Source organism: Camelus bactrianus, chromosome 2 (genome assembly GCF_048773025.1).
Source record: "Camelus bactrianus isolate YW-2024 breed Bactrian camel chromosome 2, ASM4877302v1, whole genome shotgun sequence".
NCBI classification, from domain to species: domain Eukaryota; kingdom Metazoa; phylum Chordata; class Mammalia; order Artiodactyla; family Camelidae; genus Camelus; species Camelus bactrianus.
In genome coordinates, this window is record NC_133540.1 from 75,010,699 (window position 1) to 75,154,877 (window position 144,179).

General features: G+C 34.6%; 1 pseudogene; it reads left to right on the forward strand.

Annotated features, from left to right (window-relative positions):
• The first annotated feature begins 291 nt into the window (after window positions 1–291).
• On the forward strand, window positions 292–63,352 carry LOC105078896 (retinoic acid receptor RXR-gamma pseudogene; annotated as a pseudogene).
• The last annotated feature ends 80,827 nt before the right edge of the window (window positions 63,353–144,179 follow it).

Sequence of the window (144,179 nt, forward strand, 5' to 3'; positions counted from 1 at the left end):
ATGATGGAAGTGCTGGTTTCTTATAAATTTAATTTCTACATCCTGACTAGTAGTAAAAGTCTTAACAAATAAGTCTTATTATAAGCCATGTGCATTTTAGTAGAAAAAATTATTTCTTAAAAATGTAAAATTTACCCACTTTTTATATAAATATGTAAAATTATATGTAGTGATTTATATATGAGTATAGTTTCATTGTTTTTCACAGTTGGTATCCTGTGGACATCAGTTCAGTAGAGGGGACCAGGGTCAGAGTGTAAGTTGCTAGTTGGGAGGAGATAGGCAGGGGACATGGGCAGCGCTGCCAACCTGAAGCCAATAAGTCAGAAGATGGGGTGTTGGGGAGAGAAGGGGGTTTGGGGGGAACAGCCAGTAGAGCGCTGGGACTGCCGACAAGCAGACTGGCTGCTCCTCATCCTGTGAGTTTCAGAGCCTTAGAGCATTGGGAGGCTTGGGGAAGATGTGGACAGTGTAGATGCCAGCTCCAGTTTCAGCTGGGATGGAGTTCAGGACAATGAGGAAGTCCCCACCCAAGGTGTCTTCAACCACTGAGAAATAAGCTTGGGAGAGAGGGCAATACTACTCAGGGTTTGGGTAGGGCACTTGGATAATATAGGCAAGGGGCGGGTGTGGTGGCATGAGAAGCTGTGGTGGAGGTGCAAGCCACAGAGGAACAGTGGGGTGGCAAGGGGCTGTGGCCTGGGGGTGGGGGACCCAGGCCTTTGGGCAGCCCTCTGAACTCCACAATGGTGGAGGCACCAGGCTCAGTGGGACTACTTCTTGGCCATAACCTCTTTACAGCACTTGTAGCTCAGCATGGCCCAGGAGGCTGTCTGTGCCCACAGCTTGTCCGTCTGGTGCATGAAGCCCCTCACCCAACTACCCAATCTCTGTCCAGGGCACACGGAAAAATCCCCACATTCTGGGTCCTCCGGTTCACCTCCATGTCATTTGCATGCACTGTAGTGATATAGTACTATGTTTATATACTATTTATATAGTAGAGGGGTTTTTGTTAGTAAAAAAATCTTTAGACCCCTGGATCATATATCTGCTTTGAAACAAACACTGCAGGTAAATAGAGCACTCTCCCTAGCATGTCCACATCAAACACAGAGTAGCCGTTTTCCACCTTCTTTTAAGGCTTAGCTCAATTCCCCATTTTAAAGATGCTTTCTTCTTTAGTGAATTATTTCTCTTTTCTGTTTTAAAGGACTATATGTATTTGTATTCATTTATCATGGTTTCTACTATATTACATCATACAGATTTATTTGTCTATCAGTTCCACTAGGTCTCTAGTAAAAGATGTGACATACAATAAATGCCCAAACATGTTTGTTGACTTATTTAATCCAGAGTGTTATTACATAACAGGTTTCTTTGGTAACCTCTTAGGAAATGTAATAAGAATCTTATTTTTGCATGATAATACATTTTTTGGTTTAAATGACTAATGATAATTTCAAGTAGAATAAAATGCTATGAATTGTACAATTAACATTTCTACCTTTTTCTCACATAAAAAATAGTTTTAATAGGTCTGGTGACTTTGGCTAGTGGTCACTATAATATAGAGGCTACTAGAAAATAAATGAAAACTGTATTTGAAATTAAGACAAATATTTTACTGAAATCCACAAAATTGAAAATTCAATAAGCAAAAGTAACAGAATATAGCTTCCTAAGAAACAGATGCAAGGATTATTTGCTGCAAGTTAAGGCTTCCTTTGCTGAATTCATTTGGTTGAAGTCCCAGTAAATCTGCCAACACAGCAGCCACTTCTCTTGATATTTACTCATATTCCCTAGGAATTTGGTTATGCTCAGAAAGTTTGGAGCCAGTTCTTCATGTTGAGATGCCAGTGCGTTGGCAGTCGAAACTGTGACGGGACTTCACAGAATCATTATTTATGGCATTTGATAATGTCTTTTTAAAAATGCCTGGATACTTCCTAAGTAGCCTCTTGTGACTTGACAGTATCAGTGTTTCCAACCATTCTCAGACAGCCAGTTCCTTTTGCTTTTAAGTTTAAGGAAAGAAGTTTTTTTTTTTCTTCTTATTTTGTATTACTTAGCTGTCAAACCTTGAACATAGAACTATCATGGAAGCAATACTGGTGTGAAAAATATTATAAAATATTAAATGATTGGTTTTTCATTTCTTATATCAACCATGCGTTTATTAAACATTCTATATTTATACTAAGAAGACATTAATAATTTTTTATTATCATGTTTTTATTATTTTTATATTTTTTACTATTATGTAATAAAAATAATTATTTTATTATTATTTTATTATTATTATTCAGACATTTTTTAATGCCTGAAACAACACAAATTTATTTTCTCACAGTTCTGTAGGATGAAAGATTAAGGTGCCATCAAAATTGGTTTCCAGTGAAACTTCTTTCTGGCTTGTGGATTGCCACCTTCTTGCGTGGCCTTTCCTCTGTGCATGCGTGGGGAGAGAGATCTCAGATTAAATTCTATTCTGTAGGATTTCAGTTCTATCATATTAGGACCTTTTCTATTTTTAAGACAATTTGTAAATAGTCCTGTAGATTAAGATTCAGGCTGAAGGAGAATACTCTGCCTTCAAAAGGCAGAAGAAATACTCACAAGTCAGGCAGGAAGTCCTAGCACTAATAGGTTTTCCTCCAGGCAAGATATTTTTACTCTCTTGTGATCCCTTTCTTAAAATATTTAAAGAATTCAAAACTCATTTTTCCTAGATTGGTCCTTGATAGCCCCAGAAGAGTAAAACCGAATCAATTTCTTATTTAAAAATCAATTTTATCTAATAAGTATTTATCAAGCACTTATGGAGTCAGGTCTTATGTTAAGACTTGAGAATTTTGCTGGGATAAAACGTGTGAAATCCTTGTCTTCATTGAGCTTAACTTCTCAAATAGGTGACAAATACTAACTAAACAATATTTATTCAATTAAAATTGAGAGAACTGCTGTGAAGGAGAACAAAGAGAACTATTCTAGGTGTTCTGGAAATACTTCTTTTTTATTGAAGTATGGTTGATTTAAAATGTGTTAGTTTCATGTGAACAGCAAATCGATTCTGTTACACTGGAGAGACTTCTTTAAGGAAGTTCCATTTAGGATCATTTTAGTACTATATTAGATTGCTATTGGCATAAACTCAGTCGTTGGAAACAACACAAATTTATCATCTTATAGTTCTGATGATCAGAAGTCCAAAATGATTCTCAGTGGGCTGAAATCAAGATTTTCAGGGATACACTCCTTCTGGGGGCAGAATTTGTTTCCTTGCCTTTTTCAGCTGTTAGAGGCACCCACATTCCTTTGTTTGTGGCTACCTTTCCCCAATTCAAAGGCAGCAACTATGGTTGTCACACTGTTCTCATGCTGCCGTCCCTGTGGTTCTCTCTCTTCTGCCACCCTCCCCTACTTTTAAGGTCTTCTGTGATTACACTGAACCCATCTAAAAAATCTGGGATCATCTGTACATATCAGGGTCAGCTGATTATCTTTACCTTATTTCCATTTGCAACTTTAGTTCTCATTTGCATGTAATCTAATATTCACAAGTTCTAGGGCTAGGATTTGGGCATCTTTGGGTGGCCATTATTCTTCTTACCACAAGTAATAACTTAAATGAGTAGGACTTAGCCCAGCAAAGGCAAGCAAGGAAGAAGTGCATTTCAGTCATAGGAAGCAACATGAGAGAAGGCTGTCATTTGGAATAGAGGGGTATGACCAGGACTAATGTGATCTACTCCTCTAGCAGGGAGTAAGGGTAGGAGTGAGGCGATCTATTGACCTCCTTACATAATGAGAATCAGTCTTTTGGTCAAAAAATACAATGAATCACGTTATTTAGAGGCCCTTAATCCCTGAAATTTCTAATGAAATGAGCATTTCCATCAGCATTAATTCTCAACAGTTGGTAGTGTATTTATTTAAAAACAGGACATAGACCCAATATCAGAATGACTAAGTCTAGTGGGGAAAGTTTTTATTCCCTGTTCTTAACACAAAGTCGGATAAACTTCATCTTTTAGTAATGTGGGCAATTTTTAGTGGGTTCTTTAGGTGGCCACATCAGAAAAAATTGCCTACATGAACACAATTTGAAGCTTTATCAGTATATTCTGCAATAATACGCCACTCATAGTTTCTTTTTATTTTCTTTCTGTTTTGCTAAATTTTTGAATTTTTGCATTGTCGTTGAACAAATTGAACTATGACTTGTGTTTCACAATTAACATAGCTGTTTTATGGACTATCATGTTTAATATATTAACAAATTTATCCTTTTCTCCTTCTGTAATATCATGAGACTGCGTTACTTGTGACAGTATTGCCTTATAACTTGGGATAATCCCAAAGGATCCCTTTCCGTATTTCCTGTTTGTCAACCCGCTCTCCCTCCTTCACCAATCAAGGCTTCCAGTATCAGGATTCCTCTCTTAAAGTTGTCTCTTATAGATGGAATATTTGTATCGCTCTCAAATGCATATGTGAAGCTCTAACCCCCATGTACATTGGTGCAGCCACTATGGAAAACAATATGGAGGTTTCTCAGAAAATTGAAACTATCTGATCTAGCAATTCCACTTCTGGGTATTCCACCCCCCCAAAAAAAATGAAACCACTGATTTGAAAAGATTAACGCAGCCTCATGTTCATTGCAGCATTATTTAAAATAGAAAACATATGGAAACAACCTATATATGTATACAATGGGATGTTATTCAGATGTAACAAAGAATGAAATCTTGCCGTTTGCAACAACATGGATGGAACTTGAGGGCATTATGTTCAGTAAAATAAGTCAGACAGCAAAAGATAAACATGATATGATCTTACTTATATGTGGAATCTAAAAACAAAACAAAATAAAACACACAAAACCCAACTGAGCTCATGGATATAGAGAACAGATTGGTAATTGCCAGGAGAAGAGAATGGAAAGTGGGCAAGATGGGTTAAGTGGGTCAAAAGGTACAAATTTCAAGTTAGGAAATGAGTAAGTCATGGGGATGTGATGTGCAGCATGGTGACCATAGTTAATGATGCTGTATTACACATTTGAAAGAAGCTAGGATAGTGGACCTTTGAAGTTCTCATTATAAGAAAAAAAATTGTAACTATGTATGGTGATGGATGTTAACTGGACTTATTGTAGTGTCCATTTTGCAGTATGTACATATATTAAGTCATTACATTGCACATCTGAAACTAATATAATGTTATGTCATTATACCTCAATAAAAAAGACCTAATATGAACAAGTAAAAGCAACAACTACCACCTATGCATTGTCTTCTTGTCTTCAATATATGCCTATGAAGTTAACAATACACATATTTTACTTCCAGAGCTTGAAGAATTTTAAGGCTCTTCACAAGCATAAATTTTCTTACATGACATGAGAATGAACCTTACATAAAATTTACATGACACTTGTCAAGCATTTAATTTAAAAAAAAACTGAGAATCTGTAATTTGACCTTCAGTAAACTAAGACTAAGTAGAAAATACTTTTCAATTGAGAATGAAGGGTAAGTGACTGGAGAGATGGAAAATAAGTCACCCAGAAAGTCTGAATTTCTGCAAAATTTCACAAAAGCTCTAATTTAGTCTAGGATTTTGAAGACATACTGGCATTTAAACAAATTTGGAATTTAGAAGCTATTAATCCTTGCCAAATATAAATATGTATTTCTTCTGCATCATAACTAACAAACTTTCTTTTTCTTTTTAAGCCCAGTAAAAACTTCATATTAATTATATGAAACACAATTTCTACTAATAAAAATGAATTATAAGCCTTGAAAAGAATGTCACTTGTTCAATTTACATGACTCTTTCATTTTTAATCAGAGCTTCAACTCAAATGGTTCTTTTTTTTCATAGACACTGAATAAAGGAATTGTTAGAAATTGACCTTGGTAATTAGGTTCTAAAGATAAAAAACTTTAGTGGTGTCAAGATGACAGAATTGAATGATTAACAAAGGAAAAGCAAAGTCTGTATGAAGTTATCATACTTGAAATTTTTCTCATTTATAAGCATGTCACTTCACCATTAAATAAGGATTATTGTTGAGAAAAATAGGATGTTATGTGATTTTTCTTCCTTTTAACGTGGTCAAAGATAATCATATATCCTGCAAGTAGGGAGCATTTGTATATTCAAAACTGAGTCAAGGAGGTGAAAAAAGATGAGGATGTTAATCAGGAGAAGAAAGACATAGGCACAAAGTGTTACCAAATGCAAATAAAAATGGGGACGAATCACATTTGCATATAATTTTAACTGAATACTACTTATCAAATATCTAGAATGTTTTATGATTTTTAAAAAGATAATAGACAAATCTAGTTACAAAGTGTATAATCAGTTAATACTCAAACTGTGTACAACACTTTAAAGATAAAGGACACTCAGTGCTGGCCTTGAGGATCAGCCATTTTAAGTCATTCAAACTGACAGTATACTCAACTTTGTTACTATAGGAATCCCCTTTATAGAAGGTCTGAATCTTATTCATGGAAATCTCAAGGGGAATAAGAGCAGGAAGAACTGTAACAAAGATTTTCAGAACCAAAGACAATATGAGGGCCCATCATACAAAGTGTTGTGACTCTTCTTCTAGATGCTTCCTAAAGTATACTTCTGTACCAAAAGTTCAGAGCCATGTTGGCACTCTCTGGAGAAGCTGCAGTATTTAGCTAATAATCATGAACAGTCATTATTTGTAAATGTGGTCAATTCTAAATTGTATTCCCACCCTTTCTGGATCAGCCAGTTCTCATTTTTCCCCCCTAAACGAGCCATTTCTGTCTCTGCACTTTCCACTCTCACTCAAGAATAAATTACTTTCACTCTAGACTGAGAAGTCTCAGAATGTGCCAAGATCATCCTAGAGTTGGGTGGGAGAGTAGGTGCTCCACAGGGAAATCCGTGTGATTCTGCATGTGGTAGAGACAAAACCAAACAACATTATTAAATAATAGGTTAATTACAGAATTTCTAGAAGAGAATCCTGTGGGTGATTATCTTCCCTGATGGACTTACTTGGTTGTGGAAATGAGCCCTACTGAATAGGGCTTGGAACCTCAATGGTAGGTCAAAGAGAAACCAAACTCCTCTGGAAAAAATGAAAATGGGTTTTGGGGACTGAAATAAGGAATTCTAGGAAGATTAATGTGGGAGTTCTGATAGAGACAGAGGGGCTATAGGAACATGGCAAATGACCAAATCTTGCACAGAAGAAAACTGCAATGACAATTTCTCTTAAGGGAATAATACCCAAGGTACTTTAACGAACATTGTTTAAAACACTAAACAAGCCTTTTCCCTAATCCAAGTGCCCAATATATATGATCTAAAAGTAGAGAAATAGTGAGATTGAGTAGTATGTGGAAATTCAGTGCAACTCTTCCCATCTATCTCAATTTTAGTCTTTGCTCATGTGTCTTCATTCAGTAGAATGACTAAAATGCAATGCATGACTACATTGAGGTAACACCTCACACTAGTCAGAATGGCCAAATGGCCATCATCCAAAAGCCTACAAATAATAACTGCAGGAGAGGATATGGAGAAAAACGGAACCCACCTACACTATTGGTGGGAATGGAAATTGGTGCAGCCACTATGGAGAGCAGTATGGAGGTTCCTTGAAAAACTAAAAATAGAATTACCTTATGATCCAGCAATCCCACTCCTGGACATACATCCCAGAAAAGAAAAAAACACTCTAATTTGAAAGATACACATACCCCAATGTTCATATTCATAACAGCATTGTTTACAATAGCCAAGACATGGAAGCAACCTAAATGTCTGTTGATGGATGAATGAATAAAGAAGATTTGTTTATTTTCCCCATTTACTTATTCATTCAATCATTTATTCCCATCAATATGAACTCATGGTTATTTATTTTATACTTCAGATTATGATCCAATACTATTTGTGTGTGTGTGTGTGTGTGTGTGTGCATGTGTGTGGCTCAAATTGTTTTATATTTGGCAGTTGGAAGCTCTTTCATTTGGTACCAAGTCCTTTGACATCCCTCTACCATTGTTTGTGTTTTATAATTGTAATTTGTTACAGTTTTGCCCACTCTTACTCCCCTTGAGATTTCCATGAATAAGATTCAGACCTTCTATAAAGGGGATTCCTATAGTAACAAAGTTGAGTATACTGTCAGTTTGAATGACTTAAAATGGCTGATCCTCAAGGCCAGCACTGAGTGTCCTTTATCTTTAAAGTGTTGTACACAGTTTGAGTTTTAACAGATTTTATACTTTGTAACTAGATTTGTCTATTATCTTTTTAAAAATCGTAAAACATTCTAGATATTTGATAAGTAGTGTTCAGTTAAAATTATATGCAAATGTGATTCTTCCCCATTTTTATTTGCATTTGGTAACACTTTGTGCCTATGTCTTTCTTCTCCTGATTAACATCCTCATCTTTTTTCTCCTCCTCGACTCAATTTTGAATATACAAATGCTCCCTACTTCCAGGATATATGATTATCTATGACCACGTTAAAAGGAAGAAAAATCACATAACATCCTATTTTTCTCAACAATAATTCTTATTTAGTGGTAAAGTGATATGCTCATAAATGAGAAATAATGTCATATGCAGCAACATGGATGACCTAGCGATTACCATACTAAGTCAAGTAAGTCCAATAGAGAAAGACAAACATCATATGGTATCACTAATGTGTGGAATCTAAAAAAACGAATTTATTTACAAAACAGAAATAGACTAACACACATAAAAAAAAACAAACTTATGGTTACCAAAAGGGAAAAGTGCATAGGGATATGTTGGAAATTTGAGATTAACAGATAGACACTACTATATATAAAGTGGATAAAAACAAGTGCCTACTGTATAGCACAGGAAACAATATTCAATATTAAAATAACCTATGATGGGAAAAGGATCTGAAATAAATATATATATAAATAAATATATATATATATACACACACACACACACATACACATATATGAATCACTTTGCTATACACCAGAAACTAACACAACATTGTAAGTCTTCACTATATACTTCAATAGAAAAAAAATCCAATAAACGGATAATACCAATTACTGTTGAAGAGTTAGAACAGCAGGAACTCCCATTCATTACTGGTAGAAATGCATAATTGCATTCTCACTTTGGAAGACAGTTTGGCAGTTTTCAAAAGAGCTAAACAGAGCCCTAGTATACAATCCCAACAGTTGCACTTCTGTGTATTTACTCAACTTGAAACTATGTCCACACAAAAACTGGCATGCAAATGATTATAATATCTTTATTCCTAATCACCCCAAACTAGAAGCAACCAAGATGTCACTCAGATAAATGTATAAACAAACTGTGATACAGTCATACAATGGAATAATATCCAGTTTTAAAAAAGAATGCATTAACAAGCCGTTCAAAGACATGAATGAATTTTAAATGCATATGGTCAAAAGAAAGAAGCCAGTATGAAAATGCTACAAACTGTGTTATTCCATTTATATGACATCCTGGAAAAGGCAAAACTATAGAAAATTTAAACAGATCAGTGATTGTCTGGAGTCTAGAGTGAGGAAAGTTTAAATGGGTGAAACACAGAAGAATTTCAGGGCTGTGAGACTACTTTGTATGATAGTGTTAACTGTGAACATATGGCACAATTCATGAACCTAGGTACTCATAGAACTTGACAGCTCAGAATAAATCCTATTGTACATAAGTTAAAAACATAAGATGGAGGGCATGAATCCTATAATAGAATGCTATCTGTGACAAAAGAATATAGCTGTATTACAGATATAAGAAACGACCTCATATTGGGGTTGGAAGCAAAAGCTGCTGACCTGTGTAACTTTGGAAGTGAGTGGAATCTTTTAGTCTTACAGCTTAGAAAAATATACATAACTCTGTACTGTAGTTGATAAAGTTGTTTTACATAGAGGTACAGATTTACAGTTCTGAAACCACTGTATATGTATCCTGAAATTCAGCAATTATGTAAATGAATAGTGGGTGGTAGGGCTTCTCACTCTCAGATTGAAAGGGTACATACCAGCAAGGAGAGGAGGCTAGAATGATCCATGACATAAAGGACTCAGCTGGAAACAGCAGTATGAACTCATGTTTACCTTTGCATAAATACAGATATTACATAGAGAAATAATTACAGATACGTGTACATGCATGAGCTAATATATGCATATATATTCCCTTGCTTAGTCAGCTGAGAACATCTAGAGGCAACAACACCCCAATAGCAGTGAGTACACTGAGTATCCAGACCTTGGTTTCTAATACCATTACCAATGAAAGGAACTAGGGGTACTTGGAGAACAGTTGATTTAATAACTACTGGGGCAGGGGATATACAAGATGAGCCTGAAGCATTCTACAGTACCTGAAATTAAGGTAGCACTAAAAAAATTAACACTTGTAAAACACAAACAATGGTAGAGGGATGTCAAGGGACTTGGTACCAAATGAAAGAGCTTCCAATTGCCAAATATAAAATAATTTGAGCCACACACATGCACAAATAGTATTGGATCATAACCTGAAGTATAAAATAAATATCCATGAGTTCATATTGATGGGAATAAATGATTGAATGAATAAGTAAATGGGGAAAAATAAACAAATCTCCTGAGCAGAATTTCAAATAATGTATGTAGATAATCTACCCTCCAGGAGGTGGAGTGGAACTCCCCACCTCCCCACACTGTAAGGGTAGGCTGCACAGAGTGACTGTCTTCCAAAGACTACAGTATGGAAAAGAAGAAAATAGTAACTTTACAATGGAGAAATCTGACAAATTCTATCTTAACTCAGGTGATCAAGTTTAACATTAACAGTGAAAAGTCATGTTGACAATATGTACTTTTGATAAAATGCAATGAAGATGACATTTGACCTCTGTGGTTTTCCTCCCTCCTTCCATAACACTAGGCCTAATTATAAGAAAAATCCCAATTGAGGAGTATTCTAAAAAACACCTGAACAATACATCTTAAAATTGTCAAAGTCATCAAAAATAGGGCAAGTCTGAGAAACTGTCATAGTCAAGAGTAGCCTAAGGTGACATGATGACAAAATGTAATGTGATATCCTGCATGGGATCTTGAAACAGAAAAAGGATATTAGGTACAAACTAAGGAAATGTGAATAACATATGGCCTTTAATTAGTAATAATGTATCAGTATTGGTTTGTTAATTATGACCAATGCGCCATACTAATGTAAGATGTTGACAAGAGGGTAAACTGGGTGTGGACAATATGGAAGCTTTTGTGCTATCTTTGTGACTTTTCTATACATCTGAAACTGTTCTAAAATCCAAAGTATATAAAATATTTAAAGTTTAATCCTTAAAATTGAAAATTACATTTCTTATAGTACAGTTCTGGATACAGGAACTTGAATAAATATATAAGCTTCTGATAAAAGCTAAGAAAAAATACTTCTTACTGACAGAAGGCTGACTATAATAAATCATGTAATTAAAAGAAGAATGTGAACAAGGTGTAAATTTCTGAATATAATTCAAAAAGAAAGGATGACAGTACATTCTGTTCAATCCTATATCCTAGCAGCATTGAGGAAGAAATCTTATTATCTAGCATCTATTAATCAGCTTGGTGGGAAATGTATACCACAAAACATTAGAGTGATGAAGATTTTCTTAAAAGACATCAAGGTAAAATTAGTATTTTATTTCACTGCTTGGAGGAAATAACATTTAGCTTTAATTGTCATTATCATCAATGGCAAGTCTTGTTTGATTTTGTTAACAATTTATTTTGTTAGAATTTTAGTTGTTTTTAAAGTATCCTAAAGAGAAAGATCCATCTTTAGGGAGAAGCCATTTGAGATAGAAATATATGTGACAATACAGTCATAATATCACAGGTGGGAAACATGTTGATTTAAAATATGAATAGAAACTATGCCATAACTTTCAAGCATTTTAGATATCATAATCATTAATTCTTATGTGTTCTGTTTCTTATGCTGCTTTTTATCTCAAATTTAGTTGGATTATTCACTTTGGAATACATTCTTAATCAAATGTATATATGATCAGTACAGTTGTTAGCAACCTGATTATCACTGGCTAAAACTCTGTGTTCTTGATCGGTTACTATTTTTATAAAAATGTTTAAGATAATATATTATGCAGTTTAGCAAAATGGAAAGGTAGGGTCCCCTTACCAAACCCATACCTACTCAACAGGCTGGAAGGCAGAATGATTTTGTAATAATCAACATTTGTGAGATTTCTTACTACATATCATGGTGGAAGGAATGTTCATAGAAGAATATAGTCTGGTAGGAAGCAAGGTGACTTTGTAAAAAATATCAACATTTTAAAAATAGCATCTCCAAGACTCTATTTACTGAAATGCCTATATTTTACCGCTGTTTTCACATCAACAGCAATGGGTAAACATATATAATTGTAATGATCTAAAAAGATACGACTTTCTTAGACATTGTGATTATTTCTGTGATTACAACATGGCAACTCAATATATAAAAACACATCTGTTGTTTCTAATTATACCTGTTCCTGAACATTTCCATCATGCTAATTTCAGTTACTGAGTGGAATAATTGAATTTGCCTTTCCTTTAATTTCCTATTTGTTTAAGCAAACACCTGGGGAATTCTGCCTATAGGAAGAAATATAATAAGATGATTCAAAGATACAGCTTACAACAAAAACATATTGTTTTCATTTTTTGCTGCTATTTATATAAAGTTCAAAATTCTCATTTCTTTTTCCCGAGTTAAAACTGTTTTATCCTCTTTTGCTAGATACTATTGTTGGGGAATAAAAATGAACACTGCAATTTGAAAGAGTTACTCGGAAAATGACTTTGATTAAATTTTATAATAAGTAGAAACTGAAAAAAAATATTCAGAACAAACTAGTTTTTCCTATTCTTGGAATTCGAGTAAACTCAATGCCTCAGTGAATCATATTATCAATCAACCATGATAGAGCTTCCTATATTCATCATGTTAAGCATTATAGATAATGTGAATTTTGCTGTTGCAGAAGATATATTGTAATTGAGGAGACATGTCTAACATAGAATTAAACATACATGACAGTTAATACTATTATCAATAATAATCAAATACATCATATAATCTATATGTTATTAATTTTCATGAGAGAGTTAAAAAAGATTAGACCAGAGATACAAAGCTTTAAGAAAGGGGTGAATTCATCTGTGAGTCTAACAGAATAAATAAAGAGTCTAACAGAATAAATAAGACTTTCCTGAAGAGTGAAACATACATTTCAAAAAAATGAAGAGCTGAAAGGCAAAGAGCGTGGTCAGATATGACTAAGAAGCTGGTCAACTTCTCTTTTATTTGGAGCTCTGAATCAATGATACTGACAAGGACTTAAAAATCTTTCACAGATATGTACTAGGAGACCAAGTTATTCTGATACATGAGTATAATTATGAAAAAAAGTAAACAAAAATCACATCTATGCCTAGTAAAATTTTTAACTTTACCTAAAGCAGGTGATAGGAAGAGCTGCTTACCTAATAAGCAAGGGCATGTCAATTTTCTTGACCCATTTCACATATTCCCTCTCATTCTCTAAAAATGTCTCCTCCTTTTTACTTCATGATTAATTGTCAGGGTGACTGAGTAGATCTTTCCTGAGCAATATAAATGTCATTGACTTCATGAGCTTCTCTTGAAACATGTTCGGTACCTCTTCTTAGAAGCTAAAAATCTTAGATTTTAATATTGTCACAGCCAGAGAATAATAAACTATCTTCCAGAACAGCAACGGGGTCAAACTTGTTGGGAATAGATTTCTAAAATTAAATTACACATGGCAATTGGTATTTTGCTGTATACATTGGCCTATCAGTAAAAAGTTATTAGAATATGCCACAGTTAGTCTATTTTCATCTATATAAATCCTTTGATGAAACAAAAAGTATGAACTTCATTGATATTGTAATATTGACTTTAATTTCCTATTTGTTTAAGGATAAGTGATTTAACTATTACCTAAGAGAATTATACATTACTTGTGTTACTTTACATGGAAGTTTTGGTGCTGTGATATGACACCCAGGTCTCTCTTCAAGAATGCAGGACTTAATTCCTAAGCTATTGGGAATGCTGCTAAAGATGTTTTTCAGGTATCTTCCCACTTTGCAGACTGTGTCATTTGAGGAGTTGCCTTAACACGGCCACACCTCCTTCCAGGGCATTCAGAATCCAGTGATTTATCAATGTAGGGGTACAGGCTGCTCCTTGTTCCATTTGAAGGAACACTGAAGGATGACCCCAGCTCTAAAGCTCCCTATTGGAGTCAGCAGAGGCCTTCACTGGATGCACTGCAGCTCAACTTCTCCTCCTGACCTTTTTTGCTTTCTTACCTCTCATCCCAAAGATTTCCATGCCAAGCATATTTCCTAAAAATTTTCTCTCTCAGAGTGAGCTTCCCACAGAGTGCGCGTCCCACAGAGTGCAACCTGCAAATATTTTAAAATATATTCTTGTATGTGCCGAAAATTTCTTAACCAAATATCAAACCCATATTTCCAACTTCCTACAGAGTCCTGACTTGAAAGTACTATGTTTGCTTCAAGTTCTTCATGATGAAAGCATGCTCATCTCTTTAAGTTGTTATATAATAATGTTTATTACTGTTTCTTTTATTCCATTCCTGAAGTTAATCTCCCTTCTTACACATGCATAAGTGAATGTACTATTAACTGAATAAGCCGTCTAAAAATGTTGTCCATATGATGTTGGGCTTAAAGTAATTTAATAGTCGACTGTCTAACATTATTACCCAATAGTTGGGGGATATAGAACAAGAAATGTATATCCTAACTGCAGATCCATATTTGGTTCACATTTTAAACATGATATTGCATGTGTAGACGGGTTTTTCTAAATTACATAATACGAGTTTTTGCAGAAAAAAACTTACCTACTAGAGAAATCCTTATTTCAATATTTATTCAAAAACACTTCCATTGACTGTTTAGAATGTTCTCGTAAATGCTATAATTTCTGAGTAACAGTGAATGAAATAGACATGCACCATACCTTACTAGTGCTACTAAGATAATAAAATAGGTAATTGATAAAGATGTACCTAGACAAGACTTATTTAGGAAGGCTTCAATAAGAAAATCCTGTTGAGCTAAGATCTGAATCATGAGAAGACATCAGCTGTACAAAGATCTGGAGAAAGCTTGTCCCAGGGGGAAGGAAGATTATGTATAATGTCTCTAGAAATGGCAATGACCTTGATTTATTGGAAGAATAAAAACAAAGTTTATATGGCTAGAACACAGAAGCAGAGTATATTTAGGTTTCACTCTGAAGAAACAGACCTTGAGAGTTAATCAGCAATTTATTAAAGAAGTGCTTTCAGGGCACAGAAATGTTAAAAGGAATCTGAGGGATCTGGATAGAGTGGTAATACTGTTCTCTACAGAAGGAAAACAGGATGGAGTTGAAGACAGAGTATAAAAACATAATAAAGAAACAGGTTATATTTTATTTGATGGATTTTGAAATGTTTTAATCAGGAGAGTAACATGATCAGGGTTGTGCTTTAAAATGGTCACTCTGGAGACTGATGCAAAGAGAAAGGGAGAACAGATTGTAGACCAAATCTGACAGCAAATAAGTTGATTGTGAGGGAATTGAAGTGATCTAGTGATGGTGGTCCAATCAACATATGGATAAAAAGAGATAAGTAACCAGATTCTTAACATATTTCAGAGGTGATTCCATACATTTTGCTGAGAGTTTAGAAGTAAGATATATGAGAAGGAGGAAAAAAATAAGGATTATGCCATGAATTTTCACCTGAACAACTGGGTTGTGGTATGTACGAAGAGGTGGGTGATCCTTGAAGAAGAATAGGTTGAATGAGAGAAAATCCAGAGTTCTGTTTTTGGACAAGTGTTTATATCAAGTAATCAAATAGATCCAGAAGTTTAGAGCTCAGAGAAAGGTATGTGTTGGTGAATACATGTTTTGGAGTCAGGCATATACAGAAAGCATTTCCAGTCAGGATACTGGATGAAACTTTGTAGAGAGAAGGGGCCAAAATCAACGAGACATTTCAACATTTAGAGGTCTAACAAAGGAAAATTCCAAGTGGTGTGGGAAGAAAAAGTAAGGTGTATAAAAGACTGAAAAAAAAGTATTTGAAGAAGGAGGTATAGTCAACAGTGACAGATGTTATTGAATGAACAAAATGGGTGAATATTTGAACACTTAGAATTCTGCAGCAGTTCAGCAAGATGCAGGGCATTAGGGACAGACCTATTAAAATCCCAGGGTCTGTACAAACAAAAAACTTTTGTGCAGTTAGTCTCCTCTGTTACCAGTATTCTAATTAAAGATAGTGGGGAGGAGCCTAATGATGAATTATTCACATCCTTTCTAACCTTTAATCAGGTAGCCAATTCTAATACTCATGAGTCATTGCAAATAGTGCTTTTTCATTATGCCCTTAAATGTTTAAAAATGGTATGTCCATGCCTGCAGTACTCTCAACATTCTTTTGTACATTTTGTTACCTTTATTTGTGTTTCCCTTCCTCACATTTGAAAGAATAGTGTAATAAAGGGGCCAAAAGCTAGTACTGCAGTTGGAAAACCAAATTCCAGGCTTTTCACAGCCACTTTCAAGTTGTATGGCCCGTGCCTCACTTCTCTGTGCCTCAGTTTCTTCACCGTAAAATAAGGGAAAGAATGGTGTCTATTTCACGGGCTCTTTTGAGGATCAGTAGAATTAATACGTGAAAAGCCCTGGGGATATTGCCTGGCATATGGTATTTGCTACCATTTGATTATTGCCTAGAAAAAAGTCTTACTCATTTTTTTCATGGATTCCCTTCTAAGAACTCTTTTCTGACAGACTTGGACAGAATTAATCATTCTCACCTCTGTGTGACCACTGCATTTTTACCTATACCTGTATCTTTCCCTGCTGCATTTCTTATAGTTATCTCTCCCACTACACAATGAGCTTCCTGAAGGCAAGATTATATTTTACACTTCCTGTATCCCTGCAACAAAATGATGTGCCAAGCACATACTAACCAATGATTATCATTCCTGGCTGCCTGGCAGGATCACTGTGGGGAGTTCTCAAAATATGTAAACCCTTAGATTAGTATTCAATAAGAAATTTAAATTCTTTTTTTAGAAATGTCATTGTGTGGTTTTTCATGTTCTGACAAGTTGAAATTCTCTCTATTAGGCACACAATAAATAGGTAAGTAAATAAATGAGCTATGCTTTTTCTTTGCCTACTACTTGTACATGTAAACATTCTTCTTTTTCATTCATTTTGAGTGCCTTATAGAAAAATTGCACTTATCGATGGAAAAGAATAGCTAGACATGATCTGATTTATGTAATAACATTTTATATTTGAATACTATTATGTATCACTTTTCAACTTTCTCTGATAAAGTCTAAATACTTAGGTTTAATACCTTTGAATTTATTTATGAAGTTCTCTGGTATGATTTACCATCTTACCAAAGGAGAGTTTAATCTTGCAGAGGAAAACTTCAAAGTTGTGCAGAGAAATCATACCCAAGCTTTGAATATGTTTCTACTCTCAAGAGTTCTTCATTTGAATGTGGCGATTTATGTTTGTCTAGTGTATCCACTGGCCAAATTAGTTAAAACACATAAAGTGTTCCTTATTATCTCTAGGTTTCCAAAGAGGGGAAGTGTGTATGTAGATAATATGAGAAAAAACTTCTTTAAGGAAAATACATTTTAAAATAAATACAATGAAAATAAAACCCAGTCTCTCACTGAAGCTGTCAAATTGTGTGTCCTAACCATGAATTTGGATTATCATTGAAAAATAGGAATATATTTTGATAGAATTTCTTGATTTTATTAATAGTTTTAGTATTAGTAGCTTTTTATTACATTCACATAATTTTTTTGTTTATTTTACTGGCAGAATTTCAGATTTTCCGTTGCAGTTTTCCAAAAGTTTTGGAATAGACGCACACACACACAAACACAAAGACACACACTTTTAAAAAACTGACAAACAGTGTAAATAGATAATTAGGAAAGTCATTTGGTGATCAGGTTAAAGTAAATAAGTCTGTACATGGGTAGTGGCCTTGGAACTGAAAGATAAAGTGAACCCATGTGTCTTCCTGTAATCCTAGAGCAAGTGTATTTTGTCAAAAGACCAATGGTTGTTTAGCAATATATCACCTACCCAAAGAACATGAGTGAAACCTCACCTCTTTTCTTAACTGTACTGAAATCCCCATGCATTCATTATTGCTCATTATTTTTTCATTTACTAAAATTTCCATTTGTCTTTATAATATAATTTGATATTTAAATGATACACATCATTTTCCATTTTGTATTGAAATCTCTCTGGTTATTTTCAATAGCAGATGTTTTAAACATTTCCTCACTCCAAATGTATATTTTGAAGAAAAGACATCCAATAAGATGTTCTCTCATTTGGAAGTCACTTGCTGTGTCATATTTGAGTACTCAACAAAATTAATAAGCTCACAAATAATGTAACAGTTTTCTACAGGACTTCTGGGTCATTCAGGTTGAACCTATGGTTCCCTTAAATATTGTTGAAAAATTTTTTATAAAAGAGTTTTAAAGGGTCTTTTGTGACAAATTCCTAGTACACATTGTTTTTCTGCCCTTCTGCTTTTTAAAATTGTCAGTATGTAGGGAAAAATCACTGAAATTAGGGGCACAATAATGGCAACATTTGAGTTTCATTCAAATTTTTTTTCAACAGGGATATTCTGTCCTTTTCCTTTATAAAGCTGGAAATGAGTTTCTTGGATGGAGCTGAAAACTCACTTGGGAAATCCATCTTCTCTTATGCTGTCAAGGAGGATGCTTTCAAATATTGATCTGAAAGGAAAATTCTGATTGATTACTGTGAGCATGTAACCTCTGCTCTAAGCCAAGAATGTGGTTGTGTTTATTTACTTAACTGTTTACTATTGATTAAAAACAGATTTTGTCCAATAGAGTTTCAAAAAATTTTTGTCTAATAGAAGACAATCCCAAATGTTATATTTTTAATTTTCTGCTAGCATTCATCAGTTTTGTGTCTGACTTAGTTTTCTAGTTCCCCAAAATACCTAGTCTCTCAAAATGCTGTTTCCACCTGCTTTATCACTTACTGGTTTCCTATTTAACAAATTAAGTATATTTTTTGATATAGATCATTCTGTCTTTTAAAAAAGTGTTTTGAGCATATTATTAATCTTCATGCATTTTATATGAGTATGACGGCATTTTTTTGTTTATGTCACAGAATAGTTTGATGTGATTGTGACATGTAAGCCGCAGAAAGCCTCAATGAACTGTCTCCCAGCCAATTAGGCTGCTAAAAGTTCAACTACTTTTTCCCAAGACCAATATTTATGGTAAAGTTTTATGAGTGAGATTCTCCTTTGAGTATTTTTCTAGTTGGAAAGTACAATAAGAAGACAAAGTTCATGCCAGTCTTATTCCCAGTGTACTCTGAAAATTCCAGGCGATTAAGGGATCATGGGCTCTTTCACTTATCTTTTGAATGGTTAAGATTATTTGTGGTCTAGAGTAACATAGGGAATAATGGATTATATTGCAGTAGCTCATATATAAACATAAAACACAAGTTTCACTCCATTTCAAAGGGTTAAGGTGTAATTGCATGACTATTTTAAAATAGCCTACATTTGAATTTTGTTCCTGATAAGTCAAACAGCAAAAAAGAATTAATTGATATTTTTCCTATGTATTATTATTGTTACAAATTAGCAGTTTTGGGGGAAGGAGAATGAAGCAACATACAATTTTTGTTAAATAATTGGTTTTCTTAAATCATAGGGCTGTGTAAGGATATATGCTTATTTTCTTCCATGCCTACACATTATTTAGATGTCCTCGGAAGAAAGGTAGCTAACCTGGGAACAAAAGCAAAATCCTAAAATGAATTTTCATTTATTCAGAAAAGAGTATGATAAAATCCTGAGTTATTTTAACTCTTACTGCAGGGACTAATCAATAGTTTGAAATAGATTTTAAACACAATGTCCTTGTTTTCCCTTTTATACCATTCCTCAGGTTTGAGTTATGCATCACTGGTAGTGTTTTAAACCACAGCGTCTACAGCTGGTCTTTATTACATGCTTTATTGCATACTTGAATCACATTTTTCAAAGCCTGGAGGTTTTTCATATTTCCTTTAGTGAGATTTATGCAATAGAATTTGTAGGGTCAGAAAAAGGGAATCAAGAAAAGAGAGTTGATGACTCTATTTAATGTTAACCTTAGATTGCCACAGGCTATCTCAGACCTAAGGGGAAAAAAAAAATCAAGTACCCAGTTTAAATCAATGAAGCTTTAAATTCTATTCTTTTTTAATTTTTTAAATTCTCCATTGAAGTTCCAATTCCACCAGCCTTCACAAGTGGCTGCTAGTGATGTTGGAATGCCTTCCAATTTCTTTTTTTTTTTTTCCCCTCAATATCAAGGGTAACTTATTTAAGGAAATATGCCTATCATAGATCTAGAATGCTTTAAAGAAAACTGTTTCTTGAATGAGAGGGCAATGTAAAAAAAAAAAAAAAGTCTAAGTGATCCTTGCTCTGTAAGATCCCCTTCAGCAATGCGCAGATGCCCTCCAGTATTTGGGGCAATCAGTAAATGAGGATCACTTCCATTAAGAGTTACATATTTCACAGGCATCATGGTATAATGTAAAAGATAGAGGTATTAAAATCAGACAGGCATAGATTTTTAATCCCATCTCTGTGTGGTTATGGGAAAGTTACTCGACCTACTAGGTTTTAGTTTCCTCAAATAAAAAGAAAACGTGACCTTGGAAGGTTACTGGTAGATTAGAAATAATGGATACAGAGCACCTGGAACGTAAGAGTCCTTCTATAATAGCTATTAGTAAAAATTATCCCACCCCAGGTGGAGAGAACTGTCTTCTCTTTTGGTTGCTGTTGGAAACCCAGACTGATTCATGTTCTTTTGACCTCACAAGGTAGCCTTGCTCTTTCAGGCTTACTTACTTTTCTGTGAGGAGTTTATATCATGTCCTCCCAGGAACTGGGACAGCAGCTATTTTTCTGTCAAGGCTTGGTGCTAAGCTCAGTCCTCTCCTTCACTGACCTTCTCTGCTTTTTCCTGAACTGAAGTTTTGTGGTTCACATTTCAGATCTGTGCCTAACCAAGGTAGGAGGAGTTGGAGATACAATGCTGAGTATAAGGTATGGTCCCTGCACCTGCGGTCTCCTGTGTTACTAGTTCTCATGTTCGTTAGAGAGCGCCTCCAGCAGAGACCCCAGGGACCTAAATTCCAGTATTATCATTAGTGGATTGATTTATACAAATTGTTCATGATCTCAATTTCATTGCTTCTCAGACCATTCAAATAAAATCTTGGAATAAAATCCCTCTGCCATACAATTGACTATTGAAAACTAGAAAGAAAAAAATATATCTCCCTCTTCCTCTTCCAACTCTTCCATCCTTAAACTGGTATTGCAAATGAATAATAAAACATTTATTATGCACATGTTTACTGGGAAGCTACTGAAGATCAAGGGATACAGCAAGACCTAAAACAAACAACAGACCCTTATGGAGCACGCACATTTGAGCCTTGGCCTTTTGTGGAACATGTGTTAGACAGGCCTCCATATCCATGTAGTGGGAATCACTTTTTAAAAAAATCTATTACTTTTTTCTTCCACTTTCATTGACATATAATTGATATACAACACTGTATATGTTTTAAGTGGAATAATGACTTGACCTACATACATCATGAAATGATGAACACAATGAGTTTAGTGAACATCCATCATCTCACATAGTTAAAAAAAATTTTAAAATAGAAAAAATATTTCCTCGTGATGAGAACTTTTAGGATTTACTCTCAACAACTTTCATATATAACATTCATCAGTGTTAATTATGTTTATCATGTTGTATTTTATACCCCTAGTACTCATTTATCTTATAACTGGAAGTTTGTACATTTTGACTGCTTTTATCCAATTCTGCCACCCTCCACCCTCCACATCTGGTAACCAAAATTTCTGATCTATCAATTTGTTATTTTGTTTTTTTTTGAAGTATAATTGACTTACAATACTACGGTAATTCCTGGTACCCACTATAGTGGTTCAGTATTTCTAGACATTTCAAAATGATTACCCTGATAAGTCTGTTATGTCACTATACAAAGATACATTCCCATTCAGTAGGTGGACTTTTCATTTCATGATAATTTCCTTTGCTATACAAGAGCTTTTTCATTGATATAGTCCCTTGCCTTTTCTGTTTCCCTTGCCTTGAGGAGACACATCCAAAAAGTATTACTAAGGTTACTGTCAAAGAGCTTACTGCCTGTATTTTCTTTTAGAAGTTTTATGGTTTCAGGTTTACATTTAATTCTTTAGTCCATTTTGAATTAGTTTTTGTACATGGTATGAAAAATTAGTAAAGTTTGATTCTTTTGTATGTAGCCATAGTTTTCTGAACATCATTTATTGAAGAGGCTGTCTTTTCCTCGTTGTACTTTCTCGTCCCTTTTGTTGTAGTTTGATTGCCCATATAAGTGTGGGTTCAATTCTGGCTCGCTATTCTGTCCCATAGGCCAGTGTGCTTTTGTGCCAGTACCATACTGTTTTGATTATGGTAGCTTTATAGTATAGTTTGAAATCAGGCGGCATGACATCTCCAGCTTTGTTCTTCTCCCTCAAGAGTATTTTGACTATTATTGACTCTCTTTTTCAACATTGTTTTGGCTTTATTTTTCCATAAAAATTTTAGAATTGTTTGTTCTAGTTCTATGAAAAATAAAATTGATATTTTGATAGGAATTGCATTGAATCTGTAGATTGCCTTGGGTAGTACAGTTATTGTAACAATATTAATTCCTCCAGTGCATGAACACAGTGTACCTTGCCATCTGTTTGTATTGGTCTTTAATTTCTTTCATTCTTGTCTTATAGTTTTCCCAGTACTAGTCTTTTAACACCTGGGTTAGATTTATTCCTCAGTATTTTATTCTTTTTTGATGTAGTTGTAAATGGGATTATTTTCTTAATTTCTGATAGCTCATTATTAGTATATAGAAATGCAACACATTTCTCTATATCAGCATTATATCCTTCAACTTTACCGAGTTCATTGATAAGTTGAAATTGTTTTTGGTGGTGTCTTTAGGATTTTCTATGTATGATATTGGGCCATTTGCAAATAGTGACAGTTTTACTTTTTCCTTGCAATTTGGATTCCCTCTTTTCTTTTTCTTTCCTAATTGCTGTGGCTAGAACTTCCAATACTTTGTGAATAAAAGTGGCAAAAGTGGGCATCCTTTCTTTGTTCCTGGTCTTAGAAAAAGTATTTTGAGCTTTTCACCATTGAGTATGATACTAACTGTGGGCTTGTCATTATATAGTCTTTATTATGTTGAGGTATATTCCCTCTATACCCACTTTGTGAGAGTTTTTACATAAATAGATATTGAGTGTTGTCAAAGCTTTTTCTGCATCTATTGAGATGATCATATGAATTTAATTTTTCAATTTGTTACTGTGGAATATCTCACTGACTGAACTGCAGTTATTGAACCATCTTTGTATCCCTCACTTGATCATGGTGTATGATTCCTTTTTATGTATTGTTTGAATTTGATTAGTTAATATTTTGTTGAGGATTTTTGTATCTGCATTCATTAGGTCCTTCTGTTGTGGCAAGCAGACGATTATGGGTGGTCTGGTCTGCATGACTGGCCCCTAGTCTGGTCAGTTGCCAGGCCCTGACTTGTGGGGAGGCTGTCATCCACCAGTGGGCTAGGCTGGATCATGAGGCAGCTGGCTGTGCATTCTTGGAGGATCCCCTGGTTAGTGCTGGCCTACTGGTGGGTGCATCTGAACTCCAGGTGGGTAGTTGCAGGGTCAGGGATCTTGGATCTGGTGTCAGCCTGCTGGTGGGTGGAGCTGCTACCTGACATGGCTGGCTGCAGGGTCTGGGGAGTAGAAAAGCTGGTGTCAGCCTGTTGAGAGGAGCTGGGGCCCCGTGTAACCCAAGGCTAGTGCCAGACTATTTGTGACTGGAATCAGGTCCCAGGGTTTCTGGCTGCAGGGTCCTGAAGGTTCCTGAAGTTGGTCTTGGCCTACTGGTAGGTTGGGCCAGATTCTGGGGCTGCTGGCTGAGGGGTCCAAGGTGTCTCAGAGCTGGTGTTGACCAACTGATGGGTGGGGAGCTGGATCCCAGGAGCTTTTGGGGCTTGTGCCATTCTACTGGTGGGAGGGCTGTTTCCTGACATGGCAGACTGAGAGGCTATGGTGGTTCTAGAGCTAGTGCAAGTTTACTGGTGGATATAGCCGGGTCACAGAGTTGCCAGCTGCAGGGCCCCGGGCTCCTCAGAGTTTGTTTTGGCCCACTGGTGGCTGGGACTGTGTCCCAACATCTGGCTGTGTCATCCCAGGGATCTCAGGGCTAGTCCTGGTGCACTGGTGTGCAGGGAAGGTCCTGGGGCCCACTGGTGGACAGGGCTGTGTCCCAAAGTAGCTATTGGCTCAGGGGGCCTTCAGGAAGTTGGTGTGCTAGTAGGTGGGTCTGTGTCCCTGGCCAGCTAGCTTCTTGGCCTGAAGCATCCCAATACTGATGTCAACCGGCTGGTGGTGGGACTGGTTCCAACACTGATAAGCTACAAGAATTCCAAAATAGTGCTTGCCAACACCAGTGTCCTCATGGTAGAATGAGCTCCCCAAAATGGATACTGCCAATGTCCCTATCCATATGGTGAGCTCCAGTTGCCGCCTGCCTCTCCAGGAGGCTCTCTAAGATCAGCAGGTGGGGCTTCCCCAGGTTCCTTTCAAATTCCTATTTCTGCTCTGGGTCCCCGAGCATGTGAGATTTTGTACGCACCCTCTAAGGGTGGAGTCTCTGTTTCCCACTGTCCTCTGGCCCTCCTGAAAGTAAGCCCTACTGGCCTTCATAGCCATGTGCCTGAGGGCTTTGGAAATCATCACAAATATCTGCTATCTGGGCAGGTAATGTAACCTGCAGGTGATATAACCATTCAACAGAAATTTCAGATCCCTTTCTCAAGGTACAGGCCAGACCAAAGTCCTATTTAGGTTGGAATAATCACCTCAGAGTTGAATTTTATCCAGAACATTTTTTATTCCTTTATTTTTCAGTCCAAAACCTGGACTGAAGCACATTTTGACAAAGGGAGAGTGTGGGCTTTTATTTTGATCCTGGGAATAAGATATCAGGTTCTTTTCTGCCTAAAGCCATTTTCTGGCTTCAGTTAATATTAACCCCTTTAGAAAGAACCAAAAACCAGAATCAAAGACAAAAACTTTTAAAGGGTAAAACTGTAAGCTGTTTTATCAGATAGTTACTAGTTTGGTCAGCAGAAGCTGGATCAACCGTAGAGAGAGAGCTGTCAAAGCTGTTTTATGTAATGGAAAGAGAACTCAAGAATGACCCAGACATTTATTAAAATCTTAGCTTTGCCACCTGGCTGCTGTGCAGCCTTGGGTAAGTTTCTGATGTGTAGTAAGCCGGAATGTTCACATCTGTAAAATAAAAATAATATTATCTATCAATCATAGAGATAGTTTGGGAGAAAATGAATGCCATAAGCACAATATTGACTAGAACATGGTAGGTAGTCAATGGGTAGTAAGTGTTTTCATTGTTATTATCTTTCACAAATTTGTAGGAATTAGAGAATCAATATTTGAAGAACAAAGTATTTAAAATGTAAAAAGAAAAGTAGTCTTTTAACTTGAGCTGAAAAAGTGAATCTGGAATAGACCTTCACAATTTCTCTACTTAGTAAAATTTTCCTCTCTCCTAACCTGACAGAGAATGTTGAGGAAATCTTTGTTGAAAATTTACCATGAGGATTTCTTATGGTAAAGAATAACATAAATAAAAATAACATTCAAATTCATAAAACCAATGCTTTACAAACAATTGTTCATATGGCAAAAAATTGGTTTAGATGAGAAAAAGTTATATATATAAAGTTAAGGAAAACAGTATTCCCAATCTCATGGATTAATCCTGTTACTCATTTGCAAAATGTCATAAATTTGTTTAAAAAGCTAGATAGGCACATTTAAATACAGTTTATTCTTACACAGTAATAGACAAAAAGTTAAAGTATTATAGAATAAAAATCTTTCTTTGAAGAGAAAATAATACAGAGTTTTGCCCTTAAAAAAAATAGAATGCCTTGAGACCTACTTGTCTTTATTTCACAGTCTACAAAGTCAGCTTCAAAACATCTAGTCCAGACTTTGTTTTGAGAATAAATGACATTTTAAAATACAATACCTGACAGCTGGACAAGGACACACACACGCACATCGAGTGTTCTTTCACACTGATTCTTCCCTGTTGAAAAAGAGTCTGATGAGAGGTCCTACGAACAGTGGCCATGTTTCTCCTTTAATTTTACCTTATTTAGACTTAACATTGGTCATGTAAGACAAGCCCTGATTGTTCCCTAACACCATACTTCTTTCATCATCATTTAGTGTTTGAAATCATTTCTAAACTCATGAATATGAGATGAAATACGATGCCCAGGTGGAATGGAGAAGAAAAAAATATTGATTATGTAATCTTATTCTTTTTCTTCTCATTCAGAACAAAACTAAAAGTTAAGTTACCATTTCCTTGGGGCAACTGGTAGCCATACTAAGTCTCTGGAGTTTAAAATATTGTGTTGGGTTTCTACCTGTGAAAATTTCAACAACTGTGAATGTTAAAGCCAGGGGGTTGAAAATGTTTCTTTGAAATTCACGTGGAAGAAAGGCCCTGTGGTTAGAAGAGTCTCACTTCTCTTGACTCAAATCCAGCCTAAGACCGTGAGGAATGCAGGTATGTGAAAGCTGTATATCTAGCTGGACCAGCACCAACACAGGTACCAAAGACACGTTGTCTTGTAACAACTTCATGAGATCAATATCACCTCAGTTTTGCTGCTATGGAATTTGATGTTTATTTTGGCGTATTAAGAAGGTCACACAGATTATAAGTGGTGAAAGAGATTCTCCCTGCCCGAACTTTACTCTTCAGTAACTCCTCAGGAACTCCGAAACTCAGACTCCTCTAAGCCCTCTTCTGGACCAGGACAGACTGTGGCCCCTGTCTGGTAGGCCCGCATAGTCCAGTTTTTGCAAGTATCCTGCTAAGCCAGTTCAGAGAGAATCTTCCACCCTCTATGTATGATCGGATTCCTTATCCCCTGCCTTTGATGCTAAGTCCTTAGCCTGCTTTCCGCAAAAATCCTGAGTCAATTTAGCAAGAATTCCCCCTACCCCTGATGTCGCCTCTTAGTAATTTTGCATCCACCAACACCCGCCTCCAACCTGGTCCTTGGCTGTATTCCCTTTTCCTTGTATTTGGATCTGAGCTCAGTCTCACTCCCCTATGGCTGTAGTCTTGACACGTATCACAGTAGCTGGGAATAGTCTTCCTTACCATTTTAACAAGTGTCAGGATATTTTTTTTCTTCAATAGAGGCAAAACCAAGAATGGAATTAGGTCTGCTGAACTCAAAATCCTTGTTATTTTCCTTAAATTATTATATCAACATTTAATGTTTTTATTCCATAACACTAAATTTTCTGTTTTCTTAACTAGATATAGTAAAAAAAAATTTTAAGCAGTGGACAGACAATTCTATATTTAGTTAGCAATGAGCATGAGACATCTAAAAGTTTTTTAGGATCACTTATTCATGTCATAAAAGGTTTTATAATATGATCTATTTCCTTTTCAAAAAAAAAAATCTCTGCAGGCTCTATGGTCTGTGGGCCCATGTCTTCTCTGAACCATCCAATGAATTACTTGTCTTCAAACATGCTTAATTTAAGAAGAGGAGGATTAGCAGATTACTTCTTAACTGACTTAGTTTTTAACAAGTTTTTCTGCTGTCTCCATAATTATATTAGCTAATATTGCAAAGAGTTGATGTGCCATATATGTGATTAGATAAATGAGGATATAATGTAAGCTTCTAAAGACTAGCGGTTTTCATTCAGTACTTTCATTTATTCATCATGTGGTAATATCTGCTATTAACAATGCTGCTGAGAGAAAAATGTAACAAAAATTCTTATTAGTAATATTTTTTTTAAGAAAAAGATAGCTATGATGTCTCTCATCACAAATAATTTTGAACAATTAGAAGTGATTTTCAAAATCTGTGGTCCTATATTCTTTTCTTCTTTTCTTCTTTTAATTCTTTTAATTTTACGGGGACATGTTTATTTTTCTTCATAGTTGATGCCTTCTACTTCTTCAGAAACATTTATTTCTAACATTATTGCTTTACTGCTGCCTGCTGCCCTTGAAGAGATCATATGTCTTCTATTGCCTGTAAAATATTATTCTTGAGTTGCATTCTTTGTTATGTTACACAAACAGTAGGTTTTCAAAAAAATTTCTCTGTTGACTGTACTTTATTATTTGCCTACTTTAAGAAAACATTTATAAACAAAACCCATCTTCAATTACAAATATTTTATTTATACTGATTTTGTAAAGCAATGTTTATAATCCCTTGAATAAAATAATTACTACTGACTTAGGCAATAATTGGAGATAGCATCATTTTCACAGCCACTAAATGTGATAATTACTAGAATGCCCAAATTTTAATTTGAAGAGTTTAATTTAATTCTGTAACTTTCCATGAACTCTAAGTAATGAAACTTTGATTGAAACCTGATCTTTTAACTGCAGATTTGGAGCATTTTATATTTGATCTTCACAAATGTACAACTGAGCAGTAAATACTTAACTTGATGTTTAATTAAGGTTATTTGTATCTATTAATCTATTTCTCTCCACTTCAAAAATGTGCTTACTGTGCCTGAAGAATACTGAGAATAAAAATTGGGTGTTTTGATAGAAAATCCTAAAGATATCTGGGTTTTATCTAAGAAGACCTATTTCATTGTAGAAAAAAAATTCTGATGTATACTTACACAGCATTGATAAAAGTATATCTAACCTCAGAAATCTTTGATGCATGTTTATTATGTTAAAGTATGCCATTCACTTTAATTGTCTTGAATGTTTACCTCTTTTGTTTAATAACATTGTCATACGTGTACACTGCAGCTTTAAAACCATTCTCAGAAACACTAGGTCTACAATATGTGTATCTGAACTGCTAAAAATTCATTCAGCCCACCCCTATTTGTCAATAGCTCCCCTCAGTCCATGCCTTCTACTGTCCCTTGTTCCAGTGAGCTAAGACAACACTAGCATCTTCCTATAGCAAATATGCTTAGAATTTACTACCACGTTCTGATGTAAACCAAATAAGTAGTTTGTGGATTTTGAAGTGGCTTGAATTTCTTTGGGGTTAGCTACTTTATTCTTGTTAGGCCCCTCCCTGCCTGACTCCCACCAACCTCAGCTCAGTTTCATTTAAGTCTTTGGTATATAAACTGCATTTTCATCACAGCTGATAAAGGCAGAATTTATGTGATTTTTTTGGAACTTTATTACTGAAGTCAATTTGAAGTCAAATCTATTATAAAATGTAAAATATGTAAAAGAATTTGGCCTCAAAATACAAACTTACAGCACTTGGTATTGTCCATCTTGAATGAGAATGAGCTATCTTCCACTGGATAAGAGTTGATACTAGTATTACAAAAATTCTTAAGGCATTTACCACAAACTGAGCCAAGGTTCTGTTCAGCATAGAATTTGGGGCTGAAATCTCCATTTCAGCCTAGAGGTAGTCTTACCTGTGTTTAATGGTTTTATTTTAAGTTTTGATACAAACATCTTCGAGTTTTAAAGGTTAATCTTCCTGAAAATATTCAAAGCAGATGTCATAAGAAAATATTTCTTCTTACTCACAATTGTATGTATGCCACATAGCAGTTTTCAAATAAATGAAGAAGAGTTATTCCAGGAATGTACCATTTAGAATAGACTGCCTGTGTATGCAAACACTGATACATTAATGAGCGATCCAACAGCTGATTTCTTTCATACATTCTCATTTTATTAATAGATGAGGAGTGGTATGGAAAACAGGGGTGGTAGAAAAATATTTTAGATACTGTATTATGGCTGAAAGGGTCTAGAAAATAGAAAGGAATATTCAATGTTTAATGTAGAAAAGGAAAAGAATCTTGAAAGAAACAAAAAAAATGAATCAACACTCCTGGTGCACATCAAAACTTCCAAATATTTTCTGATGAGAAATTCTTACATATTTAACTACAGAGTTTTTTCACTTTCTGTTTTCTTAGGGAATGTTTTTGGAGATAGCAGACATATTAGCTCTCTAGCAGACAGTTTGAACTAATTCTATAATATTGAAGGTCATTAAACTCGACTTGCCTGGGAAACAAAAATTAAAATGTAGAAGTGTTAAAACTAGTATTTGATCATTATAATTAGTGAGGCTTAGATTTGAAACAACCATATTGCCCAGGACTACTAAACACTGAGAAATGCTGTTGAAAATCCTTTGTTATTCTTCTTCCAGTTTCATTTTCATTTGCATCTTCAAAAATATCTGAAAAATTGTTGGAGCATGATGTTAAATAGTGAATGCTAGAGATTATGGTATTACAATACCATATATTAGTTTGAAAGTATTTGCTTCTTTCCCTCCTTCCCCCTTCCTCTCCTTCTATCCTTCCTTCCTTCCTTCCCTTCTTTCCAGTTCTTGAGAAATAACTCATGCAATATAGATCGCTTTGAAAAAATTGCCTAGGGAAAATTAAATCTGGAATACCATTTCTTTCTTTCATTGAATTTTAATATTTAGCCTATACGTTGATATAAAAATAAATAGTATTTACATGTGTATTTTAAAAATATTCTAGTATGGAAAAATGTGTGTTACATTTCAAAGAGGAAATACCTATAATTTTATATCTAGGTAGATATTTGCAGATAAGTCTTGGGAAAAACTGAAGACTAAATAAGGTTTTCTTTTTGCAGCCATGCTGTGTTTTGTCTCTGCTTCATTTTCAGCTCTCACGCTGTCACCGTCCAAGGCCTAACTCTTCTTGTCTTGCAGAGATTGTTAGTGCTAGGCTCTGTTACGCACCTTCGGTTGAACTTTGTCTGTCATCTATCACATTTCTTCAGATCACAGCTTCTAGGTAACACATAAGCAACTTGTTCATAGTTAATATGTTATTCGGTCAGAGCAGAAAAAGAAATCACTGAAACATTTGTCAAAGATCATCTGGAACTTTCCGTGTTCGTTTGGCAAGGGGGTGTTTTTTAGCAGAGATGGCCGTGTATTCTCTTCCTGAAGGCATCCAGGTGACAAGCCTCTATCACTCTCCCTGCTTATTTTCCATTATTTAGTAGTCTGACAATCAAAATTCTTCTTGGTGCTCACCAGAATCTTCTACTGCATTTATTTACATCCATTGCTCCAGTTTGTTCCTCTGAAGAGAATCTATTAAATGGCAGTTCCCTAAAGACTGAAAAAGTAAGTCTTTATTTTTGAAAACTCACAAAATTACACAAATTCCCTTAGAAGAAAAAAATTGGGGTCACAGACAGAGAAATAAATTCCATCAAATGGAAGAATCCAGAGTATTAAGAGGTAAACTAGATTTTAGCATCCAGATGTCTTTTCTTAGACAAAACCTGACAATTGCAGGTTTGAGCAGCTTATTATGTAGTCATTGCTGCCTCCTCAATAACTCATTTTGATATTTTGTAATTTGCCAAAACGTGCCTTTGTGATCCCACAGGCTCTTAACTACTTTGTAATGAGTGTGTGTGAACAGATGGAAAATGTTTTCAATTTCAGAGAAAACCACTAATGGATGTCACCAGCTATTAGAAAAGCTCAGGTGGCTCGATTTTCCAAGGAAAGGTATTGTCATAAAACTCTTCATCTTTTAATGAAATGTTTGCTCATTTATACCTAGATGGTAATTTAAGACTTCACCAGTCTAAACAGATTACAACTATAGTTGAAAATTATTCAGTGCTAAATAGCCTGGAAATCCAATCTCAAGAATCTCATCTGAAAACAGTAATGCCAATCCAGGTCATTTTATTAGAACAACATGATTACTCTAAAAACAATTCCTCCAAAGAAGTGGATAAAGATACTTCACTGAATAAGGTCAAACGCATGCTTGAGCCATGGTGATGATCCCTCTTTTGAAGTAAAAAGGTGTATACCTTCTGTCCTCAATATACATCTTAAACAAATACATCTTTTCAAAGAAAAACTCATCAAAGGAATGATTAGAGCACAGGTCTGTCTCATGTTCAAAAGATATTTACATGTTCTCCAAAATGCAGAGCCATTAGTTGTTAACGCTCCCCTCAAAAGTCAAACCAACTTCTTCTTTTACAAAGCTCTTGGTCTAAAATCTTGAGGAAGAAACAAGCAGACTTCTGGTCTAATTAACTTATTTTGAGCCATTTTTACCATCTCTTTTACTTAGTAAAACATTGGTCAAAAATAAATGCAATACCATCTGTACAATGATTGATCTAGCATGTGTTTATTCATTTAGAGCTCCACCAACAGGAACTATTTATATGCAGGTTAGGAAAGAATGGAGCTAGCAATTTCTTTCTAACAAAGTAAATTCTTATAATTTTAAGGAGAGCTTCATGGTTCTATTCCTTACTTGGATATGAAGTATTCAGTATATATTTGGATAAGCCCTTTTCTCTTGTCATGGAAAATAGGTGGTCAGATACCATCCAGAGTGCTGACACTATACTCATTTTAGTATCATAGAAACCATGTAAATGTAATTATATTGAAACCAAAATTATTGACAATCATATATTTCTTTTAATAAGAGTGTTTCAGTACAGAAAAAAGTTTAAAAACCTATAGGTTTAAGGATTATGTCAAATGCATATTGGCTTTTTTTTTTAATATTTTACTTCATCTTGGAGACAAACCACCTTACAATAGCATTTCTGACACCACATTGTAGTAGTCATAGTAGCAATATAGCAATGTTGGAACAATGTGCACGAGGAAAGTCACTGCTTTTAAAAATATGGCTACTCTAAGGATATCATCTGTTTTGTTCTCAGTGGCTTTTATGTATATAGTCATCTGTTCAATACAATTTTCTAAACAAAACAAACGGCATGCACCTCACTTTCTTCTGTTATAGACATCAGGAAGTTCCCATTTGTGACTGTATTATTTAGCCAGGGATTTCTGATTTAATTTTTCTGTCTTTACTCTCCAACTTTTATAACTTGGCTTTGGTTTTCATTGTTCTGTTCAAACGGATCTTGGTAATATTGTACGTATTATATTTTTTATAATTTGAAATCAAATCAAATCAATTTTAAGCATTTGTTTATATAGATGTGGCCTTAAGTATGAATGAATTGTTTATAATAAAATGGCCTTACTCTTATCATAGTATTTCAAATGCATTTTAGAACAGAATTTAGAATCCTGTTGTATGTGATTGTATGGCTTTGTAAGCCATTACATGGCTTAGCAATGAAGGGATATAATTAATTTCATGACTTAAATTATTGTCCCTAAATATAGCCATCTGCATTGGACTCAGTCAGAAATTTTTGGCCTACGGTATGAAGGGATGTGTTAATTTCTGACTTTGAACAATAACGTTTTTAAGGCATGTAATTTTATGCTTGTCCTTTTTACTCAAATGTGCCTACACACATACACACACATGCATAACTATTCTTATCACACATGAAATTAATGGAAGATTAGACATGGCAGAAGAAAAGATTAGTGAACTTGAAAAGATAGTTAAAGAAACTATACAAAATGAAATAGAGAAAATCTATGAAACAACTTCAGATTGCCTAATATATGTGTAATTGGGGTCCTTGAAAAAGGGGCAGGGCAGAAAATATTTAAAGAAATAATGGCTAGGGTTTTTCCAATTTTATGAAAATAATAAACCCACATGTTTAAGAATCTCAACAAATCTCAAACAAATAAATAGAAAAGTCCCTCAAATCATAATATAATCATATTGCTCTGGAACATGTGCAGAGGAACAAAAATATAGAAATGATAGCAGATTTCTTATCAGAACAAGGCAAGTAAAAGACAATAAAGCTGTGTTTTTCCACGTTGTTTTCATTATCACTCTTAACATACAAGGCTTTTAAAAATATATAATCTTTCCTAATCGCTCCTGCCTGATGAAATCTCAATACCTTGGATGTAAGGTGTATCTGTTTAATATATACCAATACACATACAGGTATATGTCCAATATTGTATATATACTGTATATACCGTGCCTTTTTTGAGAGACGTCCAGCCTTAAGATCACCTCCAGCCTTAAGAATAAATTTTCACCCCCTTGAGGGTGGTATTGCCCCAATGAGGATGTACACAGAAAGTAACATCTTGAAAATAATGAGGGAAATTGTCAACCTGGGATTCTATACCCAGCAAAAATATCTTCCAAAAAGCAAAGGAATAATAAATGTTTTTCAGATACAAAGGTGCTGAAAGATTTCATCACCAGTAGAGCTGAACTACAAGAACTATTAAAGGAAGGGCAGAGGGAAAACAATGCCAGATCAAAACCTAGATCTAACCAGAGAAATGAAGGACGGAAGAAATGGCAACTTCTTTTGAAAATATAAGTACTTTTTTCTTATTACTTATATCCCTTTAAAAGATAATTGACTAAAAAAACCAAAAAACAAACAAACAAAAAAAACTATTAACAATGTTTTGTGAGTTTTGTAACTTTTCCCCAGTAGAAAGAAATAGAAAATAAACATTAAAAATAATGGCCATGAATAAGTGGTTTGGAGAAAGTAAAAGGATGTAATGGTTTAGTAACTGATCACAATGAGTGGAAGCAGGCACTTGTACTGAAATGAAAATTTCTCCCTGAGAATCTGAGGGAGTCAACCATATGAAAAAATAGAAAAAAACATAGGAAAATTCAATCAAAGCAGGAGAAATAGCTAGTACAAACACTCTTAAAAAAAACTAAAAATAAAAAAACCCACAAAAAGCAAACCAAAAATACAAAAAAAAAAAAACCAAAAAACTACGCTGAAAGGTCAAAGTGTTTTGTATAGAGATAAAGGATGGCATTCAAGATGTAAGCAGAAGCTTACAAGTCCTTACAGCTCAGAAATGGGATTTTGAATCATTCTAATGGTAGCAGTTAGCCAATAGAGGATTCTAGCCAGACAGTTATAGTTCTCATTTACATTACTGAAAGTTGATTAAACTTCCATGCATTAGGTTCTGAAAACAAAGAAAGCAATGAAATATGCCAGGTTTCCTCTTGCATGTTGTCTAAGCCTTCTGAAGGCCTTTGGTCTAGAAAGAGAGAATAACATGATTAAATACTACATTTTATAATGTCTTGAGACATTACTTTTATGAGACCAGTGTTAAGAAGATCTCAATTCTCCCTTGGAAGAATTTGAAGATTTTCTAGAGGAAGTAATAACTGAGCTAAAATCAGAATAATGATTAGGTGTCAACTCCACAGAAGGAATGCAGATTGGGGGAGTATTCAAATAAGGAATAACAATATTCATTCAGTCTCTGAGGTCAAAAGGACCTTGTCTTGGAAAGAAAGAAAAAAAAGGAAAGAGGAAAAAGACAGATAGGATAGGACCTAAAGGGAATACTTTTTTGACATAGCTCATCACTGTGTTTCCATCAGTAACATAGCTTAAATCTAAGCCTATTCATTTGACCATCTAGAAAGCATATTATCTTATATTCCTGTTGATTCTCATATATGTTAATTGTTTGAGAATGTGACCATTAATCTTTCATTACCACGACTCCAGTACTAGTATATAGCTTTCACATCAAAACACCCTATTGGATTCCATGCCACTGCCTTACGACATGGTCAAAGCTAACCCCTTTTATTCTATTTAAACAACTTGTTATTTAAACATAGCTTACCACATAACACAGAGACACAATGTAATCAATTATCTCTTAGACATAGCACAGATAATCTAACATACTTACTTGCATTTTTGCCCAGGTCTTAATAATCATTTAATTAAAATTGGCATAACAATATAGCAATCTTTTCTTCTATGTTCCTTATTCATGTTTTGTTATCAGTGTGTACTTCCCCACTCCTATAATGCTACCCCCTGAAACTTAGCACCTACAGTTTATTTTTAAAAGATTTCTAACAATTCTTCACAGAATTTGGGGATTGCTTAGAGCTCATGTGAAAATATTTTATTAAGTAGTGATGTTCTACACCATTATCACATGGCATAGTAGGCTTTCAAAATATCAATCCATAATTTTTTCCTGTGTTTTGTTGCATGATTTGACCCTTTCCTCACTCAGAGAAGGGCTAATATAACTAAGAGAATGCAAATCAAATACTGCTTTTGTGTTTCAAAAGCTTAGTAGTTGAAGGGAAAGAGAAGGAACTCACATTTTGTAAACATAGGGAAGAATATCTGTAGGATATAAGCCAAGTATCCCATCTTCAGACTAGATCAGAATGGGAAAAGGAAGGTATCAGAGTGGAAACAGAGAGAGGTTAGATGTGGTAGAGTCCCTTTGAAAAAATGGAACAGTAGAAAACCAGTTACATTTGTGTAATCTAAGAACAACAAAAAAAAAAGATGAATGTGTCTTTTCTTGGTGGACATTAGGATGGTGGCACAAGACCCTGTTCTAGGAATATATATGTGATGTGTCTAGAAATGAGCTGACTTGGTTCTCCCCTTGCACCATTATGACCTGGGTGTAGCTGAATAATTACACAAACTTAAGAGTGCATTTGGCATCCAACTGAACATCACGTGACATCCGCAGAGATACTCTCCTGTTCTGGTATGGCGTAAAGCAGTAAAGTCAATGTCAGCAAGGAATGTTTTCAAAAGTAAAAGAACTAGTTAGACACTAATGTGGGATGAAGCAGAGGCACTGGAATGAATCAATGATGGATGATCATTCAGAATGATAAATGTTTCAGTGGATATTAACAGAGATTGAAGGCTATGAGGACCAGATGTTATTTACAAAATCTTTGCCATTATGCAAGATACTAGAAATTACACACAATTTCAGGCACTAGGGTGAGGAATTTAAATGGACTGGGATTAAGTTTTTCCCTCTCCACTGAATAAGAGCTTGAAATAAAAATTATACTGAATTACAAAAAAATAAAAGAAAATTACATTTCTTGCATATTTCTGTGAGTGAGACCACACCTGCTATGAATAAAATATGTTCCCTCTGAGGCACATCTTACATTACTTTTGAACAATCAAATACAAGGCATTGTCTATGTTTGCGCTTTCTCGTATACCTGAAAAAGGCAACAAAACTCAGATGTTTTCTCAGGTTATGTACCATGTGTTGTTTATAAATGAGTCTGCCACCTTTCTCTCTACTTACATTAGCAATTCTAACCAGATATTCTGTCAAAATGGTAGATGATAAGATACTTAGATGGTAATATACTTTTCAAACTCTAAATTTTTATCAGTTTATATTAAGTTATATAAATTTGCTTAGGTTATAATATCTAATCCACTTCTGAAATCTCAGTATCAGAAATGTCTCTCTCTGATTATATCCTGTTCCTCCAATTTGCTTATTAAAGAACCTCTACTAAATGATTCTTTGATTTCATCAAGATCTTGAATCCATTCATTGTACCACTTTATCATTATTAATCAGAGCTCTGTTGTACATTTTTCCTTGACTAGCCTACAATTCATATTCCATCTTTGTCATTATTTCTTACTTTTCTTTCAAATCCGTAGTACTCACCTGAAGACATTAAAATGATTTAAACTCCAATATCCATTTATTTTCTCTATATTTGTACTACAGCAAATAACTGCTTGGCTGACCTGAATCATTTCACATTACACATTTTAACAGGCCGTTGAGACTACCTATCTCTTTCTTACAGTGCTTTCTTGTTGAGCTCATGATCTCGTGCCATAAAATATTCCTTCTCAGTTCTAATCCTAAACTTTTTCACCTTTAATCTGTGCTGAATATTCATCTTTTAACTGATTGAGAAAGTAGAAGCCACCAGAAGCAATTTCCCTCAGCATTTCACCACCAAATCTGCAAGTATATCTATCCCACATCCATCTTCTCTTTCTCTCTGACTACGGTTTAATGTTACCCTTCTTATCAGACTCTAGTCCATCACTGCATTCTCTGAATCCAGTTCCTTTTCAAAAGCCTCACTCTTTTTGTCATATCTTCTATTTCCTCTCTTGAGATTATCTTCCTTTAGAGTTTGTAATTCCCACAAACATGACGCATATTCTGAAAACTTCTGTATTCTGTGGATTGCACGTTCCTTCCAGCATAATTTATTTGGCCCCATTTGTTGACAGAATTCATATGGCATTTTTTTACAAAGGGCTTCCATTTATCCTCACCTCCTGATTTTACCTCTTCTCCGCTCCGTACCTCGGCATTTGACTGAAGTCCTGTCAAGGTTATCAGAAACATTTTTACTACAGGACTCACTGAATGCCTTTTCCTTCTTGAAATACTCCCCATCCTTGGCCTCTACAAAATTCTGCTCTTTTTGGTTTCCTTCTACCACTTATCCAATCTTCTTTGCCAGCTCATCCTCCTACACCAAATCTTTAATTGTTGAGAGCCACAGAATTTGGTCTTGGACCTTTTACTCACTTCTTTCTTATTACTTCTCATTAATCTCATTGATTCCAAAGAATTCTGGTGTCCTGTATATTCTGATGATCCCAGAACTCTATTTTCTCTCCATAGGCATCTCCTTTGACTATCTGTTTATCTCAAATTGCATATTGTGGTCATTTCAAAAATGCCACTACCACTCATCTGAGGCTAGGAATTCATAAATAATAATTTATTATTAGTAGTCATACTTTATATTGGTAACTATATTAGTAGTTCTCTCATTAAGTTTACAATTGCTCCCTCCTATCCTTTCTTTAGCAAGTCCTATTAATCATATCTTTGAAATATATTGATTACAGATTTGAATTGTACACTGATAATATTTCAGAAGCATCTGCCAATTTTTAGATTCCTTTACTATGATTGTTCTCTATCTTGGGTTGCTGTTAACTATTACCTGAATTACTCAAAACGCCTCCTGTCCATTTGCTTTCTTCTCTATATGGCAATAAAAGTGATCTTTTAAAATGTTAAGTTGGATCACATTTTTCTACTACTTAAAAGTTTGTTTCCCAAAGCCCTTAGAAAAAAGTTACCATTCTTACTATGACCTAAACAGTTGGGCATGATTCTCTACTGAGTCACTAAACTCATTTGACAGTTATGTCCCTCTTTCTCCTTCCTCAATCACAGTGGTCCTTTCTTAGTTGCAAAAATACGTAAAATTATTTTAATTTTGGTAAAAATGTACTTACTGGACCCTTGTTCCCATGAAATGCACCCACTTCCTCTTCATCTGATTGTTTCCTTTTTATCTTTGGGTCTTGCCTTACATGATATCTGCTCAAAGAGACTCTCCCTGACTATTTGAAGTAGTTTTTCCCTCAGTGATCCATGTTTCTAATTTATTTATTTCTCAGCTTTAATTCATCCTAAAAAGTACTTTCCTCGTGTTTTGTTTGTTCTTTTGTCTGTCTGCTCTCTAGAGTGTACATTTCACGAGGCCAGGTACTCTTTCTCCTGGTTCACTATGTTTCTCTCCAATACCTTTAATGGTATCTGTCATAATATAGATGCTCAGTACATATAGTTGTTGACTGAATGGCTCCTCATCAAAAGTATTTTAGATAATCTATCATTATATCTAATGGATAAAAATCCTAGCAGGACATTTTAAAGTGTTTATCTTATTTTTTTGTAATAGTCAATCACACAGGTAGGAAGATGGCTGGATTCCTCAGGATTTTTCAGTCTTGCTCTTTGTGGTAACTTTTGCTCACTTGCCTTTGCTTTCCAAGTAACACTACTGGAATTGTGGCCTAATCACAAAATTTAGGACATAACTGCAGTTTAGATACACTTTCTTTCATTTGGAGGTGGTGGAGGGTCTTGTTAAGAAAACTCCTTAAATAGGTGCTTGAGTTTCACTAATACCTGATTCTAGTCTTCATCTTGGTCAGTACTCCGATTGTCTGTTATAACACAGCACTCTACCACCATAATGCAGTTGCTTAAAACAATACCCGTTTTGTCATTATTCTTTACATTTTGTGGATTTAGAATTTAGGCAGAAAACACAGAGAAAGACTCACTTTTGCTCCATAAAATATGGGCTCTCAGGTGGGATAATTCAAACAAATGGGGGCTGGGACAGGTAGGGATTGGTTACCCAACTCTTCTCACATTATCTCCGAATTTCTTTGTTGGTTTTTCCATGTGATCTTGTCTCATGGTGTCCTTAGTATTATAGCCTCAGGATAGATGAACTTCCTACCTAACAGCTCAGAATTCCAAGATCAGGTGTTCTGATAGAGGAAGAAGAAGATACCATTCTCTGAAAGGCCAGGATGTGAAAGCAGGTACAGCATCACTTCTGCTGTATACGGTTTGCCAGAGCAGCTACAGAGCCTGCCAAGATTCAGGAGGAGGACACATAGAGCAGCACCAAACAACTTGTAGCCATCTTCAGTCAACCAAAATAAGGAACTGAATTTTAATTATAAGCAGAAAGGTGTTATTAAAAAATAAAAAGATGAGGGAAAGATGAGGGCAATCTTTCTTATTAATGATGTTATTGAAAATTCAATGGACATTCTACCAATACATAGTGGGTAATTTATCCCTTTACAAAGATGAAGCAAATAGTGTATTTGCCTCATGTTCTTTACAGACTGCCCATTCATCCCAGTTTTGGTGTTTCAAATGTTGGCAGTTACTTATATTCATCCCTATGTTTTTATGTTATCTGATTTAAAATAATAATTTGGCTGATACAATGGAACTCCTTTAAGTCTTTCTTTCTCTTTTCTTTCTTTCCCTCTTCTACTAATAGAAATTTTTGTTCAGGATGTGGTGTGCGATCTTATTGTTGTTTTTCTTTGCTTTGTTTTGAACATTGGGAAGGTAAAAGGGAGAAACCTCACATATTGCAAATGCAAGAATAAGGAATTATGCTTTGCTTTTAAACATTTTGTTTTATTTAATCCTCACCTACAATCTCCTTCTATAATTAAGAATAATGTTTGATGGGGTTAGTGAAATTGCACATTAGGTGAAGGAATGTGCCCATAGTGAAGGCAGAAGGCTATTCTTTGAATTTATACTGACATTTTCACTGACAACACTGGACTCTGTCTTGACACTTTACTGTGGTATGGTTCCTGTACAATAAACTAAGCATATTTCAGGTGTACAATTTGATGGATTTTGATAGATGTATACACCAATGAAACCACTACCACAGTCAAAATAGCTAACATTTTCATCACTCCCCAAGAGGTGCAATTTTCAAATTCCCAATTTATCCTTTCCCACCTCCTTTACCCCCTGGTAACCATAAGTTTGTTCTCTACGTCTGTAAGTCTGTTTCTGTTTTGTAGATAAGTTCATCTGACCAGGAAAGAAAAAAAAAAAACAGTAGATTTCTTTGAAAAAAGCCCCTTTCTAGCTTATATTTCTCCTAAGGAATAATGCCCTTGTACATTTTTAGGAACCTTTTTTTTTTATTTAGAGAAGCTGTGAATTATACTATTTAAATCTTTAAAGACATTTTGTTTGACTAGACAGTGCTTTATCTTTCTAAAGTTTTAGCAAAAGATTTTGTAGTCATAACATCAGTTTCATATTTAGACCATACAATTATATTAATTATCTATTACTTAATAATAACAAACTATCCACAAATTTAGTTACTTAAAACAAGAATTTATTATCTCATAAAGTTTCTGAAAATCAGAAACCCAGGAGTGGCTTAGCTGGGTGATTCTGACTCAAGTTCTCTCATGAAGCTACAGTTAAGCTGTTGGTAAGATAGCAGTTATCTGACTGGGGATGGATACACAACCATGCTTACAACCACGGAAGTTGGCAGGAGCTTTAGTTCCTTGCTTTGTAGGCCTCTTCCTGCAGCTGGCTTCTGCCAGAATGAGTGGTCAAAAGAGAGAGAACAAGATGCCATGCTGCCTTTTATGGTCTCATCTTCAAGCGTATACCATCAATTCTCCTTTATTCAGTTAGTTAGAAGTAAGCCACTAAGTCCAGTCAACAGTCAACACAAAGTCATGGATATCAAGAGTTGATTATCACTGTGAGTCATCTTGGAGGCAGATTACCACAATGCATTTTATCAGTATGGGGTAATTCTTAGGCAGTGCCATCTCAAGTTTTACTTTTGCTTCAGTTTTACCCTTATCTCTTCATGCAACTCCAAATACACTTATTATATCTTTTCATCATGGTTTTTTTTCCCCCTCTATTTTCAACTTCTTTTTTAGCTTTGTGCTTCAAACACTATTAATTCTACTGATCTGTACTCTAGTTTTTAGATTCTCTTGTCTGTTGGGTCTAATCAGATGTACTGAATTTTAGTTTCAGCTGTTGCATTTTTTAGCTTTAAGATTTACCTTTTGTTATTTGGGGTTTTTTTTTCCTGTTTTCTGTGAAATTCTTTTTTTAAAATTTATTTTAAAACATGCTAATCCTTGGGGTTTTAAAGTTCAGTATCTTATTTTCTGTATGTCTACTTTTCTCAATTTTTGATATTTTGATTTTTGTCTCCTTATATTACAGCTAAGTTTTAGTTTATATGCTGTCACTTTTCATACCACACTTCCAGATTCTCCTGCTAGTTCAGAAGCTCAGAAATGGCTATGGTTCTATAGGGTATACCAGAAGCCAGAGGATAGATATCTGGAGAGAGAACTTCATGATACAGTTTGGTTGGAGAGAACTTCATGATAGAACCTCAGTAAAAGTAGATGAAATTTTTATCTGCTAGTGTAAAATTAATTTCTCTCATACCTGCCACATCAGTTGACCTCAAGCCCAAAATGATTATAATTATAGTACTCTGTGGAGTGAAATAAACTATATACATTCTGAAACAGAATAATGAAACAATGAAATTTAGCTATTATATTCATTATTAAATTAGTTCTTGTTTCATGAGATATGGGCTATGAATGACCACTTATGTCTCTGGGGTTCATCTTTCTTATCTTCAAAGAATAGCATTTGTAAAACTTTCAAGTGCTTTTCTCTTCAAGGGTAGAGAATAGTTGGTGGTTACTCTCACTGCTTAGTCTCTCAACATTGAAAAACAATGATTAAGATTCTATTCTGTTTTCTCTTTTCCAAAGTAAGCTAACAATCTCAAGGTTTTTAATAACGTCAAGGTTAACGTGTTTTATTTTATTCAGAGACCAGCCTTATCAAGAGCTGTTATTAATGAACACTGTCAAATGTACAACTCCTAGGCTACTGTATCTCTTCCTTGCCATATGGATGGGCCAAGATTAGTGGGAACAAACTAGCCTTAAATAGGTCTTTTTCTATCACAGTGCACATGGAGTCAGCAAAAATATCTTCTCTGAATTTTCTCTGTGTCTTTAGATCAGATTCATAATTATTATAAGATACTTTCAAGTTCAGTTAAAACAAACAAACCTCAATGTAGTTTAAATAAAGGAAATAATTTATTGGCTTACTTATCTGAAAAGTTAGAAGCAGGCAATACTGCATCCAAGTAATTTGCACAGTCTCCCCTAGGACTTCATGTCTGTCTTTCCAGTATACTTATAATGATGTCAATTTTCACACCAGAATTCTAGATTCTCCTTTTAGGATAGCAAACTCACTAGAGCATATGTGGACCACACATTTTTACACTTTACAATCTAAGAGAAATTAGAGTGTGTCTTCTGCTATCTCTTGAAATCTTGGAGATTACTTATTTTCATTAATTTAAATCAACTGTTAGTGGTCAGGGAGGTTTGTGTCAGGCAATCGATTCTACTCATGCCATGCAGGCAAGAATGGGAATATCAAAAAGTGTTGATGAAGAAAAGAGAATTGAAACTGAAGGGGCAATCAACAAATGTCTACCGACTTGTTTTAAGTTACACATTTTCATATTGAGAAAACCTATTTGCTAAATACCACCAGGAATATACCTGCAGTAAAGCAAATCAGGTTTATTAACTTTCTGCAACATTGGCGAACACTGTCCACGAGGAGCAATGGGGCAGATAACTAAAAGAGGATGAGAAGGGACTTTTAACAGGGTTGTGTTTGTGCCTAATGACTGTTTCTGAGGAGAACTTGGAGAAACATGAAACGCGTCTGGACATTTATCACAGTTGTCTTATTCAAGAGTCAGGAGAAACAAAGAGCTGAGGAAATCATTAGTAAGGAAGCTGTAATTGCTCAAATTATATGACCTTAACTCTGTCTAGTTGGAAATATTCTCTTAATTTTTATTGGAAATGATATAGTTTGATTACCAGTCACACTAAGAAGACACTTTGGGTTCTGTTTCTTCAGAACTACCAAGTTAAGATAAAGGATGAATGCTGTGAAACCAAAAAACAAAAAATGAACCCCCCCAAAATTCTCTTATCTGAAGAACTGAGTTTGGAAATTAAGGCTACTTCACTAGTGACCCAAATAGTTCAGATCCTTTAAGCAAAGGTGGAATGTTCCATTCTTAGTGATTTGATTTCAAACAGTAATGTTTCTCACAGGTGAAGGTTTTAATCAACAAGGTTTCTTAGCACTGTGTTTGAAGTTAATAAAAGAAGTCTTTACATACTTAAAAAAAATAATTGCTACAGTTTAAAAAACGTATTATTTTAATTCAGTTTCAGGTTCAGAGCAAAACTGAGAGGAAGGTACAGAGATTTTTCATATACTCTCTATCCCATATGTGCATTACTTCCCTCATTATCAACATCCTCCACTAAACTGGTACATTTTTTACAATTGATGAACCTACATTCACATATTATAATCTCTAAAAGTTTACAGTTTACATTAAAGTTCACTCTTGCTGTTGTATATTCAATGGATTTGGATAAATTTATAATAACATGTACCCAACATTATAGTATCATACAGAATAGTTTGACCACCCTAAAAATTCCTTCTGCTCTGCCTAGTCATTCCCCCCACTTCCAACCCCTAGATACCACTGATTTTTTTTTAACTGTCATTATAGCTTTATGTTTTCCATAATGTCACGTAGTTGGGATCATACAGTGTGAGGACTTTTTAGATTGGCTTCTCTTGTTTACTAGTATGCATTTAAGGTTCCTCCATGACTTTTCATGGCTTGATAGCTCATTTCTTTTTAGCACTGAATACTATTCCATAGTCTGGAAGCACTGTAGTTTATCCATCACCTACTGAAGGACATCTTGGTTGCTTCAAAGTTTTGGCAATTATGAATAATGCTGCTATAAATATCTGCATGCAGGTTTTTTTGTGGACATAAGTTTTCAACTCATTTGGGTAAATACTAAGGAATTTAACTGCTGGATCGTATGGTAAGAATATGTTTAATTACATAAGAAACCACCAAACTATCTTCCAAAGTAGCTCTAACATTTTGCATTCCCATGAGCAATAAATGAGCGTTCATTAATGTTCCTTGCCAGCATTTAGTGTTGTCAATGTTCCATATTCTGACCATTCTAATAAATGTGTGATAGCATTTTGTTGTTGTTTTAATTAGCATTTCCATGATGAGAAATTATGTGGAACATCTTTTCATATGAGTATTTGCCATCTGCATATCTTCTTTGGTGAAATACTAAGGTCTTTGGCCCATTGTCTAATTCAATTGTTTATTTCTTATTGTTAAGTTTTAGAAGTTCTTTGTATATTTTGGAAAAGTGTTTTTTCAGATGTATCTTTTGTGAATATTTCCCAGTCTGTAGTTTGTCTTCTTACTCTCTTGACATTGTCTTTTCAGAGCAAAAGTAAAAGTTTTTAATTTTAATGAAGCCTAATTTATCAAATTTTTTTCATGAATTGTGCCTTTTTTGTTGTCTCTAAAAAATCAAAGCCATATACAAAGTAATCAAGTCTTTCTGTTTTTTAAAAGAGTTTATAGTTTTGTGCTTTAAATTTATGTAGGTCTGTGATCCATTTTGAGTTCATTTTTTGTAAAGGACATGAGATCTATCTCTAGATTTTTTTGCCTGTGGATGTCCAGTTGTTCCAGCATCATTTGTTAAAAAGACTATCTTTCTTCCACTGTATGCCTTCCTGGGAGTAATGTCTATTTAGGTCTATTGCCCATTTTTTTTTGATTGGGTTGTTTTTGTGTTATTGAGTTGTATAAACTGTTTGTATATTTTGGAAATTAAGCCCTTGTTCAACACATTGTTTGCAAATATTTTCTCCCATTTCATAGGTTGTCTTTTTGTTTTGTTTATGGTTTCCTTTGCTGTACAAAAGCTTGTAAGTTTGATTAGGTCCCATTTTATTTCTATTATCTTGAGAGACTGAACTAGAAAACACTGGGACGATTTGTGTCAGAGAATATTTTGCCTATGTTCTCTTCTAGGAATTTTATGGTGTCATGTCTTATATTTAAGTCTTTATGCTATTTTGAGTTTACTTTTGTGTATGATGTGAGGGTGTGTTGTAGCATCATTGATTTACATGCAGCTGTCCAGTTTCCCAGCACCACTTGCTTAAGAGACTATCTTTTTTCCATTGCATATTCTTAACTCCTTTGTCAAAATTAATTGACATAGGTGTGTGGGTTTATTTTGGGGGTCTCTGTTCTGTTTCATTGATCCATATGTCTGTTTTTGTGCCAATACCATGCTGTTTTGATTACTGTATCTTTGTAGTTTTGTCTGAAGTCTGGGAGAGTTATGCCTCCAGCTTTGTTCTTTTTGCTCAGAATTGTTTTGGCAATTCTTGGTCTTTATTATTCCATATAAATTTTAGGATTGTTTGTTCTAGTTCTGTGAAAAATGTCACAGGTAATTTGGTAGGGATTGCACTAAGTCTGTAGATTGCTTTTACCCTGCTTTCTTTTTTAAAATGATTTTGGTCTCTGATCCAGGGAGTCTACAGTATGGTGAAAATTAATAAAACCTCTTTACCCATTCATGTGAGACTTATAATATCAGAAATGCATAATTAAATTGATTAACTTATGTCTCAAAAATGAATATATATTGTTTAATTTGGTCTAGTTGCACTTATTGGTGATAAATACAATATTTAGGACTCTTGCTTTCCTCCCAATCATCCTAAGTATGACATTTTGTCAAGAACTTCAAAAATTCTTTCAAGAATATCTTGTTTGATAATTATGAATCTCTCTTAAAACAAGTTCTTTTTGTTCAAGAAATAAAAGCTGACCTGAAATGGAGCCAAGGTAGAGCAAAGTTGAGACAACTCTATTCACAGGAGAATAACAAATTTGTAATCTGTAAAAGTGCTTTGCCTTAACTGACATTTATATTCTGCTCCTTAAAACAGACAAACATGGGCTAGGATGTTCTGTTAGAGAGTAGACAATTGGAAAAGAAAGATGGGGGGAGCGGGGGGAGCTGCTGTCAAGAAGGAGAAGTTAGAGGGCAATCTTCTTAAGTAGGATAATTCAGGAATTGAAATCTCATTATAGGAAGGAAGGAAAAAAAAATATGTTCACCTTGTCAGCTGGAACTAACTCTTCACTCTTTCTGGTCCTTCTCAAGGGATCTACTTTCATTCATTCAATAGACACTTTTGAGCATCATTTTGTGTCAGGCACTATTCTAGACTATAGAGACATATAGTAGCAATTATCAAAGTAAGCCAAATTTTTGCCTTTAGAGAAGTTACTTTCTAGTGAGGGGAGGCAGAAATAATCAAATAAGGAAGTAAATATATAACATTCCTAATAAAAAATGGAATGAGATTTGGGGACGTTCATTCAACATGTGTTTATTTCATGTCTATTATATGCAAGTACAATCTCACCTCTTGGAAATGCAAATAAGACAGAGTGTTTCATCCTTGGGAGTTCACAGTGGGAAACACAGATGAATAAACAGATAAAGTTAAGACCACTCATTGCTGAATTTATACGGATTTTTAGAATAGCAAAGGAATTGGTAAATAAAAGAACGATGAAAGAACTATAAGTATTCTACAGAACAACTCAGCCTAATAGAAACATAATTTGAGCCCAAATAAAAGCTATATAGGTAGTTTAAAATTTTCTAGTTTCTTGATAAAAAGTGAAATTAATTGTAATAATATATATCATTTAACTCAATATATTAAATATTATAATTTTAACATTTAATTACTATAAAATAGTTTATGAGATTTATACAGTCTTCTTTTCATACTGTCTTCAAAATCCAGTATGTAGTTCCACTTAAGCAGAACTCATTTTAGACTAGTGATGTTTCAATTTTTCAATAACTCATGGCTGCCATATTATACAGCATATCTATAGAACTTTCCATCTCAGCTTACTCTGCCTTTCCTCTAAGATTTTTATCTTAGACAATAAAGATGTATAGAGATTTCAGCATAGTTAGAGTATGGATTTTCTAGTTTATTTTTATTACAAAAATTTCAGCTGGCAATTTTGGGGACTTTTCTGCTTGCTATGTTAAATATTTGGTTAAAATTGCTAGTAAGTTACAAGATAGTAGACATTTTTATGTGGCGAAAAACGAAGGTATATCTAAATAAAATAAGCTACATTTCTGAGAGTCTCTTACCTCTGCTAAATTACTGTAAAATTATTAATTATTTTAAGAATCAAACAAGATTATTTTCTTTATTTTTTTGGTCCTATAAAAATGAGAGTACGAAGGTCAGGCTCAAATGTCCCAAGATTTTCTGAAATGGTAAAGCACAATGTAACAGACAAGAAACTGCATTTCTCCTAGTTCCTCATTGAATTACATAGTCACTAAGAACTGCCAACTTGCTGACTTGTATATATTTTTAAGTCCAAAAGGCAAAAGGTGAGTGTTCACCATTGACCTGCTTGTCAAAAACACTGAAAATTTTTTCTAGATGCTGACAGTTTATATGATTTTTTCCCCCTGTTTTTTCCTTATAGCCTTCTCTCTCAGGTGTTTTCTTTCTGTGCTTTTTTAGAACATTTGTTCAGGTGATTTTATGAACTCACTAAAGTGTAAGATTTAATTTAGTCTATCAGAACTGAGAATCTGTAATCTGGAACGGTAGATTTTAGATGTCAAAATATAGTATAAGTACAATACAATGTTTAAAAATAATATTTTTGATTTCTGTGATTTTATTTAATTTCTGTGACTCCTTTGTAAATTTTTGGCTTGTGGTTACCCTTTTTTGTAAATCTATTAACCCATTACTATAACTTTTTTTATTATTAAAAACAGAAATTAAATAAAATCCATGATAATACAAAGGAAAATTACCAAACCACAAAAGGAAGAAGAAAGGAACAAAGAGGATATACCAATTCAACTGCAAAGTTCAAAATGACAATAAACACACATCTATCATTAATTACTGTAAGTGTTAATGGACTAAATGCTCCAGTCAAAAGACACAGAGTGGCAGACTGGATAATAAAGCAAGAACCTTCAATATGCTGCATACAAGAGACCCACTTTAGGGAGAAGGACACATGTAGATTGAGAGTGAAAGGATGGAAAAGGATATTCCATGCAAATGGAAAAGCCAAAAAAGCAGGTGTTGCAGTACTGATTTCAGACAAAATAGACTTTAAAACAAAGGCCATAAAGAAAGATAAAGAAGGACATTTTATAACGATTAAAGGAGTGATACAAGATGAGGATATTACACTCATTAATATATATGCACCCAATATAGGAGCACCTAAGTACATACAAGCATTACTAACAGAGATAAAGGGGGATATTGATGGGAATACAATCATAGTTGGAGATTTTAACACTGAATTAACATCACTAGACAGATCTTCCAGACAGAAAATAAACAAGGCAACAGAGAAAATAAATACTACAATAGAAAAACTAGATTTGGTGGATATTTTCAGAGCATTACACCCCCAAAAAATAGGATATACATTCTTTTCAAGTGCACATGGAACATTTTCCAGGATCGATCATGTACTTGGGCACAAAGGAAACCTCAACAATTTTAAGAAGATAGAAATTATCTCAAGCATCTTTACTGACCACAATGCCATGAAACTGGAAATCAACAACAGAGAAACAAAGGAGAAAAAAAGGAAAGCATGGAGATTAAACAATATGTTATTGAAAAAACAATGGATCAATGAGGAAATCAAAGCTGAAATTAAAAAATACCTTGAGACAAATGATAATGAAAGCACAACCACTCAAAACCTATGGGACACAGCAAAGGCAGTGCTAAGAGGGAAGTTTATAGCGATACAGGCCTTCCTCAAAAAAGGAGAACAATCTCAAATAAACAATTTAACCCACCACCTGAATGAATTAGAAAAAGAAGAACAAAAAGCCCCAAAAAAGCAGCAGAAGGAAGGAAATAATAAAGATCAGAGAGGAATTAAATACAATAGAGATTAACAAGACCATAGAAAAAATCAACCAAACCAAAAGCTGGTTTTTTGAAAAAGTAAATAAAATCGACAAACCTCTGGCCAAACTCACAAAGAAGAAAAAAGAGAGAGCACAAATTAGCAAAATAAGAAAGGAAAATGGAGAAATTACAACAAACAAAATAGAAATACAGAATATCATACGAGAATATTATGAAAAATTATATGGAACCAAACAGGATAACCTAGAGGAGATGGACGAGTTTCTGGAAACATACTGTCCACCAAAACTGAATCAAGAAGAATCTGAACACTTGAACAATCCGATCACTAGAAAGGAAATAGAAATAGCAATTAAAAACCTCCCTACAAATAAAAGTCCAGGACCGGACGGCTTCACCGGGGAATTCTACCAAACATACAAAGAAGAACTCACACCAGTCCTTCTCAAACCCTTCCAGACGATTGAAAAGGAGGGAATACTCCCAAACTCATTCTATGAAGCCACCATCACCCTGATACCAAAACCAGGCAAAGACACTACAAAAAAAGAGAATTATAGGCCAATATCACTGATGAACATAGATGCCAAAATCCTCACCAAAATTTTAGCAAATAGAATCCAACAACACATAAAAAAGATTATACATCATGACCAAGTGAGGTTCATCCCAGGGACACAAGGCTGGTTCAACATACGCAAATCAATCAATGTAATACATCACATCAACAAGAGAAAGGACAAAAACTACATGATCATCTCAATTGATGCAGAAAAAGCATTTGATAAAATTCAACACCCATTTATGATAAAAACTCTCGCCAAAGTGGGTATAGAGGGAACATATCTCAACATAATAAAAGCTATATATGACAAACCTACAGCCAGCATAGTACTCAACGGTGAAAAACTCAAAAGCTTCCCACTAAAATCTGGGACAAGACAAGGATGGCCACTATCACCGCTCCTATTCAACATAGTCCTGGAAGTCCTAGCCACAGCAGTCAGGCAAGAGAAAGAAATAAAAGGGATCCAAATTGGAAAAGAAGAGGTAAAAGTGTCATTATATGCTGATGACATGTTACTATATATAGAAAACCCTAAAAGGTCCACAGAAAAGCTAGTAGAGCTCATTGAAGAATTCAGCAAGGTAGCAGGTTACAAAATTAACGTTCAAAAATCAGTTGCATTTCTTTACACTAACGATAAATCAACAGAAGAAGAAAGTAAAGAAACAATCCCCTTTAAAATAGCACCCAAAATAATAAAATATCTGGGAATAAATCTAACCAAGGAGGTGAAAGAATTATACACAGAAAACTATAAACCACTGATGAAGGAAATTAAAGAAGACTTTAAAAATGGAAAGATATCCAATGCTCTTGGATTGGAAGAATCAATATTGTCAAAATGGTCACACTGCCCAAGGCAATCTACAGACTTAATGCAATCCCTATTCAATTACCCAGGACATATTTCACAGAACTAGAACAAATCATAATAAAATTCATATGGAACCATCAAAGACCTAGAATTGCCAAAGCATTACTGAAGAGAAAGAAAGAGGCTGGAGGAATAACTCTCCCAGACTTCAGACAATACTATAGAGCTACAGTCATCAAGACAGCATGGTATTGGTACCAAAACAGACATATAGACCAATGGAACAGAATAGAGAGCCCAGAAATGAACCCACAAACTTTTGGTCAACTCATCTTTGACAAAGGAGGCAAGAATATACATTGGAATAAAGACAGTCTCTTTAGCAAATGGTGTTGGGAAAACTGGACAGCAGCATGTAAAACAATGAAGCTAGAACACTCCCTTACACCATATACAAAAATCAACTCAAAATGGATTAAAGACTTAAACATAAGACAAGATACAATAAACCTCCTAGAGGAAAACATAGGCAAAACATTATCTGACATACATTTAAAAAATTTTCTCCTAGAAGAAATAAAAGCAAGAATAAACAAATGGGACCTAATGAAACTTACAAGCTTCTGCACAGCAAAGGAAACCAGAAATAAAACAAGAAGAAAACCTATGGAATGGGAGAAAATTTTTGCAAGTGAAACCGACAAAGGCTTGATCTCCAGAATATATAAGCAGGTCATACGACTCAATAAGAAAAAAATAAACAACCCAATCCAAAAATGGGCAGAAGACCTAAACAAGCAATTCTACAAGGAAGACATACAAATGATCAAAAGGCACATGAAATGCTCAATATCACTAATTATCAGAGAAATGCCAATCAAAACTACAATGAGGTATCACCTCACACCAGTCAGAATGGCCGTCATTCAAAAATCCACAAATGACAAATGCTGGAGAGGCTGTGGAGAAAGGGGAACCCTCCTACACTGCTGGTGGGAATGCAGTTTGGTGCAGCCACTATGGAAAACAGTGTGGAGATTCCTCAAAAGACTAGGAATAGACTTACCATATGACCCAGGAATCCCACTCCTGGGCTTGTATCCAGAAGGAACCCTACCTACTTCAGGATGACACCTGCACCCCAATATTCATAGCAGCACTATTTACAATAGCCAAAACATGGAAACAGCCTAAATGTCCATCAACAGGTGACTGGATAAAGAAGAGGTGGTATATTTATACAATGGAATACTACTCAGCCATAAAAACCGACAACATAATGCCATTTGCAGCAACATGGATGCTCCTGGAGAATGTCATTCTAAGTGAAGTAAGCCAGAAAGAGAAAGAAAAATACCATATGAGATCGCTCATATGTGGAATCTAAAAAACAAAAATAAAAACAAACAAACAAACAAAAACAAAGCGTAAATACAGCACAGAAATAGACTCACAGACAGAGAATACAGACTTGTGGTTGCCAGGGGGGTGGAGGGTGGGAAGGGATAGACTGGGATTTCAAAACTGTAGAATAGATAAACAAGATTACACTGTATAGCACAGGGAAATATACACAAAATGTTATGATAACTCACAGAGAAAAAAATGTGACAATGAGTGTGTATATGTCCATGAATGAAAAATTGTGCTGAAAACTGGAATTTGACACAACATTGTAAAATGATTATAAATCAATAAAAAATGTTAAAAAAATATTTTTGATATTTAATTAATGGGTTACTGGTAATTATGACTCAATGTAACTATGAAAAGAATAAAAATGAAATATCCTGCAAATCTAAATGCAGTGATATTCTTATGATTCAAATTAAAAAGTTATTCTTTTATGTATATAATTTGACCAGAAAATGAAAAAAAAAGTTAATTACATAATTCTTCACTGCAGTAATTTATGGTTAACTTCCATTTTTTAAGTCTTTCTAACTGAATATTTCGTTAAGAGCTATATAAGGAAATTTTCATGCTACTATACTGTTCTCCTGCCTTTGTTCAGGTCAACTTTAATTGAAGCCTTGATCTTTTCTATGTTGCAATTTTCTCCTCATTAATACAACTTGAGGGCACCACTTTGTTCACCCCAAACAAGCCGAAACACAGTCATCAAATACACACAACAGAAGGCATTATAAAACCTTTGACTTTTCTTTGGTGATTTACTGGGTGAATTTTCAAACCTCTCAAAGGATTTTAACATTCCTGATTATATGTACTTCTATTTGTAATGTGTTGGTGCTTTTTGCTTGAGATAGTAACTTGGGAAGAAATATCTGCTAAATTACCTTAGGTTTCCTTTTTGTTGGCATAAAATACAAAATGTTAAACATTTTCCTTCTGAACACAATTTTACTTTTTTAAGTCCTTATTTTAAATGTAGGTGTTGACCATGTTTAGTAATATTTTTATAATGAGATTATAATGTTGCTTAAACACGTCTATAAATGTCATTTTTTTTTAAATCTGGAGACTATAGATTTTTAACTTAAATTACTGGGTTGAACATCTCTTTTAAATTATCATAATTACTTTTCTCTTTAAGGACATTTATTTTTTAATTGCCTTTGGCATTAGGATCCTCAGATATTCTACAATATCAGTATTTACTCCTCCCTTCTGTATTTGTTATAGCATGCAATGAAAACTACACGCAGACTTCTAAAACTCCGTAATACAAGTTTAGTAGTTACTCCTTACAAAATTTTTACAAGGTAAGGAAAGCATCACTATTTTATAGGTAAAAAGAAACAATAGGATAAAGAGTCAATTTTAGAAATCCCAATGATCTGCTCAAACTTAGGACAATTGCAATGGACCATTTTGATTCACTAGAGATCTAGGGTCCACATACCCAGTTATACAGATAGACTCATGGATCTGAAATGTATTTTCTTGGCATCATTTTTATCTAGTTAGTATGAATCTATTCAGTAAGTAGCTGGAAAAGAAAACACAAAAATTTAGTCATAGGATGAAAATGATAAAAGTAGGCTATTTTATTATTAGCTGTCTAAGGAGAAGAGCCAACACAGGTTTTCAGGATGTTTATTAGGACAAATTCTTGATAAATAATTTTAACCAAATGAAAATATTTTAAAGGACAGGTAAACTGAGATACAGAAAGTAGACCAAATTATATGAAAGAATAGTTGTTCAACAATTTTCTTTTTATTTTGAGGTGAGTATAGATTCACAGTTAGTTGCAAAAAACAACAAACAAAAACTGAACCATGACAAAAAAGTACAGTGAGATTCTATGCATGCTTCACCCAGGTTTTCCCACTACATCATCAGTAATCATAGTACAGCATCAAAACCAGGAGATTCACATTGGTATACGTTCCACAAAATTCCTTTGTATGTGTGTGTTTGTATGTGTGATATGTAGTGCTATGCCTTTTTTATCACATCTATAGATTCGTATGACTACCACCACACTTAAGATACAGAACTGTTGCACCACCATAGGGTCCATCAGGCTAACCCTTCATAGCCATGCCCAAACTTTCTCTCACCTCTGTACCTAGCCTCTGGAAACCACCAATCTATTGTCTCTTTCTAAAATTTTGCTATTCAGAAATATTAAATAAATGAAATGATATAATACCTAGCCTTTTGAGATTGGCTCTTTAACACTCAGCAAAATGCCTTGAGATCCACCCAGGTTCTTGTATGAGCTTCGCATTCTTTCTCCTTTCTAGGATTCCGATGATATGAATGCTAGATAGATAGTCCTGTATTGGTCTTCAGGTCCTTGGGGCTCTATTCTTAAGTCTATATTCTCTCTGTCTTTCAAATTATTCAGATTGGGTAATGTCTATTTATATATCTTTGAGTTCACTGATTTTTTTCCTCTGTCATTTCATTCTGCTATTGAGCCCATCCATTGAGGTATTTCCAGCCCCACCCCCTCATCCCCACTTTGGTTACTATATTTTTCAGATCTGTGATTTCTTTTTGTTTCTTTTTATATCCTTAATTCTTTTGCCAAGATGTTCTGTTTTTTCACTTGTTTCTAGAGTGCTTGTAATTGCTCATTGATGAATTTTTTATGATCATGATTTTAAAATCCTTGTCAGGTAACTACAATGTCTCAGTAATCTCAATGTTGATGTCTGTTAATCGTACCTTATTACAAGTTGTGATTATCCTGATTATTTGTAAAAGTGATTTTTTTTATTGCACGTGAATATTTGGGGTATTATATTGTGAGACTCTGGGGTGCATATTATCTTTTTTAGCAGGCAGTTACCCTGTTTTGGGTACACTGGAGTTAGATGAGGGTGAAGATTTAGTTCCCTGTTGACACCAAGGTTGCGTAGAGGAGACCGGAGAGCTGAGTAGCCTTCCCTCACACAGTTTCATTCAGTCTTGTTGCTGCTGGATGGGAGTGAAGGCTCAGCTCCTCATTAGGTCCTGATGGTACCAGGACAGGGTAAGTGAAGAGCTAACTAAACCACCTTCTACCACCTTGTTAAGTATTCCTGCTGCTGAGTGTGGTTGGTAGCTCAGATCTCTGCTGGACCTTCATGAATGTACCCTAGCAGTAGAATTAGAGCATTGCCTCTTTGTCCCAAGTAGGGAATGGAAGATCAACTCCTATGACAGGCATATTCTAAAATTGTCCCTCAACATTTTTCTCAATCCCCATGACCTTAGGTTTAGAGACATTTTGCCCATGACTATATCGTTACAGAGTAAAATGAATTTTGTAGATGTAATTAAGGTCTCTAATCAGTTGACACTGAGTTAATCAAAGTGGAAATGATCCTGGTGGGTCTAATCTGATTATACGAACCCTTTAAAAGCAGAGATACTTCTCTACCTAGTAGCAGAATGGGAGGTAAAAGGTATTCAAAGCAAAAAGATTCCACAGATCTTTCCTGGTTTTAAAGATGTAAGGGACCATGTGCAGGGAAAATAAAGCAGCCTTGAGGGGCTGAAAGCAACCCCTAACCATCAGCCACTAATTATTAAAAGTAGGATTATGGTAGTTGATCATTTGACTAAGAGGCTTAAAGATTTTTCTGAGACATCCATTGTAAGCTACCAGATTATGTCCCTTGAGTGGTATCCCTAGGCCACTACCAAGCCATTTTTTTGTACAGCACCTTGCATCATGTGACTCTCAAGATGTTGATCTTAATTTAATTATGTAAGGATGGCCCATGTTATTGATTCATTACTAGAAGTTAGATTAGAGTAATCAAAAATTTCTGAGTTATCCTAATTCTTAGTGGAATTTAAAAAATAATAATCATAATTTGTTTTCTCTGAGTGCTGTGATAGCACAATGTGAATAAGAAAAATATAAATGAGGATAATCTGTGGAGATGAATCTGATTTCATGCTGGGTCTAAAGAATATGGCTTAGAATAATTTGTTTTGTTTATTCACTGAATATTTTTATATGAATTGTCATTTGAAAACTTTGTTATTGCATAGATTTTGTAGATATGATCCTTTGTCATTACAAAGACTGAATAATGGAGCAAAGGAACAAATGCAAAATAAAGGTTTAATGGATTTTCCTATCTCTGTATCTTTGATGGTAAGGGCAGTGAGCAACAGTATTAAGAGCACAAAGGTCCAGAAAAGATGGGAGAACCTCCTGCTAAAGGATTCCTGGAAAAGTTTCACAGCAAAATTAATTCTGTGGAAATACAAGGAATGATCACAAGAACAGTTACGATTTCAAGACTACCTATCCAAAGTTTTAAAATCTATTTCAGTACAAAAGTGAAATACAGACTTTAGTGGAAGAAGCAATAATTTCCTGAATGTTAACACTGCATTAACATCACTAGACAGATCTTCCAGACAGAAAATAAACAAGGCAACAGAGAAATTAAATACTACAATAGAAAAACTAGTTTTCCTGAATGTTAAGGGAAAACACTTAATAATAATACAAAACAAGAAGTAAAGTTTGCTTACAAACGCAGCTATACTGTTCTCAAATTCAGTATTGAACTCAATCAAGACTGAAAAGCTAAAGTGTCATTTACAAGCTATTCTCTCATGGTTCCTTTTAACTCAGATCACATTCGGAGCTTATCCTCTGTGATAGAAGGTAACATTTGCTGAATATACTGAGTGGCATTTCTAAAATGCCCTTCTTGAAATCCCAAATCATATTTATAAAGAAAGGGTCAATCAAAAAACATTTTCAGCCCATTTACCGATACATACTATATAATCTTCATTACTTTCCCTGATTCCTAATATACAAGTTTGTTCTAAACTGACTATCATGAAAAGGAGAAGAAAATAATAATTTTTACATAGCAAGAACACAAGATTTCAAGCTGGTTTTTACATTGGTGAATATGTATTGTTGGCTAGATTTGCTATATACATTCCCTGAAATGAATTCAAGACTGTTTACACGTATCAGATGAAAAAGCATATGTAAGAATAAAGATCCTATATTTATGTTACTGAAGAGCTTCATTTTCTCCATAGATATATTACATATAAGAAGTAAACCCAAAAATAAGGCTGAAAAAAATGATGTTTTCTAAGCATCTACAAAATTTAATATAAATCTGTCATTTCGTTTCCAACATTAGATATTTGCATGTTGTCACCAAAACTATTTATACACAAGTGAAGACTTTCAAAGTGCAGGGAGATTTAGGGTAAAGAAATGGAAGAGCATGTTGAATACAATGATCTACAACTATATACTTTCCAAGTAGGCTCAACTTTTACCTGAAATGGCTTAAATTTTGCTATAAAGTAAAAAAGAATTGCATAATCACTGTATGTTTAAACTATCCTAAGATGCAGATTTTGTATATAAAATACCTAAATTTAATATATGATAAACCTTTCAAATTAGTGGAAATTAAATTAATTTCTTATTCAATGCAACAGTTATCTGGCTAGCCATTTGGAAAATAAAATGAAGCTGGATTTCTCTGTCCCTACATCAAAAATAATTCTGGCTGACTCAAAATTTTAAACAAAAATATAGATACTAAATTATGAGTGAATATTCATTGGGGAAAACTGGCACAAATTCCAACAGAGACTTATGTTGAAATAAAATCATAACAAAACTTCCGGAAGATAAATTCAAAATCTAGTGCTATGAACAAAAGATATAATGTGCACATTATTTTCATTATAAAAGAAACACTAATAAATCAATCAGGAAAAGGAACATCTCAAATAAATGAGAGCAAAAAAAAATGAACTGTATGACAAATGATTAACCTCACTAATAAAGATGTTTAAAATAGACTTTAAAAAATACCTGTGTCTATCTACTTACCTACCTATCTATATTTATCTCTACCAATATATATGTTCACATCCCATCAACAGTCATATGAAAGAGCTTTTTTTCTCCATGCCAATAACAATCTTAATTATCTAGCTTATATGAATAGGCAAAGATGGGCAAAGATAAAATTCTTGGTATGAAGAAAAAATTCTCTTTATATGCTATTGATGGAACATGAACTCAATTGCTGCACCATTTTGAATCATTTATTAATAGACAGACATATTCTTTTTTTTAATTAAAAAAACTTTATGTTTTATTTATTATGGTATTATTTAATTATTTTATTTTGGTGGGGGGAGGTAACTAGGTTTATTTATTTGAGGTTCTGGGGATTGAACCCAGGACCTCATGCATGATAAGCAAGTGCTCTACCACTTGAACTATACCCACCCCCCTAGACAGAAATATTCTTGAGAGTTCTTTGCCACACTCTCATCCTTGAAAATTGTTATCACAAACATATTTGCATGAATGGGACAATACAGGCATCTATATACTGTTGACCCTTGAACAATACTGGGGTTAGGGGCACCAACCTTCTACACCAACCAACTGTGGATCTGGTAGTACTATCGTACATACGAGTGAAAAAAAATCTGCATACAAGTGGACCCATGCATTTCAGACCTGTGTTGTTCAAGGGTCAACCATGGAAGGCTTTTAGTTTATTGCATCATTGTTTGTGCTCTAGAGGATTGGTTAATGAAATATGACCCGGTCATATGACTATTAGTGGCAACAACCACAAAAAACTTAAATGGATGTTTAGAATTTAGTGTGAAACAGCAAACAGAAAGTGGTAAAATAACTAGTGTAATACTAGTGTGTTTATTGAAATATACAATTACTAATATATGATTTATTATCATGCAAGTATATAAGACATATTGACATAAATTAGTCATGTTTAGTCATTTATTTCATAAATCATTTGATAATCTGCACTGTCAATCATGAGGTTCTTTCTCTTTTTATTATATCATTTTGCAAGCTTATGATTATTAATTATTTTCTAATAGTTGTACAGATGTTGACACACATATATCTACATGGTAAAAACAAGCAATAAAATGAACATCCTTCAACCCACAAACCAATTTAATTGGAACTTTGCCAATAGCACTTCATCATCTTCTGTTCTTCTCCAGACTACCATTCAAAGCCTCCTTTTATTTTAATTATTGTCCCGGAATTTGTGTGTATTATTCTCTTAATTTTCATTTTAATATTTTTTGAAGTGTAACATTCATATATGAAACAACAAACAAGTGAGCAGTTTGATGAATTTTCACACATATAAAATAAAGCAAAACAAATACAAAAACAAAAAAATAACAATCCCCAGATGGACAAACAGAACTGTCTTAGCACCCAAGAAGCTCTTCATTCCCCCTTTAAGTAATAGTTTCTCTGAAAGATAACCACTATCCTGTCGTCTAACACATTATGTTACTTTTGCCTGTTTTTGAATTCTGTAAATAGAATCATTTCATATAATTTTGCTTTTTTTATTCAGTATTATTCTGTGACATTCATTTATATTGTTTAAAGAGGCAATGGTTCATATATTCTGGTTTGATAGTATTCCATAATGTGAATATACATCAATTTACTTATTACACTTTAGCTATTATGTATGTTAGTACTAACATATACATACACACGTATTTGGGGGCACTTTTTGGGTATATGACTGTAACAGAATTGCTGGGTCAAAACTGTAACTTGGTCCAGCTTTTTCAGATAATACTGAATAAGTATCTGAAGTGGCTACATCAATTTCCACTTCCACCATCATTATGAGAGTTCCAGATAATTTGCATACTCACCAACACTTGATATTGCCATCACTGCAATAGATTAGATTATTAATAAAAAATACTTCCTACCCTTCAGAGTAGAATGTAATTCCCTGGCATTAGATTCTAGTCCTGTCCATGTGAATTGCTTTGGTCAATGAAATGTTAGCTTCACAATGTAAGTAGAGTAATGAGAAATGCTTGCTTGGTTGGGCTTGCTTTCTTATGTTTCAGTAGTGTCCACAAGAGGTGTATGTCTAAATTAGCCATGTGATCCCAGGAGAAGTATGAAAGACACGTGGAGCAGAGCAAAGCTATCCATCTAATGGAACCTACCCTAGACTAGCTGACCTTTAGCTGACCTGACACCTGGTAAGCTAAATAAATGTTCACTATTGAATGCTGCTGACATTATGTACTTATTTCTTACATAGCTTTATTATGGCCATAGTTAACTAATATATCAACCATTCTTTTAGATGAGAAGTTGTGTCATATTGTGTGAATTTGTGTGTTGTTTGGTTTATATTTCCTTGAAAACTAATGAAGTTAAATACATTTTTAATGCTTATCAGCCATTTGGACATTCTGTTTTATAATATGCCCATTCAAGCCTTTTTCTAATTTTTCTAATGAGTAGTCTGTATCTTTGTTGTAATTTTGTGTGTGTGTGTGTGTGTATGTGTGTGTGTGTGTGTGTCTGCCTGTCTGTCTCTCTGTCTGTGTGGTATAGAAGATAGGTAGGTAGATAGATAAATAGATGTAATCATATTCTGGAAATGAATCATTTGTCATGTACTTATATTTTATATATTATCCCACTTACTGCTATTTTTAATGTAGTAAAAATAAACAGCTGCTAGTTATAATGTAGTCTGATTTCTTGATTTTTTTTCTTATTTACATTTTGTACATATTCTATCTTATTTTTAAAATATTTTATCCTCTAACTATAAAGATAGCATATATTATATTTAAAACTCTTATTGTTTATAGTATTTAAATTTAAATCAATGAGCAATCAGGAATTTTTTTTTTTAATGTATGCTGAGTTAGGGCCACTAGTTTCCTTTATATTCCATAAGGTTTTTTTGTATTGAATAGCCCAGGCCTTTTTCCATATCTGAAACCCACACTTTCATCACTGCAATCACTCTTATATAGTTTATACAGAGTTACAGATATGCCATGGCTGCATAAAGTCACTGCAGTGTCTTTTGCTTACAAATAAATCTTTGGATAAAATACAAAAAAGTTTCCTTGGAAAGAAAAAGAAGAGGCTCTGAGTTACCAAATCGTGGAGAAATAGAAAGGAATGGGCCACCTTTTTGCACTGCCTTGTAGCCATGCACAGAACGTGGTCAGGGGCGTTACAATGGGCTCCCATTTTAAGATGAGATTGTGTGTACTCACTTCCCCATCAGCGTCATTATTCAGAAGAATGGAGCTCTTGTTGAAATGTGAAATTTCTTGGGTGAAAAATACATCTGCAAGGTTCAAATGAGGCCAAGCGTGGCTTGTTGAGTATCTCAAGTGCCAGAAAAAATGAGTTAATTCCTGAAGGAAACAACATTGACCTTGTATAAAATTCAGCGGCTTTGATTTAGCAAGCCCCAACAGTTAAAAACACAGATAGCAGAAACATTTGGGATGGTATTTATGTTTCTGAAAATGGAACAGTTAGCATGCTGATGATTCAGACCTAAGTTGTCCAGCTACAAAAACAGTAAGATGCTGGATGATTCCTGTTTGTAATGTTTTAAAGGTACAATAAATGCCCTGTGTTGGGGGGAAAAGAAAAAGCTGATAAGCCACTTACCCCTCTCTTTGAATGGACCAACTGCGTTTCCCATTTCTCTGACCTCACCTTGGAGGTCCAGGTCATTTTGTTCCAGACAGGGTAGAGTGGATTGCTGGCTGTCCTCTTCTTCTCCTACTGGCTTCTGTGGGCAGGATGGCATCCTTCTGGCCATGAGTTTATACATTCACCTGAGCAGTGTCCAAAGTGCTGAGGCAGGCTCCATCTTTGTCAGAGTTCTGACTGAGCTGGTGTTCAAAATGAAGCAGATGGATGCAATGGAGCTGGGAGGCCTGCGAGCCATCATGCTGTTTAACCCAGATGCCGAGGGTCTGTCCAACCCCCCAGAGGCTCTGGGAGAGAAAATTTATGCCATTCTTGAGGCTAACACCAAGCAGAAGTACCTGGAACAACCAGGCAGGTTTGCAAAACTGCTGCTGTGCCTCCCAGCCCTGCACTCCATCAGGCGTCATGCCTGGAGTACCTTTTCTTCAAGCTCTTCAGGGACACCCCCATTGACACCTTCCTCGTGGAGATGTAGATCCTGCTGCAGATCACCTGCACCCCACCAGTTTCAGCCTCCCTGACCTGAGGATTGTTTCTGATCAAAGCAAACAAATATTATCAGATTGTAGAGGAAAGAAAAACAGATTGGAGACATTGAGCACATAAGGGAAATGAAGATATTAAGGGAATGAAGAAAGGTATTCTGAGATGAATGAAAAGTAAGAGCATCTGTACTAGCAAACCTACTCTATAAGAAATGTTAAAGAAATCTCTTCAGGTTGAAGGAAAATGATACCAGAGGGAATCTTGGCTCTTTAAGAATGAAGAGAGAGTAGAAATGATAAATATTTAATTAAACATAATAGACTATTTTTATTTTTATTTAAAATATAAACACATGATGACAGCAAAAAGTATAACAATGTACAATGGGACTTTCAATATACGTAGATGTAAAAGATTTAACAACCGTAAGATAAGGCTTGGTGGGGGTATAAAGAGACCTATATGGTTGCAAACATTCTGTATTTTATTGAAGTAGTGCAACCTTATTTTGAGATGACTGTGAATACTTGAATATGTGTATTTTAATTCCTATAGTGGTAAAAAAAATTATGTAAAGATATATAGCCAAAAATCCAATATATACCTTAAATATAAAGATCAAATAAAATCCAAAAGAAGAGATAAAAGGTAAAACAGAGCAGCAAAAATCAGAGGGGATAAACAAAAAACAAGCAATAAATGAGGCTGTATCAACCATATGAGACTATATCCAGCCATATCAATAATTACATTAAATGTTAATTGCCTAAGCACCAAGAACCAGAGATTGATTAAAATGTAAAACTGCACTTACATGTAGCCTATAAGAAAAATATTTTAAATATAAAGTCATAGGTAGATTGAAAGTGAAGTAATAGAATGAGGTTTACTATACAAACAGTAAGCTTAGTAAGATTGGAGTGGCTATCTTAATATCATATAAAATGGACTTCAAGAAGTAAAGTAGGACATTTTATAATGAAAAAAAGACTAAGTCATCAGTAGGACATATTTCTAAATGTATATGCATCTCAAAATAATAAAATAGCCTCAAAATACACAAAATAAAAATGAATGAATTGTAAAAAGAAATAGACAATTCAACAAACATAGAAGAAGATATTAACATCCCTCTATCAACAACTGATAGAATAATAAGACACTAATAACAGCACTATTTACCACTGGAAATATTGTTTATTACATTATTATATTCAACATAATGTGTACTCAATACACATTCTTTTCCATGGGGAAAAAAATGTTTTTAAGGTTCACTATATGCTAGACTATAAAACAAAACTCAATAAATTTAAAAAATAAAATATATACAGATTTTATTCTCTGGCCAAAATAGGAGTAAATTAAAGCAGGATATGTAGATCTCTGCCACAAATATCTGGAAATACCCCCACCCCAATCTGAAAAATGCAGCTATGTAAATCCATGGGTCAAACAGAACCCTCCTGGATTATAGGTGAAATCAGAAAGGAAATTAGAAAATAGTTTTTTTTTTAACTGAATGACAGTTGAAATCCAGTCAATATTTACTTGAATCAGTTAAAGAAACACTTGGTGGGAAACTCAGAGCTTTAAATGTATATGTTAGGAAAGAAAAATTACCTAGAATAAATTATCTATGATTCCAAATTCAGGTATTAGAAAAAGTAAAACAAAGTAAACCCAAAGTAAGTGGAAGTAAAGAAATAATAAAAGAAAAGCATATATCAATGCAATGAAAACAGGCAACAGAAAGAATTAGAAAAGCTAAAAGATGTGTTTTGATAAGATCAGTGTAATTGACAAATTCCTAAATAGACTAAGAGAAAAAGAGGCAACACAAATCACCTATATTAAGAAGGCTATTGTTATAGATGCTGTAGAAATTGAAAGGCAATGATTGAATACTATGAACAACTTTATGCCCACAAGTTTGACAACTTAGATGAATGGACATACTTCTTGAAAAATACAACTTAACAAAATTGACACTAACCTCCACACAAAATCTGAATAGCTCTATATCCATTGAAGAAATTGAATTTGCTGTCAGAATATCTCCAAAAAAATGTCAAGGTCCAGATGGTTTTGCTAGAGAATTTTACTAAATATATGAAGAATAAATAACACACATTTACCACAAATCTTTTCAGAAAATAAAGGAGGAGAGATGATTGACCAGTTCTTTTTAGGATGCCATTGTGATCTTGATATTAAAATCTGACAAAGAAATTGGAAAAAAGAAAGAAGGAAAAAAAGAGAAAATTACAGAAACGGACTACTGATATATGCAATAGCAAGGATCAATCTTCAAATCATTCGTACCTAGTTTGATTCCATTTACAGAAAATTCTGAACAAATTGTAAAATTTTATATGCGCTAATTGCTGTACTTAATATACTTTAATGAAATTGTAACAAATACCATGAGAGGAAAGTACCTAGCAGAGCATGTAACAAGTGTTAAATTTTCAGTAAATTATCATTGTATTAGTTTCCTGGGTTGCCGTAACAAAATGCCATGAACTGGGTGTTGTAAACAAGAGACATGTATTGTATTAAAATCTGGATAGCCGAAATCAAAGTGACAGCAAAATTGCTTCCCTTCTGGGGCTATGAGGGAGACTACTCCATGCCTCTCCCGGAGGGTGATTTGCTGTGTATCTTTAGCATTCTTGGGCTTGTAGATTCTTTACTCTAATCTCTGCTTTTATCTTCATGTGGAGTTCTCCCTGTGTGCCTGTCTCTGCCCACATTTCCACTTATTATAAGGATCCCAGTCATGTTGGATTAGGATCCACCCTAATGACTTCATTTTAACTTGATTACCTCTGTAAAGGTCCTTCCGAATAAAGGCACACCCAGAGATACCCGGAGTTAGGGCTCCAGCATATCTTTTTTGAGGGATAAACTCCAACCCACTCCAGATAGGAATATATTGCAAGAAATAGGAAAATAATTTTAAAAATTTAAAGTTCTTTTTTATCTTGAAAGAAAACCTCTCTCCAAAGTCTCTACACAGCACATTTACGAGGATCATTTTTTCACCCAACTCTAGCTGGTGGTGCTTAAAAGCCACTCAGACCTTAGTCCTCACCCTCCAGAATTAATCTAGACCAACTCCTCTTTATCTGCTGTGATCTTGCTCTTAAAATAAAGTGCTCTTCGATTTCTCATTCCACAAACCTGTCTCCATATTTAGCATTTGCCTGGCTCCTTTGATGAATGACCAGGTTCAAGTTCACTTTTCTGCTTGACTTGGTAGCTGTCATCGAGGAAACCACTTTTGGTGTTTTCAGGCTTTCCTCTAAGCCCGTTTGTGTTCATCTATCAAGTCCAGTTTTAGTACCATGAAAATGACGGGCTTTATACATCCTCTGTTCAGCCTCCCATGGAAAATGCCCTTACTGATATTTCTGAACAAAACCAAACAATTCTGTGCTCTCTTCCATGTGACAGCACTAAAAAATATTTGAAGAAAACTATGTTATGCTTTTTCTGTACTATTTTTTCTGTTTCAGTTGCCCATCTAGGCCTTGTTTTTCTTAAATTCTTACATATCCTACAAGGATCAGCTCAAATATCACCTCTGCAAAAAATCTGCAAACCTCAAACCCTGGCTGTGTTAACCATTATTTCTACTAAGTTGTAGTTCTCTGCATGCCTTAGATTATCCGTTATAATTTATTGTAATTATTTATTTCGTCTTATTCTACCCACAATGCTATCTGCCTCTTGGGTACAGATGTTTTTTGTAAATCATCTTTTCAATTCCAGGGCAAGGAATTAAAATGAAAATGAAAACTTATAGGCAATCAGTAATTTAAATTTGAATAGATGAATGAATGAATGAATAAAAGGGTTATGAGCTCTGTAAGCATTATCTTCAAGTTGGATAGTCATCAATTCTTCGATATCTTATTATATTAGGTCTACTAGCTATCTGGTTAAACATCTGAGTTCATTCTCATTAGTCCATGCTTTGCTTAAAATACGGCAAACAACTGAACAAAAATGATCCTGATTTTGGAATATAACATCCAGTTAGGAGTTATTGCAAGCTTTTATTCTGAGAATGACACATAGCATTACTTAGGATAATCTAAACTTTGGTAAAATACACTATCTGCAGTGGTTAATTTTATATGTCAACATGAATAGGGCTAAAATATGCCCAGAAAGCTAGTAAAACAGTATTTCCGATTGTGTCTATGAGGGTGCTTCCAGAAGAGATGAGCATTTGAATCTGTAGACTGAGTAAAGAAGATTGCTCTCATCAGTGCAGGTGGGCATCATCCAATGCACTAAGAGTCTCAATAGAACAAAAAGGTGGAGGAAGAGAAAATTTGCCCTTTGCTTGAGTTGGGACATCTATCATCTCCTGTCCTCTGACGTTGGTGCTCTTCGGTCTCTGGCCTTCAGATTTGTGCTGGGCCTTATATCGTCACTCTCCCTCTCTTTCCATCCGCTATTCTTGGGCCTTTAGAGTTGGACTGAGACTTAAACACCATTGGCTTCCCTGGTTCTCAGGCCTTCAGACTTGAACTGCACTGCACCACCCACTTTCCTGGTTCTCCAGAAGACATCAGATGCGGGACTTCTCAGCCTCCATAATTGCATAAGCCAACTCCTATAAAAATATATAAAGGTATAGACATATATGGATATTTATATCTAACTATTTATATGTGGATATGTGGATATCTGTCTATCTATCTATCTATCTATCTATCTATCTATTTATCTATCATCTATCTAATCTTACTGGTTCTGTTTCTTCAGAGAATACTAATACAGTACTCAAATTTTAACTGCTTTAAAAATGATGTAATCATTTCATATAACGTTGCAAGCTTGGGCTGATACACTTTGAAAGTTTAATTGGTTCCTAGAGTAATACCTGCACTTTTATCCTTTATATATTGCATGCAGATTCACTTTTGAGATTATCAAACAGAAAGACGTGGCACAAGCATGGGGGCTTTTTATTTACCAGTACTCAAAGTCAGATGTGCTTTCTGCTCACAGACCATCAGTTGGAACTTAGTCACCTGGCCAAAACTAATTACAACAAGTGAGAAAATGCAGTTTAGTTGTGTGCCTTGCAAGAAGAGGAAGCAGGTTTGGGGGGACAGATAGCAGTTTCATATATGCTGTAGAGACATTCTTTTGTTAGAAAGATTGTGAGAAAGGGATAATTAGGGGATTGAGATAATGACCCAACTACTGAAGCCAATAAAAATTTAGTTAACTGTCTTTAATAGAGCACTCTGGGAAAGGCATTGATCTAAGTGAACATATATCTGTCTATTTACCTACCTACCTATTTAACCACTTATATAGTTTTATCAAAAGAGTGAGTTAAATGTATTTTAAAATTAGAAATTAGGCAAGAACTCCTTCTACTGAGAAAAGTAATGCAGATTGTAGCTGATGAAGTTGAAAACTAATAATAAATTTTATGTTTGGAAAGTAAAACACAGTAAAGCAATTTTTTTCATAGCATCTTGCATGTATATATGCTTTTGATAGCATCTTGTGTGCATCTATCTATAGATCTAGGTATATATACATATATTCATTTTAAAATCATAACAACATTATGAGGTTGGTTGATAAAATATATAATTGCCCCAATTTTACATAAGAAAAAAAGAAGTCCAGAATTTTCCCAGGTCACATATTGGTGAGACAAATCTATGACTGAACACTGATTATTCACTCTGGTAGCTGGAATGTGAGCCATCATGATATAGTCTACTTTGTACTGTCAGCGGGAGGAATGAAAGAAAAAAGGCAGGTTTCAAAATAAGATTGGCAGATAATGGGTTGAATATAGGAGGGTAAAGCACATAAATTTTTAAATATTCCGTTACCCAATATTATCCAACATTTTGAAGTCCTAGAGAGATCTGATAGATATAAGATACTATGTCTGATAGATATAAGATTTGTAACTGTACACTTGTAGAGAATTAATCATTAATCAAACTAAACTGCCTCACCATCTATAACTGAAAAATAATCATCAGTTCTTCACAGCCAACTTCATAGTATGTGTTCATACAACACCCTTTTCTAGCTCTTCTTATAAACAATATTACCAGATAGGCAATGAAAGCTTGTCAGTGATGCTCCTCTGTTAGTTTCTGTGCCTTTTGAAGAGCCAAATCTGTGAAGATAACAGCTAAGTTCTTTCCCAATTGGGAAAGAAGGTCATTATACAAAAATTTATATTTTAGAAATTTTATGTTTGGGGCACTATGGAATGTATTGACTGTGATAAGTATATATTTTGTTCTTTACATTCATTTCCTTAATTTTTACTGTTTCTATTTTTTATATAGTGTAAGCTAGGGATTTTACTTTATCTTTTTTCCACACAAATAGACAATTTTTCCAGCATCATTTGTTGAAAAATCTGTCATGGTTATGATTATGTGCAATGCCTCCTCTGTCTTATATCGTACTTTTCTATGTAAGTGATTCTGTTTATAGTGGTCTGCTGGTTAATACTGCCCAAAGACAGTTGGAAAAGTAAGTCCACAGAGCTAGTATTTCTACCAATTTTTTTGTTCATTATGGACCACTATTTTTCACATAATTTTTAGGATCAGTTGTTAGTTCATGAAAGAACTTTTGAGAATTTAAATAAAATGGTATAGGTCTTATATATTTCTACATTTGTTCAGATCTTCTTTTAGGTCTTTTGATACAGATTTTATATTTTTTTCTGAAAAGCTCTGTATCTTTTATGAAAAATCCATGTCAGACATCTTAAAATATTGATATTTTTGTCTACTATTGTGCATGATACATATTAAAATAACGAATCTTTCTGTTTTGGATGTTGGAGACATCCAAATTTTGGATATAGATACTGTATGATCTCACATGTTACAAATATTCTCTACTAAGTTTCTTAAAATTCTTGTGAAGATAATTAAGGGCATGAAGAAAAAAATTGCTCTTTTGTGTTCTCCTTTCCGAACATAAAACTTATTATTTTTTAACTTCACCAGCTAGTATCTACATTTTATTTCTCAATAGAAGGAGTTCTTTCTTAACTGCTAAATTTAAAGTACATTCTGTGTGATACATCTTTTCATGAAGTTATGGAAGCTCACTTATATTGACAGGTTGCTGAGATGTTTTAATAAAATACTAGTCTTCGTATTTTGCATTAATTGTATGTTTCCAACCTTAAAATGTTAATATATTTAAAAACATATTACTTTAATTATAAATTATACTTGCATATCTGTGACATACTGAACCTGATTATGATGTATGTTTATTTCATAAAACTTTATTGTATTCAGTTTGCTCATATTTTTGTGCATGATATATTTACAATAATTTGTGAAGTTAGATGATAATTTTAATTTATTTCATGAGTCCTGCCTGGTCTTGCATCAAAGATGTACTTGCTTTATGTAGGGAAATTAGGACATTCCATTTTTTTCTATTATCTCAATGTTTATATGAGAGTGGTAATATATATTATTTGAAGTTTTGATAGAACTTGCTAATAAAATACAGGTTTGATGCTTTATTTGGGGAGGAGCCTTTAAATATTGATTTGATTATTTAATACCTATAAAACAGTGTACATTTCTAAGTTTTATATTAGATTTGGTAAATTATAGTTCTAGAAAGTTGTACATTTTGCTTGTCAAAATTCTAGCATTTATATTGCATAGCATCTTGCAATAATGGTTGTTAAAAAGGCTTTATTTTTAATACTATTTTTCCATACCCTTTCTTTATTCCTTGATCTATTTTGCCAAAAGTGTGCCACTTTTATTAGTTGTTTCAAGGAAACATCCTTTTAGTCTACATTTATTATCTCATTAAGCTTTTATGTTGTTTTATTTCTAGATTATCTAGCTTCCTTTTCTTATTAATGTAGCTTCTGAATTGAACACTAACTTAATTTTTTGAAAAATGTCAATGTTTTAATAGATGTTAGAATTTTCTAAGTATTTAGTTATATTCTGTAACTTGTCTCTAGCCTCATACAAATATTTTAAGCTTCTTCCAGTTGCCATAACACAGCCTATCAAAAAGGGATTTCTTATAGAATGCCCATCCTAATTCAAGGACACTCAAAATAATCTTTTGAAGTGTTATAATTTCTACTTTGGAATACACATATTTCATTAAAAGCTATCTGCTTCACCTGTAGAAATGATTTTATGTTTGGTTTAGATGAAGGGAAGGGATCGAGTGGTATGATAAGATCATTGCCATATTACATTATTTGTAAACGTACTTTTCTTTTAAAACATGCTTTTACGTATTTAAAAACCTAGGAGTTTGAAGAGAGCAATTTGAAAAATAAAATATTTATGTGTGTATAGATACATATTTTTTTCTCCTTCATATGTTTCTTATGTATTGTTTTCTTTTCTGGGGGAAAAAAACAAATTAAGCTCCCTGAATCTAAAACTTTATCTTGATTTTGGATGTTAAATTTTCTTACCTTATAAGACCCTTATAAAAATTGTCTAATAAATCCTCACTTTCCCTTTGTCCTGTCACAAAGCCAGCCTAAAGTTAATTTAACATCACCAGTAGGTGAAGATGATGTTGGAGACACAACAAACTGGGAGCCAGCCAAGCCCTGTAGTCAAGCACTGCAGGTCCATGCTGCTTCCCCCAACCATGGCCTATTGGTCAGTACTTCAAATTTTTGGTTTCTTAGATCTCATTAGAAATCCTCAAAATGCCTTTGGGCTACTTTTTAAACCAACACCCCAGTGGAGAAACAAAGTCTGAAACCCTTCTCACCTGTGGTTTTACTTTTGTTTCTTATAACTATGTGTATTCTGCTGATTCCATACGTACAAAGTACTAGGAATAAAATCAATACTGACATTTGTCTGCAAACAATGTCAAATGCCTGACAGTCATGCAATTCACTTCACAAAGTGAGAAACCAAACATTTTGATAAGTGAAATGATTACCTCCCGGTTCTCCCTGATATCAAAACTGTTACTTGCTAGCCTTCATCTTAAGGATGGAACTCAGCTGTTCATAAAAACTTCTCTTAATGAGGAATAGTTGGGCTAGTGACAAATGATCATTATCCTTCCTTCTTTTCAAAAAAAAAAAAGCCTTGACATGATGAAGTACTCTAATCGATTCCAACCTCTCTTTTGTTGTCAAGAAATCCATTAACCTATGGGGAACTGTGGCCTTAAAGCCCAGAGATTCAGCATTGCTGATTGAGGAAGATCCGTATTTTTTGTTTGGCAGTGTTACCTAAATTAAAGGGATAAGAAAAATGGCCATGGTTTTTTCCCCCCCTTTTCCCCAATAGTATGTTTTTTCTTCCATTCTGATTACTCCTCCTGAAGAGAGAGGGTTTTTAGATAGATCAAAGTGTGTTCGGCCTGGACCTTTCCCATATCTGGGCTACTTCTAGAATTTTATAGGCATGGTGCAGCTCAAACTAACACTCCCTTCTCCTTGGCAGTGTCTCAAATATTTATCTGAGGTTTCCTCTAGACTCCTTGATGGTATCAATCTTTCAGAGTCAACTAACCTTACTTTTCCATAGGGAAAATCACTGTTTAAATCAGCATTAGTAATAGCATAGATTCTGGGTTCTACTTTAGAATGGTCTCAGTATTGGAATTATTAAATGAACTCGATATGATTGACAACTTTTGAAGAAAGTCATCTTTGAAAATTCTTTTGACACTATCAAATAATAAAATAGCTAAAACCTTTTTTTTAATTTAGTGAGTTACCATAAAATGTTTGCAAGTGCAGACTATATATATGCTAATTTTATAATTGAATAGAAATAAATATCTTAGGAAGATATATATATATGTATATGAAGTTTTTCCCACGGGAGAGGAAGAATATATATCCAAGATCTGAGAGAGAAACTCTAACAATCTAAATATGGCCATTCCTTGTCTTGGGATTCTTCTTTCTGTGAAACAGCTAAAGTATTTACCTTAGTGAATGGGTTACGACACAGTCCCTTTCTTACGGTTTTCCAGTATAAAGACAGGAAGGGTGTGCCAGAGAATGCAGATGTGAGCGAAAACAACTCTTAGGGAACAGACTCGATCAGTTTCTATTAACTCAGGCCTTCACTTTCCATACTTCTCTCATCCACCTCCTGGCCCAATGAGTTTTCTTTTATATTAAAAAATATACAGTGTATTCATGCCCTCTTATTCATTACTTTTTTTTTTCTTTGTGTGTGTGTGTGTGTATATTTTTAAGTATAGTCAGTTTACAATGTATCAATTTCTAGTGTACAGCATAATGCTTCAGTCATATATGAACATATATATATTCATTTTCATATTTTTTCCACCATAAGTTATTACAAGATATTGAATATAGTTCTCTGTGCTATACAGTATACTTACTGTTTATCTATTTTACATATAGTAGTTGGTATCTGCAAATCTTGAACTCTCAATTTATCCCTTTCTACTCCCTTCCCCACCAGTAACCATAGTTTGTTTTCTATATCTGTGAGTCTGCTTCTGTTTTGTAAATAAGTTCTTTTTTTTTTTTTAGATTCCACATATAAAGGATATCATGATATTTTTCTTTTTCTTTCTGGCTTCCTTCACTTAGAATGACAATCTCCAGGTCCATCCATGTTGCTGCAAATGGTATTATTTTATTCTTTTTTATGGCCAATTGTATTCCATTGTATAAATATACCACAGCTCCTTTGTCCAGTCATCTGTCAATGGACATTTAGATTGTTTCCATGTCTTGGCTATTGTTAATAGCGCTTCTGTGAACATTGGGGTGCATGTATCTTTTGAATTAAAATTCCCTCTGGATATATGCCCAGGAGTGGGATTGCTGGATCAAATGGTAAGTCTATTTTCAGTCTTTTGAAGAATCTCCATACTGTTTTCCAAATGGCTGCTGCACCAAACTACATTCCCACCAAAAGTGTGGGAGGGTTCCCTCATTCTTTATTAAAACTTAACTTCTAAAAATATATGTTTATAACATGTAAGATTTTCAAAATATTAACAACAGGTAGAGCATAGTAAGTGTCCAGTCAGAACTGGTGGGAGGCGTGGTGCTAGAACAGGGTCGTAGGGAGCCTCTACTGTGCCAGGCACTAGCCCTGGGAGAATATCTGTCAAATATACATAGACTTCCCAGCACCTCTGAAATCACATTAGGACTAACTGCTTTTTTCTGAGGTGAGTTATAAAATAGTGTATAATTATGTGCACTTAATTGGTTGATTTATTTATAGCACTTTGGGGCTGTTTTATTATTGACATTTAGGAAATTTATATTTCTAAGGCCTAAAGTACATTGTTCCTGGAATTATATGCTAAGGGACTACCAAGTACAGAATCAATGAGTTTTAAATTTCTTTATCTTAATGATTGCTGAAATGTTGATTATAACAGTATCAGTAAAATGGTAAAGTCAAAATATTTTATTTCAGTAAGTTAGTTCAAGCTATATTCATTCAATATAATAAGACATTGCTTAGATATATTTTCTTTACCTTATAAACATTCTTTCATCACTTATGAAAATAGATGTAAAAATTCTGAGTAAGATATTAGCATTATAGTTCAACCGTGTATCAAGAATAATATACTATGATCAAATAGGTTTAATTTAAGAACTGGAAGGGTGGTTTCAATACAATTATATATGCTTATAGTATCAATTACATCAACACATAAGGGGGAAAAACACGAAGATAAACATAAAAATGTAGAACATTTGATAATATTTCACTATCATCATACATAAAACCCTAAACATACATAATAGACGAAAACTATATAAATATTACAAACTACTTAAATTTACTTAGTAAAAATACCATCCCACTGTGGAAATCTTAAAAATATATATGTTTTAATTAAAACAGGAACTAGCCAGTGTTGCCAGTTATCATCTGTATTTGTTTAATGTTGTCTTAAAGTTTGTAGCAGATGTACTGGACAAGAAAAGTAAATCAGCAGCATAAACATTGGAACATAAGAGGCAAGTTTCGCTCCTTTACTATGATTGAATTACTTATGATTGAATTCCTCAAAAGCCAGAGAGCTTCCAGTAAAAACTGCCAGCAAAAAAAAAGTTGATAATTTTGTTCTATATGATATTAACATGTAAGTCAATTGCTATTTATGCTAGCAATATGCTTCTAGTAGTAAAAATAGGAAAAAGATGCTATTCACAATACCACATAAACTCTAAAAACTTAGAAATGTGTTTTAAGAAGATAATAGAAATTATATTAAGAATCTTAGTGAAATATAGAAATGAGATCTAAACATATGGCAAAATACATATGTCCTTGGTTATGAAACCAGTATCTTACAGATATGAATTCTCCAAATACTTTTACCTTTTCAAAATAATTCCTGTGCCCCCAGGTAAACTAACTTCAACATTCATCTGGCACAGTAATATTTTACAATATCTAAGAAGAAATTTTAAAAAGAAGAAAAAGAGTGCTAAATTCTCAATATCATTATCTCTTAATATAATCATAACATCAATGTGGCACAAGCATTGGACTAGATGAATAGAGCAGAGCCAAACAACATGATTTGCAGAGACAGATTTCGGTATAAAAGAATATATTATATGAAAAATGTTATTTCAATTCAGTGGGAATGAGATACACTATTTGTTAAATAATCTGGCCTATACTGGTGATGCTTCTAGAAGAAAATTAAGTTTGTGTACCAACCTTATAGTACAGATGAAAGATTTTTCCAAGGATAGGATTGTACATGCAAAAAAACCAACATATATATATATATTTTATATATATATATATATAAAATCTTAGAAAAATCTAAATCAATCCTGTACAGTTTAGAATCATAGAAAATATCATTTGCCAAAAGTAGAATCTTAGAAACCATAAAAAATAATACAAGCATGCTATTTGGAGAAATTATATATCTACATATTCTTTAATTTAGAAAATACTCAATTGGTAAGAGTCTAGAGTCTGGAATTCACAAAGAGTTCTTCACCATTACAGAATTGACAAAGTAAAAGCAAGCAACTTCAGTGCATAAGTAGACTGAGATTTTGAATAAGAAATTGTGAGAAAAGCGTGTTCAAATGGTTAACAAATGTGAAAAAGTCTTTAATTCACCAGTAGATAAATAACAATTTCAGTAACATGAGATAGTTTATATACATTAGACTGGAAAATATTCGAAATAGACAATTTTTGCCAACTAGGAGGAAAATGGTATTCTCACACACTGAGATTGTAAAATGTGAAATTATAAATACACTGAAAAACAAACTGAAAAAATATATTAAAATTTTAATTTATGTACTTATTATCCTATCAAGCCTAATCACAGAAAACTATTTTCTCAAGCAAATTTTAAAGTACAAGTGAAAATAATAGGCTTTATTTTTTGAACTACTCACTACATAGTCTGAAATCTCTTCCTTGAAGACAAGTATAGGCTGATTTAATAGATCTGTCTTCAAAACGCCTGTTACCCTCCTCACCTCTCTTACCTCCCTCTTCCCCTCTGTGTAAACCAAGATAGATAAACGTAGAACATAAACATGTAAGTGATATCATATGATATCACTTGTATGTGGAATCTAATAAAATGATACAAATGAACTTATTTACAAAACAGAAACAGACTCACAGACTTAGAAAACAAACTTATGGTTACCACAGGGGAAAGTCAGGGGAATAAATTAGGAGTTTGGGATTAGTAGATGCAAAGTACCATACATAAAATAGCTAAACAACAAGGTCCTCCAGAATAGCACAGAGAATGATATTCAGTATCTTGTAATAACCTATTATGAAAAAGAATGTACATAACCTATTATGAAAAAGAATATATATATAAGAATGTACACCAGAAAGTAACACATTGTAAATCAACTGTACTTCAATAAAAATATTGTAAACATATATGAAAGTTTATTGCAATATTTTTATAGAAACAATATAGAAACCTATCATTCTTTGTGATGATCTAAGAAGTTATACCATATCTACAGCATGGGGTAATATGTAGCCATTAAATAAAGAATTAATTTAAGCTCCATCAATTGACTTTCAAGGTATTGCAAAAGGTATGTCAAGAAAGAAATGTGAGTTGAAGAAAAATGTGTCACACTTGAATCTTTTTGACAAAAATGATGATGAATAGTCTCTTATAAATCTATATTAAGTAGACACATAGAAAAACGTGGTAATATGTATATTCCATTATTAACTTGGTTTACACAGAGGGGAGGAGGTCAAGTAAGAGAGATGAGAGGGTAAGACAGGCATTCTAAAGACAGCATTTTGAATCAGCCTGTACTGTGTAAAATTTCATATGTGTGCATAAATGACCTTAAATTAAACTTATAAATAATTGTAAAGAATTTTTAAAATGAGGAAGAACTTTAAAGAAGAGACCTCAAGACTAGGTAATGAGTAGTTCAAAATATATAGCCTATTATTTTTATTTGTACTTTATTAATCAAGCTTATTTCAGTGTGGTAAAGGGGTTTCATTTAATGATGTTAAAAAAAATCTAACAAAATCACTCTTGCTTAACTTTGTGTATAATGCATATACTGTGTGAATTTCTTCAAAGATGGTCAGAAAAAGATGATCAAAGAAAAATAAGCAGTGAAATGGCTAAGTAGCTGTCATTTGTAGATTGCATAGCTGATGTCACATTTGTTTATACTTCAGTAACTATTATCTTCCTGTCTACTTCAGAAGTTTCATTTCACATGTGACAGACTGCCAAATTGAGGGTGTATTTCTATTTTCTTTATGAATATTCATTATTTTAGGGTTATTTAAAATGTATTATTGTCAGAAAACTTGGAAGATTATTATATAGTACATTTATTGGTATTTATTTTGTGTATGAAAATAAATGTTTCACCTTAGGACAGAGCTAAAAAGAACACCTAACAAAATCTTTTCTTTAAGAATTTATATTTTAGAGCAATTTTAGATTCACAGCAAAATTGAGGGGACTGTACAGAGACTTCCCATATACCCCCCTATTCCACACATATGGACCCCTTACCAGCATCCCCAACCAGAGGGGTACATTTGTTTCAAATGGTGAATTGTACATGGGCACATCATGAACACCTAAAGTTCATAGTTTATGTTATGGTTCACTCTTGGTATTGTACATTCTGTGGATTTGGACAAATGTATAATGACAAGTATCTGTCATTACAGCACCATACCGAGTATTTTCACTGCTCTGAAATCCTTTACGTTCCACCCATTCATCCCTCTCATGCCCCTAACCCCTGGCAACCACTGATTTTTTTTCTACTCTGTCCATAGTTTTGTGTCTTCTAGAATGTTATATATTCTGGAATGAATACAGTATGTAGACTTTTCATATTGACTTCTTCCACTTATAATATTCCTTTAAGATTCCTCCTTGTCTCTTCATGGCTTGATAACTCTTTTTGTTTGTTTGTTTTTGTACTGAATAATATTTCATAGTCTGAATATAGCATAGTTTATTTTTCCATTAACCTGCTGAAGATATCTTGGTTCCTTCCAAGTTTTGAGCAATTATAAACAAAGCTGATATAAACAGCCATATACAGTTCTTTGGGTGGACATAAATTTTCAGCTAATTTGAAGAAATTACTAAGGAGTGTGATTGCAGGATCATATGGTAAGAATATGATTTGTTTTGTAAGAAACCTCCAAACCGTCTTCCAAAATGACTGTACTATTTTGCATTCTCACCAACAATGAAGGAGAGTTTCTATTGCTTCACATCTTTATCAGCATTTAAGGTTGTCAGTGGTCCATATTTTGGCCATTTTATCAATGTGTTTTAATTTGCAGTGTCATTTTAATTTCCCTCATACGATGTGGAGCATTTTTTTCATATGATTATTTGCCACCTGTAAATCTCTGGTAAAGAATCTGGTCAGGTCTTTGGCCCATTTTTTTTTTTTCAGTTGGGTTGTTGGTTTTTATTATTGCATTTTAAGAGTTTGTATATTAAGGATAATAATCCTTTAGCCAAAGAACACTTTTTTACATTGTTCATTGTTCTTTTTCTTACAACTTATTACTTTGTCAAGAACTCAGCTGACACAGATATACAATAAGAATCATTATGACTGAGATAAAGTGAAGGACATCTACCTGAAAGGACAGTAAGGGTACTAGCATGTTATGGGAGGAATGAAGAGTATAAAAGCTGAGAGCATTCAGCCTTCATTCTCTTGTAATTTAGAACCAGTTGAAATAACATTTTAATTATGTTAATATGAAGCAAAAGTATACCACATTAAAAGCAAAATCAGGTTACACAGAATTTTTAGTATAGCCTTTGTATTATTAGGATATTTACAGTTGCTAGGAGAAATTCTGAAGAGTGTGCTTTCTAACGTCTAGACATTGATATTTTCAAAGTCCAAGTCAGAAACATATTGCAATTAAAATATAGTAGGATAAAAATGACCCCAAATTGGAGTCTGCAATGTAGAATTTATAAGGAAAATATTCCTTAATTTTTTAAAGTGGTCATTAATCATTCCAACTGTATAACGCTCTGAAAATTTTGTATTTATAATGAAGACAACAGGGATTTCATATAGATTATGAAATAGTGAAAAGGCCACCAGAACTAGGAACACTGTTTTGTCCTTCTTTTTTTTTTAATACAAATGAACCATCTGGCTTTGGGGAAATCAGTTAATATTTATTCTGCTTCTATGTCCTATGACCATATAACCCAGTTTACTTTGAATACTCCTAGTTTGTGTCTGTGTCCTAGTGAAATGTTAATCAGGTACTGAAGCAGGAGGAAAGTGGGCAGGGCACAACCACTCAAGGAATAATACAGCAATTGAGGACAAGACAAACTAGTCAGAACCAAGGTGGTGGAAGATTTGACTTCCAGTAGACCTTGAGCCTCATGGCACACCCACAGGTGCCATGACAGTTCCTAGGATGACCATAAAATGTCAAAAGTGGGCGGAGGGCATTTCCTTGAAATCCTTTCCCCTTCCCCAAAGTAACTGGAATAATTGTCCTACTCATTAGCGTATGAAATTACCAAGCCCATAAAGCCTAACAACTCGGCACCTCGTGATCGCGCTGTCTTGCCTTCTGATGTGGCCCACGTTCTGCTTACAGAGTGTGTATCTCCTTCTGAGTGAGACAGACTGACCTCTGTCTGTGGAGTGTGTATCTTTCTAAATAAACTTGCTTTCACTTTAGCATGCCTTGTTCTTGAATTCTTTCCTGCATGAGGCCACAACCTATTCTCCCCCAGCAATACCTTTCACTGTTAAAAGTGTGTTGCTTTGGATAATGTATTATACTTGTAACCTTGCTTATGTACATAGACACACACACTTTTCTGCATGGTATTTAAGCCTCCTGGAAGACTATCCATGGAACCATAGGAACAGGGTTCTTACTTTTAGTGGTCTTATGGGAAAAAAAGTGTTGCAAGAATATCAAATGGTCACATGTGTAAAATGCTGTGAAGTTAAGTAAAATAAGGACTTAAGGTATGTATTAGATTTAGTTATGTGCTGACCATTTTTCTATTTAGCAAGGAAAAATTTCTGTGAAGAGTGTTGATAACTCAATGATGAAGAAGGCCATTTACATAACTAGTGTAAATTACTCTTAAAGATATTTTGCTTTGAAGGGAAGAAAAGCAATACAGTGGTATCTGGAAGACATGTGTATACTGGGAGAGATAATTTTAATTATATATGAGAGACTATAACAGAGTTTTTCAATCCTGTTCATTAAAATAATCTGGAGAATATTTTTTAAAAAGATGTCCAGGACTTACTAATGGCCAATTAACCGGAGTCTCTTGGTATTAGTTAAAGCACTCCGCATGACTATATTGTAGAGTTGCATTATGAGAACTACTGACAAAAACTTATTTGAATTCTAATGGGTAGAAATGAATGGATTGAAAATGACTCTGAGGGATGGAAAAGAAAATCTATAGCAAAAGAGTCCTAAAAATTCCAAAGAACATGGAACCAAAGCTCAGATGGACCTTAAGAAAGAGAAGACTTTGTTTTCCCACATTATAGCATCAGAGCAAGAGGAGAATGTTTATAGTGCATATTGTTCTGTTTATTGGAGAGAGACAGTTGACAGAGTCTGCATCAGATAGAAACTTCTATTTTTATCAGTGCAGCAGAGAGAAAGTAATATTCTTAGTGCAGAAAGATATAAGGAGGTCAGAGGTTTAGGGAGAGCTAACTTACTGGAGAAACACTATGATGTCTCTGGGAAATTTTGAAGTCCCTTGTGAGGCTGAAAACCACAAATTATTATAAAATTCTCAGATATGTAATCTTTCTCCAGAAATGTCCAGCTACCTGATTGTAGTCACGGGCAAAGCTTCTGATTGGGTTCACCGTGGATGTCTATTTGCCACGAAGTTGTAATGGGAAAGCAGTGGTGCAGAGATCTGGACATTTTCAAGATTGTGACTGAAATGAGGATTTTTTTTTATTTGGAATAAAAGCTTGATACGGAGGAAATAAAAGGAAGATGGCATTGATTTTACATCACATACTGTTGATCTGCATGATCCCTAAGAAGAGGATGTTGAAGAAGGCAGGGATTGTGGCCAGAGACTGGCATGTTTAACAATTTAGGAGATGAAATAGCTTTAGGTCGTGGGGAGAATATAAGATCAGGTGGCAGAAAAGTACTGGAGGATAAGGTTATCAGTGATACAGAGGCAGAAAGACTGGCTAGTACTCTGGAAAACTGTTTTCATTGACATTGAAATGTTAAAATAATGACAGGGGTTAGGTTGGAAAGAGTAGATTGGGAAGTCTTCATTGATCGATGACTAATGATTCCTGACTAATTGATTAGTGATAAAGACAGAGAAATTTGGGGACTGCTGCAATGAGGAGGAGGAGGAGTTGTAGAGTCGAATATGATTAACTCACAGGAGCAGCAGGATCTATAAAGTCGGGAGAGCAACTACCTAGAAAAGGCATTGGAGAACTGTGAAGGCGCTGCCTCTGCCTTCTGACCTTGAGGTATATGGGGCAGGAGAGAGACAGCTGTGAAAGAACATCATAGCTTGTCCCATTTCAGTTACAGTGTGGGTGGTGGGAATAGTGCGATGGCATGAGCTAGTGAACAAACACTACAGTGAGCTAAGGGAGTTGAGATGATGTTGGGAGGAGATAAATTCTAAGAATCTCATTTCTGAGGGTCTTTAGCTTTTGGATTTCTACTGATTTCTTAGAGGTGATTTCAGCGTCTTCTGCTTTGGGGAAGGAAGGTGGGTTTTGCCAAACAACCTCTAAAGCCTCTTTTCCAGTGCTCTGAGGCTTGAAGTGTTCTTGACTTCACATGAGAGTATCAGTGCTTTAAAGTTGCCTCAGGTAATTGTATAATACAGTGATGATATGGGAAGTAATATAACTAAAACCCCAAATAGAAAAGATTTAGGAGCGTCTAATAGGATATAGGCTACTTTCCTGAGAGACAGAGTTCTAGCCGCATGGCAACAGTATCCCATTAACTATTTTAAGCTGCTTCAGTTAACTGTTCTCTCCTTTGTCTGAACTGACTATAGAAATGATGGAAATGAATATCATTGGGAAACTTCTTCAAAGTCACAAAAAACTTCCCAAGGCTTCTAATATATATGAAACACTTACATAGGGAAAGACGTTTCTGTAATGAGTCAAGTAATGAATACAGTCGTTTACTAGATACATTTACCTTTATGACCAAATACTGTCTTTTCTCTGAAACCTAAAACACAAGTGTTAGAACAGATTAACCCCACCTACTTGAATTGGCATTTTGAACATCGTTTCTTTGAGATCTAGTGATAGTTTCTTATGAAGGAGTCACCACCAACACACTTTAAACTTTTCAGTGTGACTTTTTAAATATAAATATGTATTTCCATCTGTCACAAAGTAAAAACTAGATCTGCAATTTGAACTAGGACAACTTAATGTAAATCATTATTAACTAGTAAAAAAGGGTAACTACTAAAAGGACTCTAGGAATACTGAGAAAGCCAATGTAGGGGGCACTATCTTTGGGGCTGAGTGAGTGAGTGAGTGAGACAGGAAGGGGGCAGGGCACAGCCATTCAAGGAATGCCACAGCAATTAACATCAAAATAGTGAAAGATTCAACCCCTAGTAGGCCTTGAGGCTCAAGATGATGGGAGATCTAACTTCTAACAGACCTTGAGCTTCATTATACGCCCATTGTAATATGTTAGCATGGTGAATAACATGCCCCCAGGCACCATGGCAGTCCCAAGGCTAGCCACACAAGGTCAAAGAGTATGAAATGGCCAACTTCCTGGGAATCCCAGCCCCTTCCCCAGGATACTTAGACTGGTCCTTCCACTTACTAGCTTATAAAGCCACTAAGCCCATAAAAACTGGCAACATGGTGCCTCACGCCCGCCTCTCTCTCCATTCAGAGATGGCCTGCACTCTGTCTATGGAGTGTGTACCTACTTTTAATCTGAGCACCCACCCCCACACCTTGTGGCCTTTCTCTTGCCTTTCAATGTATCTCTCTGAATAAATCTACTTTTACTCAACTGTGGCTCGCTCTTGAATTCTTTCCTGCGCGAAGCCAAGGACCCACGCATGGCCCGGCACGTTCCAGGGGCTCAACCGAAGCCTGGGACACGGCCCTCCTCATGCCCCACATCTGTTTTCCTGCATCATGAGCAAGGAAGAGACTAAAACCTTAGGGAAACATCCTCTGACCCCACCTCCATCAAACAAGAGATTCTGAACTTGCAGGAGAATGTGTGGCTGCCGCAGAAACACTGTCTATCAGAGGCAGAGAAACCTGGCAGAAGGAATAGGGGAGGACCGAAGGGGTCAAGGATCAGGAGAGTGTGGGTAGGCTAAAGATGCCATAGCCTCACAAGGACCCTCCTCCATCCTCTATGAAAAGGCCTAACAGTGCTGTTGTTAGCAGAAGAGAAATGTTGACAGAATTCAGCCTCAGAATCATCATCGCAAAAAGCATCTCAAAAAAGCATGCACTTAGAACTGAGAAGAACTATATTGACTGTGAACGAAAAACACTGCAAACCATATCAGTAAACAGAAAATGCTGAAACCATCAAGTCATCAGCCGCTGCCGCCACCCCCCAGTGAAGACAAGCCTGCAGCCCAGCCTCTGCAGCCACTCACAATGGCGCACTCTGAGCAGACTCAGAATAAGAAAGGACAGGATACTGGCCCTAGACAGCTAGGTGCTTGTCAAAGGAGCGGATTCAATGAGCCCAAATGTTTGCTTCCTCCCATACATAGAAAAGCACTAACTTCTTTAACTTGAGATGCCTGGTTTTCTTTAGGTAACAAGTAATCTTTTATTGTTCCAACTACCTGGTCTTTGTTGTAAAGCTCTTAGGTATCCTAGCTTCTCCCCTACCTCTTCGGAGCAGTCCCTCAGAGCGATCTGAGAGGCTGTCATCCCAGCTCAAGTCCTCCTGCCAAATAAAACATAACTCTCAACTTTTAGGCTGTGCATTTATTTCAGTCGACATGACTGTCACAGCTTCTATATGGAAAAATCAGAGAATAGTCTCTAATTCTGAAGTCGCAAAAGCAGAGAAACAAAAGTAACTACGATGTATATACAAATATCTGTCTGATTTTATGCTCAGACATAGTCATCCCAAAGATGATTTTTGGAGTAATTAAATTTAGCATTGTAAGCAATGTCTTTACACTAAAATACCAATTCAAACTTAGATATGATTGAAGAATCTATTATAAGCCTTAATATACTAAGATTGCTGTTATAAAATACAAAGAGAAAAATTTAATAAGTGGTGAGTTTTATTTTGTAAGCATTTGAAACATTATGTGTCAGTTATGTAGGTTGATATAAACAGAGTGGGAGCAGCCCTGTGCCCAAATACTCCATAGGGTGGCCACCATCACATATCATTCACATGCAGTCTCTAATGTCTTGGGTTAATTGTCTTCTTCCCCAGCTTCTTCTTTGGAAATGTAAATATTCCCAGGAGGATTATCCTGTTTAACTGTTGTCAGCTACCTCTAGTGTCAAAAACATATGCAGCTTTTCAACAGTCATTACTATTCCTAGAGGCAAAAAGTACTCCCCTGATTCTCAGAGAAATCGTCAACGCTATTCTTACCAAAAGCCAAATGCAGCACTTAGCAATTAGCCTAAAATCATAAATATGAATGAATCTAAATTTTCTCAGACTTTGATATCCAAGTGGATTTGAGGCTATCTTGCTCAATTGCTCATCTTTTCCATTTCAGAGAGGGGCAAGTGAGTGTACCTCAGATCAGTTTTAGTTACTGTGGGAACGCAGTAAGTCTCACGTCATCAGACTACCCAGTACAATTCAACTTCCTCTATTACTGGTGTGGCAGAATGAAGACAATGCACACAAAAAAAGTGGAAGGGCTTAAAAAGATGCACAGAGAATCATGACAGTTAAAGTGGAATCATGTGACAGACACCTCAGAATTTTAACTAGGACATGCCCCAATTCTAACTCTATAATTGTCTCGACATCATTCCAACTCATTGTTTAAAAAATATTCAGTCAGCCACTCAGCTGATTTTTGTGGCTGTTGTTCCTTTTATTGGTCTCTCTCTATAATAGCATACAACTGACCTGCTATTATATTTCTCATTGAATTGACTTTTAGGCTAACCAAATCATTGCATCTTTTGTTATGCATCAAGCATACCTGGAATCCTGCTGGTGAAACATAAATAGCATTGTTAATCAGCATCTATAAACCATGCTGAACAAATGGCAATGCAGAAATCCCATCAAGAAAATTTAGTTTCGTTTCTCAGTTCGCCTTTACTCAATAGGTCTCATGAAGAATGGCAAAAGATTTCCAAACATTTATTGGACTGTGGGGAGAAATGAGATCACTATGTGCAGTGTGGTCACAGGGCACATTTCAAAGAGAATCTTACACTGGAAATCATTTGACATGAACATGAGTTTCTGGAAGGCAGCTAGTACAGGCCAAACCACTGACAATTCAGTCTCAAGAATAATACTGGATTCTACAGCTACATTTGAGGATATTTTTCCATTTCACAATGACCTCTTACTGCTGAGAGTTGCCTCCCTAACCCCCAGGGATTAAGTGCTATTGCTGTCCTATGTGACACTGTCATTTTAGCCACAATTAATCAGAAGAGATAACTGCTACCTCATGCTGGGCCGATCATATTCTGTCCCTGAGAACTCTGGGTTGGGATTCAGGGACACTGTTGAGTCTCTGTGTGCGAGCTGGAATTATAAATTGTAAACTCAGGAACTGTGGGGTGTCCATCCTCAACCATGAGAGTGGGAAATGATGTAGTCTGTAGTCTTGAAAACTGAGGCAAATATTAGAAGCAGAGCCAACCGTACGGGAGGAAATCATTCTGGTTTTTTATTTCCTGATTCGTATCCCTTGGAAGTAACCATTGCTTTTTTTTCTATCATTTCACTAATTCCTCCTTTTATTTTATTTATTTACTTATTGCTTAGGGTAGGTCTAGTTATTAACTTAAGAATCTTTTTTAAAATTATAGTTCTTTTTTAATGCGTACCACAATTCCTTTCATCAGACTTTCAAAATACAAATGCCTTACAGAGTGTGAGTGCTCAAATTAAACCATACAGGGAAGTAATGGAATTAATAACTAATGACACTTTGTGCCTTATGTTAAATTGTCAAGTAAACATTGTGCCCAATTATTTTTTTAACTAAAATAAACCCTTTGTAACACAGGTAACACTTTTTCCTTTAATATTGACTGTTTTATATGTGCTAACACAGGCTTCAGGAGAGTATTTTGTCAAATAATTTCTTCATGTGTTTTATTATAATTTTTTAATCAAAGAAAATGATTGGTGTATTATTTTTCCTAAATTTTAGCTGTTTGACAGCATTTCTTGGGAGGTTTTGTGACATAGATTATTGTAGCAAATGTAAGGAAAAGCAAGGATAAAACATCTCTCTTGTATTTAGGTTCTTATGTGCAAGTAATCAAGCAAAGAGAAGGAGTTATTAATAGGATATATAAAAATAGAATACCAATAAAAGCAGTATAAATTATTATTATCTAGATTAATATTTGTAATAGTTAAGATGTTCTTTGAAGTCCTGGTACTAGGATAACCGACATTTAACAAGTCCCTAGTCTGTGCCACGAACTCTGCTACAACTTTTATGATTTTCTCATTAAGCTTCATAGAAACTGTGATAACTGTTATTATCATTTTATAGATGAGAAAATGAAAACTTCCTGACATTAATAATAATTTTTACAAGTCTGTTTCAATTGAGTATTTTAATTTTATGTTTTGAGAAGATGGATTTTAGTGTATGAGACCCATACTTCACATACAAAACATACTTACTATTTTTCTTTTGAGACTTTTCTCCTACCATTTCCATCTGCCTTGAAGCAGACCTTCTCTATATCCTTAAGTATTTAATAAAGAGCATGAAAAAATCATTAAGTCTTCCAACTAAAATATTAAATCCAAAATATTTGCTCTAGTACCAGCCAGCTAAACATTATTGTCAGGGGAACAGAAGTACCATATCTTTTACTCTTCTTTCTTCAATTTTTCATCATTTTTTTTTCTTTCTGATGTTAATTTTCTCCTCAGGGTATGACATCTTCTGATATTTGAAAATGAATGGCAGTTTCCTCCAAGTTTAGAGTGACTAGGTTGTTAAGATTATAAATGTGTGTTCTCAGACACTTGAACATTGTTCACAAATTGGATTTTTGAAGTGTTAGCAATGTTCTCTTTGAGGGATTAATCTCTCCTTCAATAGAGTTGGGGAGGAGGAGGAGGAGTAACCTAAATGTAATATTCGCTCAACTTTATCACACTCAGCTTTTAAAACTCAAGACCCCAACTTATCTCTGGAGCAATTTTTCATCTCTTTATCTCATATTTCTGCCCTGCCAGCCAGACCACACATCACATTTTTATCGCATCTTCAGAATTTTGTCTATGTATCCAAAATATGTTTTCATCCCTATTTTCACATCATTCCATCTTATTTCAAGGATTTCAAGGCAAGTGCATCAGTAAAAACAATTTACTTTACTTATTTTCACCTTGTAAAATCTAGGGGAAAATGAATGGATCAGAGAAATGTAAGTTTGAAAGCATCTTAATCAGATAGGGATGTCCTTTCCCTCTTCAAGGAAAACTTCCCTTTTACCATGGGGGCACCTCTACGTTGGAAATTCTCATCCTAGGGAGGAGGTCTAAAAGCACATTTTATTGTCTTTACTCCTAGAGAGTAAGTGAAACATCTAGGAAACTGTTTTGAAAATCCAGGAACTATACCCCTTTCTCTGATCTAAGGGAAGTGCCCGTGGTGTGCAGAAACTCGGCAGTGATACTGAAACTTGCAAGTAATTGACATGGTACTCCAGGGTCTCTTCCCACTGACATCTGAGAGTCCAGTTCTCATAGAGCATCCCATGACAACTACTTTTTTTCTTTTATTTTAAGGACATTCACAAACTGCCTCAATATTCAATCATATTGCTGCACAAAGTCTAACTCAAGTTCTCAGAAACATGGAGCCTAAGTATTACAGACTACATGGACATAGAAACCACAAAGGGCCCAAAGTTCATAAGAATAATTTTTCAATTATTGGAAAATATTGTATTAACTGTTACTTGATTAAATATATCTGAAGTGTCAAAGATTCTTTTTAAGAAAAAAGAGACAGAGAAAATGCATGCATGTGCAGGAGAGAAACAGACTTGCCGCAAATTAATTATTTTGAGGAACTATTTACCTTGTTATAAAGCAAAATTTTACCATCATATAAATAACATAATTTATTAACAGAAACAAATAAAAACTTAATATTCTTTGATCATATTTTAAAAGAGTAAATTAAATATGTAATATTTGAGACAAGTGCCTTTTTCAAATATTTCCCAAACTGAACTGTTTGAACAAGCTTAAAATCTATTTTAAAATCACTGTTTAAATAATAATAGTGAACTCTGTGATTAGACTGATTGGTTAAGGTTTAGATATGCAGATTATTCCTCTTAATACAGTCCAACACATTGAAAAAGTTTAAAATGTTTGATTCAAGCTTATGTTTGGTTTGGCATGCAATGTGTATACCCGCAACTGTGTGCTTTGTCTGTTATTAAAAAAAAAAAAAAAAACCTAAGAGAGAAGGGGATCACATTTGCTAATTTGAGAAATATTGGGAGGGATTAATGCAAAATTCTAGATTTGAGAAAAACAGTAAGAAGATACACAGTCGATCTTCAGAAAGTGTAACTGTCTCTATTTCAAAATTATCCTCATTTATAAGTTTCTAAAAACATAATATGCTTATGCATTATTCATGCACTTGTACGCACACATACACATTCACAAACTCATGTTATGAAATAATTATGGAAGAGAATTAGGGAGAGACTTAACCCTTGTGAGACAAAGCACCAACTCCTATTTCTACAAACTTAATCTGTCACTGACAGATCAATTTCAGAATGCTTGACATTTAGCCCCGACAGCTGGCTCAAACCTTCTGTTAAATTAAAATATGAATGACGAGTTTCAATTTTAACTTTGCACTGCCCTTTATGTAGAAGCAGACTTTGTTCAGATCTAAAAATCTTATTCTCCTAAAAAAAAAGTTTCTATTTCAATGTTGAATTTAATAACTGAAGGAAGCTAATTGTTTCTAAAGTTGGAAAAGCAGACCCTCAAAAGAGATAATCGTGTTTACAAGGCCATCAGTTACTATCATGGTCAGGGGCAATTGCTAAGAACTCTTGACAAAAGAGATGAAATAACAAGATTGGGGGATGACATTTCAGCTTCTTTCTTTAGAGAATTTTAACTTCATATATTTCATACATGTTGACATGAAAATGGCTATGCTAATTATGATTGATGATAGAAATATATTCCAATATTTATATTTTATAATACTTTGCAGGATACACTATTCTCTTTGAAAGATTGTATAGGAAAGGCATGGAGGATTTTTTTTCACCATTATAAAGAGGATAAAATGATATATAGAGTGGTTTGTACAAGGACACATTGTTGTAAATATGATAAATGAAGCCCAATTTCAAGTCCCCGTGTAGTATAGGGCATTGCCTTCTAAAACTGTGGTTTACATTTGAACCGCTCAGAGAGTTTCTTTAAACCAATTTCTGAATGCCACCCCTACAGACTGACTCAGTACCTCTGAGTTGGGGCCAAGGTGGGCTTTTCCAACAAGCTCCCCTGCTGATATGAAACCCAGTGGCTCCATGGACCACACTCTGAGCAGCTGGTTCTGACAGATCTTGGTTTTAAACTTGGCTTAGCAAATTATAATTCTTATTTTTTAAGTCATTAAAACTTTTTAAACCATGTTCTCTTCGCCCTTACATTGAGAAAAATCACATCTAGTTTTGTTGTGAGAACTAAATGAAAAATAAATTTAAAACATCTATTCTGTCCTATGTGCTCCTACTGCTAATTCCATTCCACTCTCTGTGGGGCCATCCTGCGGAGCTTTACTGATTCTTCCAGTTCCTTTCTCCTTGAGATTGCCACTCTATTCCATTCTGATGGAGTTGAGCAACCTTTAATGCTTCATTCTGACATCTTCCTGAGAAGGTATTGAGCAGAAAATTCAGCAGTTGAGAGAATTATTTATTATTAGAAGTATTGTTGTTGTTTTTTTACACCAGCTCTCTCCTAAGTTTGCGATACATTTATCATTTTAATGTTTCTTTCAGAGTTTTATCATAAAAATGACTCATTAATTCAGACTATTCTGAAAAACTGAATGCGAGAATTTGAGAAAAGGCAAGGCTGGAGTTGAGCTTTTCATCTGTGGGACCAAATTTCTTCTAGTGAACATATTGACATAGGAGTACAAAATTAGTTGAACTGACAGAGTGAACTAATCTAAAACATTCCAATGTAGAGTTGTTTTAATTCAAAACAAATTTTATTTTATACTATTTTCCTGCATTGCAACTATGAGCTTAGATTTTCAAATAAACACTAAAAACGTTAATAAAATACATTTCCATCTATTCAGTTACAAAAAGTCACAAAAGTATTTTTATATGTTTCAAATAATTATGTTTTAAAATATGTATTTTGTATTTATTGTTATTTTAAAATTGATTATATTTAGATATTTATAAAGAAAATGCATGGCAATGCAGGACCATATTACATAAATTAATGCATATTAAATACTTCAAAAAAGTAAAATTGAAGTTCTTACATGTCATTTTTTTTTAATTTGGGAAAACTAGAAGATATCTTTAAAAAATATTTCTTTAAATGATAATTGTTGTAATTTCCATACTAAAAGGAAAAGAAACTTGACAGTACAATGAAAATATTTTGGATTCCACGTGATTTAAACCCAAATAGTACTTTCTAAATTTTTCCCAGGCATTGAACATGTAACCAGATCATTTCAACTAGTACTTAATATGGGTTGCATTTTGTTGATGACATATTGATTTATGTTAGTGATGCTTGAGAGTACTGGAAAGTGGGAAGTCACTCAATTGCTCTTCAATGCCGCTGCTGAAGGAATGAATACCTTCCTGGATTAACCTTCCTCTTTCTGCTTTGTCCTTATCTTGCATAAGATTTGGGGCTTTGCTTTACCAATGTCTCAAACTTGTAATTCATAATTGTATTTCCTATGTCAGGGTGTCTCATATCTGGCCTGGATGATGCTGAAACTTCTGGCCTCTAGAGATTCCTTTAAATTTGTCCTCATTTTAGTTACACTGAGTGCAACTAAATGTATTCAGGACAAGGAACACCTTTTTGTTACACCCCCACCAAAGAAGAGCAGGTAGTGGATATCCTGAACTTAATTCTGAGAATGTTTCTTAGACAGCAGGACAAATAGAAAGTCTGTAGACCTAATGGCATTAAGAATTTCTTCGTTAAACATTTCTTACTGAAATAAAACCAGTGCCCAAAAATTCTCTGAAAGGACTTCAGTTAAATAAATTATTATGAGCAGATTATTGTGTTAGGCAAATGGAATTTTTTAAAAACCTACAAAAACAAATTAAAAAATGTTCTTCATATATATCATACAGTCCTTTTTTGGACCTGGGAGATCTAGATAGCACCACTGCAAAATTACGATTCTGGAGCCTGGGAATCAGAACAACTAAAGGATGGAGTTGCTATCAACTGAGATGGTTGAGCAGAGTGGCTTTAGGGGGAAATGAGGGATTCAGGTCTGGACATACGGAGTCTGAAATTTTTTTAGACATCCAAATGGAGATGCCAGTGTGTCATGGCAAATTAGATATCTGAGTCCAGAGCTCAGCAGACAATCTGGAATCAACACATAAATTCAGGATTTATGGCCATTTGAATGTTATTTTAAACTATGAAGCTGAATAATACCACTCAAAAAATGAATTTAGGTATAGAGAAAACAACATAATCAAGGAATGTGCCCTAAAGCTGCCAACATTAAAGTGGAAGAGAAAAGGAGATTTTGAGAGAGGAAACTGAATGTAATAAGTCGTGAAATAGACAAGGGAGGAGCTGTTGAATTGTGACCAATGAGATGGACTTGGGGGGCCAAAAAGACCAGAATATCATAATACCTTTCAAAAAACCTTGCCATTATCTTGTTCAGCTTATATTATGATTTAAAAAAATTTTTTTAAATGTTAGGTTTTGTTCTCAAAATTAGTGGGTGATTCTGGAACCATTTCTTTCATTATTGAGAAGGAAATTCAGCTCTTTGAAGTGTGAAAGTCTGTAATGCAATGATTACTAGATAGTATTTTCACTTGAGCTGAGACACTTGATCTTAACTTTCTCTCCCCAGTGAATCCGGACTTTGGCTCCATTCTCTGAGCTGATTACTGAGGCCCACTGAACGGTTCTAATGAATTATAGTGGCAACTCCCTGGTGATTATTGATTTCATCCGGCTCACTGAACAGAAATAAGTACTTTCTAATTTGTTGTGACATTGAATAGATGTGTTTATTTATTAAAGGATGTTGTAATGGCAGCATGCCACTTTGTCAGAAGAAAGAGCAACTTTCCTTTTCTGGGGCAGAGAGAGTATCAAGCAAAGACTGGCAAAATTAGAGTATGCTCCAAGAACCCAACAAATGGCCATCTATGTAGTTTTGAAATATGACAGAAGCAAGAAAAGAAACTAGAATTAGACTCAGATACCTCTGAGTTTCTTCTCAACTCTGTCACACACTGGCTTTGACTTTTGGCAAGTTACCCAACATCTTATTATCAGGTTTTTTCATCACAGAGTTTGGATGATGACAGAAACTTCAAGGATTATTTTATGAATACAATGAAAATAAATGATTGACTCTCTACAGTTTAAAATGGTCCAGAAATACAAAATATTATTATCGTTATTAGTGACTAGATTTCCAGTGCCCTAAATCCAGCTAAAATTAAGGCTAGAAAAATTGTTGTTACTCTCAGAACTTCTACATTACTTAAACATTTGTGCTTTCTTGAGTTTTAAATTTAATGCATTATTGAAGGTCACCACAATAGCATTAGGCTCAACGCATTTGTAGGAAAATAACCCAAAGAATAAAAATTATGTACGTCTTCCACTTACAAATATCTTGTTGAGGGATTTCTGCATTTGAATTAAAGGCAAAATTTTCTTCCAGAAAATACAAACATTGTTATCAAAAAGAAGTATAGTGTTGATGAAAGGATATTTTGAATAAGTTTTTTTTTTCATATCATGATGGATTCTTTAAAAAGTTAATCTCATTATAACAATAACAGAGGTATATAATGAAAGCATGAATTATATATGCCTTCTTTATCCCAACCCAACATTTCCAATTTCTTTCTCTTAAGACAGTTGATGTTATGTAATTAGAAATTATAGTATCCTCTCAAATATTGTAAATATTGCCTTTAAAACATATGTATACATGCATTCTTTTAATGAAAATTAGTTTGGTTCAGAATTATATATTCTTAAGGATCAACCACCATTTATGAAAAGAAATAAGGTCATGACATTTAAGTAAAATATAAATATTCTGAGTATAGGTCTTCTAATATAGTCTGCCAAAATTGCAGAGAAAATTGAAATGTGTTTTCTGTCTACCTGTCAATCCATAGATAGTGAGACAAAAACATTTGTAGCATGTTTCCAAATATGCAGCTGTTTGGTACCATACGAGTAAACAATTGGATGATGGGCAGAAGTATATAAATGAACAAATAACCTATGTGAAAGCAATATTGAATGAATTAAACTTTGACTTTCCTTCAGAATTTCCCAGATCCTCCTATAAACCAAGAATAGATTTCTCCCTGATGACTCCATTTTTACTTCATGTATCTTGTGTGTGTGTGTGTGTGTATGTGTGTGTGTATACATTTCCTCAAATAATAGTATAACACTAGATAAAATCTACTGTTTACAAATCATCAATAATTTTTTAGAATCCTTTTAGAATATATTTTTCAATTGTGGTAAAATGTACATAACATAAAATTTACCATCTTAAGCAATTTTAGCGTACAGTTCCATAGTGTTAAGTACATTCACATTGTTGTGCAACCAATCTCCAGAACACTTTTCTTCTTGCAAACAAACTGTACTGATTAAACAACTACTCTCCATTCCCCACAACCCCCAGACCCTGGTAACCACCCTTCTCATTTCTGTTTCTATGAATCTGACTACTCTAGGTACCTCATATGAGTGAAATCATACAGTATTTGTCTTACTTGTGACTTGCTTATTCTATAGCACAATTTCCTCAAGTTTCACCCATATTGTAGTGTGTGTCAGAATTTCCTTCCTTTTTAAGGCTGAATACTCTTCCATTGTATGTACGTGCCACATTTTGTTTATTCAATCATCTGTTGATGAACTCCTGAGTTTCATCCAACTTTTAGCTATTGTGAATAATGTTGCTATGTATTGATAAATACCTAATTAAGTCCCTGTTTTCAGTTCTTTCGTATATATACCAGAAATGAAAAATTTAGATCATACAGAAATTCTATGTTTAATTTTCTGAGGTGCCACCATATTGTTTTCCATAGTGGCTGAACTTTACATTTCTACCAACAGTGTACAAGTGTTCTAGTTTCTCCTAAAAGTTGTTCTTTTCTGTTCTTTTAATAGTTGCCGTCCTCTTGGGTATTAGGTGGTATTTCATTGTGGTTTCCACTCGCACGTCCCTAGGGACCAGTGAGCTAGAACATCTTTTCATGTGCTTGTTGGCCATTTGTGTATCTTCTTTGGAGAAATATTTATTCAAGATCTTTGCCCACTTTTATTTGGGTTGTTTGTGTTTTTCTTGTTGCGAGATAAAGGAGTTCTTTATTTATTCTGGATATTAACCTTTATAAAAGATATAATTTGCAAATAGTTCCTCCCTTTCTGTAGGCCGCTTTTTTTGCTCTTTTGTATTCTTTGATGCACAGAAGTTTTCATGCAGTCCAATTTATCTATATTTACTTTTCTTACCACTGTCATATTTTTTGGTGTCACATCCGAGAAATCATTGCCAAATTCAGTGTCATGAAGCTTTTCCCTCAAGATTTTCTACTAAGAGTTTCATAGTTTTAGGTCTAATATTTAAGTCTTTAATCCATTCTGAGGTAATCTTTATATATGCTAAGGTAAGGATCCCCCAAATTCATTCTTTTGTATGTGGATATCCAGTTTTCCCAGCATATTTGTTGAAGAGACAGTTTTTTCCATGGAAATGTCGTGGCATCCCTGTCAAAATTATTTGACCACACATGTGCATGTGTATATCTGGGCTCTCTATTCTTTTCTGTTGGTCTATGTGTCTGTCTTTATGCTAGTAGCATTTTGTTTGATTATTGTAGCTTTATATATACTAAGCTTTGAAATCGGGAAGTATGAGACTTCCAATTTTTTTTTTCAAGATTGTTTTGCTATTACTAGTCCCTTGAGATTCCATGGATTTTAGGATGCAATTTTCTACTTCTGGAAAAAAAAAAAACACTCCTGGGATTTTTATGAGGATTTCATTAAATCTGTAGGTTGCTTTGAGTAGTGTTGACGTCTTAACAATATTAAGCCTTCCAGTCTATGAGCACAGGATGTCTTTCCATTTATTTGTGTCATCTTTAATTTCTTTCAGCAACATTTTGTAGTTTCCATTATGCAAGTCTTTTACCTCTTTGGTTAAGTTTAATCTTAAGTATTTTATCCTTTTTTGATGTAGGACCAGCTGGATCCGGTGGTACCAAGTCCATTCAAAAATCATCCAGGTTGATAAAAGGGTCTAGTTAGAGATTCTATGGGGCCATTATGTTCATCTGGGGTCTTGAAATTGTGATCTACTTAGTCTTATGGTATCATGTTCATGCTGTAGTTGTCCATGTGGATAAAAGAGTAGGTCTGGTCTGGGGAATCCCAGGTGCCCCTATGTTCATCTGGGCACCAGAGTGCTGCCTTGGCAGGTCTAGCATGAATCCCCTTGGAGTGCCCATTTTCTACCTGATGTGCCTCTGGAAACGAAATTTCTTCAATGTGCTCTTGTCAGGGACTTATAATTTCAAAATAGTTCAGAATCACAATTTTCTTTTGAAGCAGTCTACTTGATAAATGCAATGTTTCTGACTAGGATAAGTATGGGGTTTAAAAAAAAAAACTCACAATTTTGAACATTGCTAATTTTATGGACAGTGGAGCTTCCAACTTGAACATTGGAATCAGACAAGTCCTCATTGCCAGTACCTGTAAAGGTGATGATTATGGATTATGTTATGTTACATAGAACAATTTATCTGAAAAAAGGAGAAATTATCCAGATGGGCTTTAATTAATCACATAAGCCCTTAATTAGAGAACTTTTTCTGGATAATGGAAGAAGACCAAGGCAGAAGACGAAACAGATGTAGCAGAAGTGGCTGTCAGAGATGTGAAGCGTGAGAAGGGCTCAATACCCTGTTGCTGCTTTGAACTTGCAGGGGACACATGAGAGGGAATACACAGGCCTCTAGGAGCAGAAAGCAGCCCATGACTGATAGCAACAAGGAAACAGGAACTTCAGATCTACAACTGTGAGGAACTAGATTCTACCAATATCCTGAATAAGCTTAGAAGAGTCTTCCCAGAGCCTACAAGTTAGAGCCTAGCCTGGTCATCGCCTTGATTTCATCCTTGTGATATCCTAAGAAAAACCCAGCCAGCCAAGCTAGACTTTTGACCTAAAGAACCATGAGGTAACACATTTGTGATGCTTTAGGACACCAAATTTGTGACAATTTTTAAGCCACAAAAAAACAAAAACAAAGACAAACAAACGAAAAACTAATAAAGGGCTTAAAACACCAGAAATTGGCACATTGTAAACTGACTATACTTCAATTAAAAAAAAAAAAATCAAGCAACTGAAAAAAAAATACAGCCAGCATTTGGTGCACTGAAGGTGTTCAGTAAATATTAGCTCTCTGCCTGCTTTACACAAACTCTTAACAGTATCGTTGGGCACACAGACTGATTTCAGTTACATTTGTCTAAAAGAACAAAATTCTTACAATGCAAGGCATAACTGAGTGTCACCTTCTTCCATAAGATTTCTCTGATCTTGGGCAAAAAAAGGTGTGTCTTCCTCTTTTTGAACTACGAAAATGGTTTTGTTTATATTGTTTTACCACACTAACTGCATTTTGATGTTAATTATAACTATGCATATATATCTTCAAAACTAGGTTACACATCCCTTGAGAATGTAGTCTGGACGTTATTCATTTTCACTTCTGATCTTACTATTTGTCCCATTAATTTGTGCACATTTACAACTCTTCACATATTTATTGAATAAATACGTATTTACTGCTTCACTACTTGATATATTCCATAATCAAATATACTCAATAGACAAAGATATTTTATTGCTAAAAATATAAGTGGAACAATTAGCTGATAATACCTGTGGAATAAATATCTGCTAATAAATACTGAGAAACACTGTTAAGTGGAATAATTAGCTGATTGTTCCTACTTCTGTTTTGAGCCCACCATTTTATTTGTAGCTGTCCTATTATCTGATTCATTTCCTGTCTTGCAGGTGAACTGATTTCTTAGCTGCCTCAAGGTTACAGGTGTCCCATGAATGTTAAACAACAGAAAAAGGTTTGTGAAAGTATTTGAAACATTATGATTAAAGCTTTAATGTGAAGAATTCCCCACCATTTGAAGAGAGCCAAAAGTCATCAATAATCATTACAGTATCTAAGAAGGGCAATATAATTTAAAAACATTTGTCAAACACTCTTTAAAAAACACTTACCTTAATGGCTAAGAGTTGAAAAAGGTTGGAATCTAAATATTTACCAGTTCTTTATCTTGTCATTCCTCCTTAGTAATTCTTAGAGAGGTCAGTGACTTTCATGTAAAAGTATCAAAAGTCTACACTTTTCTTTGCTGTCTTTCAAATCTGAAAATAAATATAAAGAGAGAAAGTAATGTTACTTCTACTATTTATATAAATTTATGCTTTAAGTAGGTTTCAGGGCTAAATATAATAATGAGAAGAAATAGCAAAATTAGAATATTAAATAAATGATGAGAATTCCTATTTAACACAGGAATGAAATTGTGCATTTAGAAAGATCAAAATTAAGGCTTTCAAAGGGAACTGACTATACATTTCAATTAAACAAACAAGAAATCCACAGTCATATTTTTCATTTTGTTATAAAAATAAGCTGTTCATGGCTATAAAAGATGTTTGAAAGTTACTTCAGATATTGCTTTCGGAAAATCCATTAATGTGGATAAAAATACTTCCCCCTCCGGAGTTGTACCTTTTCATGTTCTTAAAAGTTTTACTTTCTCAGAAGGCTAAAATTTCATTATATTATAATATATATTTCATCCATTATAAACCAATTGATTTATTCTGTGTGACAATAAAAATCTGGTTTTGTGTCATCTGGAATTATTTCTGCTGTGATAATTCTTTCAAATATAGCACCTCTTAAAATAAAAAGTAAAGATACATATTTATAAGTATCCATATATAATTATTATCATTATCATCTTTAAGTATAATAATATAATGGAAAGATGAAGACAGTTAAAACCTACAGTCCTATAACCTAAATATTCTTAGAGATTTTAACACCTGAGAATGGGCTTGAGTTGAAAAGAAGTAAAAAGTCTGTGCTAAGACAAAGGATATAACTAATGATTAAACAAAACACATAAAGACTGACGGTAAGATTGAACTGCAAGACTGATAAAGGAATAATTATTTTTATTTAGTGTCTATAAACTAGTTCTATTAAAGTAAACTACCATTTAGAGAGACTAGGGGCCATTAATATTACTGCATGTTTAAGAGGAAATGAGAGAAAACCAAAGAATGTTTGGTAAAAGCCTCAGAGGAGGCATTGTATTTAGATGAAATAGGTTTGTATAAAATAGGTGCTTGCTGAAAGAAATCTTTTCGAAAAGTAATGAGGCAAAGTAATAATGATAAAAAAAAATAATGAAACAAAACACTTACCTAGTTTGTCTTTTAGAATTTCCAAACTTCAGCAAATGAGACAATATTCACAGGTCATACCTTATAATTAATACCATGATTACCAATATTATCTGAATCAGTATACGCACAGAACTTTCAAGTTTACAAAAGGTACGTGTATTGATACATGTACATACATTATACATATATACATAGCTTCTCATGGCATTGATGATTATTATCCTGATTCTACTGCTGAAGAAACTTAGGCTTAGAGAGTTTAAATGGTTTGGCTCACAGTATATAAGAAAAAAAAGAGCTATAGACAAGTCAGCAATCCTCATAATAGTTCTGATAGTTTTAATTCATAATCCACACTACCTTGCCACCAAAGAATACACTCTCACTTATTTAACATCTGAATTATAAGCGACAATATTGAGGACCTGTAAGTTAGACAATATTGTGGTAGTTAAAAAAAACAATAAGATAGGGAATCATTTCCTTGATTCTTAAAGGAAAGCCAATCCAAGGATACATTATGAATGTTTATATTACTAGACAGAAGAAGTTGGATATTATCTGTGATGGACAGAGTTAAGACTTCTCACCCTGTAGTATGGACATGTGGTATAATTGATTGTGGGGAAAATCTGTGGCTTCCACGCAATAGAATAAGCAATAGAATATAGGAAAGGTGATGGAATGTTATCCCCAGGATTACATTCTGTTATATAAATCATTTTTTTCAATATATATATATTTTAATTGAAGTATAGTCAGTTTACAATGTTGTGTCAGTTTCTGTTGTATAGCACAATGCTTCAGTCATACATGAATATACATATATTCATTTTCATATTCTTTTTCACCATAGGTTACTACAAGATATTAATTGTAGTTCCTTGTGCTATACAGTATGAACTTACTGTTTATCTATTTTATATATGTTAGTATATGCAAATCTCAAACTCCTAATTTATCCCTAAATCTTTATTTTAACAGATGGGAGCATGAAATTCTTCTCATTTGCTTGGCAAGGTAAGTGTCCTTGTTGAGAATGTCCACAAGGTTTGTGACTGTTGGTGACCTCAAAAACCTGAGAGCAGCCTCTAGCCCCCAGCCAGCTGAAAGGAAATGAATTTAAATGTTTGAAAGCAGGTGTTTTTTCAGTCCAGCCTTCAGATGGGAGCACATCCTCACACTTGATGTAGCCTTGGGAGATCCTTAGCAGAGAATGCAGTTAAGCCTTGATAGATAATGGCACACAGAATCTGTGTGATGAGAAATGTGTGTTGCTTTAAGCCACTGAATTGGAGTAAACTTATTACTAAACAATAGTAAACTGATACCAGTTTTTGTATCAGGACAGGATGCTTCTGTAACAAATATCTAAAATTGCAGGGGTGGCTTTGAAACTTGCTGATGAATGGAGGCTTGAAGGCATTTCAGGAGCACTGTAGAGAAAGCCTGAGTCACTCTGAAAAGGCTGTTAGTGGAAGTCTGGACTGTGGTTTGCTATATTAAGGGCTCAGAAGGAACATGTTATTGGAAACTGGAGGCCATGGGATTTTTATTTCATAGTGGCATACAACCTAAGGAGAATGTCTCCTACACTTACGTGCAAAGCAGAAGTGATAAGTGGTGAAATTGATTATATAGCAAAGGAGATTTCCAAACAAAGTGTTGAAAGTGGTGCCTGTTTTTGTTTTTGTCTTTCTTTTTTTCCCCTGTTGTTTATAGTAAAATGAGAGATTAGAGAGATAAATGGAGGGTAATTTTTAAAATTATCTCCCACTGTAGGCAATGGAAATCTACTGAAGGATAAGTGTGGGAATATGTGATCAGATTTATATTTTAGGAAGATGGCTTTGGGAGTGGTATGACTGAAAAACTGGAAGTGGTATTGGCTAAGGATATTGGTGAATTTCTACTCACAGTCCAGAATTAACAATAACTGCTTATCCAGAAAGTCTTCCATAATCAATGAGCATTTGATGCCTCTTTTCTGGACTGCCATTAGTGTCTAAAATACTCTATAACACTCTTGATATTCTATTGTAATTACTGAATAACTTGTCTATATTATATATTGACTATATATTTCTTTTAGCAGTTTCTTACTTTCATATTGCTGCTATAACAATTTACCACAAATTTAGTGGCTTAAAATAACACAAATTTATTATCTTAACAGTTCTGGAGGTCAGAAGTCTAATCTTATAGGTTAAAATAAACATTTTTGGCAGGCTTGCTTCCTTCTGGAGCGTCTAGAGAAAAATCTGTTTTCTTGACTTTTCCGTCTTCTAGAGGGCTCCTGCATGTCGTGGCTTATGATTCCTTCCTTCATTTTCAAAGCACATCACCCCAACTTCTGCTTCTGTCATCATGTCTTTCTGACTGTGTCTCTCCTGCCTCCCTCTTTGGTTTATAAGGTCCTTGTGATTACATCGGGCCCACCTGAATAATTCAAGATAATCTCCCCATCTCAAGATTATGATTTTAATCAAATCGGCAAAGTCTCTTTTGCCATGCAAGGTAACCTATTCAGAAGTTCTGGGAATTAGGCTGTGAACATCTTTGATGGGGGGCATTATTCTATTTACCACTTGAAGAGTTTACGTTTTTCTTCTCTGTATCCTCTGCCTAGCATTGTTCCAAAGGCATGTTCCACAAAGCCTTAAATAATCAAAGGCTTATTGACAGAATACATGTGTTACCAACAACTAGCCTTCTTTTTTTAATGGGTCATTTTATCAAATATTTCTTGCGATGACATATGCTTTCCAAAAATCCTGGATCTTCTGTTGGCCTCAGCTAGCTTCAGTCTTCAATAACACAGGGATCTGTGAGGAAACTGCTGCCCTGCCCTGGTAATGACACTGCCATCCTGTTTGTCCTTTTGACTGATACTGAAAAAGCCACAGCCCCATTTCTTCATTCTCCACATCATCATTTTACAAGTGTGTATGAATGTAACATATTTAATAAAGTTCTGATGGAAGTGTCTTAGGGAAGATTCTGGTACTTTTCCTTGTCTCCAAAATTAACTACTTCAGATCTCCAAATTATCACTCTCATGCCTTTAGGCAGGTCCCACTCTTTACCACAAGAAATGCTTTTTCTCTGAAGATTCATTCATCTGTTTCTATTTTCTCACATCTTACTTTGTCATCATAAAGGTACTTCTCTGTATTTCTTTTGGCTGCATGTTTTCCCCAATTCTGATCTGATTAACTTAAGTCATTGCATGGAGGGCTTTTGAATCCCTTATATAAATCACAAACCTTCAAAGTTCCCACCGAATCCACAAAATATGTTTAAGTATATACATTTATTGTTATGTGATTAATCAGGCCTCTCAGGGGCTTCTCACTTCCTCTCGTGACACTGTATGTGAAACTCATCAGAGAGGTACGGCAGAAGTGACACTTGCCAAGAGAACATTTTAAGCTCCTGTTTCCTAGTTGATTACACACCTGGAGGAACCACCATTCCTAGCCTTCCAAGGTCATGCCAACTACAATGATATGTTTTAAATAAACTAGTGCCTCAAGGTAATTCCTATCACCTGTCTTTTTATCTATCAATCACTGGAAATAAGTGTGTTGCTTCTAGATGCTTTGCAGTATTCTCTCTGAGAAATTCTTACAAGGCAAATCAAAGTTGTCTTTATGTCACCTTTAATAATAGGGATTGAGTACCACTGATTACTAAATCTAAACACGAAATCACGAGCTTACCATTAGGCAATTTTGGACACAACCTATGGCATTTAATTTTAGAAAATATGTCCAACTTAAACTTGTATCTTTTTTTTAAATAAAAATCTTGCTATTGACATTGAATTAATAGGTGTATGGACGAAATGGTAAGTAGTTATTTAATGTAATACGTTAGTTTAGAAAATTCAGAAAGAGGGAGTCTGCCAGACTATTTTCTCAAATGTCATGAATGCTATGACAGTATTCAATAATACTTTCTCTGGGTGGCAAAAGTGAAAATGATGCTAGATGACATTCATTGATTGCTGAGCTGTGATATATATTGCCCTACATATTTAATATAGTGAATAATTCTTTAGCTTCTATTTTCTTCCTATTTTATGAGAAGAAGACCACGAGAAAGTCTAGAGAAATTAGGCAACTTCTCCCCAATTTTACACAACAGTGAGTGATGGAGCTGGAATTTGTTGCTAGCTTGTATGGCTCCAGACTGTTACCTGGACAATCATAAAAAAAGAAGAGTTTTTACTACTACCTTGGATTGACTCCTCAAACTCCTCCCCCATCTTTTTTTGGGTTACTAGTGAGTTCCAGAAATATGAAATGGAAAAAAATGAGACCTAAGAAGTTATTTATGTTCTTTTCTTATGTGATTTATTTATTTCCATATGTTCTGTTTATATTTTAATGGAACAACCTTGAGTTCTGTTATTTGCTGAGCATAAGGTCCATTAGAAAGTCAGAGGAGAGAGAATGGGTAATTTGAAGGAAAAGAAAGATGTAAAGGAGAAGAAAAGAAACGGAATAATGGGGATCTAGGAAGAACAATGATGAAGTAGCCACTGGCACTTTTCCTTAGAGACAGAAGATGAGTAGGTAAATGTGGGCATGAGGTCTGCAGGGCAGAAATAGGGCAGTTTATGCACATTAACGTCAGTTCCTCTTGGGTAGAGAGTCATTGTCAGCAGTGAGCAAGGGGGATTATGAGAGTTATGAGACTTGAATAAAAAGCAGTAACTGCTTGAATATTTCATGTGTCAACTCAAAAGACTTAGAAAAACAAACAGGCAAAATTACGTTTGTGATGGATAATGATGATATGTTGGAATCACAATGGAGGCATCACAGTTGAGGCACGCAGAAAGGAGTCAGGCGGCTGTTGAGGATCTGATCTCACATCCCTCTGGTACACATCCCTGTACCTTCTGTGAATTGTACCCAATCCAAGGACACCAGCCATTTTTAAAACAACACCTGCTAGCTGCAACCTCATGATCTCAAGGTTGTTACCCTTGTAACTATGCAACCATTTCAGACCCCAACCAATACTTGCCTAACAAGCACTCTTACTTCTTGCCAGCTTTAATTATAATTCTTTTTTAAATTGATGCAGAGTTGATGTACAATTATTATATAAGTTGCAGGTGCACATTATAGTGATTCACAACTTTTAAAAGTTATACTCCGTTTATAGTTATAAAATATTGGCTATATTCCCTGTGTTGTACAATATATCTTCATTGCTTATTTTATACATAATAATTTGTACCTCTTAATGCCCTTACCCCTATAATTACCCTAAGTATAATTCTTGATAAACAACTCATATAACTAACTGCAGCCTTGTGGTTTTTGCCTTTACAAGCTTCCTCTATTTTGTAGTCCAGGAAAACCCAATTCAAGTGCTTCTTGAATTGGTAACTCTTAGGCTGTTGTCTTAATAAACCTCAAACAGATGCCTCTTTATTTCAGTCAGGTATCCATTTATGAAATTTCAGTTAACAATAAATATGCAGGATTGTGGTTGCAGTTGTATCTGTGTATATCTGTGTGTGTGTAAATCTGGTTGTAGAGGCAAAGAAAACACTTAACCTGGATTCATTAAGGTTTAGAAGTTTACACTGTGGTGCTGGGATTGATAAAAGTGCCAGCTAGAAAGTTTGCAAAGGGAAATACGCAGCCCATGCTGGACAGAGAAAGAAGAAAAAAAAATATGTGGCGAATGTCCCACAGGAATTTAGAGGTTCTAAAGTTTGGGTTGTAAAGAATAGTATACTGACAATAAGGCTGTTCATGTACTAGAATGATGATAGTTTAGGTAAGAGGGTGTTATGTTATATGAACATATCAGACGTGGACTTTGTGCTTCTGTGATGTACTAAATGTACCCACGAAGTTTGGTTGTCACAGAGGGATTGAACTAGAGTGGGGGTTTAAAGAAGGTCAAAGAACTCTGAGTGTGGAGTGTGTGTCAGTTTCCACACATTAATATGGACAATACTGAGAATAATAGTTGGAGCAGGAAGATGAAGACTATGAGTCCAAGGACAAAACTGTCATGGAAAGTGATAGGGTAAACTTGTCAGAAATTCTTAAATGATTATTTAGGTGAAGTAAGTCAAAAGAGGAATTTCATGCACAATTGCTGAAGAGACATAATGTGCAAGTAGCAATTTCACTATTTAACAAAATATATACTATACTTCTTTATCTCATTAACTGTCTTCCCTAGCAGGATATAAGATCATGAAAGCAGAGAATTTTACATAATTTGTCATTGACTTCTCCTTATTCTTAAAATCTGCCTGACATATAGTTAGTGCTCAAGAAATATCTGCTGAATGAAAGCTGGAAGAATAAATCAAAGAATGATGAATAAAATGGTAATTGAAAAATTAAAATGTGGACTTTGCCTTCTAGTCCTTTGATGAATATGAGATATGAGAAAAAAAGAGTAGATGAAAGAAAACTGGTATCTTAAGGGAAAATCCATCCTGTTTTTAGTTAAGGCAGAGACAAAAGAAGATTTTGACAGATTATATTAGAAAGTGGCTGGGTCCAATATGAAAATATGGACAGTAATAGGAGAAAGGCATTAATGACCAAATAGAATGCTAATTTGGCAGAGATGAGGTAAAAATGATACTAGTTTTATGGCATGAGTAATATTAGGTAAATTACTGTACCATTATACCAATTAGGGTAACAATAAAAAACAAGTGGTACATGCAAAGGATTAGTTGCAGAGAGTGTAATAAAGAAGCTATTTACAAGGATGTGGACAAAGCTAAAGAATCCAACAAGAGATGGTAAAGCATGCAGGCACTAGCACCATGGAATGTCAGTACCCTTGAAGGGTAAGGAAAAATGGTGGTGCTGTTAAACCTAGCAAGAGCGCTAACTGTCAGAGCAGGCAGATAGCTAGATATGAGCAGAGAAAGGGGGACACAGACCAAATGGCAGAAATTGGGCAGAAAGGAGGGGCACAGGCCAAATGCAGGAAACCACACATCATGTAAGCAGCAGGGATCCTTGGGCAGAGAAAGAAAAGCAGGAACCTTGGGGCTGATAAGGGATCATGCCTTTTGGGATGACAAGTGGTCTGGAGAAGAACAAAGAAAGGTGAGAAAAGGCAGGAATTTCTAGTGTCCGAATGTAACCTTTTGCTCATTATGCCCTCATTTCAAAAAATTAGCCTTGCAGATCAGAAGTTCCCATCATGCACTGACGCCATGACACTTCCGATCCAGACTAAATAAGGACAAAAATCCCTCCTCTCGTTGGGAAGGTGGAGTTGGGATGATAATCAGGGAATAGGACCCCAAACCCTTCCCTCCCCAATGAATATTCTGCCCATCCATTTTTACACCCTATGTAGCCAACTTGCCAAGGAAACTCAAGGCAGCTGCTCACCTGAGCCTTCCCGCTCTCCCCTGAGAGTGTACTATCCATCCTTTAATAAATCCTCACTTTACCTTTTTTAACCTCTAAGTCTTGTCTCTGAATTCTTTCTGGGATGAGACAAGAACCTGGAACACCGGTTGCATCTATCGGCAACATAACTATGAGATGGGCTCCAAGAAGGAACGATTGTTTTAGGTAGAGGATTTCAGCCACTGTCAAAGTGCAGGCTGCCAAGGAATGATGGGGGTGGGGGCAATAGACACACTGACCCTCCTCTATTTCCTCCTGCTTATTCCCATTGGTGTCAAAGGCTGACAGAATCAAGCCAGGAGCAGGAGGGAGTGGAGAATGGACCTAGAGATAGACAACCATTTATCATAATGTTGAATACCAATGGAGGAGCAGGAATATGTATATGGACTTTTATGTATAGTGTGTATGTGTAGGTTTGACACCTGTTTGGTTTGATATGTCCATGCTTCATGCAGGTGGCCATATCAGGCTGGCAGCCAAAGATACGGGTGTAGAATTGAGCTGTCCAATAAAGTAGCCACTAGCCTCATGTAGATACTGGGCATTTGCTATGTGGTTAGTCTAAATTGAATTGTGCTGTAAGTATGATTTTGAACAGCTAGTATGTAAAATTATATAAATATCTTCTTAATATTTTATATTTCTGGAATAGATTGGTCTAAGTATATATATATTTTAAAATAATTGTATGTCTGTTTTCACATTTCTAGAGGTGGCGATCAGAAAATTTAAAATACATTTCAGCCTTGCATTTGTGGTTCCCATTGTTTCTGCTGGGCGATCCTGGTCTAGGGCTACCGAGTGGTCTTCACAGGGAATATAAAATTAGATGGGGCTGGGGACTCCTAGCCTTCATCCTGGGGCAGAAGCAAAGACAATTTTATTCCAGGAGCACAAGCATTTAATTTCATAATCTTACACAAGCTTTACACATCTTTCTGTCCACAAAGATATATGGATCAAAGTTATGACTCACAAGGGAACAGTGGTATGTTTATATTGATGCTTTACAATTTCTATGGGGAATTTTGTTTCAAGTTTTAATTAAATGTTCTCAGCTTTTACTGTAGACCTTGAAGAGTTGGACTTCAAAATTATAATTCATTATCAGCTAGACTGGGAACCTTGCAATATTTTCTAGGCTTATTCTTATATTCTCTCTTTTTTTTTTTTTAGTACTTATTCTGTAGTATTTATCTATCACTTTGAAAAACTTTAAGAATATAACAGAGATTAGGTAAGTTTTGGTTTTAATTTGTTTCAGATCTATGGCAACAATTTCATAAGGTTCTTAATAAAGAAGAAGTGAATATTTTTAAAACCCGGAGAAGAAAGAATTTCAATATGCTTATAACTTTGCTATTCCTTAATTTTCTACTACACTAGTTCCTGGAAGCCGTCTGTAAGGTATGCCAAGCATTGCAAAACTGAACAGGACTCTTGGGGTTGCCTGCATGCCATTTGTTCCCATTATAATGAAATCTTAAATTCCAGATCCCTATACTTTGTGGCTATTAACATTCTATTGAACTTTATAAAAGAACTAAGCTATATAAATCCTATACCTTAGTGAAGTTGCATTGAAATAATAATATTATGCTTTCCAAGAAAAGGATACCTGCTTCCTAATCCATTCAAAGTATTGCAATATCCAGCATTAGATCTGCAAGAAAGATGTGTCAAAGGCTGCTCTCAGAGTTCACAGCCCCCACAGTACCAGCTGGAGAGAGGTGAGGAATGGTAGTCTCATGATCTTTTAGTGCTGATGGAGCAATCTGGAACACTGTGCTTTGTGTGTGCTGGTTGCTCAATATTTATAGAATTTAATTTCACTAGGAAACATGTACTTCAGAGACACATCTTTTCATAGTTTAGAAGGGATATGCTGCATCCCGTCTAAGTTTTAAAGTCGGGCACACAGGAGTCTTTGACTCCCAAACCTGTGTGTTTAACCCGAGTTACAGAAACACAAGCTCACAGTTTAGTTTCAAAGATGTAAGGGCTTGAAAAAGAAGAGTATGAGAAATAATATTCCCTTTTTTTTTGGTAAGATTGAGACATTGAAAATGTACAGTCTTTTGAACTGAATAATTGATACATAAATATTATTTGAGAAAATTTATAAATTAAAATCTGGTGAGAAATAAAACTTTGTTTAAATCGTTATTTCCTAAATCAAAATGAGCAGGCATCATTGCATAAGAACATTTTTTCTTCAGTTCTTAAAACAAACTTTCAATTAAACAACCAGTTTGTATTTTATAGCTCTAGCTCTTAATACTACACAATTATTTCACTTGACTCCTTTGTTTATTAAGCGTTTTCAGATTACTCATTGTATGGATTCAGTCAGCCCTTGGCCCATATCCTTAAGGCACCTTTACATTTCCATTTGCAGCTGGACTTTGCTTTGTGGAAGAGCTGCCCGCAGGCTGCTGGGCCCTCTTCGCCCACAAGCCCAGTGGATTGGGAATGCCTGAGAGATAACAGGCCCCAACTGAAGCCCACCCCATAACCAACTGTAAAAAATTAATAAACAGAAATCTCAATAATATAGAATTGAGAGACCAGAAGGGGGAGCTCTCATGCTCTGAGACAAAAGCAGAGCCCACCAGGACGAGACTCCTCTTCTTTCTCGGCAAAGACTCAGTAAAAGCCTTGGACTCTTCGTTTCCTCTGGTTGCAGACTCAAATTGCAGTTCTCTAGTGAGCCCCAGTAAACCCATCTTTGCTGGATAAATGTCCAGCGGTCCCTTTGTTTCAGGTCAATACAGTAACAGAAGGGTGGAGGTGAGTGAACAATACTCCAGGTCCCTCACTTTTGGCCACGCTGCTTCTGAAACATGTTTCACACGGTTTTCTGGGGTGTCCCTGCGGAGCTGAGCCAGTGATCACAGAAGCACATTTAACTGTACACCACCTGTTGCCTGCATTCCTCTCACTGCGTCACCTTCCCAGGGCTCTGTCAGCATTCTCAAATAAAGAACAACACCCAGCCCTTGTCTAAGAATTTTCTTCCGCCAAGCAAGCAGTTTGCTTCAGACTAAGGCATTTCTCATGTGCAGAAGCACTGTACTGGTAGTATATTTCTATGAGATAAACATAGTTCTTGACCACAAAGGTAAAAAAAAAAAAAGCGAAATCAACTTCATTTCTAATCACTTTTACCTACTTATATGTTTATATGAGACCATATTAGATAAAAGCAATGCGTGAATAATTGGCATGCATACAACATATTAGCATATACACATATATAGCACACATACAGTCATGACATAACCTTGGTAATTCACAGCAATTTTAGCTTCATGAAAAACTGGATACAAAATTTAGGTCTCTAAGAACAATTTTTCTAGTGCGATAAAGTGTTAATATAGATTTCTTTAATATAGATAATACACAAGATGCAAATTATAAAAACTTCTCAAGAACTGTATAACTTCAGAGTTGTCAGGAAAAAAGCATTTTGTTTTAGCTATGGCCAAATGGGAGATCTACTTAAGCTGGGAAACCAATATGTACAACAACATCAATGTCTTGACTACAGTTTTGTTGTTTAAATGCGCTGGATTTTTCTGTGAGTGATTTTGGGTGCCTGCTGTGCTGTTATTTTACTCTTACCCGTTTTTTCCAATTTGAAATATTTTCACTTCCAGTATCAGTGTCATCCAAGCTTGCTTTATTTAGTATTGCTAATGTCACTAATAAAAATCATTTCTAAAATCATGAATTCTGAATCGAAATTAGAAACAATACCAAAAAAAAAAAAAAAAAAAGAAGAAGAAACAAGTAAATAAAACGGGACAAACTCTGCTGATAATTTAGGATTTTATACCCCTCGATGCAGAGGTAATGCAGCAATTGTTTTAAAGGGCACTAAAGCAGAAATGCTCATAATTTAAAAACCAACATGTAAGCAGGCAAGGATGATGAAAAAGTGCTGGTGAGGTGGATCAAGAGCCACACAAAGAGTGTGTAGGTGCGTGTGCTCTGGCAGTGCCTCTCATGTACTTTATTCCTCTGGGGAAAAGTAAGTTTTGAATAATACAAATTTTGAATTACAAAAATTCTTCAAGAATAGATCTCTAGCACAAAATGCAAGTATTCTCTCTTCAAGGTTGTCAAGGTGCTAATTTTACATCATCTTTGATGAAGTGATATTGAAATCTACCTAAAGTAAGGATTTTTTTAAAAAAAAGATTGGTTTGTAAAAACCAACTAGAAATTAATTTTTTCCAGTAGTCTGCTTTGGTTTTATAAAATACAGTCGGCTTAGTTAGTACTGAAATCCTCAACAAATATTTATTACATCCTTCTGGTTGAATATTTTGAGTGGTTATACAGATTCAAATGGCATACAAATAACTTACATAAATGAAGTGAAAACATAACTGATGGCTATTTCATACTATTTCCTAAATCAAATACAGTATTTCTAATAGGGCCAATTTCAATGTCAGGTTTTGTTTGTTTGAGGCTTTGTGTTGTTTGTATCAAAAACGTTGCAGGTAGTCAAACTTCCCTAAAGACGAATCCTTCCTTACAGGGGTTCTATGGCATGATTAGAAATATGGAGACCGTTATGTACCACTTTGCCTCGATATAAAATGTGCCAAAAGCACTTAGATATTATAATTATTCCAACATTATGAAGTGTTTATTTTTATTATTAGTGCCTCAGTTTTCCATTTTTTGGTGTTTTTTCCCTCTTATCACCTATCTGGTCTATTCTTTTTACCATATTTAGTTAATATACACTATTGTATAGTTTTTTTTTTAATTCCGAGAGAGAATTCTTTTTAAAAAATGAATTTCTCAATTAACTTGATGAAGTAAAGTTTCCCCCTAATCTTAATAATTTAAGCCTTGTGCTATAGCACATAATATTTGCTCTTTGATTATAGTTTTGAAAGTTATAAATAGAATTGAACAAAATCAAGTAACTGGAAATATATAGCTTTTCTTTCTGCATTAACTTCTCCCACTCTTTCTATGCCCTTCCTCGCTCCCACCCTCCTCCTGCATATTCCTCTTTCTGTTAAAACATTTAAAAATCTTTAATACAGATAAATGCTGTCGCTTTAGAGGAACACTTTGTACTGAATTGTGCTCAATTTTAGTAGTGTTTTTCAACTCAAGAAATAAACCAGCATTTATGTTTAGTGAAACAACCATCAGTTTATAAAAACATCAGATCATGTCTGTGAAGCATTAGAAAAAATGCTAAACATTTTTAAAAGTTTGTGCCTCTGAGTCGAGCCACAGCACCATCTCAGCTGTTCCATTTCCCTCCATAGAAATTGCTTGAGGGGCTTTGGGAAAGCAGAACACTTTTTACCTCTGACTTTTGCCAACTGCCCTGAAGGAAGGTTCAACCAGGAAGGAGAGTATTGATCTTGATTTCATCTGGGAGCTATATTTGGTCTGCCCTGGGCTGTACATCTAAACCACTGAGTGATAATTTCTACCACATCTTAACTGAACCTAGGGGCCCAGCTAAGGAGGTGGCACACTCAAAGTTTCTGAGCCCTGTTTTAACCCAGAGTGTGCAAATGAAGACTGGTGTCAGCAACCTGTCAGAGACATTCTTGAATATCATGTCCTGTATCCATACCACCACACATTTACAAGATAACAAGGGACACACTGAGACCATGGAGACAACTGACACTTCCTCTGTATTGTGAGCAAAAGTACGTGCACTGGTTATTTTCAGGTGTTACCTTGGCTAGGCGACCTCACCTGGTATTCAAACAAACACCAGTCTAGGTGGTGTGGTGGAGACATTTTGTAGATGTGGTTAACGTCTACCACCAGCTGACTTTAAGATAAAGAAATTACCTTGATAACGTAGGTGGGCTTCATCTAACCAGCTGAAAGGCCTGACGTGCAAAAATTGAGTATTTCTTTTCTTTTCTTTCTTTTTTTAGGGAAGGAAAAATCCTTTCTCACATTTGCAGAATCAGCTCCTGCCTGGAAGTTGTCCATTGCCAGTCTCCACAATCACAAAATCCAATTCCTTGAAACAAGTCTATTTTATAGATAGAAACATAGAGACAGAGACACAGACACAGACGTAGAATGTAGATGTCACTGGTTCTGTTTCTCTGGGGAACCTTAACTAACACATTATCATTTACACAGTGCTCAGTAATAACATTCTATGCTAGCAAAACTACCTTTTTAACTTTTCCAATAGCAGGGCATCGTCTAGGTTGTTTATGTAGAATGTAATCTTATTAAAAGACTGTAGTCACAAAATAGGCCCGACACCTGTCTTAATTTTTTTCCCATAATACTAAGATTGCATGATATGATTTTGACTACAGAATATAATGACTTACATCATAACAATATGACTCGAGTCTGCTTTCACTTATTTTTGGTCTATCATACTTCTCTTTTATCCCATAACTCTAATTTTTCTATGCTTTAAATTTTGCTTTAGCTCCTCTGATAGTTCTACTAGTTATATTTGTGCTACAGTTATTAAAATCGTTCCTTTAGCTTGAAAAGGAAAAAAAAAAGGAATTGGTTTTATCTTATCTGTCAAATGTAATAATTTTATAGTGCTATCTGGAAGGTTAAGACTAAAGTTTCTTAGTCTGTGTTCCTGATCAGTAAGAATAATTGATGTCTTTGATTTTTGCCTTGTGTGTGGAAGAAAAAGGGTGGGAGAAAATATGGTAATTTGGGGAAACTTTTATCTATGTGGTGATGCTGGAAAAATCCTTACCAACAGCCTTGACCTCTCTTCTGAGCTCTAAACATAGACCCAATTATTTCTAGATTTTTCTTTTTAATGGCACTGCCGTTCATCTTATCATCTAAACCAGAAAAGATACTCATCTACTCATCTTAAGCTCCTCTTTTCTCCATGTCCTTCATTCTAGCTGACACTGAACCTTGACAGTTCTGCTTCCTAAAATATTTATCTGTCCACCCCTCACACGCAGCCTATCACAGCCCTTAGTTAAAGGTTACATTTTGACTCTTCCACGAAACAACAGCTCTCTTAAGGACAGACATTCACCTTTCTCCACACCTAGTGGCTAAAACTGTGCATGACACTGAGCAAGTGATCAACAAATATTTGTTAAATGTATGGATATCCCCTATGAAGACTTTCCCATTTCCACCAAGATTAGGTTTAACTTACTTCCCACCTCTCTGTGTTTTCACTTCCTCTGAAATGCTTCCTACGAGGGAAAGGACTGTAGAACTTGTTTGCACTTACTTGTTTGTATGACTGTCTCACACTAGTGCATGATAATTATTGATAGAAACCACATCCGAAACCATTCCTGTACCACTTGTACTCAGCACAGTTCTTGATTTTTATTCTCACAACAAAAGCCCAGTTATAGGAAAAGAGAACTAGAATTCTTTCTTTTTAAGCACCTTTATTGTGGTATGATTCCTGTACAGTAAACTACAGGTATCTCAGGTTACAATTTGATGAATTTTGGTAGATGTATACACCTATGACACCACGACCGCAGTCAAGGTAGGTAACATTTCCATCACTCCCCCAGAGGTGCGCATTTTGAACTCCCGATTTATCCCTTTCAACCCCCTTTTACCCCCTGGTAACCATAAATTTCTTCTCTATGTTTTTGAGTCTGTTTCTGTTCTGTAGATAAATTCCTTTGTGTCCTTTTTTTTTTTTTTTTAGATTCCACAAATGGCATTTTTCTTTGAATTCTTGAGGAAAGAAGGAATCAGAAATGGTGCTTATGGTCTAGGTGCCAGATGCATTTTCAGGCACAGAGAATGCACACAGTGTTTTTAATATTAACTTTTATTAATTTTACTCAGAATATATACATGAGTGTTCTGGATCAGAGAGATTAGTTGTTATTATTTAAATGATAGTCATAGCACTGGCCCTCTTTGGCCCAGTTTTACCCCTGAGATGACACAATGAAAACCAGATAGAAAAAATCTCCTACATGTGTGGCCAAACACTCCATAGGTGAGGGACAAAGAAAACAAAGAACAATGGATTTTCTCTGCTTATATACGGGAGAAGAAGGCAGTTGCCTTGATCTTCTCTGCCAGGAGGAGGCACAGAAACCTTGGCAATGGGAAAAAAGAATTCTGGGTTCTCATTATAACCATATGGAAAGAATTCTGGGTTCTCACTCTAGGAGCCAGATATACCCAGTGTTTCTGGATTTCACTACCTAAGGATGCCTTCAAGGTCCTGCGTATGACTTTCCCTTGAAACATACACGCCTGTCTCAAGCGTTAGGTCAGTGCTCTTGAGTGCTCTCATTATCTATGTAGGTGACTGTTAACCTCCCAGTACTTGTTCTAAGACCAGGTCTCAGGTCTTAGCAAAATTTATTCAGAATGCTTCAACTCTAGAGAAACACAAAATTATTTTCTCTACATTGCTAGAATATGGGTGCAATCTTTCACCTCAGTGAAGTCTGTCTTGAGGAACCATAGCTGAACATGGGAATGTGAACTAAGACAACCAAAGTTTAGGAGCTTTAAGGCCCATGCAGGGAATGAGACCAAAATAGATGTGTCTGCAGAGTGGAGAGGCGTCTGTGTGACTTCACAAGTGTAAGCTTAAATAATGATGCCATGGCAATGAGAAGCAACCACATGATTGGAATGAAGTGAAAATCATTTTAGTATCAGAATATTATGAAGTTTATACCCCACACACATGCCTGAAATATTAGGTCTAACAGATGAAAAAGCTTAAATAAAAATGTTAGTAAATCAAGCTGAGTTCTACATTAAAATAATGATACATGATTACTTAGAATGTTTTTTTCAGCAATGAATACGAGACAGTTTAAAGTATTAAATCTATACAATTAAGCACAACAAAAATTTAAAGTTGAAAGAAAACAACTTCCATTACCACCATGTTTAACAAAGTAATGAAAAGCTAAATACATGATTAGTACCAAGTTAGAAAGGCAGATCTATGGGATCAGTTAGAAAATTCAGAAATAAATACGTGTGTATACGTTTGTATGCCTTTAGTAGAGATATACAGTTAGTTTCTACTTAACAAGGAAAAGATGGGTCAGTTAATAAGTAATGCAGGCTAACTATTTCTTTGAGGGAAATTAGGTGAAAGTATAGTATCATTGCAGATCTTTTTTTAATGAATTTTTTTTTTTTTACTTTTCAGTGCTTACAGATCCACAAACAGTTGTAAGAAGTAACATGAAGAGATCTCTGTACCCTTTAACTCAATCCCCCCGAAGCAATACCTTGTGAAGCTACTGCACAAAATCACAACCAGAATATTGACATTGATACAATCAAGACACAGAATATTTCCATCACCACAGGGTACCTCATATTGACATTTTATCACAACACACCTTACCTCTCAAACTGACCACTCTATTCCTTGAGTGTTTAGATTTTGTTTGTATTTATTCACAGTGGAAAAAAACTAAAATTATTTGTGGGCTGAGCCTGCATGTAAATGACATACTGTAGTAGATGAGGCAAAAAGATAACTTCTAGAAAAATTAGAGTTCAAAAAATCTTACAAATCAGATTTTTGAAAAAAAGATAGAGATGCTACAGGCTATATCCACATAGATTTATACATGCATACATACTACTTATACACACAGATACATGTATGTGTGTATACACACACACACACACACAACACACACACACACACACACACACACACACACACACACACACACACACACTAGATCTCCCCATGGCTTCATTAAGATATTATCTCAAAGAATCGCTTGGGAAGATACGCAAGGAATTAAGTAGACATAGATGAACAGCACTGTGTTTGTGTTACTCTGATGTAGGAATTTTATTGCAGTTAAAGTTTTAGAGCACAGAAGCCTTAGACTTACAATTGCTTTGTCGATCCCCAGGTTTTAACTTGGTTAACAACAATACCCTGATAATTTAGGGAAATGAATTGTAGTCTTTGGGGACAAGGGCAGGGTTTACAGAAGTAGATAAAATAAATCTTAAAGTTACCATTAAAAAATGTGAGATAATATTCTCCTCTGCTTTCACAGTATCACTCTTTTTCTGTTTCCATTATTCATATTGTTTTGCTTTCTTCTTTCAGTTTCTCTTTGAAAATCCAGGCTGCAAAGAAGTTATTTGTTAATCATCTCATTTATTTTTAGAAAATGGGATACACATTAACTTATGAGTTACAATTAAGATATTTTAGCAATAAATCCAACTATAAAATAACTTCACTTTCATCATTCACTGATACTATTCATATTTATGTATATATTGTATATTGTTTACTTCCTTGAGTCTCACTTCAGATGTAGACATTAAGTTATGTCAGTAATTATGAAAGCTAGTATTGTAATAACAAAAGCACACACATACACACAGCTGCCCAAACACCTAACCGGACAGTAGGGCTGACATCCTGAACACAAAGGCAAGAGCTCAAAGCTGTTTTTCAGTTTTAGTCAATGTGCACGATATCCTCAAAACAAAAAACAAAAAACAAAAAACAAAACAAGTTGCTGAATCCACAACCTGTTTTTCAAAAGTTGGCTTGAAAGGAACTTATTCTGTTGTTATTCTCTTGTAAGTGGGACATTACATGAGGTCATGGAAAGATATCCCCATCATAGCCTCCAGAGCATAAATGCAATGAAAATTTATTCAACTTTTCTCAGAGCCGCCCTTGATTCCTATCATGTAACATCAAGGCACAATTTGGTAATGGAAAAACTTAGTTTAAATATATGTTTGATATAATTTCACTTGTTAAGACACTGCTTAGACTTTTCACTGATGTATCCTTATCAGTGAAAAAAGGTGAGCCCCTCGGGATGAGGGCAGATGCCCAAAGAAAGACGTTTGTGTGCAAAATCTATTTGTGTACATTTTTGCATTCAAAACCACAATATTTGCATACATTTTGGGTGAGTCATTATCAGTATTATTTCTGACAGATTTTGGAAAGAAGAGATTTTTGAAGATACAAATTTTTGACAATAATCTGGCAACCACATGGCACAACTTACTACCCTATGTCACCCCAGCCATATGCAAACACTCAACCCAAAACACCTGCATTTACTGTTACATACAAAAGGAAATATTATGATTTTGCAGATAAAAAATATGATTGAAAAGAAAAAGTTACGGTAACACACCTAATAGGAAAAAAAAAAAGCATGTCTTCTGCAAATCCATTAGACCAAATACTCACTTCTCTACAACACAGGCAAAACAAAATTCCACAGGAGTGATCGAAAGAGACTGAGTGAGTGAGAGCATGTGAGCTGGAACTTAAAATACTAAAGAAAGAGCAACTAATAATTTGAATGGAAAAAAAGAGGGAAAACATCTCACGTGGAAATAAAACTCATCAATGCTGTTGAATGAAATATTGGAAATGTTATCTGATCTTAAGCCCAATTTTCTCTTCAGCAAAGAGAAGATTTAAACAAGAGCTCTGCCTCTAGTTGGACCTATGTATAAGCAGTGCCAACAGTACACAGTGATATTCTAGGGGTTATGCGGATAACATTCCTCTAAAATAGCTACTATTCTCAAAGTACTGAGAGAGATGTGTAATAGAATCATTTGTTCATTTATGTATTCATGCATCTGAAATATATTTATTAGTCATTTAATACATGCCAAGCATGGTGCTCCATCCTGGGTATAGAGCAGTGAACAAGACTAAGTCCTTGTCTTCACAGAGCTTTTGTTTGTGTGTGTTTGTGAACATGCTCTCTGCTTATTGGGGGTGTGAGGAGAGGGGAAGAAATATATGATTTAGAGTCAGAAAGGGGGAAATGACATATATTGAGTCACCAGTTCTTGGTACTGGAAAAGTATAAAAGTTTTAGACAAGTATATGACATAATCACTGATATACTTAAGAAAGATAATTCTGTGGCCATATATCCTACAGACTCATAAGATGAGAGAATGACAAAGCTGGGTTAGGTTGTAGGCTATTATAAAAGTAAAATCACATCTTTTGAGATCTAAGGAGTAAGCTTTTTTGAGCAGCAGTGTTGTGTCAAGAGGGCGGAGAGAGAACATCTGATGTTATTTTGCAAGAATCTAGACATCAAAAGCAGTACAGATAAGGGAATTGAGTCTAAGAGTTTGATATTAGCTACTTTATTTTTGTCTCATTCCTGGAGTAAGCCAATATGGAGTACTCCTGCATTCCCTGTGAGATTTACATCCACAGAAACTAAGGCAGGAACAATTGTTGAGAAAGAGTCAATTAGATCATACATTCCAGAAAGACCAAGTCAGCGCACTGAGGAAGGGCTGCTAGATGTGACAGTTACACTGTTATCAATGATGTCTAAAGCAGAAGTTCTAATAGAATTAGGATATATGCTTTGCAAAACAAAGCTTGTTTTTAATACCGCCCACCCTGTGACTATTTCATTGCTCATCCAACCACCATCGGTTTGGGGAACATAATAGGAATTCAGAAATGATTATTTAATGAATAAATAATGATCAAAATAAGAAAGGGTTAAGAATAAGATTAGATGTTAAAGTTGGGGGAATGAATGCAACACATAATCTCTAGAACAATTCAGTAAATAAAGATGTGATTAACTCCAAAGTATAGATAAGTCTACAATTCTTAAAAGTTACATTATGTTAAGAAAAAGCTGTTTTGGAGACTAGAAAACTTGACTATAAACATAGTCAGAGACAGTGATTGGAAGGAAACTGGGGAGAGATACAGTGTGAGAAAGGAGTAGAGAACTGAATAGAGGGCATAGGATGTAACTGTAGATAATCTTAAGAAAAAGGAGAAAAGTCTCTCATTTTTTTAAAAGATTTACCTTTTTTTTTTTTGACCTGTTTTAGATTTACAGCACAGTTGAGAGGAAGTTACAGAAGTCTCACATGTTCCCCCAGCCTCCACACACACAGAGCCTCTCCTGTTATCAACATCACTTACCAGAAAGATACATTTGTTACACTTGATGAACCTACATTGACACATCATAATCACCCCAAGTCTCTAGTTTACCCTAGGGCTTATCCTTGGTGCTGTACATTCTGTGGGTGTGGACAAAAGTCTAATGACAAGTATCCGTCATTACAATATCATAGACTATTTTCACTACCCTAAACCTCCTCTGTGCTCTGTTCTCTTTCCAGTGTTACACTGAATATTAAAAGATTAAGAAAGTCAAACTTTCCAAAAGGCTTTCAAATATTTTTGATGTTGTTAAGTATTTTAGTAGAAAAGCAGACTTAGTTTCAAGGTAATCAGGCCAATCAGGCCTCAGAGCCATGTACCCAGGGAGACTGGTAAATTTCTCTTAAGGGAAATTTTTAATGACAAGACAGATAGCCATCTGATAGACTCCATTTGTTTCGATTGCTTCTGCACGGTTGGAAAAGGTGACTTTGAGATGGCTTCCAGCCCTACATTTTTATGATTCACTGATTCATTTAAACTGCCAGAACTAACTTTAGAATAATAATTCAAGCAAATCATAAAATTTTGGTCCCTAGGTTGCAGTCAATTTATGTGGGTTCTAATGATTCAAACAAATAGATTTTATTACAGTTATGAATACATACATTATAAAAATAGACAGTTTAAACTGTTATACATTATTTGAACACAAATATTACATTCTTAAATTCTCATCTAGTACTACTACATGTGATTTCTAATTGTTTGCTTAACTGCCAGAGCTCTCAAATTAGGGTTCAACATTTATGAATTAATGTTTCTAGTATATGCTAAAATGTGAGAAATAGAATTGCTGTATATAGAACACATTATTTGACATATTTATTTCAGTCTCATGCTATGCCTGTTGTATTTGTGCTTGTTATTTGAATAGTTCCTTCCTTTATTTACATGTCTAGGTAATCATAAAAATGTATTTATATAGAGGTTGCACTAACTTCTGATTTATTAAAAAGTAGATACGTGTCTTGGATTTGTTTTTGCTAGTGATTTTCAAGGCTGAAACAATAATTACTTCTATCCTTTTATAGTATCTTTTAAAATTGTTGCTGGATGAAACCAATATTACGGTTCATTGTTCTTAATTACTTTAGGTCAATTGGTCCAGCATAACTACTTGTAATACAAAGTAGATACACAGTATATCTCATTGTCTAACAACTTAAATCTGTAGTAACATAATCATAGTAACAATTTTCAGTATAGATTTTAAAAGAAAAAGATCATGATCATTTTGTCAGTGTATTTTGCATAAATGTTCAAAAATTCATGTATGTTAAGATTAGCCAAGTATCCTGAAATGCCAGCTCAATAACAACCATTTCACCCCAGTCTGTGCTAAAATATTTGTGCCCAAAACCTGTACTGTGCAGATAGATTATACAGTATAATACTGGGGACAGAGATGAGGGATATAATAAAATGGTCCATTCCAAGCCCTTGTTCCTATTTGAAGTTTTCTCTGGCTGATCGTTGAATAACTTATTTAGCCCTACTTCATGATTATTGATACAACTCTATCTTGCTGTCTCTGCTAATGGGATTTTAAGTCTGGGACACTCAGATCTTGCCTACTACTCCTGCAAATCCTCAGAGCTTGCTTCACCTCACTCCTAACCTGCCATCTTGATATCTGAAGTCCTTTCCCTTCTAATTTATTCCCCTGGTCAGCCTAACATGTGGTAATAACACACAAACAATGCTAATAAAAAATTCAAGCACTACAGAAAAGTAGAAATTTAAAAAGTCAAAGACAGTCTGTTACTTCAGTGAACACCCATAAAGTAACCACTTTTGCTTATTTGGGTTTTGAATTCTTCTGGAAGTTAAGCCCATAACTTTAATATTATTCTTTTCTCTTTAGGCAATATCCATGCACTTTGCTTTGAAAGATGAAGATGACTTTATTTTTCATCTGTATCACTTATTAGATATTCTAGGGGTAGGGGAAACTGAAACACAAAAAATCTGAATGATGGATAACTAACAAAAAAAAATTTTAAATGAGCTTGATTTTCTGCATATTATGGGAAATATCCAGTAGTCAAGAATAAAGAGGGCTTCTGCTGAGGATACAGAAAGTGGCAGGAGAATGCAGCTCCCATTTTAACAAAAACAAATTGGAAAATCTACAAAATTATATGTTTCATCTTGAAAAGGCTGAAATAATCAAATAATCTAATGAGCCAAGTTTTAAGAAGTGACAAACCCTTCTTAGAGGGGCCAGGGCCCAGGCTGTATTACCTTTGCCAAAGCAGTAGGAAGAACAGGAAGACACCACAGAAACAGATAAAGAGCTAGACTTATAACAAATTCACTCATCCTGTGGGTTAGGTGGACAGATAGTTTTAAAGCCCAATAAACCCTGGAAATAAGGGACGTGTACCCCTATTCACTCTTTTTCATGATTTTTTTTTAATGTTTGGGGTAAGGCAGGGAAACAGAGGGAAACAACCTCATAATTACAGAATTACAGGCACTCGGATCTTGCCTAAATCTGAAGAGAAAGAACCTAGAAACTCTAATCATTCTTGCCTTCTGCGTAAATCACTAGAAGTGGGTATGCAGTAGCTGCATCTGTCTCTGCAGGATGGGAATGAAAACTGGAAAAAAAAAAAAAAAAAAAAGACATCCCCAGACTTGCAGGCACTCAGGGCCTGCATTGGTCTGAGAGCGGAATAGAACATCTGAGAAGAATCTTTCCATACCTTGGGCCCCACGACGAGTCCCAGGAAGCAGCAGCCCTCCCCTGAGGGAGCAGGGGCACTGAAAGAACACTCCTCCGAAGAGGAGGAGGGACACAGGGTCTGCCTAAGTCTGCCGGCAAAGTCAGGACACTGGAAAATACCCTTTCCGTGCCCCAGGCCCTCCGCTGAGTTTAAGTGAAGGCTACCGCAACCCCAGCGGTAACAGCAAAGGCCAGGCCACTGAGTAACGGTCTGATCAATTCAACTTCTCCCACAGTAATTGCCTGATAGAAGCAAAGTCATCTTTTCTGTAAACAAAATTAAACTTAGTCACTACTGTACTTTTACACAATGTCTAATACTCAATAAAAAATGACACACCCACAAAAAAAAGCCAGCACACATGACTCATTGGCAAGAGACAAAATAATCAGTAGAAACACACTCATATATTAACTAAATCTTTGAAGAAAAATTAGTATCACATGGAGAAATCCCACCCATGAATAAGGGAAGGCCAAACAATACAACAAACATAATGCAAAGGCTATAAATTTGAGCCACAGAAATAAATTAATTTTATTTGGTTGATCTTTTCCCATTGATTTTCACTTTTTCTACTGAAGCTCCCATGGTGAGATTTCATGACTGAAATGCCACATGTTAAATTTTTTTATATTTTTTTCCCTTTGATCTAGACTCTGGAAAACCTCCTAGTCTTTATCTCCCTGAACACAAACTTATTTAAAGATAAGTATTTTATTTATTTCACGCTTTATTTTCTTTTCTTTCAGGAGTATTGTTTCAAATTCCTTAAAAAATTTATTATTTGTCCATTTTAGTATAACCTGTTCTATTTGAGTAATTGAAAAAATATATTTAATAAATCTTACCTTTTCTTCAGAATCAAAGTTCTTCTTAGTCATCTGAGTCACTAACTATATTGTTAGCTTCCCATGGTTTCTACTTACACGAATTCCTCTAGTATTTTTTTTTTACTATTGAACACCTTAATCATATTTTAAATTTTGAGCCTTCAAAGTACATTAATAATGCCTAGGTTCTCCAAAATACTCTCCTTGAATTTGTATGATTTATTGAAATCCTATTTCTCCCCAAAAATGAAGCTTCCAAAATTACCAGCACACTTAAATGAACAAACTTTTCCAATACATACTTAATGGAATAAAATTTTTTGAATATGTTTTAGAGTTCATTGCTTCGTTTATCTTCCATTTCTTTCTTTTAACAAGACTATATTACAATCCGGTGACTGTTAACATAGTCTTTAACTAATGAAACATTTTACTTTTCTCTGGAAAAACCCATCCCTTTCCTTTTGCTGTAATATTTACATACTTAATGCTCTTCCATGTTATGTATCACTATTTAACAGATTAGTCAATGCAGTATTATCAATAGTCATTGAGTTATTAAGCAGAGATTGACCATCTACTATGTTCATATCACTGTATACAGAAATTAATAGAATAGATCCTGCTTTTTGATGGATACTCTCTAGTGGGAAGACAGACATTAGAAAGGACACAAATAAATGCATGTAACGGTACTTTGTAAGTAAAGATATGAAAAAGACATAGAGTGAACTAATATAAAAATATTTTCTCTCATTTTGTCCATAATATAATCCAGTAGTTTTTCACAATGCAGTTAGCATTTTGAACAAATTTGACCACTTTCAGTAGCTCACAATTTTGTTTTTGTTATACTTGTTAATTGTAAAAGGATTTCTGGGAATTTCCCTTTTTTAATGGTGATAATATATATATCTTTGGATGTTCAGAATATGGCAAACTATTTTATTTAGAGGAAAAACATTGTATATTTTTTCCTATGAAATATAGTCCATAAAAATCTTATCAAATGAAAAGACTGATTATACTACTTTCTATTAGAAACTAATTTAAATATAAATATATACAGAGGTTAAAAGTTTTAAAACATGGGAAAAGTTATAACATATAAAAAAAGATATAGCTAAGCATGAGATAGTAGGTGTGATTATTTTACTATCAGAAAAGTAGACTTCAGAACAAGGAATATTTCAGGGGGCAAAGAGAACATTTCATAATGTGAAGGGGGAAATCTATTAAAAATATATAGTACCCTAAATGTCTACAAACCTGGATAAAAAATCTTTATACCAAAGAAAAGGAAAAAAACTCTGTTTTCCTCTCAAAACTTTCAGAACATTTCATTTCGGACACCAGGTGCGTGGCATTTTTCCACACTAAGCAATTCTCCAATTCTTCAGACACCATGTGGGTGTCCTGCAATTCAACTCAGTACTGAATCTACCTGGAGTTGGCATCATGTCCCACAAGTTAAGGGTTCAGTCCTATAAAACCCTCTCCACTTGAGACACCAATTTCAAGTCCCAGGTTGTCACCTGAACTTATGACTGACCAGTTAAAAATCAGGCCTTCTTGGCTTGATAATTTGCAAGAATCATTCTCAAAACTCAGGGAAGCACTATGTTTACCAGTTTATTACACAGTAAAGGTTATGATAAAAGACATAGTTGAACAGCCGTATGAGGAAATATATAGGGCAAGGTCTGAAAGACTCTTGAACACAGGAGTTTGTGTTCCTCTCTCAGTAGGTGGATGTATTCACCATCCCAGAAGTTCTCCAAACCCCATACTTTAGAGATTTCTCTGGAGACTTCGTCGTACAGGCATGATTGAGTATTAACTCAGTCTCCAGCCCCTCTTCCCTCTCTGGAGGATGAGCATGTGAGGCTGAAAATTCCAAGCATCTAATTATGGCTTGGTCTTTTCTGGCGACCAGTCTTCATTATGAAGATTTAATTTTTAGTAAACATTTTAGAAATAATTTTAAACATGCATTCAAAGCACATATGCCATGAAATACTAGAAATGAATGAAATAGTCAAGAAGCTTGGGTGGATCCTAAGGAAATGACTGCTTTTAAGCACTAATCCAAAGAGAGAATTCATTCATATGGAAGGGTGGCTTGTCAGCATCAGCTTTGTGTTTTATTTTTAGGATTTCCAAAATTACACAGTTGATGTAGGTCTACAGGGCTTTATTTGAAATTTTAAAAGCCAATAAATTCTGAAAATCTGAAGATTTTAAAAAACGACTTACCTGGCAATAAAATCTGATTTGACTTAAACTTGTTTGGTGAAAATGCCTGACCTGAACTGGCAGCAGCCTAATGATAGTTTTTATTAGTTCCTATTACTGTGAATAGTTATATGTTTCCCTGAATATATAATAATATGGTCACTTAAAGAATACTACCCTAGATCCAATGAAAGATATTATAAAATAGATTGCATATACATTCTTACTGCTTTTTGTACAATCTGATAATTACTGAAATCAAAAATCCTCTGGTTTTAGTGGCTTTGAACAAGAAATTGTCAACCTGAGCATCCTTGTGAAAATAGATTTTAAACAACATGGTTGGGTGTTCATTGAAAAGTAATGAGCCTAAACCAATGCCTGGCATGTAATATGGACCAAATTAATGTTTATTTTCGTGAACTTGAATTATTGTTCTCTAAACAAAAAGAGTGTCAACTAGACATTAGATAGAACATAAACTCAACAAGCCTAAAACTGAGATGAATTCCTTCCCACTGCCAAAATAAACAAGCAGAAACTTCTCCACCTGCATCCCTTCCCATGCCAACTCACTTACTGCAAATCTAGTCTTCCACTTACTCAGATTCGAAACGTTGGTACCATATTTGATACACCAATACTCTTAATCCTAGAATACGACACATGCTAGTATCAGAAAATACTATTGGAATCTGTTGACTCTATCTACAAAATATATTCAGAACCTGACCACTTTTATTCACCTCCATTGTTCTAAATAACAGATCTAGCTCATCTGGGTGATTGTGATACTTTATAACTGGACTGCCAATTCTATTTGATCTTTCTCCAACCACTGTATTCTCAACGAGGTAGCTTAGTGATCTTTTTAGAACCTTATTCAAATCATGTCACTCCTCTGAAAAATTCTTGAAAAGGCTCTCAAATTACTCAGAGTAAAAGCTAAAGTCTGCAATAATCTTTAAGAACCTACATGATCTGTCATAACTTTCTTTCTGAAATTACCTGCTAACATCCTTTCACTCACTTAGCTCATTCCAAGCACACAGGCCTTCATGTTCTCTCAATATGTCAGGCCTCTTCTCACCTTTCAGCCTTTTCCTGGCTGTTCCCTAACCTCTGTAACTCTCTTCCTACAGATGTTTCCATTGTAAAATTCCCCTTCTCCAGTATTTGTTCAAAGAACATCTTTATTCTCAGAGTGGATTACTATGCGCACCCAATTAGCATATCAGCCTCCCTCTTCCAATCCTAATACTCTGGATTGTACATTTTTTCATAATGTTTAGCAGCTTCTAACATAATATACAAATTCATTTCTAAAGTTAGTTTTTTATTGTCAAAGTTGCCCCACAAGATTATAAATTCACAAAGACAGGGATCATTGTTTTGTCCACTGTTGTGCCCCAAACACCTAAAACAAAGATAGGCACATAAGAATTGTCCAGTAAATATTTGCTGAATCAACAAAAGAACAATATTCAATTTTTATATTATTTAAAAAGAAAGATTCAGGACTGTACATAGGTTTTGTTTTGTTTTGTTTTGTTTTGTTTTTTGCTACTTTCCAAGAAGCAAGTCTCACTTTCACTTATAAAGATTTTTTTTGTCCTTAATAATTGTTCATTTCCTGTACATCATTACAGTCCAATATACATTGTCCAGAACTGAGAGAAGACTGAAGGAGAGCAATTGCAAATATAGACAATACATTGCATCATCTCCCAACATAGAGGATGTGAAGTAGCTTAAGTATGACCCGTTGTTTCTTGTTTCCTTTATTGTTTGTTTTTCCAAACCAAAGTGTTTTCAACTTAGATCTGCGTGGTTGATAAAGATAAAATGGTAACATTTATACCATTAGGAGGTTAGGAGAGTGTGGAGTTTTCCTGGAAAATCAAAATCAATCACTTCAATACTTTTAGTATAATTTAGAAATGATTTAAAAGGATTAAAAACACAACTGCTGAAACTCATAGTTTTCCAAAACCCAAATTACAGCTCTAGAAATAAAGATGAAAAACATTTGCTTTTTATAATATCCTAGTTAATATTTGTTGCTAGTATAGAATGTCCTTTTGAGAGGAATGAACACTGGCTTATACCTATTCTAGCTTAACAAGTTACTTGATGACAGATTTTTATACCAAATCTTAACAAAATTTGTAATGCATAAGAATATAATGAATACAATTTGACAATTCATATTTCCCATATGACTAAAAATCATATTGTAGTTTTCATATTAAAGCTGGTGTGATTAATTTTATGAAGTCCATAAAATTTACAAATATAACAATAGTAAATAAATAATAAGAAACACTAATATTTTATATATAGTTTTATTTCTGTTTCAATGAAATAGCTGCAACTCTAATAATATTGTGCCTGCTCTACCTTAGGGACTGGGGTTTTTACAGCCAACCAAAACAGACCTAGTGTCTGGCAAAATGAAGCTTACTGTCTAGTGGGATGTGTGTGTGTGTGTGTGTGTGTGTGTGTGTGTGTGTGTGTGTGTGTGCAGAAGCAAAGATCTCAGTAAAGAATATCTGCAAGATGGAAGAATTGGTATTTTAGAGAAGGTGGTCATAACAAACTTTTTAAGGAGTTAAAATTTAAGTTGTAACAAAAAATGAATTAGAAGATGCTAGATGTTTGAAGATGGAATGGAAAATAATCCAGGTATGGTACATATCATATGCAAATGTCCTGAGACTGAAAGAAGTTGGCTTATTCTAAGAACTCAAAGATCATTAGGGTGCTTAAAGCACAGCTGGCAAGAAAGGGAGGAATGAAATTACATAAAAACTTTCAAACTGTAAGTAATATGGTTTGATTCTAACTATAATGGGAATCCACTGAAACACTTCATCTGCAAAAAATACAATGAGATTTATTTTTTAAGGTTGCTTTTGCAGCTGGATAAAAAAGGTTTGGAATGTAAGATGAATAGAGGTGGAGAAAGAAGCTTGGATGCTACTAGTAGAGTCTAAGCAAAAGGTGATGGTGGTGTGAACTAAAGTTATGAGTGTAAAATGAGCAACAGAGAATGAGTGGAACATACATTTTGTATATAAGATCAACAGGATGGCTGAGAGATTGGTTTGGAGAGACCATGGGGTTATGCAAAGGAAGAATCAAGATGAAGACTCTGGGATGGATAAATTAATTAGGGAAAAGTCAGCAGAGAGGTGGTCTTTAATTTCAGGGAAACTTAACAATATCACAGGTTAGAATGTTCAGAAACAAAAGAAGTGGACTCACGTTGGTACCCAGTGGAACCCAAATATGTGGAGTTTACATTCAGAAAGAGGAGTGAACATCAAAGAACAAGGCAAATTCAGAAAAGTAAGAGGGAAACAAGGAACGATGATAAAAGTGATGCTGCCTCTCCCCTCCAAATCCAACACCACACAGTTTTTCAAGGAAGAAGAGATCAGTTTGAGATAGTAGATCATAGTTTAATGCTGATATTCATAATCTAGGAAGAGTTTGATGATAGAATGATGATAATAATAAGGAGAGGCAGGATTAACAGACATGGACTTTGAGAATGGGGTAAGAGATGAGATCTGATCAAAAGTGGTGGAAGTACTCTGACAAAAAAAGAAGAGGTTTTATTATTGTAAGAATAGGTTAGAGAGAAAATGGGAGTTCACACATATCTAGGTTTATAAATTCAGCAGCATTAATTGCTGAAACTGCGTATCACATTTGTTCAGGCATTTGTGCTAGATATAGACAAGATTCTTCCTCTGCTGTTGGTATAATTTAATAGATTGGACCTCATTAAGAAGTTACTTTCTTTTGCCTTTATTTAAAAATTCACACCTTATCATCATTCTATTCTTATGCAAGTGTAAATTACGATTTTAAACATTTAGATCAACACTTAAGTCAAAATGGTCTTTTATTAAGTTACTGTACATTGTATAGTTCATTACAGGGTACAAGATACATTATGAGAAATCGGTAATGCATTTCAGATTTGGTGACTTATTTTTCATAAAATTTCTGCATTTTAGAAAATTCTAAATTGAAATATTTCTTTCAACTCTTGAAAAATCTATTTCTAGTAAATCTCACTTGCTATAAAAGTAATAAATTACTCTTTTTCTAGTATTAAATGTCATTTGAATAATTAGTGTTGGGAAATTTAACTAATGAATAAAATCAGTTTTTGTTATTCAAAAGCCCATATTTTCACTGAAAGTCGAGCATTGTAAGGCACTAGAATCTGGATTATTCTGAGAAATTTCATAATAGCTTTCAGAATGTGGGTTAGATCTGGATAACTACTTTTTTAAAGTTAGGTTTAAAGGAGTATGTCTTTCACATAATTTCAGGTACTTGCAGAGTAACAAACAATATTTAGTTCTCTTTTAATTTCTACCTCTTCAATTCCTCCCCATGTAAAGATTTGTTACCAACATATTGACAGACCATATAAAATATACACCAGTGATTTGTGAGCAGCTTAATAACTCTCGGCTTTTTTTCCACATGATTCAACAAATGATTTAAATTAAGGAATTTCTAGTCCATTCCATAAATTTATGTATTTCTTTCTTGGATCAAAGAGATATGGAGTCCCCAAGGATGGAAACATGCTGGTTAAGGCCTTTTTTCCTTTTTCTTTGATGACATCTCATAGACTACCAGTACTATATGGTATTTAAAGAATGATAAATTGTGACAGAATTTCAGTGAGTTATAGAAAAAAATTGTTCAGGGCACATGATATGTATATTCAATTATTTCATTTTTCACATATGAGTCATGAAGCTAAGATTGGCCTAAACTGCAATAAATGGAAGTGTCATATTTAATCACACTAATAAAATGTATATTCTCAATCACCAGCTTGTTTAAAATACATTTGAAATTCCAAAGAGCTTACTAAGTGAACAAATTAAATTCACTCGGCCTTGGCAAATTTAGGATATGATACATAACACAGTTTACCTCTTAGGCACTCAGTATACATTTCCACATGATACTGAAATAGCTTTTAAAAACATATTATTATTTTGAATGTGTAGCATAGGCTTGGCTCAAGAATTAAACTTTGAGATGATGCAGAACACAATGTGAATTAATTCGTGTCTGCCAAGTATTTGTTCAATAACTGTTCTTAACAAGTAAACTTACCTCGAGTGTTGCAAGGAAAACTCTCTTGCATATTGAAAAGAGTCATCAAATACAAGTATCTTTATTCCTGAATGCTTGCTTTTACATGGATTATGGTACTAAAAAATTAAGATCTACTGGAATATATAACTTCCTAGATGTGGGACAGAAACAAATTGATATGGAAAATTTGGGACTCACAGAATTCACGAAGCAAATGAGTTTAAAGCACATAATCTGAATAACCTGCTGGAACCTATTCATGATATATGGTGGTACCACTGACAATATATGATATAGTTACTTGAATTTATTGAACACTGATAATGCCTGGCCCAACTTAGCACCTTTATCCCTGGGATTGTTTTACTGGCCAGGACCCAGCATAGGACAGGCCACATTCTGGTGTCCAGTATACCTCATTGCCTGAGATCCATTTAATCTATCTTACATTCTGCTTTTTGGTGCTTTTCTCATCCCTTAGAATTCTCCTTCTGGCACTCATATATTGTTTCTGGCTTTTCTCCTTAGTGATGAGTCACAATGACTGCTTTTATTATAAGGTTTTTTCAGGGGTTTCCAAGTTGGTGCCTCATCTTCACAGTCTGATCCAGAGACCTTATCCCCAAAGACAGGACCTCCTGGCATCTCCATAGGACAGATAATGGAACACTGAAGACGTGATGTGTCATTTTAAGTCCTTTGGGAACCATTAATTTATTACAGGACTAGGAAAGATCAGGAAGACACCTGTCTCATCATCATTATGCTAAATTGCAATATCCCCATGTTCCTTGATGCACACCACTAGTTCAGAAGAATAAATTGGTATTTGGGGGTGATGTTCTAGTCAAGGAATATGCATTTGGTTGGACTGCCCATTCTTGGAATTCTGGAAGAGGGCGTGTCAGCCATTAGAGGCAGGGATCACGACACTGACCGTATCTTTCTTTACTTGAGATTGGCTATAGGTGTTACTCCTGTTATTGTTCTGGCTAGTCACTTTTTCCCAAAGATAGAATCTTATATCTCTAGTTTCTACCTAAGACTCTTTTTTTTATCATAAGTGGATCATTTTAAGATTATGCTGATACTACACACCCTACTTGCTGTATAATCAAAATTACCTGCTTTAACAAAGCATCTTCCCCATTAGACATCTTAGATACTACAATTTCATCCTGATTTATATTTATTACAGATCCTGGAGAAATGTGGTTTTCCTGTTGATTTACCAGCTCTAGAATGGCATGTTTCTGTATTACTTCTTTTTTGAAGAAATCTGGCAGTTAGATCCTAGAGACCAAGAGCATCATTAGTTTGACTTTGGTTAAAAAAAAAAAAAAAGAGAGAGAGAGAGAAACTCGTGCTCTAAAATGCAGAAGTTGACTACAACAGTTTGCCTCATTTTGATGGCATATCATATATTTTCTTCCATGGACTTTGCCATCTTTAGAATTAGAAACAAATGCTCCTAAGATGACTGGTGGTAGTCAGCAGTAGAATTTGTCCTGTACGTCCACATATCCCAAGATCTGGGCTTTATAGTTACAGTGTTTAAATCAACTGATTATAACCTGTTAATGATATAGCAAGACATTATCTATTAAAGTTTTTGCCAAAATATTTTAATTTAGTAGTCAAATCCAATTGAAAATGGGAGTTACATAAAAATCACTTAAAATTTTGCTTTATAGTCAAGTTTACTGGCACTTCAGTCAATGTAATGTAAACCATAATATTTAGTTAAACTTTATAGTGTGAGTTGCATTTTGGGAAGGTACTATTAAATTGTATAAAATTATTTAAGATTTAAAAATCATAATTTAGATGCAGAATTTCCTATCCTTTATTTCTAGTCCAGGGCTCTGTAGAAACTGTGGTGTAAGGCTCTTTCTTTTGGACCACTTACTTTGGGCACCTTATTGTTAAAATAATAAGTGAGTAAAAATCTAGATGACTTTCTTATCCTTGGAATACTCTGCAGTTGTAATGAGCTTTCTAAAACTTTACTTATAAAAGTTTGAATTTTTTTGTTTGCTTAGCTCTGTTATCTGAAGTGAATGTGTGCCTTTTATTAATTTACAAGGATTAAGATTGTTATCAATGGTAAAAATATTCTTTATTATTGCTCTTATTTTGAACCCTACTGTAAATGATAGACTTCAGAAATGCTGAATATCTGGCTTATAATATCAGTTCAAGAGTATTCCAAGACTGTGCTAACAGGTAATCCTTATCTCATTTCTGCAGGGTTCAAGTATTTATCCTGCGAAGTCATAAGTACTTAAAATGGAAATGTAGAAAAAGCTTGTAATATACACCATGACAGCAGGATAGACAATGAAGAAATAGTGCTGTTAGTGCCACAAGAACACAAAATAGATCAAGGTGACAAATGAGATGTGGATCTATTGTCTCTTCAGAATGTCAGAGGATTAGGTGGACCAGGCTTATTAAGCCCAAAGTCATTGCCTTGTTGTTACTCTTTGGTAGTTATATGAATTGACTGTAGCAGCAGTGAATTCTCCTGAGAAATATGTAGTCAACAGTTGGTGTTCATGAATACATAGTTAGTATTAATGAATTTTTAAAAACTTTTTAGCCATTGCTGAGTTAAGCGGTCACAAAAATAGAGTATGTACGACCAAATACAAACTGAAAATGACTAGTAGTAGTATGACTTGGACAAGTTATTTAGTCTTCTTCAACTTTAATTTACTCTTCTGGCAAATTATTTCAATCATACGTGGAAGGGGATTTGTCAGGATTAATTGATATAACAGGTGAAAACAATTAGCACTTCTTTGGCATTGTGGTTATTCAATATATAAATGTGCTTAGTTCCATTCTTGTTTGAGTGATAATTTTTTGGTGAACACTTTTACATGATAGATATAATTATTACTGAACATACAATTAGTACAAGTTGAAATGAGAGAGGAAATCAGAAAAAGATGAAAGAAGTACAAAATTTTTATCAAGAATCTACACTTAAATTCTATAAAAGATGTAAGGTAGTGTTTAAGAATGTCATTTCTGTGATCAGGAAGACTATTCAAACTTTGGCTCTGCAACTGAAGCAGCTAGTGACCTCGACCGCACTATTTACCTGGTTTGGGTAGCTCAGTTTTCTTACCCATTAAGGGGAAAGATAACAACAGCAACCACAGCAACGATACTACTACTTAAGTCAGAATTACTTTGTGGATTAAATATAAACGGCTAAAGCACTTAGAGCTTGGGACAGGTCTATTCTCCTAACTTTACAGATTAGGGCAACAAGGCCTGGAAAGGTTCAGCGCTTCCTAAATTCGTGGCAATCCACTGGTATCAGGACTGGAATCCACCTGCTTTTTAGCTAACATTCTTTCCACTGTACAAAAATTAGATTATGATAATTATAGCTGTAAATTATTACCAGTGAGATTGAAATACAAATGAACCGCGCCTGAATGAAGGACGATGGAAGGAGGTTGGCAGGGGAAACGAGTAGACTTGATAGTAGTCTTTATGTAATTAAAAGAACGTGAATGTACGGCAACACAGCAGTTGATGTAGATGGATCACAAGACTTTTTGGAAGGCTTGAGGACTCACTTGGGGTGTTTGCTGTCCTGTGGCTTACTTCTCTCTGAAGATGTATTCACAGCCCTCTCTACCTGTCTTCTTCTCATTAAGCTACATGCATTGAATTTCTATGGAACTGCCCCAGCCTGCCATGGCTAAATTTAAAAAAGCTTTTAGTGGAAACACAAGTCTTTTAACAAAAGCATTTATCACCATAGTCAGTGACAGTCATTCCTCCCCTGGGCTAGTGTAAAGGTCTGCTTACTGATGCTTCTTCTGTTTATTCCTTATATATTAGCCAGCATGAACTTGTAAACAGTGTAAATCAAATGATATCCCCCTTTCACCACCCCCCACAAACCTTCCAAAGTTTCCAAATTTATTTTCACTGAGACCCAAACTGCTAACCATGGCCTCCATGGTCATAGATGACTAGGCTTCTGCACACGCCTCCCGTATCAATTTATAATGCTAGTTTAGTTTTTTCAGATCAACACACTAGACTTTCTTCTTTCTGTTCCTTGACATGGAAATCATACTTCCACTTTTTATTATTCCCTTTGCCTGGGATACTCTCATTCAAGGTCAGGTCTTATCACTTACCTCTATGGAAATTATTTTCTTCATTCATTTTTTTTAACTTCCTTATTTATCTAATACCTCCTCTCTCACTCATATATGAAATACAATATAAGTTTTATGAAAGCAGGGATCTGTGCATCATGGTCAGTTCTGTAACCCTATTATGCGTAAGTGATAGGGAATAAAATAGCATGTTGCCCCTCACATGCAGATATGAATCATCAGTACGGCCCACAACTGGGATAGTGTTACTAGTGAATTTGCACTAATCCATTTCCTTTAGTGTTTCATTTACTACGTGACTGAAAGGAATTAAGGGTGTCTCTAGTGATCAAGTATGTACATGAAAAAGGAAAGAATTAAACATTGAACCCATATGTGTCTGAGGAATGCAGCTTGTATTTCTGAGGCAATCCACTGATTCTGGGATTCTCGGATCAGTATGCTGTGACCAAGCTACTCGTGATAACGGAGGATTGATTTCCCTCTTACACTTCCCTTCCAAGTTCAAACCCTACCATAAGAAGAAACAATTAGATTCCCTCTAAATGCAGTGTTAACTGATGAGCCTGTTCCATGCTCAATGGTGGAAATCAATTTTCATTTAAGAACCTACAGTACTTAGCCTTTTTCCGTTTTTGTAGTCTGTATCGATTCTTCTTTCCGTGGAAAGACGCTATCCATTCTGCTGTAGCCAAGCACTGTTTCCATGGTCCCAGGATAATGGGGTAAAAGTCCCAGAGGGCTTTCCTAAACTGGCTGTATGCCCACTTTTAATATGTAGATGAAGGCCATTCTATTCATTATGGAACGTGGGAGCCTTCTTTTCCATTTAAAAGAAACAAACATTATTGTGGCAAGACTCAAAATAAATTCTTTTTTGGCCTTTCCAGTCAACTCAGGGGCAAGAAAGAGGTGAAAAGAATACTGTAATGAATTATAAATTATTCTTTTCAGTTAAGTGTGGCCATTAACTCCTTCAGATCCAAGAGGAGTTTGGAACAACTGTCTCTGTTCTTCCTAAGCCCTAAGCTAAGGGTGTTTCGTGTAACGAATATTCAGTAGATATTTGTTGACAGGAAGAACAGTATCCAGCAGTGATTTTTACATCAGTATTGTACACAATGTAGTTCCAGAATTTATACAGACAAGGAAGACTGCCTTCTGGGGAATGACTCCTTAAAGGCAAAGTTGTTTTGGGAACAGGTGCCTTTCAGATTAGGCAATCGTCCCCTCTTTGTGTACAGTGAAGATCACCATAAAAATGGTCTCTATCACAACGGTTTTCATTAAACGGTCTTCTCTGGCATGACTTTTTTAATGAACATTTTATGAATTTTCCTTCATGAAAAATTGTCGTTTCATGTCTTTTGTAACGTATCATCTAAAAGCACAAGTCAACAGGGGAAACAAGAACAGCAACATGATTTAACCTCATGATAGAACATAACATTCCTGCTATTTTCCTGTACAGATAACAGCAGGCAATCGCCATGTAGCCTCATTTAACAAGGGCAGAAAGAAAAAAAGCCATTTCCAGGATCCAAATGAAAAAACTTGAAATCAAACAAGTTTTTTACTCCAATACTTTGGCATTATACCTTGCCAACAAAATTGTATCTTAATTAACTTTTTTCCATTGTTTAAACAAGTGACTCTAAAATAAAATCATCTAGCTATATGTATTTTTTCTGCCCTACTTTATGAGTTATTTCTGCTATTTATTCTTTCCCAGTGAAAACCAGAGAACTTTTATTATTTGAATCATGTTATAAAGTATTCTTTATTATAAAATAAAAACTTCACTTGGCAATAAAATGAGAAAATTATTTTCTTTTTACATCATGCTTATGAACACGTTAATTATCTAGCATTTTTAATAAAAAAAAAGGCTGCTTGTAGTAGCTAATAACTTCCAAAATGAGCTTTAGCTGTGCTTACTAATTAGAAATTTATGTTCCATTTTTATTTGAAAGTTTTATACCGTATGTGTTTGACTACTTCCTAATCCTAGAGACTTGGTGTGGTCTTTATTTTATTTTGTTTTTGAGATCTCTGCTTTTGTAGCATTTTTTTCACTACCATATGTAGCTTTCACTTTCTTGGAGATGCTGGTAGATTTGAGCATAGTACTCGCTAGTCATTGGAGTGAGATAATCAGAACTAACCTGGTTTACTTAAGAAGAAGAAAGTCTTTTGAGTACAAAAATTTGAATTGCCTTGGCACAGCAGCCAACACTGTGAGACTTAATGGGTTTCTTAACAATAGTCTCTCTGTAGAATGTTTTTAGCTGCGTTGTGATAGTCAGTCTTTTCTCTCCTGGGAAACTGACCCACATACCGTGATGCTTAGAAGATTCCATGGCCCTCTGGATGCCAGTCAGACTTCTCTAATCTAGCTGTTAGGTCAGGCAAAAAAAGAGGAAAGAGCTAAATCGATAAAGTAGATCTAAGACATGCTTTCTCTCGTCACCTAGATATTTATACTTTCTAGAGTGAAAATGCATGAAAATCTATTTTTAAGACCTCTTGTAGGAAGGTTTGGAGAGCAATGTATATATGTGTATATTTAACTGTGAGTTAATGATAACAATATAAGTTTCTAAGTCATCTACAATAATATTTTGTCATCATAAAAGTTTGGTTTTGCTTATTATTGTTACTAGAGTTATTTATCCAAACAGGAAATTACCATTAATTGAAGGCCAGATCAAAAATTTAGAGAGGAAAAATTGAAAGGAAATATTTGTGCCAGAAACTTCTTCACTAACTGTGGGTTTGTTTCTAGCTGTTTCTTATCCACTTGTGGTTCATTAGTGTATTCAGATTCTAATATTCTTAGTGGTCCTTTTTATAGTTTTTATTTCTAAAGATTTTTTCATCATAAAATATATAATATTGCATCATCTGCAACTTAAGGAGGAAATAGCTGTATCATATTTGTGCATTTTCTTCCAAACCCAATAAACTAAGTATATTAAATTAAATGATACTTTTCTAAATAAAATAAGCATATTTTCTCCTGGTGGATAGAGTTACCAGATAAAATATAGGACGCTGAGTTAAATTTGCATTTGAAATAAATAATGGATTTTTTAATTATCATAAGTACGTTTCAAATATTACATGGGGCATAAACTAAAAATATTTGTTATTTGAAATTCACATTTAACATTACTGTAAGTATGACCTTTGCAATATTTGGGACATACTTATAATACAATTTTTACTCATTTTTTTCTGAAATACAAATTTAACTCAATGTACTTTATTTTTATTTGCTAAATCTGGCAACCTTAACTGTCAACAATGTGAAATTTGAAAATCACAAAAAACAGTTAAATACCTATAACTCTAAGATGTTCGCATGATTACTTGTAACATTTGAATGTACTTCCTTATAGACTTTTTATATGACTCTTTGACCAGAATTGAGCTCATAATTAAAAAAAAATACAAAACTAGTTATTTCTCAGGTAATCAGCGATCTCTTCAATTTACATTCACAAGTTTATCTTCAGCTTAGTTTTCTTATTTTCTTATTTTCTTACTTGTTGTTAATTATATCTTAGACTTTTTTTTCAAATGGGATAAAAGATTTCTGAACATAAGATCAACATTCTCTTTCCTTCATACTTGTGTTATTTTAACTTGCTTATAAACTTCCTTTTTTTGTAAGTCTTTTGAGACATATTTTATATATCATACAGTTCATCCATTTCACCTACACAATTCAATATGATTTAATAAATATATGGAGTTCTGTAATCATTACCATAAATCAGTTTTAGAACATTTTCATTACCCCACTGAGACTCCATTTACTGTTATCTCCCATTGTGCCAAACTGCTTGTCCCAGTAAACCACAGATTTACTTTCTGTTTTTAGAGATTCAGCTTTCTGAGCATGTCATAAAAATGGAATCATATGATATATAGTCTTTTATGACTGGCTTCTTCCTTTTCTTTTGATTGAGTACTGCTGTTACTGTGTTGAAGCTGCTACTGCCTGCCATGTGACAGGCCAATAAACCGAGAGGAGGTGTTGGGGCAGAGAGTAGCACATTTATCCGGAAAGCCAAAATACTCAGAAGACGGCAGACTGCTGTTCCAAAGAACCATCTTACCTGAGTTAGAATTTGGGCTTCTTTTGTACTAAAAGAGGAGGTAGTGTGGCTAGTTGTTGCAGATCCTGGAGGGGATGTGATGTGATAACCCTTTGTTCTTACAGCTGTCCACGTAGGTCTGGTCACCAAGTTCCTGTAAACCTTCAACAAAACAAATGTTTTTTGTTGTTGTTGTTCTGCAACTACTTATCTCAATATGAATGAAAAATGTCATTGTTTCAAGGTCAAGCCGGGAGGCAGAGCCTTGAGAAAGGGCTTTTATGCGTATTTCAGGCCATAGGCAACATTATTTTGCTGATTGATGAGACAAAGGAGCAGATCCAGCATGACTAAGCACAGGCTACAGAGTACAAAGGTTAGAGCTAAAGGACAGATCCAATGTGGAGTCAGGTTTGTTCTTCTCTGTTACACTACTTTTGCTTCTTCAGTGAATGCTTCTAGTTTGTTTCCTATATCAACGCTAAAACGTTCTACAGCTTCAAATCTATGCTCAACCACCTTCAATACAGATTTTGATTCTGATAATTGCACTTCCTTGAAATTCTTCTTTGAGGGAACACACAGACACACATTTAAATCTCATTCTGTTATTTTATCGTCTCCAGTAGTTGGCACTATGTGCTAGTTTGTAGGAGGTAAAAATAGTGTTATATCCTCATGAAAAGTAGCATCTATGAAATAAAGAGAAATTAACCAGTTTTGGGTGGAAGGTATTGTCTCTGGATCTTTAAGAACGTAGCATACATATGAAGACAATTGATATATTCTTTTTTGGTGGTTGCAAGGTCATTAGAAAAATCCTAAAAAAAAAAAAAATTAATTTGTATGATAATTTTAAAGATGTGTCATCTAAGAGAAGACTATGATGAAGTTCAAGTGTTGAGACAGGAAGGGATGCTTTGCCTGGGCCAATTGCCACAAACCCCAAATGAACCAATAGCTGAGTGAGCTGGAGGCGGGCTTCAAAGAGATTTACTTGTGCCCTGAAATTTTATGTGTAATTTTCTTTGTTGATTCATTTTTATTTTCCTGGGGACTATTTTAATGACCTTCTTAAAGGGAGTTATCCTTGAACCCAAATTGTAAGAACTTCTCTCAAGTCTTAAATTAATTTCTTCTTACTAATAAGACAGTGTCATTTGAGGCATATAATTGTTCATATTTGATTTCTTTTTCCTTCATGTTATTTTGTCCAGGTTGCTCTACACAACAAAAAAAAGAACTTTTTTTAACTTTTCTTAATGGAAATGTAGATATTTTGTAGTCAACTTTCATAAAGAGAAAAATATAGTTGGTATTCTTATGTATATACAGTTTCAATCAGAAACAACTGTACTAAGGATAATTGTCCTCATAAAAATTTTATCAGAGAGAGTAGTCTCATAAAATCTGAACTCCTCCTTCAGAAAATCCATTTTTAGGGTATCTGACCTATGGAACAAAGCAACATTTCTGACAAGTTCTAGAAACACTAGAACTTAAAAAAGTTTAAAGTTTCAGAATATTAGCAAGTAGATGAACAGAAACCCTCCTTTTAAATTATTTTGGTGCTTAGATGTGTGTTGGCACAATCACAATATATTGTAAAAAATCATTCTCATTGTCTTTTGTAATCAGGTTCTAATCTGAGGGTAGACGCTGAGTTATATATAGAAAAATAATCATCAGTGTCTGTGGAACAAATAAATGCTAACAATGACCTTGATTCCTTGAGTAAGGGTACAAGGTTTGCTGAGCAAAATATTGGTAATTACTCTGAGTTTACTGTTGTTGAAAAATGTTAATTATTTAATGAGTCCTGAAGTGCTGAACTATGTTTTATTTCCTCAATGAAAAATTTATACAAGTAGGTAATCAACACATTTTTATTTGCCCATTGAGGGAAAGAAAACACACAAAGATTGTTTTAATAACTTTCTTAGTCTAAATTTTAAGAAAAGTGTAGCTCTTATAAAATTTCTCATGTTCTTAGGTAAACTGAAATATTGATGACAATTAAAAAAACCTAAAATGAAATTTTCTTTAAGGAATATAAAACATTTGTTCCTAAAACTGATCATTAAAAGAACTTGAAACATGTATTTAGACTCTTTTTGGTGTACTGGGATTCTCTTTAAAATTTTTCATTCAAAATGTAACCATGTGGTGAAAGTCAAATCAAATGATTCAGCTATAAACTATGTTACATCAAATACCTCAAACGCATATTTCAGATTCTAAAGTTTCGATTTATAAAAGTGATTAGAGTAATAATCAAGGATCGCTTCAAAATATTTATTGAAATCATTCATGAGAAAATTTACAGTAGTACAGAACAATATCAGCTTGAGTAAGCCTGAGATGGGCTTGGGCCCAGGACCTGGGACCCTTTTCTGCAGTGCTTGCACTTGGACAAATGTCTCCTCGACACACACAGCACACACACACAGCACCCCCAAGGGGGTGGGCAGACCACCTAAGTCACCCTTCTTCTAGCCCCACCCACCAACCTGCCCCTCCCCTCACCCCATTAAGGGACTAGTTCACCTCTGCTCGGGAAGCGAGCCAGAGAACCTGTTGCTTGTTTTCTCTCCTTTGTGCTGCAGCAGGAGCCCTCAGAAAGCCTTGCCTGAATTCTTCATCTGGCCTCTTATCAATTTCTATTGAGTAAGGAGTCTAAGAACATAGGTCGGTAGCAGACCGAATTTTAGTAGAGTTGAGGGCTACCGGAATTTTGGATCTATCACTGAGTTTGTCTTCTCTAATACATGGGAAAAGTGAAGATAGATGTAAGAATCATGTATGCTCAGCATATGAGGCAAAATAATAAATACATAAATAAATACAACAAAACACATAAACAAATTTACAGACAGTTAATAGTCAACATATAGATTTCCAGGTATTCATCTAAACCATACTTCCATCAACACATGCTGAGTACATACAAGGCTGTCATGAAAGCCATAAACAAACAAATTATTTTTTTGCATATGACATAATGTAAACAAATTTTGTCCTGGTATGATGAGAGCTGTATCCAGTAAAGAAGGCTAACATGCAGAGAGCTTAAAGTTCCAGACTTGTTTTGTTTTAGAGTCATCTGCTTCTAAATGTGTAATTTCAGGTTTATATGAAGTGTGTCTAAAATGTAGTGCCAAGATGCATTGCTCTTACTACCTCAGACGAGAACAGTGAAAAATATAGTTTGCCATTTTAGAGAAAGAAATACTCTCAGGCTTTACCTCATATTTCAGCTTCTGGACAAGAAGGAGTTATTTCTGCTTAAACTTTTGTCATCTTCTAAACTGAGAGGAGCAGAGGGGAGGAGAATAAACACTTCTCTTTCCACCCTCTTACTACCTCCATGAAAGGGAGAAAGAGATTGCTATTCTTATGGCTCAAGCAGTACGAATCAGACTTTCTTTAATAGCTATTGAAAGATGCTGTGCATCCTTAAGGACCCCACACCCTATTTTTTAAGCTTTCCTTTTTCCTTAGGCAAGCCAGTAAGAACATAATTGTCGGGGCCTACACCTGGCAGCTCCAGGGTTAAGATCTTACGCATCCCTGCAGGTATGCTGCTGTATGGAGCAGAGCCTCTGCTTCCGGTCTGAAGACAGAGCTACATCTCTTTAGCATTCCAAACATGAGTCTCAATAATTTGCTTTGTAGAGGAAGTTAGAAAAAACTGATTCGTCCTTTCCTAAGTTTTACTCACCAGTTCATCCTTTATTAAAGTATGGCCTTGTGATCTGATGCATTTTTCTTACTACTAATCAAATATCCATTTTTCCCCCATTTGGCGATTGGCCAGATTGAAGGGGATCAGATTACTCATTCACTTTTGTGAATGGGTGATTTACTCTTTTTTGTGTGATAGATTATTAGTCCCAATTTGTTAGCTTTCATTGCATCCATAGGAGCACATAATCAGAACTGTTAATGTAACATTTTATATTTTTAATAGGTTGATTGATAAATAGATTTAGCAAATATTTAAAGACTTAAAGTAGTGATCTTTTTAAAGATTTTTTTTTTCCTTCCACCAAGTTCTTATTTTGAATCTCCCCTCATTGTTTCCATATGGGAAATAGTTTACCCAGAACTAGGGTTTCCTTACTGGTTAAGTGGCAGCATCTTCAAAACCACTGATCGATGTAAGACATAGCCTGGCATTGATTAGTAAAAGAGCAACATTAGATGGTGAGAGGATATTAGAAACAAACTAAGAAAAGCCCTGAAAGAAATCTAAGCCGTCTGTGTTGGGAAGCAGTAAGGCTCCTTGAATAAAAGAGAAGAAAGGAAAGAAGAAAGAGAAAAAGAAGGAAGAAGTAGAAGATAGGATAAAATGTCAGAGAGGCACAGCTTATAGGCCGCAGTGGTGAAACCAGACATTGGAAGCAAAGGCTAGTCTTTTAATTGGGTCACTCAAAAAAGTTCTCGTGTGTTGTCTTTATTAATTATCTACATGAATTTATAAGAATGGGCTGTTCTAATTGTCCTTTTTTCCCCAAACTAATATTTTCTTATTTTATTTTTTAAAATATTATTTTATTTGGAAGCAATAGAACAGGGCAGTTAATAGAAAATAGCCTTTGTGAGTATTTTATAGAAATAAGGGATTTACATTTCATCATTTAAAAATATTTCTAAGTTAAAAGTTAGGAGATGAAACAGATGAACTTAGCTGGGTGG